Source organism: Sus scrofa, chromosome 12 (assembly GCF_000003025.6).
Source record: "Sus scrofa isolate TJ Tabasco breed Duroc chromosome 12, Sscrofa11.1, whole genome shotgun sequence".
NCBI lineage: Eukaryota > Metazoa > Chordata > Mammalia > Artiodactyla > Suidae > Sus > Sus scrofa.
In genome coordinates this window covers 58,676,307-58,784,732 of record NC_010454.4, presented here as the reverse complement: position 1 = coordinate 58,784,732, position 108,426 = coordinate 58,676,307, and the positions used below count along the sequence as shown (strand labels likewise).

At 50.7% G+C, this 108,426-nt stretch overlaps 2 protein-coding genes across 5 annotated transcripts; both read left to right on the top strand.

Moving 5' to 3' along the window:
- Positions 11,333 to 50,444, top strand: TEKT3 (tektin 3). The gene is made up of 8 exons (XM_021067893.1): positions 11,333 to 11,436; positions 22,101 to 22,706; positions 27,465 to 27,548; positions 31,965 to 32,035; positions 35,584 to 35,727; positions 38,428 to 38,650; positions 41,603 to 41,757; positions 50,114 to 50,444. Exons 2-8 carry the CDS (start codon positions 22,128 to 22,130, stop codon positions 50,328 to 50,330), a joined length of 1,473 nt encoding a protein of 490 aa, XP_020923552.1. The 5' UTR covers positions 11,333 to 11,436; positions 22,101 to 22,127; the 3' UTR covers positions 50,331 to 50,444.
- PMP22 (peripheral myelin protein 22) lies at positions 50,538 to 104,960 on the top strand. 4 transcript variants are annotated; one of them, XM_021067896.1, is made up of 5 exons: positions 50,538 to 50,556; positions 81,099 to 81,207; positions 82,537 to 82,636; positions 95,680 to 95,820; positions 103,650 to 104,960. In XM_021067896.1, exons 2-5 carry the CDS (start codon positions 81,130 to 81,132, stop codon positions 103,811 to 103,813), a joined length of 483 nt encoding a protein of 160 aa, XP_020923555.1. In that variant the 5' UTR covers positions 50,538 to 50,556; positions 81,099 to 81,129; the 3' UTR covers positions 103,814 to 104,960. The 4 variants fall into 4 exon arrangements, with proteins under 4 accessions (XP_020923555.1, XP_020923554.1, XP_020923553.1 ...); XM_021067895.1 differs by lacking the exon at positions 50,538 to 50,556 and adding an exon at positions 76,766 to 76,982; XM_021067894.1 differs by lacking the exon at positions 50,538 to 50,556 and adding an exon at positions 78,709 to 79,495.

Genomic DNA, 108,426 nt, shown 5'->3' with positions numbered 1-108,426 from the left:
CGCGGCTCAGATCCTACGTTGCTGTGGCTGTGCTGTAGGCCAGTGGCTGCAGCTCCGATTGGACCCCTAGCCTGGGAACCTGCATATGCCACGGGAGTGGCCCTAGAAAAGGCAAAAAAAAAAAAAAGACAAAAAAAAAAGTTGTGGTCAAATATACAATAACATAAATGTTCCATCTTACCATTTAAAAATGTACAGTTCTGGCAATTCCTGTCGTGGCTCAGCGCTTAACGAAGCCAACTAGGATCTATTAGGATGGGGTTCAATCCCTGGCCTCGCTCAGTGGGTTAAGGACCTGGTGTTGCCATGAGCTGTGGTGTAGGTTGCAGATGCGGCTCAACTCTGGCATTGCTGTGGCTGTGGTATAGGCCGGCGGCTGCAGCCCCAATTCAACCTCTAGCCTGGGAACCTCCATATGCCGCCTGCATGACCCTAAGACAAAATAAAATAAAACGAATAAAAATGTACAGCTCAGTGGCATTAATACAGTCATATTGTTGTGTAACCATCATCACCTCCCATCCCAGGAACTCTTTACAAAACTGAAACTCTGTTCCTATTAAACACTGACTCCCCATCCCCCCTCACCCAGGCCCTGGCAACCATCCTTCTACTTTCTGTCTCTATAAATTTGACTGCCCTCAATGCCTCCTATAAGTGGCGTCATGCAGTATTTGTCCTTTTGTGACTGGTTATTTCATTTAGCATGATGCCCTCGAGGTGGTAGCAGGTGTTAGAATTTCCCTCCTACCTGCGACTGAGAATATTCCACTGCACGCGGGTACCACTTTGGCTTATCCATTCATCTATTGATGGACACTTGGGTTGCTTCCACCTTTTGGCTGCTGTGAATAATGCTGCTACATCCTGGGTTTTTATATTCTGGAACAAACAAGTGGAAGAATGAGACAAAAGGTAAGAGATCTGGAGACTAAAAGCTCTCAACACTAAGTTTTTAAAAAGTTTAAGTAGTAGGAGAAAATTGAAATAAACTAATAACCATAGAAAAATGGAAAACGCAGTCAAAAATCTTACCCTTGAAAGGATACAAGGCCCAGATCCTTTTTTTGGACAAGTTCTGCCAAAAATATATATGACCTCTCCCAGAGCCTAGAAAGAGGCATAAAACCTCCCAATTCATTCTGTGAGCTTAATTCTGAAATCAGACAACGACAGAAGAACATAAAGAGCCTGCAGAAGATGACAGATCACATACCTGTGTGTATCTTTTGCTTCTCCCACCTCCCCAGCCAAGACTGCCCTAAAATAATATTATCGGAGGACCAAAGGCATAAGGCTTCTAAGGGCTGAGAAGGCCAGCCAGGCAGCACCAGCAACAGAAGATTTAGCAAGTCCCTGCAGGATGGAAAACAGGTGGGAGAGAGGGTCTGACTTGGTAAAGAGGAAGAAGCGACATCCTACTGTGCTGTAGGCCGGGCCTGCTGAGGGAAAACAAGCTGTTTCATTCCATAAAACCCCTGGACGGCTCTGGACCCAGGAGCATCACTTAATGCGGGAAGTCGGAGGCAAGCTGGGGCCGGAAATGGGAAACAGGGCTGCAGTCTCCGTCCAAAGCTTGCGGTCTTCGAGGTCTGCCCTGTTACCGAAGAGAAGGCTGCAGGTTTTTGTTCTGGGCAGATTAAGCAGCCGAAGCTCTGGTGTTGGACATTTCAGGGACAAGGTAGGGGGGGCGGGGGAGGGTGTGAGAGAGGGATACAAATGGCTTTGAAATGCAAATCTGCATCCGCTGCCCCCATCCCTCCCCGCCTTCCTGCTCTGCTCACGGACTGCCCCCATTAGATGATCTTGTTTCTTTTAAATTGATGCTCCAATTTTCTTATTATTTCTCTCCTGTGTTCCATCATGGGGTCATTTAATTTTTACATTGTGGACGACTTTCTCGACTACAGCCCCCAGACTTCCTGTTACATCTGTCTTACTATAATGCTTTTCATTTCCAAGAGCCTTTTAGCGTGACCTGATTTGCGTTTTATCCTGAGAATGATACTCTTGAATGACTGCAGTGCCGTCTCCCCTCAATTTGGAGACATTAAATTACACAGCATTTTAAGCTTTCTTCTCTTCCCTGCATGGTTTCTTTCCTCTTTTCCTGTTCATTACCGAACAAATGCCTGGCGATCCTTGGTGCCCCTGTGTGTTTCAGAGTGAGGTACCAAATGAAACCTTGGCAGCTCTAAATATGTGAGCTAGGTTTGTCAACTGGTGGCCTGCACATATGGCACTTCCAGATTTCACCAGGGTCAGAGCATCTGCCGTCTGGTCCAGAATCTTCCAACGGTGTGACTTTGGCAACTTGCTGAAACTCCTTGGGCTTCACTTTGGTTTCCTTGTTTGTAAAGAGACCAGATCGACCCGTATACTTGTTGAATTCTCTAGATTTCTAATTGTCTTTGCAGAACAAGATGAGAGGTCAAGGATGGACTTTTTCCAGAAAAAAAAAAAAAAGTGCAAGCGTATATCCTTTTCACTTCCTGTGGAACAAAACATTGATACCAGAATAAGACAGAAATAAAAATAAAGTCATTTGACAGCCTTTCTTGTTCCAAGCCTGCTCTTCCTTCCTCGGAGTGAGTAGCCATCAAAGTGGCATTTAGGGTGGTCTGTGTAAGTGTGTGATCGTGGAACAGAATTCCCGAGTGCAAATACACCAACTGCCGTCTTTCGCAAGGTCCTGAAGCGACTGTCTTGGGCTGGCCTGAGCCCCTTCTCGTGGACTTTCGAGGCTGAGGCCTTGCCCCCCAACATCCTGCTCATTCACTCCTGGCTAATACTTAACCCCCAAACGTGTTCTTAAATATTGGGGTTATTTTTAGTCAAACAGACAATTGATGTGAACAGCAAAGATTGGGAGTTCCCACTGTGGTGCAATGGGTGAAGTATCTGACTGCAGTGGCCTGGGTCCCCGAGGAGGCAAGGGTTCGATCCCCAGCCTGGTGCAGTGAGTTGAAGGATCCAGTGTTGCTGCAGCTGTGGTGTATAGGTTGCCGCTGTGGCTCAGATTCAGTCCCTGGCCCTGCATCTTCCATATGCTGGGGGCGTGGCCATTAAAAAATTGTTATTAAACCCTCATAGCAAAATGCTATTGGAAAAGCGCCTCTGGAAGAGATGGATGGGAAATTTTCACTAATTTTAATTAGTGCATATCATGCTAAACTGAGCCTAATAATTTCAGTACCAGTTCTGTGCCAAGGTCTCATTTTTGGAGCTGTTGGTGTTGAGAAACCGAGTTTATACAGATTAGATGGGACTGGCAGGAACATTCTTTTTGAAAAGTTTATTTTACTGATGTGTGGTTGATTTGCAATGTTGCGTTCGTTTCTGCTGTATAGCAAAGTGAGTCCGTTACACACACACCTATTCTTTTGAATTTTTTTAACCTTATTTTTGTTAAGGTGTGGTTGATTTATAATGTTGTTTAGCTATACAGTAAAGTGACCCAGATACGCACACACACACACACACACACACACACACACACACAAATTCTTTTTCTCTTACCACCTTCCGTCACGTTTTATCCCAAGAGATGGGATATAGTTCCCTGTACTGTACAGTAGGATCTCCGTGCTTATCCATCCTAAATATAAATCTTTGCATCTCCTCCGTCCCTCTCCCTCGCACCCCTTCCCCCTTGGCAACAAGTCTGCTCTCCACGTCTGTGAGTCTGTTTCTGTTCCGTAGATAGGTTCACCTGTGCCATATTTCAGAAGTGATATCGTATGGTGTTTGTCTTTCTCTTTCGGACTTGTGGAAGAGGTGTTCGTCTATCAAGACTCCTCAGTTGCAGATAGAACACCTTCTGAGTTCTCTGTCAAAGATACCAAGATCAGCTATCCCCAGAAATCACTTGAGGGACAGCTGTTTAGGTCTTCCTTCCATTCTGTGGGAAACCACTTGATTGGCAGCAGAATTCACTACCTAATTGTCAGTAATACACTTTCTGAGCCCACGACCAAGTCTTCGAAGCATCTCTTTGTTTGGCACCTGGGATGTTTTACACCCTGGGGGCAACACCTTCCTCCGAGTCGGAAGGGTGATGGTGGCAGGGACAGGAGCCAGTAGAAGTCCCTGACCCTGCTCCCCTCTGGGCAGATCAGTGCCCAGAGATGAAATGAGTGTGTCCTGAAATGGAGGATCAGAAGAGGATGCCCTGAAACCCAGGAGGGCCCGCCTGCCCCTCGGTGAGTGTCCCAGGTCCTCCAGGGGGTCAGCACAATTGTCCAGTGGTCTCCACTGGGCTGCATCTCGGATGGTGCCTAAGACCCAGGAGGGACCCTTCCTGCTGCTCCGTGCTTCCTGCCAGCAACCTGGGGAGTCAGGGCGGACTCACCTTGCCTGCCTCCTTCCTTGCCTGCATCCTTGGCTGTCCCTTCCCAGGCTCAATTAGAGGCTCCAGGGAAACTCTGCACTGCTGGATAAATTAAACTTCCAGGGCGTGTGTGGCAGGAATCAGGTTTCCACGATTATTCCTAAACCGTGTGCTTGAAATGCATATGACCTCTAGGGATGTGGAACCAGGGGAAGAAAAATTAGCCCCGGGACTCCCTATAAACCCTGATCTGAATTAGGCTGAGAGGAGAGAGAAGAACAAAAAAAAAATCTTATTCCCAGTCTAGTTATTTAAAAATAGTTGTCACCTTTCCCTTGTCATTTTCTTTAAGAACTGATGAACTCAGCCAAGTGGCTGAGTTGTAGCCACATATAATTAAGTCCTCTCCTGCCGTGGCTGGGCTGTAAGATAATACAATGCTGCCCTTCCCGCCAGGAGGAAATAGCTGCCTGGGGCTGTGAAGGTTCCCAAACCTCCCAGCCCCCTCCTCACTCCACAGGAACAGCAGGATTGTGCTGAGAGGAAGGGAAATGTCATTTCCTATACCTGTACCTGTATCTATATAGCAAGAGTGTATTGCGTCTGACTATCTATCATCTGTCTATCGATTGAGAATGTATAGGTGCCTATATTCTCAGCAGATACGTGAAAGCAGGCTCCAGGGATTTAGATGAAAGTATTTTGAGGCATGATGAAATTTGCTTTTTTTTTTTTAAATGGAAGAAAGACTTAACCTCAGGCTCTTCCTGAGGGAGTCCTCAGGGCAGTGCTGGAGGGATCCTGTGTAGCGGGGTCTGATCAATCTGAGGGCAGACGGGGCTGCCCAGGCAGGCTGAGTTCAGAGCCGGTAAGCCCCTCCTGCTCGGCTGAGCCAGAAGGGCCGTGTGCAGACCAGGACTAGGGAGACAGAGCCCATGAGATGAAACCATTCGAGTCAGTTCTCTGGGTCCCCCAAGCCCCTGGGGTGATGCTGGGCAAGATGATCAAACTCGTTGGCCTCTTCGGAGCTTCCGGGATGTCACTTTCGGGGATTCTACTGACTTCAGTGACCTGAGCCCTCTCTCCAAAGACAGTATGTGGCAGGTAAATGGGGAACGAGAGAGAAAGTTTTCTCCTGAAAGCTTACAACAAATTTAAGCTGAATATAAATAAGAAATATAACTATGAAAACCTCACAAGCAAAATATTGGCAACTTGTTTCCAAGACGGGTTAAATACACAAATATCCAAATATCCATCGCAGAGGGCAAATGTGTGCCTTCCTCCCCTGTAGAAGTCTCCGCCTTTTTTTTTTTTTTTTTTTTTTTTTTGGCTTTTTGGCTTTTTAGGGCTGCACCTGCGGCATATGGAAGTTCCCAGGCTAGGGGTCGAATTGGAGCTGTAGCCGCCGGCCTGTGCCACAGCCACAGCAACACCAGATCCTTAACCCAATGAATTAGAGACTGGGGATTGAATCTGTGGCCTCTTGGATGTCAGTCAGATTCATTCATTGCTGAACGACTACAGCAACTCCAGCCCCGCATTTTTTCATAGAGATTCAAGTAGGGGCTATCTGATCCTTGCGCAAATGCGCGTCAGGTCTTCCTTTGTAATGAACGTTGCCTGGATTTCCAGGTCCCGCCCTAGACTTCGTGAATTAGATCCTCCCGCTCCAAGACCCTGAAGTCAGCATTTTCAATGCTCTCTGGGACATCCTGCTGTGTCCCGCTTTTCACTGGGGAATGTTCTAGTGGAGCAACAAAGTCCCTGTATTTTGACTCTGGTGAGCTAATTATTGGCCTAGGAGGAGCACTTGGGATTTTTATGAGCATTCCAGAGAAGCAGGGGGTGGGCGTGGAGAGCTGCTGGGATTCTCTTTGTTTGCTGGAGTCTGTAAAGTCCCGGCCTTCCGTCTTCACTCAGGAGGGGTGTAGTTTGGTCTCTCTCTCATCCACACCCTACTGGACCGGTTACCCCCTTTCTGCACCAAGATATCTGCCCCGCGCTCCTGTCTCTTTCTGGGCCCAGGTGGGCTGGGCTAGGTCAGAAGTCCCCTTGTCATCTAAACCTGGAGCAAGCCCAGTCAACACCCTTCCGTTTCCACTGATCACTAGAAAGAACAGGCTTTCCAAAGACTCAGAAAGCACCCCCAAGACCAGGACGCCACGGTCCTGGTCTGTGTGATTTCCTGGCTCATGGTCTCCCCACTCTTTCTATATTGCTCTCCTTGTGTATAGCCTTTGGGAGGAGGGAACACCCAAGACAAAAAGGATCTAGCTGCTTCTTCCATCTCAGGTGTGCATACTCGTCTACCTCCTTCCAGCTTTTCTTTTTTTTAATTTTTAAAAACTTTTCTCCCAGTTTTATTGGTAAGAATTGACACATAGCCCTGTGTAAGTTTAAGGTGTACGGCATGGTGGCTTGACTTAGCAAACACCCATCATCTCATACAGATACCCAATAAAAGCACACGACGTATAAATAGTAGTAAAACACACAGTACTCTGGATTTCACTTCCACGGAGCCAAGTGATTTTTGCAAAACACATTTATTGATTTTTTGCTACCCTCATATCGCTGGCTAGCCTTGCAATTGATGAACAAGAAGAGTTTCAATGTGAATGTTGGTTGATATTTTCATTTATGTTAATGAGTAAGACACACGGGAAGATGCAAGTTGAAATTTCCCTTAATGATAGGAATAACTTCTTTGCTGAATCAGATGTTTGTTTTCAACACTGGAAGAAGGGAGCTTCGGTTTTTTGTTTGTCTGTTTGTTCGTCACAAGGTAATGGCTACAGACACAAGACACTTTTTAAGTTTAATCTGCATGACGGCATTTTCTCGAGGACTTTCTTGAGTCTGGACAATCAAGAAAACAATAAATTAAGTCTGGATTTTTAGCTTTTAATGATTTCCATGGTTTGAAGTCTCCCATCACAGTCAGTTCAAATTTACCAATGTGACCTTGCTGAACGAAAATGGGAAGAGATACGCTCATTGTGTAGTATTTCCACCAGAAAGGCGCAACAGATGAAAATAAACCCAGGAGGATGAAAAAAGAGTAAAATGTTGTCAAAGAATTAGAAGGCGATGCTTTGAGTATTACCACTGTTTCATCTAATTTATTTAATTACACATTGATATATTTAATTTTCCATAATGACTGCTAAACAATTGGCTTGCAGAATTCCTGCAAATTTGACAGCGGGCTCCTGGGAGCCAGTGTAAACCAGCTCCAGCAAATGGCTGCCTGTCCCCTGTCTAATCCATTGCCTTTCACGCCTAAGGCTGAAAGACATTCAGTGATTGCGTGGGTGATCCGGGCCCTGTAAATCAGAGGTTTTAATGGACTCCATGTGACATGGCCTTTCTCTTTTGACAAAAGTTTACCAACCTCCTGATGGTCGTGGAGTTCAGAAGCTAATTTTTCTGAACTAGTGAAGGCTTATCTGGATGAAATAACGTGTATCATTGATAAAAACCAGCCTACTCAGACCTGTTAGTCTCTCTCCACTTGTTAGCAGCCACTTAAAAATAATACAGTCTGCAGAATCTTAGCGAGAATGTCACAAAACAGCCTCAGCTCCTAAAAAGTCAGACTTTTAAAGCTAGCCTCGATGGAGCCCTGTTTTTTCCTGTATAGCATGAGGTATAACCCACAATCCAACATTGACCGTTGTATGATGCTTAACCATTTGAAACCATAGGTCTTGGGTCCTTGTCTCTTTTAGATGGTCAGATCCCTACAGCCCTTCGAATGAGTCATCCTTGTTGATGATTCAAGGATGATTAATCGATGATGTCGGACTGCCAATAAATACCAAGACCTTCTAAATAGACCTTTAAGATTAAATTTCAGAGGAGCCCCAGATCATATAAGACTTTGGGTCACAGAGAGCAATGAATCATCTGGCCATCTCCGCTGCTGGGGTGTTTGCTGATTGATACTCCATAGCGCACCAGATAACTCCAAGCTGGACCGCTTTTCCCTGGAGGTTTACTTCTTTCAGGGAGAGAGAGCAGCAGTCCAGTTGCCAAGCCCTATGGAAGTAGATGCCATTGCACTTGGCTGGGCTAAATGTTCTTAGCTCTTCTGGGAATACTCATAGGCAATCATGTGAAACTCTACCTGTTTTCTGGGAAGGATTTCAACAGAGCATCTGATTAATTCTCTTCCTTTCAGACCAGCGAAGCATCCGTATCTTCATTTTATGGAGAGATACAGCTGACCTGGGGTGATTCGCCCAATATCACATCACCAGTAAGTGCCAGGGAGGAAAGCTGGTTCCTCTTTCTCCAAACACTCATTCATTCATTCAACAAACACGCCCTAGGACTACACCATAGGCCAAGCTCCATGGTTGGTGCTGGGAATGAAAAGGAGACTATACAAGAAGGAATATAGCTATTTGGTGTAGGGGAAAGACCATGGGCTTTGGGGTCAAAGAGACTTGGGTTGGACCCTAACCCTATAATCTCCTGGCTCATGTGACTTGGTCAAGTGACTTAACCTGCAAGTCCCTATAAAAGGGGACTCATATCTTCAACCTTCTGGGGTTATCATGAGGGTCATAAATGATGTGGATGAAGCTGGCACAGAGAAAGTGCTTCCAAAATGGTTTTGTGACTAAGGCTGGAAAAATATCGTCCCTGCCCTCCCAGGGACAGAGTCTAATGGGGGAGGCACTGTGTGACAACATGTGACAAGGAGATAATGGCTCTGATGGAAGCATACAGAAAGAGAGCCCTGTGGGAGGCCATCATTTTCCACTCGATCAGGAGGCCACGCACAGTAATGTGACCCTGAGCAAGTCGTTTGGTCTCTTGGGCACAGCCCCTCACTTGCTAATAAACAAGGGAGCTAGGCTTGGACGTCTGAACTTGATGGAGTCTGTGTACCTTGACTCTCTGGAAATACTGCCAACAAGGCGTGTCCCGCAATTTCATACCATGAAAAAGTCATACAGTGAAAAAAGCTGATGCGGAGCCACACCCCTACGAGTAACCTAGTAACAGAAGCAAAACATAACAGTGAGAGCCAATGCTACCCCACTGTTGTAAATGATAAAATTCTCAATGAATGTATCACACGCTCGATTATGCTGCCAATAAATCCTCCATGAAGCACTTTTCTGTAAATATTAGCGTTCCCTTCTGTCCATTTCCATCCCCAACCCAGTTATAGACAGATTCATTTACTGTTGCCAAAATGACTGATTCTCAACCCAACACACAAGGAAAAGCGTGCCATTGACACTGATGGCACAAATTGGAATAAAATGTCCCAAACTTGTTTCTGAGTAATTTCCAAGAACAACGATAAAGAATACATTTCAAGGACTTTCGTTATCCTAAAACTGAGGCCACAAAGTTTTTGTCACCTCTCCCACCTTCACAATGCAAGTATTCCCATTTTCCCTGTATAAATAGCCATAAAAATGGAATCGTGGAACTGAAAGAATTTAGTAGGGACAGGCAGGTTAGTGAGAGTTGGCTCTAAATGCAATATTGTCTGTGTCTTTTTCTGGACATTCCCCCTCCCCCCAGCACACTCACACCTCCGGATGCCTTTCTCACCTCTCTTCCTCTCTTTTTCTCCTTTTTTATTTTTCCACCAGCCACCTTTTCGCACACCCTCCCCACCCCTGCCCCCCCAATGCCTAGACAGGATCCACCAAAGGGCAACTGTCATCAAATCACAACTGAGTTAGAATCTTCTACTGAAGACACAGATAAATCAGTTATGTCTGTGCGACTCTGGAGAACAAATGGCACACCCATGAACCATGTCTAGCTAATTGCTGCCATTCTCCAAGCCACATGGAAATAACTGGTTTGTTTGTGTCTTCACTAAAAGAACGGCACTGGCCATGTCTCAGGGAGAGGAACAAAGGGGTAGGTCCAGGGCGGAGATGGGAAGGGCCAGCTGCTCATCCCAGCCACCTCTGTCTCTGTGCCTTTGCTTCTGCAGCCACCTGAAATGCCTTTTCTCACTCAATTTTCAGTTTTCCTGTAGCAACGGTTCCATGATGCCCTCGCTCTGCCCTGGACGGTGCCCAGCACAGCACACGGAGCCACTGTCCTCACTCAGGGACTCACCCATCTTTCCCTTTCTAGATGCATGGCTCCGCTATGGCAGGGGCTGTGTATTATTTGTCCTCTTCTCCCCGGTGCCTGGCACATGGTAGCAGGCACTTACTGAATAACAGCTGAATGAATGAAGGAGAGAGGTCTCGCCTGTGCTTGTATCACAGCTGGGAATATGGACGCAGAGGGACAAAGGGGCTTCCATGTTCTGCCTTGAATGTTGAGTTCCCTGCTGCAAAAAAGCAGACTGTGGTCAACATTACAGGACAAAGTTTGGATGGATGAGACATTTGTCCAGTCTAAGGAGCTCACGGTCCAGAAACGTCACAGTGGAAGGTGGCGGCAACAGGCTCTCCTGCATAGAGTGCATGAAAGCAGGCTGGAACACTGAGCCCCAGGCGGTAACACACAGGTGCTAACAACTGGACGTGGCACCTGACCTGTTGGACACAGGCGGGAGTCCAGTGATGTATGGAAGACACGTGGCCCAGCACCTGTCGAAACAGTAAGGGCTACTCTTTCCAGAAGGCCCGAATCATTTCCTCAGGGTGAGGGTGGTCGAGAAGACCCCTGGATAGTCCCATCAATGGAGAAACTCAGACAGACAGAAGACAAGTGGAAATGGGGCTTGTCGGCATCCCGCACTTAGAATGGGCCACCACGCTGGGAGAGCTCGGGAATCAGGTGCCTCTACGGAGTCGAGGATCCTTCACCCCTTGGCCCCTTCCACGTGCAGGTCTCCTGGGGAGTTGTGGTTACTAGGCGCGAGAGCGTCCATGGCAACCGCCCGCAGGGTTTCCCTCTTCCCTCCCGCGCCCGCCCGCCTCTCCTTCCACCGGCCAATCGGCTCCCGGCGAGCCAGCAGGCGCGGCCGTTGAGTGGCCCGCGGGCGCTGACGTCACAAGAGGGCGAGGCGGGGCCGGTGGGTCCGAGCCTCCTCCGGCTGCAGGTGGTGTGGCTGCGACCCCTCCCGCCCACCGCCCGCTTCCCGGCCCCTCGCCCGGCGCCGCTGACAGGTGAGTGGTCCCATGGGCTCCTGCCTGCAGCTGGGACGACCCCTACAGCGTCCCTGCCCCAATTCGGACTCCAGCGTCTGGCCTCAGAATTCGGGGTGAGGTAGTGGAAACCCTGGAATTCCTACCGCCTCCATCTTCACTTCTCTGCTCCCACCCCTGCAAATAAAAACCAGACAAACCCATAGGCACTCTTTGCCCAGTCCCCCATGCCTTCCTAATGTACATTTCTGATGCTTTTCAAGAATTGAGAAGTTATTCCTAAAGGCGGAGCCAAAAAGGGGGCGTCAGAACCCCAGACCCTCTGCTAAATGTACAGTATCCTCACCTGCTCTCAGTGCTGTGCTTTTTGTCACTGTGGTGGCTTGTATGTCCCAACCCTGTTCCTTTATCCCAGCTTCCTTAGCCAGGGTGGCCCCTTCAAAATGAGGCCAAGGGGTGGGCTGGACAACTGGTCACCTGGCCGTTTTTCAAAGAGTTGCTGAAATTCAGATCATGGCAGTTGTTCTCTCACTGCCCAGGGCCTTTTCTGTTTAGCTGTGGCCATGAAGCTTCCACTTGTATTTTGATAATTTACACCAAGTCCCTGTATGTTTTCTCCCTGGATGCTTATGGTGTGTTGTAGATAAATAAACATTGTAGAAATGGGTAAAATTACTTGTTTGGGTTACAGTGAAAAAAGCAAGCAAATAGTTTGACTAATGAGCAGAATGTTTTGAGGTATGTGATAAAACCTCATACTATACTATCCTATATATTTTTATCCTATATATTTTTGTTAAAGTATAGTTGATTTAGAATGTTGTGCCAATTTCTGCTATACAGCAAAGGGCCCCAGTCATATGTATGTATACATTCCCTTTCTTAACTTTTTCTATTTATTTTTTTAAAAAGCTTTGTTGAAGTATAGTTGATTTATAATGTTGTGATACTTTCTGCTGTACAACAAAGTGATTCAGTTATACGTGTACACAATCCATTTTTCAGATTCTTTTCCTAAATAGATTATCACAGAATACAGGGTAGAGTTCTCCGTGCCGTACAGCAGGTCCCCACTGGCCAGTCATTCCACATACCTCAGGGTGCATATGCCAGTCGCAAATCCCAGTCCATCTGTCCCCTGCTTCACACCTGTCTCCTTTGATAACCATAAGTTTTTCAAAGTCTGTGAGTCTGTTTCTGTCCTGCAAATAAGTTCATTCATATTCTTTTTTTTAGATTCCACATATAAATGATATCATACGATGTTTGTCTTTCACTAACTTCACTTAGTATGATGAATTCTAAATATTTCGTAAAATAAAGTGTTCAAGCCGGCATGTACCCATACCTTCTTTTTAAAAAAACAGACAAACTCACATGTATCCCTTGGAAATTGCACAGCCCTTTCTCTTTCCCTACCTACCAGCATGTAGTGTTTACTTACACTCTGCTTATTTTTATACGTTTATTACTTAGGCATCATTCTAATGCTCTAAGTCGTTTAACTGTTGTGTGATAGTTCTTGCATGAATTTACCACAAATTAAGCATGCATACTCCTGTTGATGGACGTTTAGGCTTTTCCCTTTTAAAAATTATTGGAGGAGTTCCCATTGTAGCTCAGGGGAAATGAACCTAACTAGCTCCATGAGGACACAGGTTCAATCCCTGGCCTTACTCAGTGGGTTAAGGATCCGGCGTGAGCTGTGGTGGAGGTCACACATGCAGCTGGGATCTGGCATTGTTGTGGCTGTGGTGTAGGCCAGAGGCTGCATCTCCAATTCAACCCCTAGCTTGGGAACCTCCATATGCTGCTGGGGTGGCACTAGAAAAAGAAAAAAAAAAAAAATTGTTAGAAACATATTCTTTTTTTTTTTTTTTTTTTTTTTTTTTTTTGGTCTTTTTGCTATTTCTTGGGCCACTCCCTCGGCATATGGAGGTTCCCAGGCTAGGGGTCCAATCAGAGCTATAGCCACCGGCCTACGCCAGAGCCACAGCAACGCGGGATCCGAGCCGAGTCTGCAACCTACACCACAGCTCACAGCAACGCCAGATCCTTAACCCACTGAGCAAGGGCAGGGACCGAATCCCCCAGTCGGATTCGTTAACCACTGCGCCACGACGGGAACTCCAGAAACATATTCTTGTATATGCTACCTGTGTATGTACTTGAGTTTCTCCGGGGATAGATCAAAAAGTTGAATGTGCTTTTTCAAGTTTAGTAGCTAATGGCCCCATGGCTCTCCAATGTGTAGTAATATACAATTCTGCCATCAAGGAAGACAGTTCTTTATCAAACTTTTTTTTTTTTTTTAGGAGAAAGATTATTCAGCTGTTCCTGCACTCTTATTTAATATATGCATGGAGAGAAATTACTTGAACATTGAAATTGGACCTACTTTCTTCTAATTCTGTTCCTTACCCATGTGTTGGGGGCAGTGTTTTATTTCTGTTTCATTTGAAACTGAGGAATTAAATATATACAGTCGAAGGACCAGGGGTTGTATGTGACAGCCTTTCAAGCCTGTGCTGGCCCCTGATCTGAGGGAAGGTGTGAAACAAGTCATGGAAACTTTCTGTCCTTGTCATGCCTTCTGCAGACTGTGATCTAGAGGTTTTTATACCTTAAAATATTTATGATCTTGAAGTCTTGCCTAAATGTGCTAATAAAATATAGTTCTCCACTCGAGGCCACTTTTTGGGTTTTAAATGGAGCTTTCTGGTACTTGCAATCTGTGTGTGATTAATCATATTTTTAGCATGTTAATATTTATGGAAGACTATTATAGCATTTTCCAGGATGTAAATAACTATTGACGCCACATTCAGTGAACCCAGTCAAATACTTTGACTTTGTAGCAGGTCTCATTCCTTAAAATGCTTTTTGGTCGTGACTAAAAGTATAATGAAAAAACACAATTGCATGGTTTAGGGGGTAAATTTTTCCATAGCTATTTTCAGTCATTTCCCCAAAGAATTTGTTTAGTTTACTTGTAAATATGAGGTATTTATAGCATCGGTTAATGATCTTAGTATGTGCTGCTCATGGCCTCTTAGAATTTAGAGAATAATTTAAACATTGCAAAAGGCACAGCACCCAAGTAAACAATAGGCTTTTAAAAACTGACATTATTTCTTCCTTAAAAATTTGAATTTATCCGTGAACTCTGGGCCTAAAGTTTTCTTTGAAGAAAGATTTCAAACTATAGATCCAATTTCTCTAATTGCTGCATGGCTATTCAGGTTATCTGTGTCTTTGCTGGTCAGTTCTGATTGTATCTTTAAAGAATTTTGTCCATTTCCTCTCTGTTATTGAATTCCTTGGCTTAGGGTTGTTAGTGTTATTGCCTTATGAATTTTCTAATGTTTTGTAGGGTCTTTAGTAATAGTCACGCTTTCATTTCTGATAGCCAGTATTTGCTTCTCTCTCTCTCTCTTTTTTTTTTTTTTTTTTTTGTCTTTTTGCCATTTCTTGGGCCGCTCCCGTGGCATATGGAGGTTCCCAGGCTAGGGGTCGAATCGGAGCTGTAGCCACCGGCCTACGACAGAGCCACAGCAACGCGGGGTCCGAGCCACGTCTGCGACCTACACCACAGCTCACGGCAACGACGGATCGTTAACCCACTGAGCAAGGGCAGGGACCGAACCCGCAACCTCATGGTTCCTAGTCGGATTCGTTAACCACTGCGCCACGACGGGAACTCCTGCTTCTCTTTTTATATCTTGATCTGTCAAGCAAGAGGTGTATCAATTTTATTGTTAAGATGTCATTGCTTTTAAAATAGTTGTTCGTTTTCTGCTCCACTGAATTTTTATTATTTCCTTCCTTCTACTTTGGGCTAACCTTGGTTTTTTTTCCCCCTTAGCCATTAAGATGAAAGTGCTGCTCACTGACTTTAGCTCATTCTTATTTTCTAATAGAAGCATTTAAAACTATAAACAAACCTCACTTTAAACACTCTTTTAGGTGCATTGCATAATTTTGTGATGTGTTTCATTCTCATTCAGGTCAAAACATTCTCTAATGACCTGTGTGATGTCTTCATTGACCATTAGGATACTTAGAAGTGTGTCTTTTGGTTTCCCACTATTTGAGGATTTTGCAAATGCTTTTCTCTGATTGACTTCTAATTTAATTCTGAAATGGTAGGAGAAAATACTCTGTAGAGCTTTGGTTCTTGTGGATTACATCTATGGATAGTTATCGTGTTAGAGATTAAAAGCGAGAAATTAAAAATATGAACTTTTTTTTTTTTTGGTCTTTTTAGGACCACACCCATGGCATATGGAAGTTCCCAGGCTAGGGGTCGAATTGGAGCTGCAACTGTTGGTCTATACCACAGCCATGCAATGCCACATCTGTGACCTACACCACAGCTCATGGCAATGCCGGATCCTTAACCCTCTGAGTGAGGCCAAGCACTGAACCCGAGTCCTCATGGGTCCTAGTCGGGTACATGACCACTGAGCCATGATGGGAACTCCTAAAAATGTGAATTCTTAAAAATGACCGTAACAACTTACTATGTGGTGACATAGAAAACACTTTTCATTAGTAAACCGTTTTCTGAAACAAATGTTTTACATTTTTCGGTTAAGTTTTAAGATTTCTCTCCCTAGCTGGGTTCTCATAACTGCTTCTGCATTCAGTCGGGTGATAACACAGGTCACCTCTGAAAACTCTGCTGTGACTTTGTGAGAGAGCGAGAAAAAGGCATCTGGGTATTTACCATAAAAATAGTCTTGCCCTTGTCACCCCAGAGAAAGTGTTAGGCAAGCCCATGGTTTCCTGGATCACATTTTGAGAACTGCTGCTCTAAAGTTCACAGTATGCATTTTTGACTTATGGCAGGATGTGTTTAAATAACATTATTCCATTTTTGTCGTAAGACTTCTGCAGTAACGCTTTTCCATTTTGGCGCTTCCGTCATTTGTGCTGTTATTACCGTATAATTTACTCTTATTTTTATTATAAACATCGCCATCCGCTTTTATTATTTTTATTTTAAACAACCGTCTTTGAAAGAAATTTAAAAGTGAGAAAAGATTTTTTTCCCCTATTAGCAGGCATGCTTACCATTTCTTACACTTCATTTCTTTGTGTAGATCCAAGTTTCCATCTGGTATCATTTCCTTTCGCCGCCTGAAGAATTTGCTCCAACAACTCCTTTCGTGCACTTCTGCTGCTGCCGAATTCTCTCGCCTTTTGCTCTTACTTTTTTTTTAAACTTTTATTTCGCCTTCATCTCCAGAGGTGGAAACAGAATTCTAGGTTGCACTTTCTTCCAGCCCCTTGGCGATGCTTCACTGTCTTCGGGTTTGCATGGTTTCTGAGAAGCATTCTTTGTTAGTCCTTACCTTTGCTCCTTCCTACCTAATGTGCTTTTTTTTTTTTCCTCTGATTTTAAGTGTTTGGTCATTACTGTGGACTTTCAGCAGTTTAATTACGATATGAGATGGTAGCGGTGGAGGGGGCGGGGGTGTGTTTATCCTCTGGGAGTGGGTGGAGTTTCTTAGGGGTTTGTAGTTTTCATCAAATTTGGAGAGTATACGGCATGCAGCCATTACTTCTCTTCCTTCCCTCCTTCCTTCCTTCCTTTCTCTCTCTCTCTCTCTTTCTTTCTTTTTGTCTTTTTAGGGCCGCACCTGCGGCATATGGAGGTTCCCAGGCTAGGGGTCGAATCAGAGCTGTAGCCGCCGGCCTACACCACAGCCACAGCAACGTGGGATCCGAGCTATGTCTGCAGCCTACACCACAGCTCACTGCAACACCAGATCCTCAACCCCCTGGGCAAGGCCAGGGTTCGAACTTGTGTCCTCATGGATACAAGTTGGATTTGTTTCCACCGCACCACGACGGGAACTCCCTACAGCCGTTATTTCCTCAGATAGTTTGTCTCCGTCGCCTCTCCACCCGACTCTCCAAGTGCATGATGTTAGACCGTCTGATATCGTCCCTTAGGTTACTGAGGCTCTTTCCATTGTTTTCCAGTTAATTTAAAAAGTCTGTGCTTTGGTTAGATTTGAGCTCGCCAGTCTTTGCTTCTCCAGTGTCTAATCTGAGATTGAGCCGATCTAGTGAAATTGTGTAAGTAAGTGTATATGGTTACTATGGATTGTGTGTTTAGTCCCTAACGTTCCTTTTTTTTTTTTTAATTTTCCGTGTCTCTTCTTTTCCTTTAAATGCTTACACATCACGTCTCTGCCATCTGTATGCCCGTTTCTATTGACGGATTTGATTTCTCTCCTAATTGTGGGTCACATTTTTCTGCTTTTTGGCACATCTGGAAGTTTTCTTGTGGGGGGTGCACCTCTGGCACGTGGACGTTTGTGGGACAGGGATCCAGCCTGTGCCCCACAGCTACCCAAATTGTGCTCCAAACTGAGATGTGCCATAAGTGTAAAATAGATGCTGGATTTGGAAATTTAGTACAAAAAAGTAAAATATTTTCATAATAATTGTTATATTGTTTATACCTTGAAATGATAACATCCTGGGTATATTGTATTCAGTAGAACATATTTTATTTTGTTTTTGTTTGGGGGCCATGCCCACAGCAGGTGGACATTCCTGGGCCGGGGATAGAACCCACCCCACAGCAGCGACCCAAGCCACTGCAGTGACCACGCTGAATCCCTAAATCCTTAACCCGCTGTGCCACAGGGGAACTCCATATCTGCAGGTTTTTGATTGGATGCTGGACATTGTGATGTCATAGATTCGAGCATCTTGATGTCGTCAGGCACTTTCACTCCCTGTGGACCAGTCTGAGCTCTCTGGGGCCTGCCTTCAAGTTTGCTAGAGTCCGTGTGCCTTCTTTCCAGAGACGGGTCAGCACCCCTCTAACGTGTGCCCTCCCTGGGGTCTCAGCTGAATGCTCTGGGAGATCACTCTCCACTCTGACAGGTTTGGGGTCAAAATGCCCCTCTGTCCTCTCAGCTCTAGAAAGTGTTCTGCTAGCAACACTGCCAAAGTCGTTCTTTGCCAAGGTTTGCGGGGATTCCCTCGATGTACCCGTAGCCTGTTACTCAGCAAAGACGCAGGTGGGTCCCTGCGTGGGTAACGGAGCTTTCTCTGTATGACTCCCTTTACTCCAGAACGCTGCTCCCGCCTCAGCCTCCCGGATTCCGACCTCCTCCTCAACCCACAGATGCTGCTGGGCTCTGTCTGGTTTTCATCGCTTTCCCCCCAAGTCTAGAAATGGCCTCCAGGTGAGCAGACGGCTCACCTTGTTTCTCTTCTTTCAGGGATCAGCGTCCTCTGTTGTCTGAAAACAGTTTCATATTTTTCGTTTAGCTTTTTCAGATGTACGAGGTGAGGTCTAGTTGTTGTTGCTCCAGCCTGTGGAGGCAGAAGTCCATTTAGAGTGAAGTATTTCCTAGGCCACGACATTCTCAATTTTCTTGACCCATAATGACCAAAAAAAAAAGACATGGCCGCGCTGTTGTCTTTTATGTGGTCCTCCTGAATGGCCTACAAATGGCCACCTGGACCACGAGCCTCCGTTGCGGTTATGCGATACTGTTTGTCATGGGAAACCTTCGGCCATATGTGAGGATCTGGGAGCTTTAAACACAGACTTTATGCTGCAGCATCTACCTTCTAAATTATATCCTATCCTCAATTTAAAAACATCACTTGGAGTTCCCGTCGTGGCTCAGTGGTTAATGAGTCTGACTAGCATCCATAAGCACGCAGGTTCCATCCCCGGCCTCGCTCAGTGGGCGAAGGATCCGGCGTTGCCATATGCCTTGGGTGCGGCCCTAAAAAGCAAAATAAAATCAAGTAAAATAAAAGTGTCACGGGATGCTTATGTAACCCACGTCGATGTTGTCAGTGCCCGCGTCTCCTCTGGCTTATGAACTTCCGCATTTCACACGTCACTCCTTGGAGCGGATGATTGTGGTTCAGTGTTTGACAAACATGGGTTGAGGAGCCTCGAGATTTTGACATAACAGGTGTCAACGAAATACATGTGGGAATTCTACACCTGGAATTCTGTGGTTGAGGGACCAAGTGTGACAGTAGCTTTTAGATTCATTGTTAGGAATTAAGATGAGCCAGGCAAGAGTGGTCCAACCCCACTGGAACTTTCCTGGCCAACGAAAACTGCCTGGATTATTTCTAGATGGGATTTGGGGAAGGAGTTGAAATTACAAGTAGCCATGGGGACCCTGAGGTTTCAAGTTACTTTGGATCTGCTTTTTTCAAAAAGCAGAGTTTTTTTGTGTGTGTGCGTTGTTTTGTTTTGTTTTGTCTTTTCCAGGGCCGTGCTTGAGGCATATGGAGGTTCCCAGGCGAGGGTTTGAATCGGAGCTGTAGCCTCCGGCCCACGCCAGAGCCACAGCAACATGGGATCCGAGCTGCATCTGCACCCTACACCACAGCTCATGGCAACACCAGATCCTTCACCCACTGAGCGAGGGATGAACCTGCAACCTCATGGTTCCTAGTCAGATTCGTTGACCACTGAGCCATGACGGGAACTCCTCAAAAAGCAGTGTTTAAGTTTCAAACGGGGGTGCCGAATGGCAAGGGTTCTTGAGGCTTTTGTTGTCACTGTCCTGCTCTGTGCTTGGCTGGTATGAGGTGTTTGGGGGCTGAGGGAGGGAAGAATGAGGAAGAAGCCAGGGACCCAGGGCCATGCCGGAAACCACCAGGGGCAGTGGGCAGCGCTTTCATCACATATGGTCTGAGTGGATTTTGATTTGGGCCACAATGCTACAAATAGATTATTTCGTGGTTTGGGTGCCAGCGGCCTCAAGACGGCTATTTAAAAAATCATTGAATGTGTTTTTGTTTATTTGTGTTTTGTTTGTTTCTGAGCGGTCTACAGAATTGGATCTGATATTATTTTTCTTTTCCAGTAAATAGGTCCATAGACCGTAGACATTAACCCCCAACAGAATGACTTTTAGATCCTGAAAAGTGTGTCATAGTCTGTGGCATCCTTAGCCTTCCGGACTAACAGGGACCCAGAGTTCCAGACACCAGAATACTGGTGAAAAAGGATGAAGTGGGTCTGCATGTGTTAATGGAAGGAGAGGTCCAAACGACACACATATCTTTTAAAAAAATGTGTGTTCTGGAATGACGCATGGAATGAGTAAGATAATCCCATTTTTGTATTAAAAAGCTCTGTGCGGTACAGCAGAAATTGACACAACATGGTAAATCGACTCTACTTTAATAATAAAAAATTAAAAAATAAACTCTCTGCGTATGTCTATAGGTTTAAAAATAATATATATTTTGGGAGTTCCCGTCGTGGCGCAGTGGAAGCAAATCCTATTAGGAACCATGAGGTTGCGGGTTCAATCCCTGGCCTCGCTCAGTGGGTGAAGGATCTTGCCGCCAACTGTGGTATAGGTTGCGGTCTCAGCTCGGGTCTGGCGTGGCTGTGGCTGTGGTGTAGGCTGGCAGCTACAGCTCCTGTTGGACCTCTAGCCTGGGAAGCTCCATATGCCGCTGTTGTGGACCCAAAAAGACAAAAAAATATATATATATCTATATATAGCTATATTTTGGTATATGACAAGGAAAAATCTGGAAAGATACAACTATTAATGACATATTTATAGAGTCTATTTTTGGGGCGTTTATTTGTGGGGTGGAGAATGGTTATTTACCTTTTATGTTATAAATTCCTCTGTGCTAATTTTAAAGCTAACATTTATTGAGCATTGACTAGGTGCCCAGGTTGGGCTGAGCATTCCAAGTACTCTAGCACTGTCTTTACCCTCATGGCCCTGTGGCTGCTGTAGCTTGTCTGTATTGAAGTTTCTCAGAGGTGCCACGTTGCCAGGAAAATGGGATCCAGGTATTGTAAAGGAAATTATGTTTGCGAACCTACCTACCACACCGTTGTTAATCAGATTGTGTGTTTTAAGAAGACCTGGGGGTGGGGGGAGTGGTGGTGGGGATACTGCCAGGCAGCCCCTTGCTGCTAACACTGCTCGTAGCAATCCAAAGTAGTCATTACTCTTCTCATTCCCAATTTAGAGATGAAACACAGAGAGGTTAAGTAATTTGCACAATGCCTCACAGCTGGTGAATGGCAAGACCCCAAATCTCAATCCCCATCTGTTAAAAAAAACCATAGTTCAGGCTCTTAATCTGAGTTTGTTACAAGGCAATATCATTTCTCATAATTTTAAAAGTATTTCAAAAATTCAAGTGGCCAATCTAAAAAATGTGATTTTTTTTTTTTTTTTTTTTGTCTTTTTGTCATTTAGGGCCGTAACCTTGGCATGTGGAGGTTTCCAGGCTAGGGCTCCAATCGGAACTAAAGCCGCTGGCCTGCACCACAGCCACAGCAAGGCAGGATCTGAGCTGCATCTTCGAACTACACCACAGTGCATGGCAACACAGGATCCCTAACCCACTGAGCAAGGCCAGGGCTCAAACACGCAACCTCATGGATGCTAGTTGGGTTTGCTAACCTCTGAGCCACGACAGACACTCCAAAAATGTGATTTTTAGTACAATATAGAGACACAGAGATGAAAAAAAAAGGAACGTGTTCTCACTAGTAAAGGTGGTTTATCAAATGAAAGCAAATCTCTCACGTGTTAGACCGCACTGCTTCTACTATTGAGTCAAATGTGGCCTTTTAATTGTAAGTCTTCACCACCAAAGGTTAACTTATAGGACTGTTTTTACCCTTTTCCTCCCCTTTTAAACAGGAGAGATTTACCCAGTGTCTGAGCATCATGGAGCTTCTAGGTTCGACTCTAACGGCGACTTATGCCCACCCCAGACCGACACCAACCAGTCTTCTACCAGCCATTAGTACCATGGCCTCCAGCTATAGGGACCGCTTCCCCCACTACAACCTGACCCACAGCCTGAGCCTGCCTTGGAGACCAAGCACCTACTACAAGGCGGCCTCCAACTGGCCAGCGCTGGACCCGTACTGCACGAGAGCCCAGAGCGTGTCCCAGAGCGCCATGCTCCCCTTCGTCTCCAACAGAACCACCCTCTTCACCAGGTACACACCTGACGACTGGTACAGGTCCAACTTAACCAACTATCTCGAGTCCAACACTTCCCGACACAACTCAGAGAGGCTGAGAGTAGACACATCTCGCTTGATCCAAGACAAGTACCAGCAAACCAGGAAAACCCAGGCCGACTCCACCCAGAATCTGGGAGAACGGGTCAATGACATAGGATTTTGGAAATCTGAAATCACGCATGAGTTGGATGCAATGATTGGAGAGACAAATGAACTAACTGATGTCAAGAAGAAACTGGAGAGGGCTCTGATGGAGACGGAAGCCCCTCTTCAGGTAAGTATAAGGCCCTAGTGGAAGTACACTGCATTTTATTTTTTCTCTCTAGGGCTGCACCCTCAGCATATCAAAATTCCCAGGCTTGGGGTGAAATCAGAGCTGTAGCTGCCAGCCTACACCACAGCCACAACAATCCCACATTTGAGCCGCCTCTGCGACCTACACCACAGCTCAGGGCAACGCCGGATCCCTAACCCACTGAACGAGGCCAGGGATCAGACCCGCATCGTCATGGACACTAGTCGGGTTCTTCACCCAGTGAGCCACAGTGGGAACTCCTGGACACTGCATTTCAGGAAAACCTGGGAGTTGAATTTCTGAGGTTATGTATCTGTTGAAGTACATTTCACGCCCCATCTGTCTCAGTGGTGATAAAGCCATTGCCATGTTTACAACAATACAGAACAACCATTTAAGGAGAAAGAATTCTGAATGTAAAGCCGAGGAGGCATTCTTAGGACACGCCACGTTTTATGGTGGGAAATGCCATCTTCCCGTTTTGTAAGGCGGCTGCTTGGTCATTGCTGCCCCTGGATTCACGTAAACATTGTTTGAGAGGAAAAAAATAAGCTGTTCTTTTCGTCTGGGCCATGAAGTGCCTTCTCTGCATGTTCTGATTCCACTTGGGAGCACAGTGAGATGATCAAACAGACCTTCTTAGGAGATGGAATGAGTTTGATTAAATAGAGGAATGAGGCAGAGGTTTAAGCCCGTTGTGGTCTTGCAGGCAGCCCGTTCAGCTAGTTGCTGGCTGCTGGCCAGACTTCTGAGTGGGATCAAATTACCTCTGACCCCCTGTGTGTGGGATGGGCCCTCTAACCCTTCTTTCCACTGCCATGGAAAGAGGATGTTCTGAGTTGGACGGTGGGCGAAGGGCAGACGTTATTTTAGAAGCTGTGTGGACAGGGATGGGCAAGGCTGACACCATTTTCCTCACTGTCCAGGGGACAGTCTTGTTGAGTAGGTCTGATTTTGACATCTGTCCTAGAAGAGGTTGGAGAATCAGGGACCTTGGAGTCTGGTGGGTGGAGGGGTTTGCTGAGACCCCCCCCCACACCGTCACTTCTTATTGTGCTCCTTCCCCACTGAACACAAGGGCACATGAATACCCACAACCACAGAAATCCGGAGAAAGCTCCGTAGGCTGTTAACGACCCCCTTTTAAATGACCTCATCATGCATCCTTTTTGGGGGATCAGAAGCCCTTCCCTGCTTTCTCGGAGCTCTGGGTCATTTTGAGGCTTCCCGGTCTGTTCTACATCCCACCCCATCGCCACTTACTTTAAAGCATCCTGAGATGACAGCCACTTAACTCTTACTCCATTTCCAGAGGAGACGAAGTAACACTCCTTTCAGCGGTGACCGCTTTCTTTTTTTTCTTTTCTTTTTTGCATTTTGTCTTTTGAGGGCCACACCCACGGCATATGGAGATTCCCGGGCTAGGGGTCTAATCAGAGTGACAGCTGCCGGCCTACACCACAGCCACAGCCACGCCAGATCAGAACTGTGTCTGCAACCTACACCACAGCTCACAGCAATGCCAGATCCTTAACCCACTAGCAAGGCCCGGAATCGAACCTGCAACCTCGTGGTTCCTAGTCAGATCTGTTTCCACTGCGCCATGACGGGAACTCCAGCCGTGACCGCTTTCAATGAGATGGGCGTGATTTGCATTTTTCTTTTCTGCCTTTTGCCCAGACGTCTTGCGTGTCTAAACATATACAGTCACACAGTGTCAGAAGGGGCCACGTCCAAGTAGAGGCTTAGTCACCTGAACAACCACATCTCCAAAGAGGATGTGATACCGATGATCAACTGCATATAAGAAAACAAATATTACAACTCAGCAATAACCATGCAGACCGAATCAATGAAGTAGCCATCCCAGCTTATCAAGTCTGCAAAAATGAGAGCTGATACCGTGCAGGGTTGGTGAAAGTGTGGACGGCGGACCATTGCTGTGTGGCTAGCGGACGATGACTGACTAGAAACTTCCTGGAGAACCGTGCAGGGGGGACCATTGCTGTGTGGCTAGCGGACGATGATGGACTGAGAAAGTGTGGACGGCGGACCATTGCTGTGTGGCTAGCGGACGATGAATGACTAGAAACTTCCTGGAGAACCGTGCAGGGTTGGTGAAAATGTGGACGGCGGACCATTGCTGTGTGGCTAGCGGACGATGAATGACTAGACCTGGGAACCGTGCGGGGGTGAAGTGTGGACGGCGGACCATTGCTGTGTGGCTAGCGGACGATGAATGACTAGAAACTTCCCGGAAAGCAGTTTCGTGAAACACACGAAACTACTCAGAGTCCCCTTCAACCCACTTGTCCATCTTTTAGGAAATGTAACTTAGAGAGTCACTCAGAGACCTTATCTCCAGACCTTAGGAAATGTAACTTAGAGAGTCACTCAGTGACCTTATCTCCAGAGGACTGTGTCCACACGATTGTATTTTATGCTTTTTAAAAACTAAACATTCTAGTCACCATGTTACAAAATACTCTTGGAAGAAAGTATTTGAACATTTACATGATGTTCTTTCAGACATAATTTAGTGGTCGGCTACCTAAGCTGTTTTCCACCGGCGTCATGAACGTACTTTGCCTCAGAGACTATTTTGGGCTGCTGTTTCAAGTCAGTCCTGAAAAGCATATGATGAAAGTGGAGGGACCTGGTCACTTCCGTTTTGCTAAAAATAAACAAACAGTGGCAGGAGTGTGGCTGCATCGTCTTCTACTTCTCTCTTTTTTTTTTTTTTTCTTTTTTTAAATTACTCAAATGAATTTATCACATCTGTAGTTGTATAATGATCATCACAATCCAGTTTCACAGGATTTCCATCCCACAGCCCAAGCAGATCCCCCCACCCCCACCCCCAAACTGTCTCCTCCGGCGACCATAAGTTTTTCAATGTCTGTGAGTCAGCATCTGTTCTGCAAAGAAGTTCTGTCTGTCCTTTTTTCAGATTCCACATGTCAGTGAAAGCATTTGATGTTGGTGTCTCATTGTATGGCTGACTTCACTTAGCATGATAGTTTCTAGGTCCATCCATGTTGCTAAAAATGCTGGTATTTTGTTCTTTTTGATGGCTGAGTAATATTCCATTGTGTGTATGTACCACTTCTTCTTGATCCACTCCTCTGTCGATGGACATTTAGGTTGTTTCCATGTCTTGGCTATTGTAAATAGTGCTGCAATGACCATTGGAGTACATGTGTCTTTGCGAGTCGTGGTTTTCTCTGGATAGATGCCCAGGAGTGGGATTGCTGGGTCAAATGGTAGTTCTATGTTTAGTTTCCTGAGGCATCTCCATCCTGCTTTCCACAGTGGTTGCACCAATTTACAATCCCACCAACAGTGTACGAGGGTTCCTTTTTCTCCACACCCTCTCCAGCACTTATTGTTTGTAGACTTTTGGATGATGACCATTCTGGCTGGTGTAAGGGTGGTACCTCATGATTTTGATTTGCATTTCTCTAATAATGAGTGACGCTGAACATCTTTTCATGTGTTTCTCGGCCATCTGTATGTCTTTTTTGGAGAACTGTCTGTTTAGGTCTTCTGCCCATTTTTTGATGGGGTTGTTTGTTTTTTTGGTATGGAGCTGCAGAAATTGTTTATAAATTTTGGAGATTAATCCCTTGTCAGTCGATTCATTTGCAAAGATTTTCTCTCATTCTGTGGGTTGTCTTTTTGTGTTGTTTAGGGTTTCCTTTGCTGTGCAGAAACTTTGAAGTTTGAGTAGGTCCCATTTGTTTATTTTCCTTTTTATTGTCAATACTCTGATAGGTGGATCTGAGAAGATGTTGCTGTCGTTTATGTGAGAGAGTGTTTGGCCTATGTTTTCCTCTAGGAGTTTGATAGTGTCTGGTCTTATGTCTAGGTCTTTAATCCATTTGGAGTTGATTTTTGTGTATCGTGTTAGGGAGTATTCTAATTTCATTCTTTTCCATGTGGCTGTCCGGTTTTCCCAGCACCACTTATTGAACAAGCTGTCCTTTCTCCATTGTATAGTCTTGCTTCCTTTGTCATAGATTAGTTGGCTGTAAGTGCATGGGTTTAATTCTGGGCTTTCTATCCTGTTCCACTGATCTATATGTCTGTCTTTGTGCCAGTACCATGCAGCTTTGACGACTGTTGCTTTGTAGTATAGTCTGAAGTCCGGGAGCCTGATTCCTCCAGCTCCATTTTTCTTTTTCAGGATGTCTTTGGCTATGCTGGGTCTTTTGTACTTCCAAATCGTCTTCTACTTCTCTTTAGTGGATTAGGAATTCCAGAAATGGTTCTTCAGCGTAATCGCTTGGACGATGATGATTATTTTTTGGCTACACAGATATTTTGTATCTTTAAAGATAATCACTTGTTTTTTTCCTCACTCTTCTCAGTGGAAAAGATATGGAAATAATGTCTTGAAGGCTTTGTTTTAGGTTATTGAGCTGTTTCTCTGGAAGCAATTAATGGCACATAAGTTTCTCGGGTGCTTATCTCTGGGGATGAAGTAGACGCCGTCTGCTTCGTTTTTGTCAACTTTCCAAACTGGGAATTTTTTCCAAACTAGGAAGATCTCACTCTGTCCCTTTTCACCAGTGGCAGAGGTTCACGGAGCTGTCGCGTTGAGTTTTGTGTTTGCTTTCCAACAAAGTGGCTTGAACAGTTGGAACTGAGAGCATCTATGGACTTGTTTTAGGACCAGGTGGTCACAGGTGCTGGTCCATACGTATCTATGTTTTCCACTGTTTGTGTCATATGCAGGTAGCCCGAGAATGTCTATTCCATCGAGAGAAGAGAATGGGCATCGATCTAGTTCACGATGAAGTGGAAACAGAGCTGCTGACGGTAAATATGGGGCAGATCCTTCAATAACAAGAAACTTAGCTGCAAACATATGTTTAATGTTTAAGGTATAGAGACCAAAAAGTGATGTTTAAAAAACTCCTAAGACACTGAAGGAGTTGCGATCAGAAGTTTATAGCATTTAGAAAAGATACATTTTTGGGGTTGTAGAAGGAATATGATCTTTATGGAGAGAACTGGAAAAATGCAGTCAAGTATAAAGTATAAAGAAAGTCCAGTCAGACAGAAATGACTATCAATTTCAGAATATTTCAGTCTTTTGGAAAATCGTATTTAGGTAGACACCACTCAACTTAAAGACACACAGATGTATCCTGAAGATTAGAATTGTTCTGTATCTATGATTTTGAGTAGGTCCTTTTTGTTGAATAAATGCTCAAGGACGTTTATTCTCTTTAATTTTATTAAGTGTAGCTGATTTACAATGTTGTGTTAACTTCAGCTGCACAGCAAAGTGATTCAGCCACACATATAGACATACCTGTCCCCACAGAGGTTATCACAGAACACTGGGTGGCGTTTCCTGTGTTAGACAGCAGGCCCCTTTGAATGATGTTTATTCTGAAATACAGGTGTGGAAAGGTAGTATTTTTTTTTGAAAGACAATGTTTAAGAGCATTTTTATTTTATTTTGTGGTATTATTTTTTTTGTCTTTTGTCTTTTGAAGGCTACACCCTTGGCATATGGAGGTTCCCAGGGTAGGGGTCTAATCGGAGCTGAAGCCGCCGGCCTAAGGCCATAGCCACAGCCACACGGAATCTGAGCAGCCTACACCACAGCTCATGGCAATGCCAGATCCTTAACCCACTGAGCGAGGCCAGGGATCCAACCCACAACCTCATGGTTCCTAGTTGGATTCGTTTCCGCTGCGCCACGACGGGAGCTCCAAGGGCATTTTTAGATTCACAGCCAAAGTGATGGGTCATGTTCAACAGACTGTGAATGCAAATCTCTCAGGAAAACACCCCTGTTCCCAGGCTCAAGGATAAGTGACAACTGGAGACTATAACCAAAACCCACACTGCATGTAGAAATGGAGAGCCTGCTCCTGTGGGCTCTTGGCCAGAGTCCATCGGTACTTGGCTTTGGATTTTTCGGGCTTGCTTCTGGTGGCCTGTTCTACCTGTGAAGAGTGTGGCTAGCCTACCCACTTTCCCCAAACTGAAGAAGGCTCAGTTAACACGGGTGCGCAGAACCACCATCTGCTGGAAGCCGGGTCTGGGTTTAACGACCAGGTCCCTATCTCGTATATCCTTTTTTTCCCCGTCTTTTTGCCTTTTCTGGGGCTGCTCTCGTGGCATATGGAGGTTCCTGGGCTAGGGGTCCAATCAGAGCTGTAGCCACCAGCCTACGCCAAAGTCACAGCAACGTGGGATCCGAGCCACGTCTGTGACCTACACCACAGCTCATGGCAACGCTGGATCCTCGACCCACTGAGCAAGGCCAGGGATCAAACCTGCAACCTCATGGTTCCTAATCGGATTCCTTAACCACTGAGCCACGACGGGAACTCCCTATCTTGCATATCCTTAACTGCAGTCTACAGTGAGGGGGCTTGCTGAGGGTCAGCACACAGCCCCCTGTGCTGGTCACTCACACGTGGTCCCTGACCGTGAGCTCATGGTCAGAGCTCAGTGTTCCTGCGGGCTGGCCAGTGTTCCTCGGCTGAGAGTAGGGTGGCGCCCACATGGTGCGTGAGGATTAGGTTCTAAAGTCACATTCTCTGACTCATGACATGTGATAAGGCCTTCCCCTTATTGAGCGCTTACCATCTGCTAGTACCTAATTATCTACCCCGCGGCCTAGCTTAAAGATAGGTTTATAACTTGCCCTTGGTCCCAGGGATAGCATTTGCCAAGCCGTGATTTGAGCCAGGGCTGTCAGATGTCTAGCAGGTCCTGAACCACTATTCCAGCCAAGACCCAGGGTGCAGGGCAGCAAGGGGGTTTTGCTTGAGGTGAGCGGAAGCCAAAGGCCGAGCCGTCTCTGTTCCGCCTCCCCAACCCCACACCCCATCCCAAGCCTACAGTTCCTGGAGGAGAGCCATAAGGAGATGCTTTGCCAAGGTTTCACCTGCTCGGATTGTAGGACGAATCCAGAGTCCTTGGAACGCATAGGTGTGATTCCTTGTTGCCTTTCTCTCTAGAGGCAGCCGCAATGGATTCATTTTGGCCACGGAGGTGCTGAGAAACCCAGAGAAGTCACTGCCCTCCTTTTATTCATAGGCTCTATTGTTCTGCCCAAGTTCAGGATCCAGAAGAGATGACCCACTTGGCCGGCTCCTCGTGTGTGGCTCTTGGGCTTTCTGCCATGACCTTTGCCCCTGTCAGGCGGCAGCTATGGGTCCCATGACATCCAGGCTCTTCTCACGTTTCTGCCTCTGCCTTCACCCCCACCTCCCTGTAAACATTCCTCTCATGGGCAGTTGAGGGACTGAGGCCTGGGCCCTGCATTTGCGTCCAGACCAGCCCTGTGTACGAGTCCAGGGAACTCGGGAGCTTAACCCTGGGGGTGGTTCCAAACAGCTTTGGTTTCAGGCATCTCCGTTCCCACGAAGCCTTCTGCCTCCAACCATGACACTGGCTAAATGACATTATCTAAATTCAACTGTACCCGTTAGTGTTGAAGGAGTTTTTATTTCTAGCAAGAGTCTCATTAACCATAATTTTTTTTTCCACTAAAAGGTCCAGGAATTGCCTCTCTGTGCATTGTGTATACAGAACATCAAAGCTCACTAGGATTTGGGGTTTTAAGTCATGTTTGTGAGGCAGTCTTTTAGGTATCCTGTGTCAGCACCTCTGCAGAATAGCTGCACACACACACCACTCACTCACACACATACACACGCGTGCGCGCACACACACACCAAGCCACAGAGAAAGATGAAGACTGAATGACACTAAAATCTAATGCACACACAACTACATTGAGAACATGTGAGAAATCTTTGTAAGACCAGGGGGTCCTGATAACGTGTCATGGGAATTTAGCTTTTCATTTAGTCCATCCACTCAGAGTATCAGAGAATCAGGCAGGAGGGCTGTCACTGAAATACACCTGAAGCTTAGTATTTTTACCTTAAGCAATTAAACAATAAAAGAATCAGGAGACTATAGAGATGAGTAATAATTAACATTGGAGTGAAGAGGACTTTAAAATTAAATTAACCAAGGCAGAAGCCCAAAGGGAACCGTTGATAGGTTGACATCGTAGAAATCAGAAATGTTGATCAAATAAACCACATGCAAATATAAAGGCAAGGACCAAACCGGTGAATACATATACTACATATGGGAAAGAGTTGCATTTTAAATATAAGAACACTTATATTGCAGCTGTCAAAAGGAAAAAATAAAAAGAGCAGGCAGGCCACAAAACAGCATGATGGGATCACTTTTCACTTAAAAATAGTCACAATGGTTATGGACACTTATTTTTTTATGGGTTTTGTTTTTTGTCTTTTTAGGGCCACACCAGAGACCTATGGAAATTCCCAGGCTAGGGGTTGAATCAGAGCTCCTGCTACTGGCATACACCACAGCCACAGCAACATGGGATCCTTAACCCACTGAGCAGGGGCAGGGATCGAACCCACGCCCTCATGGATGCTAGTTGGGTTCGTTACCACTGAGCCACAATGGGAACTCTAGTACTGTTTTTTGTTTTTGTTTTTTTTGTTTGTTTGTTTGTTTTTTTAATGGGCATTTTAAAAATGTCTTCTTGGTGCTATTTTGAGTTTGTGGATTTTCTAATGTGAATATGAATTTCAGAGGGAAGTAAATATTGATTTAAAAAAATCTCTGTGGCAACACACATTATGTAACAGTGTATCCGTCCTAGCAGCATCAGTGTGCAGTGCCAGCCTCTAGGAGCTGGGCTGCAGGCCAGGGGCAGGACAGAGGGGAGGGCTAGCCTTGCGGGGTGGAGGCTGGCCTCCTTTTGGAACAAAGAGCTGGGTCTTTGGGGGGTTACATGCACTGCCAGAAAGAAGTCCCTTTTAGGCTGTCCTTTTCCCGCCCAGATTTGCTTTTTGTGGAAGAATACTTAGTACCATAGGAAGCCATGCATTCAGTTCAACCTTACCTGTCCCCAGAATTTGATGGATGGATTGACTGTTTTATTAAGGGCCAGAGATAACAACGAAAGAAACCTCCTACAATTTTACCCCTGTCCCAACTTGTTCCATAATATAATCTCCCTTTAGCCCTGTTAAGGGTCAATTCCAGTCTGATATTAAGACAGCGATATCCTGGAGCCTATAGGTAAATAAATGGGTATAAAATTGTTTTGCTTGCTTTCCTTCACAATTTTCCCCAGAAACATTTTGCTACATTGCTGATTTGGAATGTTAATGCTCAATAATCAAAACATTAATGTGTTTTTTTTCAATTGAATAGGAAGTTGATATTATTCTGTGCTGTCAAGAAAGGATGAAGCTGCATTTGGACAAGGCCATTGCCCAGCTGGCGTAAGAGCTTTACCTGTCTATACAATTAAGATCGCTCCTGAAACCCTATTTCCACATTTCCCCGTCAGACGTCTCTTAGTCTCCTACGTCAGGATTTATACATAGACACACATGCAGATGCACATCTATTTTTTTTAACTTCATTTTATTTATTTATTTATTTAGTCTTCTTCCCTTTTCTAGGGCCGCTTCCCGTGGCATATGGAGGTTCCTAGGGGTCTAATGGAGCTGTTGCTGCCAGCCTACGCCAGAGCCACAGCAACGCAGGTTCTGAGCCACGTCTGCGACCTACACCACAGCTCACGGCAACGCCAACGCCGGATGGTTAACCCACTGAGCAAGAGCAGGGATCGAACCGCAACCTCATGGTTCCTAATCGGATTCGTTAACCACTGCGCCATGACGGGAACTCCCACATCTGTTTCTTTAAGAGGTGAAGACGGAGCCCTTGGAGTACTTGCTCGACATTTTTACTTAAAGAAATACTTTTTGCAACGCTTTCAAAAGGAGTTTTGCCCCATCTTGGAGTATGGCTAAGATTTGTCTAAATGCAAAGGACTTTACCCTTTGAGATGAGACCGACTTGCATATGTTCAGCCCACCAGCTGTTAAAGGGATGGACCGCCGCACACGTTCCAATTTCCGCGCCATCCCTCCTTCCAAGTCCCGCCTTCTCTCGTTACCCGGCAACCCCGGCGCATGCTCTTTGCTGCCCTGACGGCAGCATTGCACTTGCTGCATCCATCGCGTTGCAGCTGTTCTCCCATCCTCCTCAGAAGACAGATTCTTCTTCCCTTGGCAAGAGGGGAGAGTAGGTCTTCAGTAGGCATGGTGGGGCTTGGGGGCAAAGAATCCTACTCAGAGGAAGGTATGGAGCACTGATAAGAGCTGGCAGCAGAGAAACGGCACTGGCCAGGAATGGAAAGATCAACCTTCTTTTGGTGACGGCCATGGAAAGAAGGAGTGTTGAGGGTGTCACCAAGGAGATGATGGTTCTGCTTATGCTGATGTCGTCAGGGGTAACCTGTGATGCAGCCAAATTAGTTTCCCTTTGGGGGTGGTCCTGCTCCCTCCCTCTGCTGACTTTGCCCTCAGGACTGGCTCTGTGATGGCCAAGATCTCTCCCCAGCTGTGATTGGAAGGACTCCTCAAATCAGAAATCGGCGAGGAGAGCTAAAGATTGGTTAAGGTGACCGACTGCCCATGACTTGGTTAACTGGACAGTTTCCTTAAGACAGACATGGTAGCTCCGATATTAATTCCTGGTTTCTGCTCCCTGGGCCTTGCAGGAACAGTTGGGTGTGGCTCCAGTGATTGTTCTGTTTCCTTCTGGGTCCAGTTCCTAATCCGCATGTTTTTCCCCATAATCCGAAATCTGCTGCTCACCCTCTGGGTCTTCTCTCTCCGTGTTCCAGACTGGTCCATCCTGGCCTGCGCAGAAAGTTCTGAATCTGTGCCCTTGTGTGGAATCTTTGTTGGTGATCCTTTAAAGGGCTTGGCTCTCCCTTAATACACAGTGGGCAGAATGCCCACCCCGTTTCCTGGGATGGTGGGTCTTTGGGGGCCTGGATCCCCAACGTGGTTCCTGGGCTTCAGGCAGCAAAGGTGATGGGAGGGGGGTTTTCAAGTCCATCTGCCTTGGATGGAACAATGAGATCAGCCTGCATCTCAGCTGAGAATGGACTCTCATCAGGCACCAACTCAGCGGCCTCCATCTCTCCCGTCTTGGGCTATAAAACGGTAATAGATTTAAGACCTTCCAGATGAGGTTCTGAGGTCAGTGAGAGGAGGTCAAGGGTGTCAGCCCTAGAGAGGAAGCTTGGAGGGCAGCTTGGTCCCGGACCACAAATGAGAAAAGCCTTTGAATCCCAGAGTTTCAACCCAGTAACCTGAGGCAGGAGACCAAAGACCTGGCCTTTCATCCCTTGCACCCAGATGCTGAGTCAGAATCCACACAATGCAGATGGCTTGCATGCAGCCATGCGATTTCCACTCTACAAACGAAAAAGAGGTCTGACAGGTCAAGGCCGAGCGACTTCGCCACAAGCACAGGCCAAGTTCAAGAGAAGACGTGGCTGGAATCAGCACGTTCAATCCCACGCTGGCTTCACGGAGGGCCTCCTGCAGGCTGAGAGCACTTCAGGCCCCGTGATAAAGAGTTCCCTGGCTCTCTCGGGTACTGTCTGTATGCTAGTGCCTCCCCCATTGTCATTTCTAGCCCAGACCTTTCTTCCCAATTCCAACAGCCCACTAGGTACCTTCCGCTGGATGTTACCTGTCCCCCAGCCCTCCCAACCCACAGGTTTGCCCACCTGAGTGGATGGAATTCTGCTATTCCAGTTACGGTTTCAGCCTTTTTCCCTCACTGATGGCTCGTCTTTAAAGCACATCCAGACTCTGACCAGTCCTCCTGTCCTTCGTCGTCCCCCCTCCGTGGGCCCCAGCCACTACCATCTCCCACCTGCGTGGCTGCACCTGTCTGTCAATGGGCTCTCTTTGTCCACGGCAGGTGGTTCTCAACCCAGCACCAGAATGATCCTTTAAAACTGTAACATCAGTGTCTCATTTCACTCAGGGGGGACCTGGCTCCTTGCAACGTCCAGCAAAGCCTCGCCGGTCTGGTTCTCCCTCCCCAAGCCCTGGCTCAAGCGTCCCCTCCTGGAGAAGTCCCACCCTGACCATCCTATTTAAAATCGCCGCTCACACGCCTGGCCCCGCCCTCCTGCCTTGTTTTCCATGTTGTCCCGCTAACAAATCACACGGTTTGCTTATTTCTTATGGGGACGCTTCAGCGAAGCCACGTCTGCTTCGTGCCAGAAGCACTCGAGCACGAGGGAGGCGTGCACAGCTCTTTGTTGAGCGAACTGCGCCACCAGCCCCGGTGTGGTCCGCCTGTCACTCAGTCTGCCCACCCGCCTGTCTCTTTGAGGCTGCACTGCTTGCAGGGGCGTCTGTGCAAGGAGCAGCAGTGCCTCGGAGCTCAGGAAGCCCCTTCCTTCCCAAGAGGGTGGCTGCCTGGGGGCCCCCGGTTCCCCATCTCTTTCTAGCTCTGACTGCTTCATTGGCCCTCCCTTTCTATCTCCTGGCAAACCTCTGGGGCCTGGCACAACACCACGTGGAGGTCGCTTACAGATGGGGGGCGGCTGGCTGCAAATATCTCTTGGCATCTCAGAGAGCTGCACGCCAGGAACGGGGGAGAAAGGGGTTAGGATGGAGAAGACGAAAAGGCAGCGCGAAGGCGCAGGCGCCCACAGACTGCTCCGCCCCAGGCTCCCGTCTGGGCGATTTTTGTGTTAGAAGGAGGGGCTGCAGCCCGGGGGCTCCAGAACCCCAACTTCTTGTGTCTACACCTCTTCGGCCCACGGAAGGGGCAGTGCGGGCGGGGGTCTATGTGCTCGCGTGTATGGACTTGCCCAGGGGAAGCTCCGTTGTGTGGAGGAGGGGAGACCCGGGAGCAGCCGTGGGTGAGGGTGGGGGCTGGGCAGTCACGCTCCCTCGTGGGAAATTGTTACCTAAGCCTGAAGCCCCGTCTCCCCTCTGCGTCCTAGAGCTAGCAGAGCTTCCCAGCACGAGCTGGAGAAGGACCTGAGTGACAAGCAGGCGGCTTACCGCATCGACGACAAGTGCCACCACCTGCGGAACACGTCGGACGGCATCAGCTACTTCCGCGGGGTGGAGAGAGTGGATGCCACGTAAGTCAAACGCGCGCCGCCTTGGATTTCCAGGGGTGGTCACCCTGTCACCTTGCAGAGTGCTGCGGCACACAGGTGAATTGGGAGTCGTGGGAGCACGTGGAAAGGTGAGGCGCACCTGCCTTGAACAGGTATGGCTAAGCCTGGCAGCTCTGCCGTCACTTGCATCCTGTATTCTTTTGTAAGAAGTTATTCGTTGTTTATATTGCTAACTATGAACATAGCATCTGCTTGAGGCAGAAAACCTAGAGAACACAGTTGAGCATAAAGAAAATAAAATATTACCAGCCTATCGGATGCCCTGGGCCCAGCTTGGCGGGGAGGGGTACAAGCTGAGAAACAACTGGATGTTTAATAATTCATCACCAGTGTTTGTTACTGGCCCTGTCCACGGCTGCTCTGTTAGGTCCGGGATGCAATCCTGGGTAGATGGTCTTATCCAACCATTTCCTTTAAAAAAAAAGAAAAAGAAAAAATCGCCTCGTAGTTCCCTTGGTGGATCAGCGGTTAACAGACCCGACTAGGATCCATGAAGATGACAGTTCGATCCCTGGCCTCACTCAGTGGGTTAAAAATCCCAAGTCGCCATGACCTGAGGTGCAGGTCGCAGACGCGGCTTGGATCCCATGTTGCTGTGGCTGTGGGCAGGCTGGCAGCTGTAGCTTCAGTTGGACCCCTGGTCTGGGAACTTCCATATGCTGCAGGTGTGGCCCTAAAAAGCAAAAAACAAAAAATAAAACAAAACCACACTTTGATTGAGATGAAATTCATCTATTCTAAAATGCATTTGGCCTAAGCACACATTTTGATAAGTTTTGACAAATTTCAAGGCCTATATAACCATGACTACAATCAAGATAAAGCATGTTCTCATCACCCCAAAAAATTTTCTCAAGCTCCATCCCACACTCATGCCCCCCCACAGTGACTCCCACTTGGATTCGTCCTGGGGGGGTGTCACCCCAGAGCAGCCCCCCTTAGCCCTCCTGAAATAGGAGCAGCAGCCCCACTAACCTGTAGATTCTTCAGGTGTGAACTGGATGCAGACCTGAGATCCTGAGTGGGTGCGATGCCTCTTACTTGGCTTGAGGCGAGCAGGAAGCATCTTCCTCTCCTCCTCCTGGAATCGAACCACAGACTCTGACCACTTAGCCCTCCATAAACGGCCGCCTCTATATCCAGCATGAATTCTTAGCCGCCTCTTGTAGGGAGCACACTTTAGGTTATTTTAGGTCCTTGTGCTCCAAGCTCTAGCAGACAGTAAGGGTCTCCTTTGATAGCCTGTTACATCACCAAGCCAAGAAACCACGCAGAGCTGCCCAAGGTGAGCAGCATTCTCCCACATATGGAGACACCGATTTATATTTGTAAAGATGGTGTGACACACCTGCTGTTTGTGTAATCTGTCTGATGGCTCATGTCATAGTACATCAAAAACCTGGTTTGTGAACACACTCTCCTACAACTTGTGTTCGTGTATGCTCTCTAGATTATTTTTTTTTTAAGGTACCAGAATTTACTCAACTTTTTCTTCCTTTGGGACATTCCAGGGTGATTCCAGTTTTCCGGAGCTTGGCATAAGTATAGCGAAAAACGAACCCTCTCACATATACCTCTTTGGATTATCCCCTTCGGATTCTTTTCTTTAGTGACTTGTTTGGTGGCACCTACGCTAACATTGGATTGATACAGAGATGAGCACGGCCTCTGCCCAGCGAGCACCAGTCATTCAGGAAGAGTCCATGTGTTGAGTCCCTGGAATGGAGAGTGCAGCGTGGTCACTGCGGTTAACGATGCGTATCGTCTATGTGAAAGTGGCTAAGACAGTAGATTGTGAAAGTTCTCATCCAAGAAAAAAGATTTGTAAACGTGTGACGATGGGTGTTAACGAGTCGTCCTGGGGTCCCCATTTTGCAGTGTATCCATAAGTCCAAAGATGCTCTTGTACGCCTGATGTTCATATCACGGTATACATCAGTGACAGTTCACTAGGGACAATTTCTAGAAGCGGAATTTCTGGGTTATGCACATTTGAAAGGCTTTTGGCTTGTGCTGGCCTCCAGCCCATTTCTGGTTGTCCCAATTCAGCTTCCTTCCCTGCAGGATGCGTGAGCATCTTTTTCTAAACAGGTTCACCAGAAAACTATCATTCTCTTCACACTTTGCTCTTTGGACAAAGGGTTGCTAGTATGTGGTTGTTTTCATTAGTACTCCTTTGATTAGTGGTTGAATTTTTTTTTTTTTCATAGTGCATATGGGGCCAGTGAGAGGCATTTCTAGTGAACTGACATAGTCAAAGCCTGCATCAAAGCCTTGCCTCTCCACGTTGGCAGAGGACTTAGTTTACACTGTGGATTTGCAGAGAGTAAGCAGTAAAACAGGGCGCAATTAAGGAAGGTTTAAAATAAACTTTGCTCTGGAGTTCCCTTGCGGCGCAGTGGATTAAGGATCTAGCATCGAAACTGCTATAGTGCAGGTTCAATCCCTAGCCTAAGAACTTTCTGCGGCAAAAAAACAAAACAAAACAAAACAAAAAAAAGCAAAGCTTTGCTCTGTTGTTTACATTTTATGTAATAAAACCAGGATCACGTGATTTGGGGTTCTTCTCTTTGGCAGGATGAACAGTGGCAAGGAGATTGTCTCGTTCGATTCAGCATTGTCATCACTGTCTGGATCTCTCCTTTTTTTTTTTTTTTTTAGGGTCTCCGTGCCTGAGTCCTGGGCCAAATTTACTGATGACAATATTCTTCGCTCCCAGAGTGAGCGAGCTGCTTCTGTGAAGCTAAGAGACGACATCCAGAACCTCCTGGTGGTGACAGCCAACGAGATGTGGAATCAGTTCAACAAAGTGAACCTGGCTTTCACCAACCGCATTGCCGAGACTGCAGATGCTAAAAATAAGATGCAGATTCACCTGGCAAAGGTAAGCCAAGCAGTGGCGGGCTGACCTCGGTAGGCAGAGCAGGGGGCTGGGACCACAGAGCTCCACTGTCAAGCACGACTTCCTGACCTTACAGACTAAGACCAACTAAAACCAGTACAAAGCACACCATTTATCTTAGCCAGGTAGCCAGGTGTCAAAATGAAGTTGGAATCCACTGGGTTTTGGCCTACCGAATGCACGATGGCGTGAAAGGTTCCTAGTATTTAATAGACGCAAAGATATTATGATTAAAGCTTAATGCATCATTGATGTAACTAGGAAGTGAATTTACTATTAGAACATATGGTAGGGATGTTTTCTGTTAAATTATTTCAGGCCCTTTTTCTGGAATGCAAAGCCCAAACCAGGAAACTGTTAGATGGTTTTCAAAATGTTCCTGATATGGAACTTTTAAAAGGGCTCTGAGTGTAAGTGTTTTATAATGACAATAAAATGAAGGATTTAGGCAGAATCCGTGGGTTTGGGGATAAACGAAGAGCTCTTGCTTTATTTAATATAGATCTAGGGCTCTTATTACTTCTGTGGATTATGCTGCATAGAGTGTTTTGTTCCTTTTTTTAAGAACCTTACACTGTTGGCCCTGTTGCTCTGAGGAGATAGTATCTGATTACAGGTGCCATGTTTTCCTGGGTGGCTGTAATTTATTTCCTTTTCATGGAGGCTTCTTTGGGAAACAAATATTTGTTGGGCCAGACAGCATCCAGCATTCTGTGATGGACAGAGAGAAGGAAAAACTGTAGTTTTTGTTTCCAGGAAGCTCGTATTTATGGAGAAGTTGTGCATCATGTGAAAAGGTCCTGCTCGATTAAAAATGATTGGAAATTACAAATTGTGGTTTTGCCAAATAACCGGTACAGACATTGTTTGCGGGGGAGGTGTTTGGAAGAAGAAGCGAATGTTCAGATGGAAGGCTGGGAACAAAGCCTCAGGAGGTGGCCAGTGAGAGGCTGGGTCAGGTCTATAGAGAGACCGGTCTGGCTGGCAGGACCGTGTGTGTCCTGGGAAGGAATCTGGGAAAGCTGGTGGGAACCAGACTCTAGCCATGGTCAGTGGCCAGGGACCCCCTCCCCCGGCAGAGAGAGACCACCTAAAGGCCGTTTAGAAGGCTGATCTGATGGGTCCCTCTGTCCAATGCATTTTTATTTGCTGTGGTTTTAGTTGCTCAGGCTGCCGTCACACAGCACTGCAGATGGGGCGGCTGAAACAACAGAAATTTGTCCAGTGGGCTAATTTCTTCTGAGGCCTCTCCCCTTGGCTTGTGGACGGCCGCCTTCTCCCTGTGTCCTCCGTCCGTCTCCTTCCCATGCATGTCTATCTCCTAATCTCCTGTTTTTATAAAGACACCAGGCAGATTGGGTTAGGACCAACCCTCATCCCTCATTTTAACTTACTTACTTCTTTAAAGGCCCTACCTCCAAATGCAATCACATGCTGAGGTGCTGGGGGGTCTGGACTTCAATGTATGAATTTCTTTTGGCGGGAGGATAGAATTCAGCTGACAGTAGCTAACTACATTCAAGGCACTTTGGGGTGTACACACATCAGCTGACGCCTCCCGCTTACATCCTTGTGTAAGACGGGGCATTTAGGTAGATCATAACATGTACATAGAAAACCCTAAGTTCCATCAGGAAGGTGCAGAAAGAACCCTTTGGAGTTCAGATAACAGTTCCAGTCTGTTTAGCAGAAGGAGCCGTTCTTTCCAGTGGCGAGAGATGGGGGTGGCTCCGTGGGTTAGGGAGCCCTTGAGCAGGTTCCCTGGTGATAAGTACATTGAATATGTTCAGCAGGTTGTCGAAAGCTTGGAAGAGATTTAAGGGTTCCAGCCTTCACGGTGCTGCAGCTGTGTGGTCACAGGGGGTCTCTGCGGGGAGGAAGGAAGTAGCACAAAAGTGGTGGAAGGCAGCACCTGTATCAGAGTGAGGAGGAGAAGGAGTTAGAGAGAAAATCAGGGATCAGGACAGCAGTTGGCCAGAGAAATAAGCAAGACCCAGGTTTCAAGGCAAGGGAGACCCTGGAGAGGCCTCGTTGTTAACTCTAAGTTTCATGAGAGCAACTCGGGCCAGAGAGGACAACGGGGGCTGCCATGAGGTTAGGTGGTGGGACAAGGAGAGGATGGGCAAGACTGTTGCTGAATACATTTGGCAGTGAACTAGAGGAGGGGCTGGGAAGATGCCAGCTGGAGAGGTCCTGGGTGGGACTGGGTGAGAGCGTGGTGAGAAAGGCATGAGGTTTCAGAATTTGGGTGGTAGCTGGGAGCATCTCCAGGCCACAGGAAGGGGCTGAGGAAGAGGAGAGTCATGGGCAATGTGGAGACATGGGGGTGCAGAGGTCAAGGTCACAGGAGAAGGAGAAGGAAGGGCTTTCAGAATCCTGAATTGGGGGGGGGGGGCTCACCTGTCAGAGGAGGAGGAACCTGGGAGGGAGCCAGGTGAATGCAACCGGGAGACCCTCTTTAAGGAAAACAAACATAAAATGGAGATTACCAAGTTGACACTGCTCCCACCTTGCAAGGGAGACGCCCCAAAGCTTGAACCTAAGGCAAATCCTGCACAAGCAGGGAAGTGTCTCCCTGAGGCTAGTGAGAAGAGTCGGCGGGAAGAGGCAGGGACCCACGATGTGGGAGGAGGTGGGCCCTCGCGGTGCCTGGCCTCCGTTTTCTCATAGTTAACGTGCAGACGTGGACCGGTGGTCTCGGCGGAAAGCAGAGCTGGGGTCTGCAGTGTCGGCCCGTTTCCGCGGTGAACAGGCTCACACTCTGAGTCCGGAGGAGCTGCTCCCCGGGGGTGCGGGCAGGCGTGGGGATGGGGCTGGCAGGAGGGGGCCCTCAGAGAACCGCCCCCCAGTCCGGAGGGGGCGGCCGGGCCACAGCTGCGCGGGGCTGGGGGCAGGGCGCGGCTCTAGAGCCTCGGGCGTGTGCTTCCTGTGCAGACCCTGCAGGAGATCTTCCAGACGGAGACGACCATCGACTCCATCAAGAAGGCCATCAGGGACAAGGCGGCCTTCCTGAAGGTGGCGCAGACCAGGCTGGACGAGCGCACGCGGAGACCCAACATCGAGCTGTGCCGAGACATGGCTCAGCTGCGGTGAGGGGGCGGGCCGGGGGTGGGAGGACGGGGCGGCGGCCGGGTGTGTGTGTGTGTGTGTGTGTGTATGTGTGTGTGTGTGAGTCCGTGATTGGTGGGGGGCGGCAGAGGCAGCTCGGGCTTCTCTGGAAAAACCCCAGCCGGTCTTCGGCTCTGAGCTCCTTCCGCAGGTGCGTCTGCCCCGCCGGGCTGCGGAGGGGCGTGGCGATGGCCACCCTACTGGGGCCGCCTTTAGGGTGCCCGTGTGGGGTTCAGTGGGCCCTGAGCTCGGGAGGGGAAAAAGTTCTCAAGGTGGAAGGTGGTGATGGCTGCACAACGCTGTGAGTGAATTTAATGCCCTGAGCCGTCCGCTTAGGCCGAGCCGAGATGGTCACTCTTGTGTTCCCCGTTACAGAAGGAAGAGTTCGCGTTGTGGCTCAGCGGGTTGAGACCGTGTCTGTGAGGATGCAGGTTTGATCCCCGGCCTCACTTAGTGAGTTGAGGATTCAGTGTTGTGTAGGCCGCAGATGTGGCTTGGATCCGGGCTTGCTGTGACTGTAGTGTAGGCCAGGGGCTGCAGCTCCAATTCGACCCCTAGCCTGGGAACTTCCATATGCTGCGGGTGAGGCTGTAAAAATAATTAAAAAAAAAAAAAAAGAAGAAGAAGAAGAAGAAAGGAAATGACATCAACACTACACACAGGAACAGTGTTAGGCACTGAGCCTCACTCTGGGGGTCGAGGTGGCGTCCGGTTGTTTGGTACCTCCCTGGGGTCTCCAGGGTTCCAGATCCCCTGTCTCAGGAGCAGCAGAAGGGTCAACTGCTGTGTGCTTCTCTTGGGAAAAAGGTGCTTTCAGTACCAACTCCCCTGACGCGTCTGTTTGCTTTTGGGGCTTCAGTACCTGCTTCTGCCGATAAGAGCATCCTCTGGGGCCCCGAAACCCCGATGGCTCATTTTGGCTCGTTTCAGTGTGTTTTGTTCACGGTAGGCCTTGAAAACAGCTGGTCTTCACCAGCGTCTCCACCACTTCATCCGCTGGACACTGGGTGTATTTCATTCTTATTATTTTCACTTGGCAGCGTCCTTTGAGGACCGGCTTCTATGGAATGGGTCCCCCCCCCCCCCATTCTGGCTTCCTTTCCAGTGTCTCACTACCTGCCTGCCTGCCTCGTTCTGGATTTCATCACTGCTATTCTTAGGTCCTAAACCCTTCCTGCAGAAGCAAAGCAAATATATAGCTCTCGGAGGAAGGAAGGGGGGCAGCACTTGAACCAGTGCAGCGGGGAGATGCCACAGCCTCGTTTTCTACCTGGTCCCGCACAGAGTTCCCTTATATCCTAGGGGCGAAACGGCATCGAGCACCTATCTAGGGAGCACGCGGCGAGCTGAAGCTGCGGATTCCCCGGAAGGTCGGAAAGGGTGGTCTTGGCGAGGCCAGGAAGGAGGAAACGATGACACAGGTGGTGACAGGGGTCCCGACAGCCGCTCTGGCCGTGTCGCCATCTCATTCTGTGACCTCGAGTCATCTTCATTTGACAAATAAGGAAAGGGAGGCAGACTCGGGCTGAGTGACGGGCCCAGCTGGCAGCTGCTGGGGGAACGAGAGGCATCGCTGGAACGCTGGCCTCTCTCCCTGCCCAGCCCTCTTCAGCCAAACCGGCGATTTGCGTCCGCTGCCCCATCTCCCGCTCTGTGTGTCGTTGGCGTCCCCCTGCCATGCCCCTGAGCTCACCGGGCCTGCCCAGCCCTCCTGTGGGAGGAGCCAGCACAGCAGGTGTTGGCTCCTCATCTCTCTCTCCCAGAGGGTGAACCGGGGTCCCAGTGGAGACGCTCTTGCGAAACGCCCTGCGCAGACAGCGTGCGTGTTGTCCGTGGCAGATGCTCTAGGGGACATGCAAATGGCCATTACTTCCCGCAGTAGCTGCCTTTCTCCTAGTGGAGCTGTCACCCAGGCCACAGCCATAGAGGAGGGCACGCAGACCACGTGTTTCCCAAAGGGGGTTCCGCTGAACCCCTACGTCACACAGCTCATCTCTGAGGCTAAGCCACCCTCCACCCCAGAGGCAGCCGGGCTGCAGCGTCTGTCTATCACCGGGCGCTGGTAGTGAGAGCTCACCCCTCTGGCCAGCTAGATGAGCCATGACCTGTGGTTCTCAGCAAATATGATGAGGGGAAGCTGAGCTGAAGTTTCACTCTCGAGACATTTCTGCCGAGTCATCAGAAGTAGACATGGGAGGAACTAAATGGTTTCGACTGCCATCAGCCACCAACACAGGGTTGCTTTCCGGAGGGGTTGGATGTGACCTTGCCCTCAGGGACAGTGAGGCATTTCACGGCTGCTTCCGGAAGCTGAATGATGTTTTACTCTTGTTTCCCCTTCACAGCCGAGCACAACCGGCTTTTCCTCGACTTCCTGTCGCCTCTGCAGCGTGTCTCTTTCCTCCGCTCTTTTACCGACTTCGGGACAAAACCTACTTTTGTTTCCATAAAGATTTCGTGTTAAAATGTCATTGCCAAAAATGCAGCCCCAGAGAAACGGCCTCGGAAATTTAGGATTATTATGGAGGGGAGGGGATTATTTTTGCAACCGATCATTCTGAAAGCAGGCTTTTGGCCGAAAAATAAGGGCCATAAACTTGGGAGGGAGGGCAGAGCAAAGGTGCTGTTTTTATTTCGAGGCTTTTATTTTCATTTGAAGTTTTCAAACGGGCTCTTTCAAGCGTAATTCTAAACCGTCTTGGCATCCTTGGCAGCAGGTCAGACCTGGTTCTGCTTAACCTAATCTTGATATATATATATATTTTTTTTTAAAAACGACGGATGTTTTATTTGTGTTTGAATGCAGACCGTTTTTCAGTTCTGTAATTCCCCCCAAATGAGCTGTTTCAGCAGAACGGCCCTCTGCCATCTGCCAAGAGTAAGGAAACCGAGAGGGAACCGTGGCCTTGACAGATGAGGAAAAATGTCTTTGGACCGTGAGAGCTGAGGTCGGGGCGGTATCTTTGAGCTGCCTTCCTGCAGCCATGGGGAAACGAGGCTGTCCGCTGCCTGCCTCCTGAGTAGCTTGAATTTCTTTTGAAGAAACACTGATTTTCCTTTATTCTTTCTTCAAGTTTTATTGAAGTAGAGTTGATTCACAGTGCTGTGGTCATGTTTGCTGCACAACAGAAGGCTTCAGATACACTTACACTCACGACCACCCTTTTTCATGATCATGGACCCTTGGGTAGAGTCCCTGTGCTGGACAGCCGATCCCCCTGGCTGGTCATTCCACATACAATAGCGTGCGTAAGCCAATCCCAAACAAGGATGTGAACTACCTGCAAGCTAAGTGTGTTGAATTTCTTTAAAAAACATTGCTATTTTAATGTGCATTTTTTTCAGCTGATCCCCCGGGGTAAGCTTTCTCCTGGACTAACACTTGGCTGCGAGGGGTAAAGCCTCACATATCTGCCGGCTCCGTCCCTACCTTTGGGTTGAGGGTTCCTTCTGAAGCCAGTGGAAGCAGCTCAGGGAGGGATGGGGCTGGGGAGTGGGCTGGCGTGATTGTCAACCACTGGCCCTCGTAAGCCCCATCACCAGCCGTGTCCGACAGCCCGTCGGAAGATCTGTTTCTTTGCTAGTGATCTTTTATACTCTGGGATCTTCAAACCAGAAACGCCTTAAATCCAACTTGACCTAAACAACAGCCGCAAACTATGCTTTTAGATCAGTTCTCGGATGTTGTGTTTACTGATGCCAGACTAAAGGAGACTCTGGCGCTTACGTCTAATTCCTTTCCTCCCCAGTTGGAAGTAAGAAAACAGTATGGGTTCTAAGATGATAGGAGATGCATGGTGTGGATATATTTTCAAGGCTGGTTGTTGCTTTCATGAGCCTTTTGGGGGCCCATTGTGGTGCCCCCACACCCCAGCTGGCCGCAGTGGGCTCCCTCTAGCCTCTGCTTCCTCCTCACCGCCTGGGGTCTGCTTCTGGATCTTGGGAAACCCTGCGGACTTGGACTTCCAGGCCGCGCCTACCTCCATCACGACCTCCATCACCTAGGCCACGACGTTGGCCCCCATCCACCAGCATCTTCTGTGCACCTGCCAGCTGCAGGAGGGGCTGTGGATGTTGCTTTCCTGCACTTGATGGCCAGTGGAGCAGATGCAGCAAAGGGGCCACGACAGGCACCTGGAAGGCCGCAGAAGGGCTGGTGCTGTTGGAACCCACGACCTCGGGCAGGGAGCTCACCCCAGCCTCGAGGGAGGGACTTCCCTGAGAGGCGTCTGTGCAGCGGGGTTTTGAAGACGGCAGGGATCAGTGGGGTGAAGAGGCAGAAGCACATCCTGGGCTGAGGGGCGGCAAGGCGAAGGCCCTGGGGTCAGAGACAGAGGAGGAGGACCCCTGGAGAGCGGAGAGGGGGGACGCAGAGGCGCGGGGAGACAGGCATAACGGGGCCTCATGGTGCTGGGATGTGGGGGCTCGAGGAAGGTGCAAGGTCAGGGGTGATCCGAGGGCTTCCCGTTTCAGCATCCACAAGGATGACGTTACATGGCCTGAGATGGGCCAGGCAGGTGGCCCGGGGTGACCATCCTGGGTGAGCCCCGCACTGGCACACCCACCAGGGAGGGTGTGCCCAGAAGGCGGGTTGGCAGAGCAGGCCTGGTGTGATGTTGTGGTGTCCGTCAGCCGAGTCCCATCAGAAAACCTCTCTAAGGGTCAGAGAGTTCAAGACCCTAGAAAGCGGGTTTTGCCTTTTTGGAAACCATGTATTGTTTTCTTTCTGGCTTTAATGGTTGGATATGCTCATGATAGAAAAATAGAAAATGGAATAAAAAAATAGAAATCTTGGCGTTCCCGTTGTGGCGCAGTGGAAACGAATCTGACTAGGAACCATGAGGTTGTGGGTTCGATTCCTGGCTTCGTTCAGTGGGTTGAGGATCCGGCGTTGCCATAAGCTGTGATGTAGGTCGCAGACGCCGCTCAGATCCCACATTGTGGCTGTGGTGGAGGCCGGCAGCTGCAGCTCCGATTCGACCCCTAGCCTGGGAACCGTCATATTCCGAGGGTGTGGCCTTAAAAAGCAAAAAAAAAAAAAAAAAAAAAAAAAAAGAAAAGAAAAGAAATCTTCCTCAGTTCTCCCTGCGGTGGAGGGGTAACCAGTGTTGCCACCAGGCCCGTTAGCAGAATCGGCATCTTGCTGTGGGGTTTTATTTCCTGAGGCTTTCAAGCAACACTGCATTCTGACTTTCTTTCCCCGAGGCAAGAGCAAATTCCTTTTTACAAGTATTGCCTGCATGATGCGCCTTTATCCATTGTCATCAGGCATGAGCGAGGCTTCCTCTTGTTCTCTCATGATACTCAATACAAGACAACAGAGTGAAGAAATGGTTCCTTTATCCTTTGGTGGCAGATGTTTCACTTGGTTTAAATTCACTGGTAGGAGAGAGAGACTCTGGTTTTAAAACAAATCCAAACAGTGCAAATCTCTGTACAAAATGCGAGCTCTCTTTTCTGCCCCTGCCTCGCTCTCCAGCCCCCGCCCCCAACCTTCACCAGCAACTGTTGAATTATTCGGAGAATCTCCTTAAATACATAGAGAGTTTATCCTTTCTTTACAAAAAGCAGAGGTCAGAGGGTTTTGAGTACAAAAACTGCTGCTTGGGACCATTTTAAATTCACATTCTGTGAGAGCCCACTTTGGGCCTGGCACTATATTGGCTCCTGTGATGGAGTTGCCAGATTTTGCAAATTAACAGCTAGTTAAATTTGAATTTCAGATAAACACCAATTAAATTTTTTTTAGGATATAATCATATCCCAAATATTGCAAGGCATAGTTATATGAAAAATGCTTATGCTACATAGAAATACTTACAGTGAATCTTATTCACCCTTAGAAAGAAAGGACATTTGACACATGCTAACACACGGATGGAACCTTGAGGCCGTTATGCTGAGTGAAATAAGCCAGACCCAAAGGGACAAATACCACAGTTCTCTTTGTATGAGGTCCCTGGAGTGGTCAGATTCATTGAGCCAGAAAGAAGAATGATGGTTGCCAGGGGATGGGGGTTAATGCTGAATGGGAGCAGAGGTTCCATTTTGCAAGATCGGAGTTCCTGTCGTGGCTCAGCGGTTAATGAACCTGACTAGCATCCATGAGGACGTAGGATTGATCCCTGGCCTCGCTCAGTGGGTTAAGGATCTGGCGTTGCCGTGAGCTATGGCATAGGACACAGATGTGACTTGGATCCCGTGTGGCTGTGGCTGTGGCGTAGCTGGTGGCTAAGCTCTGATTTCACCCCTAGCCCGGGAACCTCCGTATGCCGAGGGTGCAGCCCTAAAAAGCAAAATAATAATGATAATAATTCCCTAACCATTTTGCAAGATGCAGAGGATTCTGCGGGTGGATGGCAGTGATGATTGCACAAAAAATGTGCATGCACTTAATGCCACCGAACTGCGCTCTTCACGATGGTTAAGATAGTAAGTGTCTGGTGTATTTTACCACAAGGAAAAAAATACTTGTACTCAAAGAAAAGACATTTTTATCTGAAATTCCGATTTCACTGAGATCCCTGTGGGGATTACAAGCAGAAATGAGAGGATCTCCCCTGAAGGGCCCAGCGCTGAGCCCAGCTTCCTGGGTCTCTGTGCTCTGCTCTCAGGGAGCTGAGCAGGTGGGGCAGGAACAGACCCCAGGCCGATATTACGCTGCCGAGACTCCTAATTTCCTTCTTAGCTTCCTGGACAACCCTGCACGATGCGTAAGCACATGTGGGCCGTGAGTCTGTGGAGAAGGCAGTTCATCAGTTCCCCCGGCTCAGCTTCCCCGTCAGTAAAACAAGGAAGCTGGGCTGGGTGACCTCTCCAGGTGCGTTTCCAGGTGCAAAGCTCGTGAAGCTACAGAATGGCCTTGGTATGATGATTCTAACATGGTCCGAGTATTTTTCTCTGATTGTGAAATCCTCTTCTGTCTTGAGGGCCATCTATGTCCCGGGGCATTCCTTGTCACTGTTCCCTTTGTATTACTGTACATTTTGGGTAATTTCAGGCATCCCCAGTCTGCTGATAAATGAATCCCAAAATAAAGAAAATTTTAGCTTTGAATCACTGGTCAAAATTTGGTGAATTTGGAGTTGGCGTTTTTAACTGACTATATATATATCTAGAATTATATATATGTACATATATAAAGTAAGGTAGTCAATAAATAAGTTATTATTGTCATTATTATTGTCTTTTTATAAACTGTTTCCTATTCTTTCCCTTGATTAACCACGTGGTCATACTTGTTGGATGTTTTTGGCCAAATCAGAGGGTAAAGGAGTCCTTGCTTATTTCCTCTTTGGGAAGAGAGTTTCAAAATATAAACACAAGAGAAGGGATTACAAAAAAGAGACAGATTTAGTTTACTAAAAATTGAAATCTTATGAATAAAAAATATCATAAACAAAATTAAAAGTTAAAAAGTGAATTAGGAAAAACATATGCCACGAGCTTAACCAAAATATTTAACATGGCTAATACTTAAAGAGCTCTTTGCCAAAATTTGAAATACTTAGTAACAGCCCAGGAGAAAAATAAGCAAAAGATGGCAAGAATCAATTCATGGAAGAAATGCAAAATGCCCAATAGACATTTAGGAGAGGTTCACTAATAGTCAAGTGAAAATGAAAGCAATATTGATTAAAATAATCTGAGAAGGAAATGCTAGATTTTTCTCACAAAAATGATGCCTTAAACCCAGTCTCTGTTCATGGGACACGTGTCACATTTTTCATCACCAACGCAATCAGAACTGCGGCTTGTGTCGTGGTTTATGTAGCTGATTTCATGCAATATTTTCATGTTCTATTAGGTTTTTGACATTTCAAGTTTTACTCTGGAACTTGGGCGCATTGCTGGGGGGAGGGGCATTCTGATTGCAGTCGTGTCCGATTAACTAACCGTTCCATCCCCAAGACTGGTGACAGGGTGAGCTGAATTCTAGCCACTGAATAAGGCTGGGTGTCCCCCTCTCCCAAACAATTTTCGGTGGTAGAGTGGATGTGTGAAAATCAAGCTGCTTCAATTTTCTCCAACTTTCCTATATATTAACTGTTTAAAAGTTTCCCCTCTTTCTAAAATACAGTGTTTGGTGTAGGTGTGTGTATGTGCAATGTGTCTAGGAAAACTCAGTGTGGGTGCCTTTTAGATCCTGGACGCAGGAACAGGAGCCCCCGTGGCGGGAGAGAACCACGCACGGGCGCCGCTTCCTTTGCGACTCTGCAGCGTGAAGTAGTTCTCAGGGTGGTGTGACCAGTGGGAATCCAGGACCAGCCTCGGCCGGGGGGAGCCGATAACCAGGGTGCCCTCTGCTAACCTGCCCCCTGCCTCTTCCCCACGCAGCCTGGTTAACGAGGTATATGAGGTGGACGACACCATCCAGACCCTGCAGCAGCGCCTGAGGGACGCGGAGGACACCCTGCAGTCGCTGGTCCACACCAAGGCCACCCTGGAGCACGACCTGGCGGTCAAAGCCAACTCGCTCTACATCGACCAGGAGAAGTGCATGACCATGCGCAAGAGCTTCCCCAGCACCATGCGGCTGGTGGGCTTCTGCTAGGGCGCCGGCGGAGCGCAGGTGATGCTGCGGGGCAGGGCGGAACCAGGGCGCATGCGCACGCCTCCCGGAAGGCTGAGGGATGGATTCACGCAGGTATTAAAGGATCGTCTTCGCAGACTTGCGCTGGGGTCCTGTCTTGGAAAACCTTTGTTGACTCCCAAACCTCCATTCTCGACGATTTACTAGGCTTCTGGGCTAAAGCGATACAATCGCTATAACAGACAAGGTAAACAAGCTTACCTGTATTCTTGTTATTCTCTGTGTAACATGAGTGGGCTGGAAAGCAGAGAGGTCTGCTCTCTGAGGTGGGGGCGGTGGGTGAATTTTGAGCTCTGCCTCCAAGGAAAACGAGGACAGAGGGGCAAGGCTTTTCTGGGAAGGTGGCAGTCGGAGAAGTCTGAGCAAAAACGAACGTGGAAAAGTAGCGCATTTGGACAATAGTAGGTAGACTGGTTTGGCTGTGATTCATAGCGCAGGGTGTGTATGAAGAAATAGGATGAACGCCTGGAAATGGGGGGTGGGCTTCAGCCCCAGGTTCAGGAGTTGGGGGAGTGAGGGACTGCGCTGCGCAGGGACACGGTGTTGTGAAGGCAGTGGCCGAGCGAGGAAAGTTTGAGTTGGAGACGTGGCTGCACAGACGGAGCAAAGAAATGCAAAGTGTTACAACTGAGCAACATGCCAGCTTCACCTGTGAGTGATGGGGGTCCAGACTGACAAAAAGGCCTGGACACTGGTGGCCCAGAAAAATAGGACATCCCCTACATTCTGTTTAGTCTCAGGGGTGAGTGGTATTTTTAAAATGACTTTTTTGTTATTAAAATGAAAAACGTTTGCATAGTATGTGTTTTGGAAAACAGAGAAAACACACCCGCACAGTAATATTGAAAATCACTCATCATCACAACACCCAGAATTAATCACTGAAGTTTGACAGCTTTTTATGGTATATGCTTTCAATCCTTTTTCCATGACTATGTATGTATATATAAAGTATATTTACACATGTGGGTAGCATACAATGTTTTTATTTACGAATATGTGTAATATGTAATGGATTTATTTATTTATTTATTTTTGGCTTTTAAAAAAAGGCCACACCTGTGGCATCTGGAGGTTCCCAGGCTGGGGGTCGAATTGGAGCTACAGCTGCGGGCCTACGCCACAGCCACGCAACTCGGGATCCACGCTGTGTCTGCAACCTACACCACAGCTCATGGCAACACCAGATCCTTAACCCACTGAGCAAGCCCAGGCAGGGATGGAACCTGTAACCTCCTGGTTCCTAATCAGATTCGTTTCCACTGCACCACGGCAGGAACCCCTATAATGCTATTTAAACACATAATTAGTGATGTATTTGGGACCACACTGCTGATTTGTAATCTCCTTTTTCCTATTCGCATGTTATAAGTGGGTCTCCATCTCATTAGCTATTAGCACACAGCATAATTTATTATTATTTATTTATTTATTTATCTTTTTTTTGTTTTTTTTAAGGGCTGCACCTGGGGCATATGGAAGTTCCTAGGCTAGGGGTCAAATTTGAGCTGCAGCTGCCGGCCTACGCCACAGCAACACGGGATCCGAGTTGTGGCCAAGCTATGACCTAGGTCACAGGTGCGGCTTGGATCTGGTGTTGCCATGACTGTGGTATAGGCCTCAGCTGTAGCTCCGATTCCACCCCTAGTCTAGAACTTCCATGTGCTGCAAGTGTGGCTGTAAAAAGACAAATAAATAAATAAGCATCAAGGTTATATTGTGCAGCACAGGGAAATATAGCCATTATGTTGTGATAACATTACACAGAGTCTAACCTATGAAAATTTAATCACTATGTTATGAACTTGAAAGGAACATAGGTAGAAAATCAGCTAATACTTTGAGACGAAAGAGAAACTACAGACAAGCAAGCGAGGGAAATAAAAATCTTCCATACTCCTTGGAGTTCCCGTCGTGGCTCAGGGGTTGGCGAGTCCGACTGGGAACCATGAGGTTGTGGGCTCGATCCCTGGCCTTGCTCAGTAGGTTAAGGATCCGGCGTTGCCGTGAGCTGTGGTGTGGGTCCCAGGCACGGCTCGGATCCCACGTTGCTGTGGCTCTGGCGTAGGCCAGCGGCTGCGGCTGCAATTCAACCCCTAGCCTGGGAACCTCCATATGCTGCAGGAGCAGCCCAAGAAATGGCAAAAAACAAAAAAAAAAAAAAAAAAAAATCTCTATACTGTTAAACTAACCAGATGCTTTGATGTACATCTATTTTATTTCTGTGTTATGTGCATATTTTCCTTTGAAAAATGGCATCTTGAATAAAGTAGCTCTTATAAAGATACTTATTATGTGGGAGACACGGTTCTCAGTGTCATGCTCCCCTCACTCATTTATGCTTTTTCCAGTTGATAATGTGTACGCTTTCTATGTCATTAAGTCTCTTTTCACCATTGCACTGTAATGACTTTTTAATAGTCCCTTTGCTCGAGGTTCTAGAACATTCTATGACCAGTTCCCCATTATTGGATATTTTTATTGTGCCTGGCTCCTCTGTATCACAGTGTAGCCGTGATTTGACAACTGTTAGCCGAAGGTTTGCAGACATCTTTAATATCTTCCTTAAGGCAAGTTCCTAGATACGGAATCCTTACATGAGATGTTAAGCTCATGTTGAAAGAAGGCTTTTCCTGGTCTATTGTCAAATGGCCCTTGTGAAAGTGTACGGTATTTGCACGCCCAGCAGCCTAGGAGAGGGCCTTTCTGCATCTTGATGACCCTGTGTTCTCTTTCTTTACCCAACAGTGGTCCTGTTGCGTTCACATGTCACCTGCAGAAAGTCTCGATGTGGAGCACTGTCCACTGGGTCCTTGAATTTCTCTGTCACTCGCTTATCCTTGTTCGTGGCCTGTTTCCCCTCCAGTATTTATCTTTTATTCGTTTTTGAGAGTTTGCTGCATACCAATTACATGATGCTTCATTCTCTGAACTGAATGTATCTTCTTTATATGCCACTTGCCTTTACATTTTGCTCATGGTGTTTTTGGTGGGTTTTTTTTTTTTTTTTTTTTTTTTTTTTTTTTTGCTTATGGTTTTTAATGTACCAAGGGTGACATGTGTAAGTGTTTCCTTTATGATTTATTTCTTTAGAATTACACCAGGAGATTATTTGCTTCTAATTTCTTCTAATTCCTTTCCTGGCTTCTTAAGTGCAACTTGGTATGATGTAGAGAGCAGGCTAGCTTTGAATGCTTTGAACTAGAAACTCTGAAATGGGAAGCTAGGTTTATCGGAGGGAAGTGTCTCTTTTCTCTGCTCCTTCCCACTACTTGCACCTTGCCCGCCTTCCTCCCTGTCTTGTTAGCACCTTTTCCTGCTTGACTCTGTCCTAACCACTGTTAACCCCAAATCCATTTGTCTCTCTCTCTCTTGTTTCTTAGAGCTTTTTTTTTTTTTTTTTTTTTTTCTGCAGACCTTGGCTCGTCAACTTCACAGAACATCTCAAAATGCTGGTAGAGTTGACATCAACATGATAAGCTTGTACTTGGGTTATTTCTGTGGTCTCAGTATATCATTTTAGAAATCAAATTGTAGGTTTCATCATTCTCCCTTGGCTTCTAATGGAAACAAAGATATATAGGTGCCGCTAAAACACTTAGCAATTAGAGCAATCAGTGGTGGTTGTCATCATTTTTAGACAATAGTGAAAGAATAAACACCAGTTCCACGAATGTCGTATTTGTTATATGTTTCAGGGAAGCTCTTGCTGACTTTTTCCGTGAACTACAGTTCTGTCGTACTTTTTTTGAGGAATGTGAGTGTGGAGTCCTTTTGCTTAAACATATATTCCCAGCACTGCAAGAATGTGAGAGGAAGAAAACAGTTCAGACAGAGGAAAAGGCTAGTTTTCTTGTTATTTTGGTAAACTGTGGGCAAGGCCAAATTCCACAAATAAACATTTGGCTTCTGGTCTAAAATGCTGCAGCTACTTCACGAGGGCAAATATTGAAGCGCTGGGATCCAGGAACAGCCAAGACTCAGAGTGTGATCTTGGGTAAGAATCACAAGTTTGCAAATGCCAACACGTGATCTGGCTTTACATATCCTGGCTCAAACTATCTTTAATATTACGTGGCTTTCAGAAGGGCTGCTGAAATGTCAAGGGCTTCCACCCACCCATGCATCATTCAGATTTAGAAATGTGTGTAACGGCCCTAAATAGCCAAGTCACCTATAATTTTAGTAATTTCCATTTATGTCCCTGGAGAGTGTTGTCATAAACACCTCGCCGGGCATTCTGAGTCCTGAGTTCAGGCTGTAAATAGCCGAGGTGGGGTCTGGCTCCAGGTTCTAATTTTTGTTTTGCGCTGAAACGGGGATGGATTCCTTCCTTTTGGAGGCAGGGCTGCACCCGGGTGGGAGGAGGTGGGGTTGCTGCTCACTGTTGAGTCCCCAGTTTTCCTGGTCAGTCCATCCTCCGGCCCTGGCCCTTCACCTGTTCCCCGAGATGGCCAAGCTCCGCCTTTTGTGCAGAGGGCCTCAAAGGTACTCGCTGAGCTTTAAATACTCGTGTGTTCATGAGGAAAAGCGATAACTCTCGTCTCTCACCAAGATGGAAAGTCTGTTTTCCCTCAAGGACCAGCTCCAGACTTTACTAGTGCTTATTTGGGGTGTCAAGGAGGATCCTGAGGATTCTGTGTGAGTTCAGACAGGTGAGAGTCTAGAGGCCAAAGGCTCGTCCGGTCTTCAGGGGTCCAGGATGGAGAAGAGGCAGCACGAATCCTGTGAGCCTGGCTCTACACAGTGCTGAATTCTTCCTCAGCCCAGATCTTTCTCTTCCAACATCAGAAGGGTTTGGTTTTGTGGTCTGTCGCTCACTGTCTCGGGACCCTACTGTTCCCTCATCTTGCTGGGAGCTTACAGGCCATCCGTTCTGCTGCCAGTGTTTTCCCTTTAGCAGAGACCTTCTAAGAGCTCGCCAAGTCCTCAGAGCAGCTCGGAGGGCATCGCGGTAGAATGAGGTCGGAGCTCTGTTTAGAAGAAGTTAGACATTATCAAAGGCTGTGGGGTTTTTGGTGTTTTTTTTTTTTTAAGAAAATTATTTTAAAGCCAATGTATTGTTTTCCCCAGTAGATATTCATGAGGGTATGATATTTGAACAACCAGTCTCATTAACACAATGACTTAATTTTACCAAAGTATTGCAAAGTCCTAGATCTAAACTTCTTTGAGTCTGTCTTTAAGTAGAATTTAAGGATAATATCTGAGTGTATATTCTGTTTTGTCAGATGGAAGAAACAAAAAACAAAAAAAGCTCCAGCAGTTGCCAGAGGTACTCGATCCTAGAAGTCACCCTCTTCTAGCATCTGGCCGGCGGTAACCACTGCTGGAGACGGACTGTAGGATTGTCCTTCATGTGCCTGGGTCTCTGACAGGCTATTTCTTCTAAAGGGCCTTCAGTCCCAAATGGGAAGTGATTGTGTTTTGTGACACTTACGGGCATTTTGGTGTGAGGTAACTAAAATAGGTTCTTTTCCGTATGTGTGCATTTTGGGTTGTCGTCTGAGTGGAGTTATAGCTACAGAAATAGCTAACTTCCTCTAGAGAGAAAAGAGAATTTAGAACTAGGTGCCTCCCTTTCTTACCTTCGTTTGGGTTCTGCTCGTCTTATCTTGTGGATTTTAAGACCCTTAGCTCAGGATACATTTCTTTGCCTGCCTGGGGCTTGGGATGTATCAATAAAATGAGCATAAGCTTATGGAGTAGCAGCGTTAGAGAATGAGAGCTATCTAGGGAGAATTTCAAGAGTCTTTGGGGTCCTGGTTGGTTGATACTCAGAATGAGTAATTACCTTCTTGAGGAGAGACATTTTGAGATGTGTTTATTATTGAACCTTCAATAAGAGGAGGAAACTGTTCCTCTCTCAGGGAGGGAAAAGCTCACATGCTCAGGGGTGAGGCAGAAAGACCCATGGGTGGTGAAATAAGGACCATCTCTGTTGGTCGGTTTGCTGATAGAAGGTCAAATCCAGTGGCAAGAAAGCAGATACACTGAGGCCCCGTAGGAATGGCAGGATGGTTCAATAGCAAGTGAGCCAAACCTCAGCTTCATTCTGTGTCCCTGTTGCCGGCTGGTTGGATCCCTGGTGGAGGGCAGAGCGAGATGTGTGGAGTGAAACCGTGCGAGGAACTGGGGTTCGGACTGGGAACTGTGACACCTCCTCCGCCAGTGTCACCCCCTCCTGTCTCCACTGGTCAATCCTTTGAAGATATTGTATGTGGAAAATTGCAATTCATTCTTGTTTTTATGTAATGATTTTTATTTTTTTCCATTATAGATGGTTTACAGTGTTCTGTCAATTTTCTGTTGTACAGCCTGGTGACCAGTTACACATACATATGTACATTCTTTTTCTCACGTGATCATGCTCCATCTTGAGTGACTAGACATAGTTCCCAGGGCCACACAGCAGGGTCTCATTGCTGTGCAGTTCATTCTCGATCATTCACTCAGTCAGCTGATGCTCACTGAGTCCCTTCCATGTGGTCGTGCTGTATCGGACTCTGGAGATAATGGGAGGGACAAGAGTGACCCGGTCTCTGCCCTCCTGGAGCTTGCAGTCCAGTGGATTAGACGGGTAACTAGATCATCATATAAAGCACTAAGATCATTACGAGAATTTGTGGGAGGGGTTGGACCTTGAAAAGCTTTCTTTCCCTTTGAAAATTTTATTGGAGTGTAGTTGACTTACAAAAAGTTGTGTTAGGAAGGCTTTCCTGGAGTTGCGACTTGTAAGGGACTGTCTGAAAGGTAAGAACTCGCGACCTGTAAGGGACTGTCTGAAAGGTAAGAACTCAGGGTGCAACGTGACGGGGGTGGGGGAGCCCGCAAGCGTAGGTAGAGGGTGTCACATTTTCAGAGATCCTGAACATTTGAGGCGCTCCACGCAAGCGTCAGATATGGGCAGGACTGGCCTCCTGGGCATGAGAGCTGTACAGTCACTTGGGGCCCTGGGCTCGGGATGGCTCATGCTTGGTTCAATGCTCTCTTGCCACCATCTTGAAATTCTTTATAAGGAGCCCTGCATTTGCATTTTGCAACGGACTCCTCAAAGCGTGTAGATAGGCTTGGCTGTGGGAGTTGGCCCGTGATCCTGCTGGTGATAGGTAGCCCTGGAGGGCTCTCCTCTCGTTTCCTAAAAGAGCTCTGGTTGTGGTGTGACGCGTGGAGGGAGGAACACCGGTCATTGTCTTTTAAGAGCTTATAGTACAGACGGCGAAACAAAACCTGGCCAAGGGGAGTGACACATCGAGGGAATAGTAACACATCGAGAATAGTGACACATCGAGGGAATGTATGAAGAGGAAATTGAGCGGAGGCTTGTCTAGGAGAGGCTGCTGGTTGGGAAAAGTTACCGTCTCTTACCTGGTTCCTCCCCATTGCCCCCCGCCCCAGTCTTCTTTTCTCTGAGCGAAATAACCATCTTTTTTCCTCTTCAGCTCAAGCTGAATTTCTTAAATCAATGAAGCTTAAAGAGCTGAAAACCACCAGGTCCCATTTGAAGCCTCACGGTACTTGGAGGCATTGCTTCGTAGCTTTGGCTTAATGCTGGAGACGTTCACGTGAGGCGGGGCTGCTGGCCGCTCTTCCTTCCTGTGACTCAGGGAGCTCCGACAAGATGATCAGGACGAGGTTTTTCAGTTGTTTGTCTGCGTCTCCGCTAATCTAATTCCTCCGACGCCCTGGAGTCCTTCCCGCAGACACTTGCTGTCTCTTCCACTTAATGGGCTGTTTCTGTTGTCAGTGAAGCTCCTTTTCTAGGCATTTCCCATAAAGACTATTTTATGGCGTTATTGCCAGGCACAGCATCTTCTCGTGGTGTTTTAGCTGTCGGTGCTTAAGTCCAGTAGAACTTTCGGGAATGAGGGAAATGTCCAGCACCTTCTCTGTCCAGAACGGTAGCAAACAGCCACAGGTGGCTGTTGAACACAAAGGGTTCCATGTGAAAATTCAGGGCACTAAAGCTCAGGGAAGCTTTTAGTGGTTTGGGGTCCCAGAGCCAGAGTAGGGCAAATCCAGACAGAAGCTCAGATCCTCTGAATCTTCATGCTCTTTGTTCTGTGGTATGGCTGGGTGGTCCCTTACAGCGTTTGTGTGTAAAGTTTTATAGAGCATCTCCCTGGTGTACTGAGTATTGTGGGGATGCTAAGAAATAAAATAGCTCCATTGGGTCAAAAAGGGGTGAGCAAAGAGAAGAATCACTTTGCTGACCTCTAAGAGCAGCGAAAAAGGGAGGGTCCCAACGTTCACCTCTAGGGGTTCAGAGGTGTTGCCCCTGCTGTTGTACAAGATGGGCTGGGTTTTGCCTCTGTGCTCAAGGCAAGGCTCCTGATCCCTGACAGCCAGGCTACATGTGGTGAATCCCACTGGCTATGCCACTCCAAGGTTACAGGTTCAAAACACTGTCTACCCAGTAATATGTCATCTCACTCTTCCTCTGGTAATTGACAAAAAATATCAAATATTAGGAAAGAGTCAAATTCTTTGCTACTAATTCATTTGCACCAAGTGTCCATCTCTTGAAGAACCCTCATAAATTGTCAAATATATAGTTGATAGTTTCCACACATGCACAAAGCGCTTACATCACTGAAATGACCCTAAGTGATATTATCAGAGCCATGAAGTAATGCTTTTAAAATACCATGAGCTCATTCCAAAATTCAGATACACATTTGAGTGCCTTTTACCCAATACAGTCTGTGTGGAAAAGAAAACCTTATATTTCCTGCTGATCCCTTCACACCATGTGCTGAAAAGACATGTGCCAAATGGACACCACTAGATTTTAAATTCTAGTGTGCGTGCCTTTCCTGCATTATTGCATCATGATTGGCACAGATAGCATTGATCCTGAGAAGACAGATATTTATTTTCATGGCACCTGCTCCCCCAGTGCCTACCTGGCTACTGTTCCATGTACCCTATTCCAACACACATTTTCCTGTCCTCACCATGACTCACACGATAATTGTTCACTAAGATAAATGCCTCTTCTTCTGCACTATAAGTTTCCAGCAGAAAAAGGTCGCCAGCCTCTTCTTCCTTGAATCTAGGTCACTCACGTTCTGAGTGCGTTCAAAAGCTGGTGCCTCTGTGGTTGCATCCAACCGCAAACCGAAAACACACAAAAGCCTTCCCCCCAACCCCTCATGATGTTGTTCTTCCCATGTTATGTGCTCTTAATACTCTGCGCCATCCAACTGGGATCCACTGATGAATGAGGCCTATTACGATCTATCAGTCAGGTTGGGTTAAGTTATGCTGTAGTAACAAAAGGCTCTCAGGTCTCACCCAGTGAAGTTCATGTCCAACAGAGGGCAGTTGAGGGCTCTGCTGCATGTCATCCTAACTCTGGGATCCCAGCCAGTGGAACAGCACTTCTGGAGCATTGGCAGGTTGTCATGGCAGTGGGGGAGCGAGAGCTCTGAAGTTGTTTTTCCACCCTCATTTCTCAGCCTGAAGCAGGTCACATGGCCATGACTTCACTTTGCCTGACTTCAAAGGCAGCAGAGAGATGCAGTGCTGTCAGGCACACAGAAGGGCAAGCCCTGGAAATAGGTAGTGAACGGCTCTGATGGCTTCCACATGCTTATCCCACTTCCTCTCGGAGCAGAAATGTGTCAAAAACGATGCAATTGGGTTCACAAACTTTGGGAAAAGAGTTTGGCTCAAACCTGTTTATGTTTTGGAGATGGCTTTGAAGTTTTAGACTCCTTAGATAGAAATATTCCATTGAAGACTGGAACGCAGTATTTTGTGGTTCTAGGGGGAAAAAAAAGCTCAGCGGGTTTATTAGAAAAGGTCACTGTTGGAAAATGACTCAGAATCTTCATACTTTCTGGACAGGGCAAATCCATGAGGAGTAGAAAGAAATTCCTCGGTCCAGTGACACTCAATTTAAAAAATTCACTCTTCAGACTTTTTATTCAGCCCTCCAGTTGGAGTTGTTTGCGGGAAATCTAATTGCCTATCACTGTGCTGGCACCTAGAGATGTATCCTCTATATTTGATCCCTGACACACAGGCTACGTGTGGTGCATCTCCCACGTCGATGAGATTCCTCTTTCCTATTTATATCATATTTGTGATGTTGTCTTGAGCTGTAGTATTTACATGACTACTTTCCTTACACTCTTATGCTTAACAAACCGCTTTTGAGCCATGGATTCCTTTCTGCGAACAGGGAGTTTAAAGCAGCAGGAGAGGGACCACCACCCCAAACAACATATTTGATCGAAGAATAATTTTGAAGAGAAAATAAAATCAAGTACTTAAATAGACAGGGTGGACGTCCTTGAGCAGGATGAACATATGTTCATTAAAAAATAAATAAAAGTTGACCTGTGAAAACAACACGGGCAAACCTCTGTGTCCCGAGGGACAGATGATGTAAAAAACCTCCTGAATTTTCAGGACAAGGGGAAAAATCTGAAAAGATCAGCATTTGTGATCTGAAGAGAATGGGCTCACACCCTGGTCTATCAGACCAGGTCCTTGTCAACAACCAGCAAGGGGTTCAGAGGTTTATTTTTGGCCTTTTACTGAAAGAGACGCCTCACTTATTTAACTGGTCCCCTCTTTAACCTTCTGACTCATTACTATGGCATGTAGAGACATTTGAAGAGCCGATCTCTCCTCCTGCTGTTGAGTTGTATACACAGATCTCTCTAAGCGACAGAGAAACATTTTCATTTTTAAGCGTCCTTTTTTTAAAAAAAGTTTTACGGGCGTGTCGTTGACTTGCAGTGTTGCGTTGGTTTCAGGTGCACAGCAAAGTGATTCGCGTCTGCATGGACACGTATCCGCGCTGTTCCAGCTCCTTTTCCCTCGTAGGTTACGACAGAAGAGTGAGTAGAGATCCCCGAGCTAGACCGCTGGTCCTTGTTGGGCATCTGCGGTAAATACAGGAGTGTGTGTATCTGCTCATCCAAGACTCTGGATGTGTCCCTCTTCCTCGCATCAGAGGGAGGAAGTTGGTTTTCAAAATCTGTGCGTCTCTTGCTGTCTTGTATATAAGTTTGTGTCATTTCTAATTAGATTCCACATATAAGAGATGTCACCGGATATCTTGTCTTTCTCCTATGACTCCACTTCGTACAATCATCTCCGGTTCCGTCCGTGGTGCCGCACGTGGCGTGATTTTATTCTTTCCACGGCTGAGGAGGTATATAGGTACCATACTTCTTTATCCGTTCGTCTGCTGACGGATACTCGGGTTGCTTCCATGTCTTGGCGATTGTAAATAGCTCATGCTTCCCTTTTAATGGGATGTTAGGTGCGCCGATTAAGAACACAATATCCTGATGCAAAATTGAAAGTGGGTTCTCAAGCTCAGGACAAAATGGGGGTCTCTTCTCTCCTGGCTCTTCCCCTAGGATTGACATCTGGGAACCACATTCTCAGCGGTAGGGCCTCAAGAGAATTCCTGACTCAGCCACTGACTCTTGCTCAGGACTGAGGGTAACTAGCCAGCTCTGTGCAGCTGCTGAAAATACCAGAAAGAGCGAGCGGCCCAAGAGCAGTGGCTTGAATCCGGGGAGCCCACTGCTGTGAATGAACTTCATGGCTCCAGGAGTCAGTGATCCTCATTCCTCCCTGGGGAAGGACCCTGGACGGGGGTAGAGAGGGACTCCGTGGCGGAGAGAGAAAGTCCCTTGTCTGTGAACCAAACTGTGGACCATAGAGAAGGATGGTCTTCCTGTCGGGCTCTCGTGGTCATTGGCTCCTATGGTTTGAATGTGTGTGTCCCCCCCAAATTCATGTGTTGACCTCTGCCCCCCAAGTGATGGTGTTAGGAGGCGGGGCTTTTGGGAGGCAGAGCCCTCACCAGGAGGAGTCATGTCTTTTATAAAAGTGACCCTTCTGCCTTGAGGACACGGCAGAAAGACGCGAGGAACCAGTGTCTGTCGTGCATAAGCTCCCAGTCTGCGGGGCTTTGTTACAGCCGCCGGAACGGACTGAGACTGACTCAGAAGACGGTGGCGGCAGTGAAGGACCTGAACGTGGCGGCAGCATCACTGGAGGGGTTGGGGGGATGACATTAACCAATCTGATCACACTTGTGCAGCATCCTCACAGGCCGGGCGAGGCACTGGGCATATCCCAGTGACGTGAAGAGGGGACGGGGCTGCCCTCGTGCTCCAGGGGTCGTGGGAGATGGCCCCCGGAAGACGGGGAGAAGGGCCATCCAGGAAAGACAAAGGAAGGGGTGTTGGGAGGCAGAGATGGAGGTCGGGGGCTCTTTTTTGGTCTTTTTTGGATCTGGGGAAGCTTAATACAGGGCGTGAAATCTAGAGGTGGAGACAGATACGTAGGACAAATTGTGACAAAAAGTATAAAGGGAACAGGAGGGACAGGGGCGTGGACAGGGAGTGTGCTTTCAGGGTGGCTGGAACGGAGGGTTCAGAGAGGGTGGGGGGACGTGCCTGGGAGGGAATCTAGTCACTGACAGCCCTGAGGAGGCATCGGGGTGGAGACGTGCTGTGGGGAGAGGCACCGGGCTGTGGTCGGAGGTTTACGGAAGGAGGGAGGGTTGCGGGCAGTCGAGTTAGGGGCGGGTGAGATAAGGGTTGGCAGCCAGTGAGTCTGGCTAAGACATGGACCGCGAAGAAATATGTCTCCTTCGCAACAGAGGAGGAAAAGGAGTTCCCGTCGTGACTCAGCGGTTAACAAACCCAACTAGCATCCAGGAGGATGTGGGTGCCTTCCCTGGCCTCGCTCTGTGGGTGAGGGATCCGGCGAGGCCGTGAGCTGTGGTGTAGGTCGCAGATGTGGCTCGGATCCCGTGTTGCTGTGGCTCTGGCGTAGGCCGGCGGCTACAGCTCCAATTCAACCCCTAGCCTGGGAACCTCTATGTGCTGCAGGTGTGGCCCTGAAAAGACAAAAAGACAAAAAAAAAAAAAAAGGAAAAGAAACTTGGGGGGTTGGGTGAGGAAGGAAGGAAAGAAGGAAGAAAGGAAGAAAGAAGCCCAGACACTCCAAGTCTGCTCTCCTGGGGAAGGGATTTCAGCTCTTCTCGCGTTTGCTTCCCTTGGCAGAATCCCTCCTTCGTCTCCAAGCGCCCCTCCCACTGGGTTTGGGTTCTGTCAGGAGGAACCAGACTCACAGACAGAGGTTGCTTAGGTCCCCTGTTCACGAAGGGACTGTCCAGGGATGGACGCCTTTGGGTCCTCCCACCATCTCCTGCATCCAGAGGGTGCTCCCCCCGCAGCACCTCGCTCTCACCGGCCCTGTGGTCACAGGTGCTGAGAGCAGGGTCAGGGCTCAGACCGGAAGTAGCCCATGGCTGGAGTTTGTGGCCAAGACAAGAGCCCCAGAATCCAGCATCCCCACCTCCAGGCTCATCTACAAGCCAGGGAGGACATCCTGGGTGCCTGCCTGGCTGTGGTGGCCCCACCCATATGCAGGGAGGCCGTGCACTGAAGGGGCTGCTCTAAGCATCTGATGAAAGCTGTGTTCCCCCACCCCTGGGAGGGCCACGGACCAGGCAGCTGCACCCCTGCTGTATGTGTGTGTGTGTGGGGGGGGCAACGCTTCCCTCTCACTCGAGACACACTGCAGGAACATTCTCTGGCAAAGACGAAGCCCTCCAGAGCCCTCGGGAAGCAGCTCTGAACAGCCAGGTCTGTGTAAACACAGCTCGGCCCCTCAGATGTTTGGAACATGACCGAAGGGTCATACCGTGCCGCCTTTCTTTCATCAGAGGCCTCCTCGTAGTTCACACAAAACCCGGAGCCTGTTCCAGGCGGCTGCTCGTGTCAGCGGGTCCCCTGTGAGAGCAACCTGCCGCCGTGGAGGAGATGAAAGTGGCCTGGGGGAACCGAAGTCTGAGCCTGAGCTGGTGGCTCCCGCAAGCAAGCCCGGTTCTGGTTTCCTTACTAATGGACCCGGGAGGTTCCTTAGACTCAAAATCTCACGTTCTTCATGTTCAAATGGGAATACTAGGCGTTCCTGTTGTAGCTCAGCAGGTTAAGAACCTGACATAGTGTTGGTGAGGATGCAGGTTCGATCCCTGGCCTCGCTCAGTGGGTTAAGGATCTGGCGTTGCCATGAGCTGTGGGTGTAGGTCGCAGATGCGGCTCGGATCCGGCGTTGCTGCAGCTGCGGTGTAGGCCGGCAGCTCCAGCTCCCATTCTACTCCTAGGCCAGGAACTTCCATATGCCGCAGTTGCGGCTGTAAAACAAACAAAAAATGGGGAAAATAACAATAGTGTGCCTTCATTTGCATGGCTCGAAGTCTTTAATCAGATTATAAGGCAAGCAGGCTTCCTGCTTGACGGTAGGGAATGTCTCCAGATTCTTGCGTGCACGTCAGGAAGCATCAGAGAAGGTGGTTGTGACCTTCAGAGACGGTTTATCACTGCAGGAGGCATTCCGGAGACATCCTGTGACTCTGCGGCTTCAGATTTTATGTACCTTAAACCTGTCTTAAAGTCCACATGACGGAATAGAGCTAGATGAAGCCTTAGGATGGAAACTTAAAAACGTATCAGCTGTGGGGAGTTCCCGTCCTGGCCCAGTGGTTAGCGAATCCGACTAGGAACCATGAGGTGGTGGGTTCGATCCCTGGCCTTGCTCAGTGGGTTAAGGATCCGCGTTGCCGTGAGCTGTGGTGTAGGTCACAGACGTGGCTCGGATCCTGCATTGCTGTGGCCCTGGCGTAGGCCGGCGGCTACAGCTCCGATTTGGACTCCTAGCCTGGGAACCTCCATATGCCGCGAGAGTGGCCCAAGAAATGGCAAAGAGACCAAAAAAAAAAAAACCCCAAAAAACCCCCAAACAAATAAACATATGAGCTACAACTCAGAGCAACGTTTAACAGCTGAATCGTGGTGCGTATAAATTTGGAGTCTCTGTGTGCAGACAGTCCAGAAATACACGGAGGTTTCGAGATTTGTGTGTTTCTCTGACTCCACTTTTGCCTGTGTGTTCAACAAATATTAATAAAGTAGTGAATTTATGCCAGGGACTATAGTCAATCAGGAATCAGAAAACAGAAAGCCAGGCTTATAGCCTAGAAGGAGGAGGACGCCAATAAGGAAAGAAAAAATAGATGCCGTGAAGTGTAATTAGATTCCCAACAACTAGATTTGGTGTCCATGGCGTCAGCAGTGTGAGCACTTACCCAGGCCTCACAGTGGTTTTCTTTAAAGACTATTTTTAAAATAAGAGTATGGTTGATTGACAGCGTGGTACCCATTTCTGCTGTAGAGCAGAGTGCCTTGGTTATACATGTATATATACCGTCTTTATAGTCTTTTGACAAGTCAGCTGCCGGCCTCATCTTCCCCGCTTCCAGAGAGCAACGCAAGGTATGTCAGCCTATGTTCTGACCCGTGGAGGAAGATCTTAAGGCCACAAGATCCTCCATCAGGAAGATTCTTTGCGGGACATCCCTTAAGGCACCCGGTGGAAGTTTCTGGAAGGGACACTCTTTATGGTCCTGGTGTCTGCAAGTTGTCAAGAAAGGGGTGGCTCAAGGCGGGGGCACATCCACATCCTTCTGCTGCCTGGGGTGCGTTTCCTGCCGCCCCAGCTCTGAGCCCCTCCCAGCAGGGATTGGACCAGCGCCCAGGGCAGGGCAGGGCTCCGGGGGCAGCTCGGACCAGCCTTGCCATCAAGGCTGTGTGTGGCTCACACTCAGTGCCAGAACCGTGCTTCAGCGTGTGTCTACTCTTTCTAGCCCAGGCGGTGCTCCAGGTTTGCAGCTGCTATTCTCACTCCTCGGCGCCCTTCCCAAGCAAGGGCTTCGTAAACGTTTTTCCTGTTGTTTGCTTTTCCATGGGCCTTGCGCTGGGAATGGAGGATGTGCCATTTGGTCTGGTGTTCAAAGAAAAATGTTCAGAGTCAAGCTTGTGGTTCCAGGCCAGGGGCTGTAGGAACTGTGGGGCCAGGCAGCTTTGGGATGATGCTGCTGGAAGCGTGGGGCGCCCGTGGGAGGGACCCGTGCCAGGTTCCATGCTGTGACAGGGCTGCTTCGAGCAAGGAGAAACCAAGAGTGGGAACTTAGAAGGTTTCAGGGCAGTTTTATGTGGCATGACATCCAGGGCACGACCAGGGGCACGTCCACGTGGCTTGGTGATAGGATCACAGAAGTGGCTGGGTCGGATTTAACTTGAACAGATAAAGAGGCCCATGTGGGGGTGTCCCCGCAGGTAGTCTGGGGGCCCTGCTCTTGGCTGCATCTCGGAACACCCCACAGACACGCAGGCTGTGACCTGGAGGCTTCTCCATGGACCCCCGAGGGTCTCAGAAATCGACGGCCAGTCTCCGTGGAGTCAGGCGGTTCCCACAGAACCTCGGGAATCTTCTCATCTCTCTGGCCATTCTCCTCCCTCAGAAACAATGATTAAAGCCCGCTTTCCAGGCCCGGGAGGCCCAGGAGCATGAGCAAGTCTGTCCACCACCACGGGGGACGTTGAAGCTGCTCTGTTTGGTGCCAGAGCACAACTCTACGGGTCTTAATGTAGCAGGCAGCCTCTGCTGTGTAAGAAATCTCCCCCAGACTTAGTGACTTAAATGGCAAAGTGTTGGTTTTCATGAATCCGAGGGCTGACTGGGCTTTGTTTGGCATTCCTTCTGGTCTGGGCCAGAATCAGCTGTTCTGGCCTGGCGTGGCTCATGCATCTGGGTATCTGCTGGGCTGGCTGGCACAGTTGGGGTCACCGTCTAGGTGGTCTCGTGATACCCAGCAGGCCTCCCTGGATTTGTTCAGATGATGAGGGTTGGTCCCAGGTAGGAGAGTCACCCCAGTGGGCCTGTGCTCCTCAAACCTCTGCTGATGTGATGCTGCTAACAGCCCAGCAGCTCTCGTGGCTATTTCTGCATTTAAGGAAGACAGACGAGACCAAATGACAGTGTCTGCTCCTGGCCCAGAGGAGCTGCTCACTAAATAGCTGTTGAATGGATGTTGGCTCAGGAGGCCTTCAGTTTTCCTTCTCTTCACATAGTTGAGGCTAACATGTTCGAAATACACTCCTCCCAGATTCTGGTTCTGATTGTGCATGGCCTTGGGTGCCCAAAACGCTTACTCATCTGTTTACTCTGTCATCATGGAAGAAGCCAGCAGAGTCCAGCGGCCTCAGTCAGAGCCTCATAGAAGCTTTGTTTCCCTCATAGAAGCAACCGCTGGTGTAGACCAGACACTCAGTCTTCACTCACTGTTGGGTTGTTTAGACAACACCAGCTGGTTTCAGTTCCACCCAGGTAGTCACACATGACATTGTGCGTAAGGAGTAAGGGAGTAAAGATCCGCCACTGACATTGTTGGGTGAAGAATGGCTCTATCAGGCATACATCTGGAGAAGATTCTAATTTGAAAAGATATATGCACCCCAGTGTTCACAGCAACACCACTCACAACAGCCAGGACATGGCGGCAACCTGAATGTCCATGGACAGATGAATGGATAAAGACATGGTGCATACACACAATGGAATATTACTCGGCCATAAAAAAGAGTGAAATAATGCCATTTGCAGCAACATAGATGCAACTAGAGATGATCATACTAAGTGAAGTAAGTCAGAGAAAGACAAATATCATATGATATCCCTTATATGTGAAATATAAAAAGAGGATATAAATGAATTTATTTATAAAATAGAAATAGATCTACACTCTAGGAAACAAGCTTATAGTTACCAAAGAGGAAATGGGGGGGTGATAAATTAGGAATTTGGAATTATACACATGCCTATATATAAAATAGATAGTCAACAAGGACCTACTATAGAGTATGGAGAATTATACTCAATATTTTATAATTTTATAAGGGAAAAGAATCTGACAAAGAATATGTGTAACTGAAAAAATAATATACATGTATATCTGAATCACTTTGTTGTACACCTAAAACTAACACATTATAAACTATACTTCAATTTTTTTCTTTTCTTTCCTTTTTCTGCCATTTCTTGGGCTGCTCCCGTGGCACATGGAGGTTCCCAGGCCAGGGGTTGAATCAGAGCTGCAGCCGCTGGCTTATGCCAGAGCCACAGCAACTCGGGATCAAGCCATCTGCAACCTACACCACAGCTCATGGCAACGCCAGGTCCTTAACCCACTGAGCAAGGCCAGGGATCAAACCTGCAACCTCATGGTTCCTAGTTGGATTTGTGAACCACTGAGCCACAACGGGAACTCCCTTTTTTTTTTTTTTTTTTTTGGTCTTTTGTCTCTTTAGGGCTGCACCTGCAGCATATGGAGTTTCCCAGGCTACAGCTGCCGACCTACACCACAGCCACAGCAACACGGAAGCCAAGCCGCATCTGTGACCTACACCACAGCTCATGGCAATGCTGGATCCTTAACCTAATGAGTGAGGCCTGGGATTGAACCTTAATCCTCATGAATCCAAGTCAAATTCATTTCTGCTGAGCCATGACAGGAACTTCAATTTTTTATTAAAAAAAAAAAAAAAGAATGGAAAAACTTGAGCTTGCAGAAAAAGTTTTATTACCTTTTCTAATAAACCTCATGTTTCCAGAAACAAAGAAAAGAAAAACGGCTCCATCACGGCACCGGGGTGGGTGGGCATCCAGTGGTGTGCTGCCTGGGTGGGGGGCTCTGGCGCCACCCGGCTTACGTACAGGTTTCTGGACAGGATCTTATTTTCCAAGCTCCGTGGCTGAGTGGTCCAGGCATTCAGCCCCGTAACAGGTCTCAGCTCCCAGCTGGAGAGAGTGAGGCTTCTCTCCTAGAAGCTCTTCCAGTTGGGGCCCATCACAGGCAACCCATGCCGACCACTGTCACCCTGGATTCTGGAGGGAACTCTTGGGCCGGGCAATCTGAGGGACCTGGGAGCGTCTGTGTGATGTCCAGCTGGATGCTTGTTTCCATGGCGGAATTCCTGCCCTTCTTCACAGCATCCTCAGCGCATTGCTGGGTCTCCGAGCACCAGCCCCACTATCCCTCCGAATCTTCCCTCTCTTTATGTGTGGGGGTTCACCAGAGGATTCTGGGGCTGATCTAGGAAGAAAGGTATGACCACAAGTGGCTGCCACACACAGCAGGCTTCAGGAGATGGCTCTTGGGCATGCTTGCCTGAGAGACAAGGCCCTCCCAGCATGAAACTGTACAGGGTTCTGGTGGGCACTGGGGCACCACCCAGAAAGGAAGGAAGGAAAGGAAATTCCCTGGGAGGGGCTCCTTGAGGGGCTCATGTGCCCTGCTACATGGTGGGGTCCCCAGGTCTGCGGATTGAAGGCCCATCGCTGCTCGGGGGCATGTAACCAGGCGCTGGCTCATCTGTGGCCTGGGGTAGCGGGCGAGGTCATGGGTCCTGCAAGGCAGACAGGTTCTAAATGACTAAAATGCTGCTTGTTTGCCTATTTTAAAAGTAATTGGGGAGTTGCTGTCGGGGCTCAGTGGTTAGCAAATCCGACTAGGAACCATGAGGTTGCGGGTTCGATCCCTGGCCTTGCTCAGTGGGTTAACGATCCGGCGTTGCCCTGAGCTGTGGTGTAGGTCGCAGACGCGGCTCAGATCCCACGTTGCTGTGGCTGTGGTGTAGGCAGGCAGCTACAGCTCTGATTAGACCCCTAGCTGGGAGCCTCCATATGCTGCAGGAGCAACCCTAAAAATGGCAAAAAAAAAAAAAAAAAAAAAAAAAAAAAAGGAGCAATTGGATGTGTGACAATTTGAGTTAGATGCCACCGAGCCTTGAGGTGCGAGTCTCAGTCTATAGTGAAGACACATCCTAGGGACCACTGGGCAGGGGCTGCCTTTGGCTCCTTCCTGTAGCACCGTAACTGGGTTCTGGGGTGTTCTTCCAGAGCTCATGATGAGGTTACCTCCCAAGGTAAGATGCTGTGTTCCCCTCCAAAGGAGGATAAACAGGTGACGGGGGAGCCTGAGGCCACTGGGAAGAAGGTGGCCTCATGACCTTGGGCCATATCCGCCTGTTTCCTCACTCAGGACCACAGTGCCCATGGACGCTGCCTCTTCCCTGCGGGCCTGGGCCACATGCCTCCTGCCTCCACGTCCGCCTCGCCATTCCTGAAACACCTTGCCGTCACGTTAAGGAAGTGCCCTGTCTTCCATCGGTCCCTGTGGATGGAGGCCAGACGGGGCTTGGAGGGTCAGCTAGCCCAGTGTCCCCAAGAGTGAGATCCAGGGCATCTGAGTCTCGGAGAGAATCTGGGAACAGGCGTTCCACGGCTGACACATTTAAAACATGCCTCCCCATCTGGCCCCTCCAAGGGCTTCCCAGGACACAGCTGGAGTTCAGTGATCAGTTGTTTGTTTAGTTGTATGTTCAGTGATCCAGGGTTCTAGAGGAGTGAGCGTGTCATGCAGACAATCCACTGGGCACATGTATTTTTTTTTTTCTTGAAAGATTACTTCCAAAATATTCATTTTTTAAAATTATTTTTTAAATGTATAGTTGACTTGGAGTTCCTGTTGTGGCGCAGTGGTTAACGAATCTGACTAGGAACCATGAGGTTGCAGGTTCGATCCCTGGCCTTGCTCAGTGGGTTAGGGATCCGGCGTTGCTGTGAGCTGTGGTGTAGGTCGCAGACGCAGCTCAGATCCCGCGTTGCTGTGGCTCTGGTGTAGGCTGGCGGCTACAGCTCCGATTAGACCCCTAGCCTGGGAACCTCCATATGCCATGAGAGCGGCCCTAGAAAAGGCAAAAAGACAAAAAAAAAAAAAAAAATGTATAGTCGATTTACAGTGTTGTGCCAATTTCTGCTATACAGCAGCGTGACCCAGTCATACACGTATAGACATTCTTTTTCTCTAATCATCTTCCATTATGAACCACCCCCAAAGACTGAGTATGGTTCCCCGTGCTGTACAGCGGGACCCCATTGCTGCGCATTCTAAATGGAATCGTTTGCATCTACGAACCCCCACCTCTCTGGGGCGTGCTCTAGAAAGCATCTCGCTGGGGAGGAAAAATCTAAAGGATGCTGAGGTCTTTCAAGGACTGAGGCGAGTACAGGTAGTGAAATTCGGTTATTAATGGTATTTTGATTTAATTATGGTTGTACAGCATGAAGGATGGATGAGGCATGAGAGGGGGAGAGAAAGGAGGGAGGCAGAGACAGAGGGAGAAGGAGGAGAGGATTGGGGGGCAGATAAAGGGAGAGAGAGATGACTCTGAGAAATCAGACACGGGGGTCAATTTGATCCTCTTGGTCAAATGGACCACAGTGTTCATCTGAACCCATCTGGCCTTGCTTTTGCTAAGGGTTATAGGGATTCCCGGATTTCCAGTCGTGTTCTCAGTTAGCGAGTCCGCCACTTCCCTCTTGGCCTTTCCGAGACTCTCGATGTACAAAGTTAGGTCCCAAACTCACGGTCCGCGTACCCACCCGCATTTGGCCATCGGCGCCGTCAAGACGCACAGGGATTTCTTTGTCAGGCAGCATCGCAGCTCTGGCCTCTCATCTCTGGGCCTGGGGGTGCCAGTCCATCCGGAGATGGCCCAGAAGATGAAGGGAGGCCTGGCCCGAGGCCCTGCGGACCCCTCCCAGGGTGGGCCCAGCGCCCGGTTCCTGCACTTACGCCAGTGGTCACAGGCCCATCGTGCCGGAGGCCTGGAGCGGAGACGTCTGGTTATTAATCACCGCTTGCCTTGTGATGCCTTCGCTTGCGCACACGTTTGTTCTTCCCATATCGTGTTAGAAGTTGGAGACACGGTGTTGGGAGACTTCTATTGCGTGTGTTTCTCCAAGCTTGGCAAGGCACCTCCCTTTCTTTCCTTCCTTCCTTCCTTCCTTCCTTTCTCCTTGCCGGATCCTTAACCCACGGAGCAGGGCCAGGGACTGAACGGGCATCTTCATGGATACTAGTTGGGTTCTTAACCTGCTGAGCCACAGCGGCAACTCCTTGGCCTTCTTTCCTCTGTCACAGCGGTTCCTGGGACGAGGTGAGGTTTGTCCATTCGATGGAGTTTAGTAGCTTGTGGTCCAAGTTTACACTTAGACTCCACCATCGGCCAGCTGTGCACCCCCTCGGGCGCTGTGTTAACATCTGGCGGCCGTGGGGGCCACAGCGGTCCACCCCTCCGGGGACTGCTCTGGGTATTAAATGCAAGGTTTTTGCTCCGCGCCGGGCAAGCACCGATCCGTGTTGGGGGTGGCACTTTGCCACTTTTCCCCACTAACTACACGGGGTTGCCGTTCCCTCAGTTGATGAAATCATCTTCCTGGAGGTTATGTTAGGTCCCCACGGAGTGTTGTGTCTGCGGGCCGCGCCGGCCTTTAATCACGCCTGTCTCGCTCAAGACTCGGGGTACTCCTGTTTCCCCTCAGTATAAAAGTACTGCCACGGAGAGCTGCATGGTTTGCAGAGCCACAATTCTAGAATGTGGATCAGAATCCTCAGGTCATTGCCCCACGCGGTCCAGACCCTGAGGTGCCCTGGAGAGCGTTTTCCTGCTCTTTAACAGTGAAGAGTAAAAATACTCGAAGTTGTGCCCAGCTCTGCCTTGAGCCTCTCCAAAGGTTTTGACCTCGATCTGTGAACTTCCTTGGCTTTGGCCGCAGTTTCACACTTGATCAGGAGCTCGGGGACTGGTGAGGAAGAAAACTTCTGCCTTCAAGGTCACTGGCAGTGCAGCCTTGTTCCTCCAGCTCAGAGGCGCTCACGGAACAGAAGGAGGCATCGCGGGGCCAACAATGACCCAGTTTTCCCAGGCCCCCTGCAGGGATGGTTTATTTTTACTTTTTGGCTGGTGATGTGGTGTGACCTCATGTGCCTGGTGTGACCTCATGTGCCTGACACAACCCTCCTCTTGCCTTGCGCTGGGCTTTCCCGTCCACCTTCCCTCAAAAACAACCAACCTCTGCCATCAATCCCAGGCTGCCTTCTTGGCATTGTGGTGCCTGGTCTGTGGCACCTGGAAAGTCCACGAGGAGTGTCACCTTTCCCACCTGAGTGAGCCTCTCCCCCTCACCCCAGCTGCAGCAGAAACGTGTTCCTTAGGAGGGAGAGTTTTCGGAAAGTTCCCGAATGTTCCATCCCAAGCACAAGCCTGTTTCTGAGCCTCTTGCTTGAGTGGCTTCCACATCCTTGCCTGGGCAGCTCATGAGAGGTCAGTGAAAAGACTGCCCTCCAGCTCCACTTGCATCTGTGGAACCCGGCTTCCTAAGCAACAGTGCATTTGGGGACAGAGTGTTCTTTGCACTTCGCCTTGTGCCCATGGCTCCATGCCCCCCTCCTGTGCTTTCTCGCTCCCACAGGTGAAGGGACCAAAGATGCAGTTTATCCTGGGAAATTGTAAGTGGAGGTAACCTCGGGAGTGGTCCTGTGCTGCCCTGAGTTTGTGTTTCCTGCTTCCTTGTTGCTCATTGAGAGCATCTTTTAGGGTACCGGCGGTGGCTTAATTGCAGACATGTCCAGTTAGAGCGGAATCTGCTCCCTGAGGTCAGACAGGCTCTTCTGTCCTTGCCTTCCCCCCACCCCGCCCTCCTCTTCCCTCTCTTTCTCCTCCCTTCTCTCTCCCCATCGGTCCCTCCCTTCCTTCCTTCCTGCCTTCTTTCCTCCCCGTTGCTTGCTCTCCTAATACTGTGCTGCTCAGAAGAGTCTAGATGGGTCTGGATGGGGCAGTAACTGGCCCCTGGAGGACCCTTTCAGACCAGCTGCGTCCGGGCCTTGCCAGGAACGCCCACGCAGGCTGCTGGCTGAAGCTGGAAAGGACTTCCTGGTGGAGTAAACACTCAAGATCGTGACTGAGTGCCTGGTGAGGCAGATGCTCCAACGACAGCTTCATCCCCCGGACAGATGCCCAATGAGACGCACCTCTGTTTTCCCTTTGGGGAGTCCGCATCATGGAAAAATCTCAGGTTTGGAAGTTGGAGGAACTGGTTTCCAGTCCCAGCCATGCCAGGTACCCGCTGGTCAGTGGAGGAAACGCATCAGCCTCCACCCCTGTTTCCAGCTGAAAACGGTCCTAAGTCCCTTCGAATGAGATGCTCTTGGAAGCAGCATTTTAGCCGCTCTAAGTGCAGAAAAACAGGGCTGCCCTGCGCTTCCAGAATCTGGTCAGTTTCTGCATCCTGTAGGGGATAGTGAAGGTCTTATAAAACTGTCACCTGTGTGCAGGGCCCATCGGCCACTGGCTCTGAGGCACTTGAAAGGGGGGCACGCAGGCCTGCGGCAACTGGGGGAGATTCAGGGTCATTCTCTTGCTGTTTTTTTTTTGTTTTTGTTTTTTAATGGGAAAAGAAACTTGGATTTGTAAACAGACACAATGTGTCAGTATCTTTGATGAAAAAAGGAAATCCGATTACACAGTGTCTGTGGAAGCACCACGGAGAAGATACAGATGGGCTATGAACTTGGAACACAAAGATGAGGCTCCGGACAGCCCCGGGTACCAGCCTGGGCTCTGCAGCCGGGGGCCTGCTTTGAATCCGACCTCTGCTGTTTCTTGAGAGGATGTCTTGGGAAAATCCCTCACTGTCCTTCTGTGTCTTGGTTCCTCCTTGTGTGAAAGGGGCTGATGGGTGCCTGTTTCCTAAGGTGGTAGAAAGATTCATTGATCTGATCCGTGCAAAATATTCAGAAGGGTGCTAGCCGCATAGTAAGCACCGCATAACTGTGAGCTATCTGTTATTGTTGTTGCTCTGTTCATCAGTGACTGAGGGATAACTCACGGCCGTGAGTTGAGGCTGCATATGGTGCAGCAGAAAAGCCCGGGTGTTGGAATCAGCTCGTCTGATGTGATTTAACTTTATCTCTTTGGGAAGTTTGCCCAAGTCTCATTTTCCCTGTCTAGAAAATGGGCAGAAGTAATGTAAGAATGACGGTAGTAATACTATGATGATGATGCGAATCGGTGCCCATGTTACTCGTTATCGTGGCAAGTGGCCCAGTGGGATCTTCTCACTCTCCATGGCCCTCGGGGTACACTAAGGGGTACTCAGCACAGATGCCTGCAGTGGGGTCCCATCTGGCTGAGGAGGGGGGTCTCTAGAAGCGGGGGCTGGGATGGGGTGAGTGTTGGGACCCACGGCCAGGCCAGCCGGGCACAGCAGGGACCAGCAGCAGGGCCTTCACCCCTCAAGAAGCTTGTCAAACAGGTCACGGCCAAAGTCCGAAGGTGCTCAGGGCTTGGGTGGAAGGAAACCCAGGGCCAGGAGAGGAGGTCTTGGGCCCAGAACTCACGGAAGGATGGAGGGCCAGTCGGGCTGGCCCCATCCAGCTGGACCCTGAATTCTCAGGCCTTGGAGCAGGAATGGGTTGCCCAAGAGAAGGCAGCTGGAACCCTCTGATGCCACATGACAATCTGGCTGGATGCTGGAGCATCCTGGAGGGTATTAGAAAGAACCCCCACCCAAGCCCCCTCCCACACTGCTGTGTCCACGGCTCTGGGCCTTGGCACGGACATTCCTGGCTCTCGGGTGATTCTAAGGAGCAGCCAAGGCTGAGATGTGAGAAATGGGAACAAGTTAAACTGTTTCACTGCGATGGGAAGATGCTGGCTGGGGGCAGAACGGGGAGAAGGCCGCTGGGCCCCCTACTCCTGACTGCGGAGCCCAACAAAACGTCTGTGGCCGAGAGGGACCTCCCCACAGCGCAGGGCGCTCCAGATGGGGGTCCCCTGACATGAGAGTGGGGAAACTGCCAAAATCCCAGGAAACTCTTTCGATGAAACCACGCCCCTCGCCTTGGAGCTTCCACCCAGGAGCCCTTGCAGGAGGTGAGGGCTTTTTCTGAGAGCTTGAAGGTACCAGCTGCAAAGGGCCTGAGAGACACTTTGCTTTCATTCACCCATCCCTCCGCAGCTTTTCAACTTTGTCCAGCCAGTCCTGCCTGACAGGTTAGAATGTTCTCAATAGAGGTTTGTTTGCTCCAAGTATCTCATGAAAGTCAACACTGAATAATGACTTGATTAAAGGCCCAGGGAAGACAGAGCTGGAAGGACCCAGTCCCCGGAGCTCCCTTCCAATACCAGCCCTGTGACTGGGTGGAGAGGGGACCAGAGAGGCAGATAGCAGGGGCCCCAGGCTGTCGGGGGCCGGGACAGTGGACCGATTTGGTTCCTGGCAGTGATGCTGTGAGAGGGACCGGGGCCATGTCTGCGCTCCTTAGAATGATGTTGTTGATTAAAAGTGAAACGACCTGCACACACATGTTATATACACAGTGTATTTCATCTTTGCAGACTTCACTGGGAGGGGAGGGGGTGCTGAGCATGGGGTGAGGGGAGCTCTTTGCCCTCCCACAGGCTGGCCCTCGAGGTGAGAAGGGCTTTGGCATCACAGGTTTCGGGCACACCCAAAACTCCTCTCCCTGCCGAGCGGCTTCCCGGCCCTCTGTGCCCTGAAGGGTCTCTTGGGATGACTGTCTGGCAGGTGCACAAAGCCGGTTACTGTCTCTTTAAATAGTAGAGGCTGAGCTGCTCTCAGGCCACCATGACATATCCCAGCATTGGCCCAGCCCCTGAATAAACTGGATGGACGCCTGGTCTGGCTTCAGTCACAGGGAGCACCACCAGGGAACATCTTGGGGATCCTGGCTGGAAATAGGGGGCTAGATCCTCCAGCTGCCGGTGCCTCTGCTGTCCTACCCCAGGGGGCCTCGCCCGCACACTCCTCGCGTGTGATTGCAAAGAGAGCCGCGTGGAGGAAGGGGTTACACCGTTTGGCCTGGTGAGTTGTCCTGGCAGACCATGCCTCTGGATGGTGTGTGCTTGTGTGTTACAGAGAGCCGCCCCACCCCACCCGCTGCAAACCACAAATGGACAGGATTGCAGGGGAGAGGGCGCGCGCGGGTGTTGGAATTGACCAGAGTCAGAGAATTTCTACAATCCTCGGTTAAGAACTGGATAGATACTGGCTGGGGAGGCAAGAAAGACCCTCTGGGAGCGTCTAGAAACCCCAGTCCCTCCAGAGTTGAAGGGAGGAAAGGGACCAGGCGTGCCCTCCTTGATGGGAAACCGCTCCCTGCACACAGCTGGCAGGTGACCCTGGATTGGTAAGCAGGTTAGGGAGAAGCTTCCACCTGTAGTGGAGCCCTGGGTGTGGCCGAGCTGGTGACACTGCCCGGGGTGGCATCCAGTCTTCCACCACTGGGGGCTGGGCAGCTGGACAGGGGGGTTCAGATGTCCCCAAACTCCCAGTGTGGTGTGATCTGACTAAAATACTGGGTTCAAAGGAGAAGAAGAACTGAGCTACGCCTTACAGCCTGTGCACGTTTCTAGATGTCTGCACTTCATTTAGGAAAAAAAAGAAAATCCCCAGTTAAATATGCTAATATTTATAAAGTGCTTAGAATAGTCCTGGGCACAGGGTGATCCAGTCAGGGTCGGTTAAATAAATACAAAAGTCTGAATGGCCTAAAGGGAGACAAATAATTCCCAGGACAAACCTGGCCTAGAACAGGCCCCTGGAGGACAGCGATCACGCCCATTTCTTCAGCGAGCGCTGCTACCTACATTTGTGCTTTCAATCTATGGGAGTGATGAGCAGTTTGAGGTGGGGGGGCAGGCTTGCCTTGAAGGGATGTTGGGAGGATTAAATGTGAGATAACAATGATAAAAATAAGGGGGACCTGTTACTGAGTACTGATCCTTTATTTTGTTCCAGACAGCATGGTAATTCCCTTACACACTCTCTCTTTCAATCAACACAATAACCCTTTAAAATGGGCATTCGTCGTCCTGTTTGCAGATGAGAAAACCCAAGCTTCCTGAACTTGAGCTAAATGCCCCCATCCACAACTCTGGGTAATCAGGTTTGTCTGAACCCAGAGCCAAAGTGCCTAACCCCTGATCACACCACCTCTCCTGGCCCACACCCAGGCCTTGCCAACGGGCCTGTCATATCACAGGCACTGAACAGAAATTTTACAAAGATTCTTATTTTTCATCCAAGCATTTCTCAAAGGCCATTGTTTGCAGAATTTTTCCAATGATTTTTACTTAACAATAAGCCTGTACAATTAGCTGCAGTAAGCAGCTGCTTCCAAATAATAAAAGAAGTAGTATGGGATTATTTGAACCGCTTCAAGGGGCCGTGTTTTGCGACCCAGTACGCTAGCAGGTGGCCGTGTCCTGTGTATGACCTGCTGCTTTAGTAGGCAGACGGTTAATACCCGCCTTGGGGCTGGCTCCCCGTGGCTGCACGGAGGCTGGCCCCCAGAAAGACTCCATGGGGCGCCCTCAGCCTGCGCCCGCCCGCCCGGAAGGGCTATCCTCTCTCCCCGTGATGCTGGGCGTGCAGGCGGCTATGAATCAGCTGATTTCCCTGGCTGCTCTTCCCCCACCTCAAATGGTCAACTCCCCACCCTGTGGCGGGGGGGACGCCAGCCGAGGCTGGGCGCCAAGCCAGGCCAACTCGCCTGGAGCGTCCCGGTTGTGGTCTGAATTTGCCCAGGCTCAGAGGACCCCACCCCAGGGCGCGTGTCCCGCAGTGGGCAGGCCTCTGCCGCTCCCCTCACTCCCACCCAGGCAGCCCCGCTAGGTGGGTCTGGGAATCCGAGGCGCCTGGCGCACGGCCCCGGCGCAGACAGCGGGGGCAGACCAGGTGCGCCAGGACCCGAGAGGAGGGACACTTGCCAGCGCCGAAGTGCCACCTGTCCCCTATCCGTGGGAGGGAAATCCAGGCTGGGTCTCCGCGTGGGCGCGGTCCGAATGCGTGCGCCCCCACGCCCTGCGCTGGGCCCCCGCGGGGGCGATCTCTGGCGGGCTTTTCCCACGTGGGCGGAGCGGGGAGAGGCCAGTATTGGGTCAACTCTTGGTCTCTGCGACTGAGCCGGGGGAAGAGGAGGTGAGGAAGCTCTCCGCCTCCTGGTTTGGAGTAAAAGTCGCCGCGGCTCTGTAGTCATCGACTTTCTCCGGGGACACAGCGAAGGCCGCGGAACTGTGTACTGTCCTCCCTCCCCTCCCCGCGGCCCCCGCCACCCAGCCCGCGCTCTCCCCTCCCGGAGTCCCGCCCCCTGCACACGCTGACCCAGGGACACACCCTACTGCAGCGACGCAGACAGGGCGTTGTTCCCGTTAAAGGGGAACGCCGGGAGCCTCCCTCCGGCCCCTTGCTTCGCGCGCGCAGCCCAGCAGCGCAGCTGTCTTTGCGGACGCCAGCAGCCCCGCGGGCCCGCCGAGTTTGTGCCTAAGGCCACCCTGAGGACCTCTGAGGACCGGGGACAGCTATCCCTTTGGGCTGTAAGTGCTTTGGCAGGGAAAGTGGAGGAGATGGAGGAGAAACGTGGGCATCCTCCGTGGACCGTCCCAGAACGCGCGGAGCAGTCGGGCTGGCGCGGTCCGCGAATTTTCTGTCCCGGGCGCAGGCAGACCGCTGCCCGTGTCGCGTCGTTCCTGCGGGGCTTGTAGGAATGCGGTGTGCCGTGCCTGATGGTCTGTAAACCGCCAGGGGCGCGGGTGGTGGCGTCCGGATGTGGGGCTGGGGCGGAGCACTACTCGCCTCGCTGGAGAGGCGCCTACTCGGGGACTCATTGGCAAAGCAGTCCCTGGGGTGGACATCTCGGGGGTACTGGGCCCCGGCGGCCCCCCAATTTCTAGTCGTATATCCAGTCCCCTTTCTCTTGTTCTCCCTCGGCATTGGGAGTCGCTGTGTTTAATTTAAACCTCCTGGAGGCAGCGGAAAACCGTGCTTATCTCCTTCTGCACATTCCAGTGTTTCTTTGAATCTGTTGCTCTAGCAGAGGAACGGAGGGGCTGCGGTCGGGTGCCTTAAAAACTCAGTTATTGAAACGTTGTCTCAGGCCCAAGACTCTGTCCTGATTAGTCCCCTAAACGCAGCTGTTCATCACAAACGTTCAAATCCCACGGCTCATCCGGGTCTCCAGTCCCCGAGGTCTGTAAAGTGTGGGGCTAGGACCACGCAGTTGCAGATAGAAGATGACCTGCCGGCTCCGACCGGCTGCGCTTCTCCTGAGACTCAGCCCATTACCTCCGCCTGTCTTTCCCACTAGACACTTGCTCCCTTCCATCCAGGCTCCTGGGCCCCTGTCGCGGGAGCGCAGCGGCCCGGCCCGCAGGGCTGCCTGGGAAGCGCGCGCGGTGGGCAGGAAGCGTGGATCCGGCAGCTCTTCCCTCTCCGCTCTCGCCAGCTCTGCGCCGTCTCTCCCGGGCCGCCAGTGGCGATGCCGAGCTGTGCTGGGCTCAAGACGGCTCCCTGCGCTGGCAGAACTGGGTGGAAACTTGGAGCTAACGGAATGCGGAGTTCTGGAAGCTGGGAACCCGGCTCCCAGCCGAGCGAGCGCTCTCCCTCCCAGTACAGCCGCCGGTGTCCCCGCGCCCCTCGCAGAGACGGGGGCGCCTACCCGTCACCCCCACTTCCACTCCACGGGGGAACGCGCGCTCTTCCTCAAGTCGGGATGCCCCGGGAGCGCCCGGGTGGGTGGAGGCTTGCGGCGGCCTCAGCTCGTCACTCTGGAAAAACCTACCCCCCTGGGTGACTTCGACGAGCGTAGCGCGTACCACTTGTTTTGATCCAAAAGCAAAAGATGTTCCGTCGCAGGCAGGCCCAGCGGGCTGCAGGTTGGGGATGCTGCGGTCCGCTGCTGCCCTCTCTCGGCGGCTGCCGGGCGGGGCGGGCGGGCGGGCGCGGCGCCAGCCTGGGGCATTCCGAGCGCAGGAGCCTCCCTCCGCGCCCCTCCCTCCCTCCCTCCCTCTCTTCCTCCCTCTCTCCCGCTCTCCGAGCCCCTCCCTCCCTCCCTCCCTCTTTCCCTCCCTCCCCCGCGCTCGCTCGCTCAGGCCAGTTCGCTCGGCCCCCTGTCCAGTTCGGCTCTCTCTCTCCTGCCAGGCAGAAACTCCGCTGAGCAGAACTTGCCAGGATGCTTCTCCTGTTGCTCGGGATCATCGTCCTCCACGTCGCGGTGCTGGTGCTGCTGTTCGTCTCCACGATCGTCAGCGTGAGTGTCCGGCGCGAGGCGCGCGGGCGGGCGGCCGGGGGGGGCCCGGGGCTCACCCGGAGCTCGGCCTCCGGACGGCGATTCCAGCTGCGCTCCCTCGGATCCGTTGTCGTTTGCAGACGGCGAGTCTCAGACATCCCAGGGCGTTTTGCAGTTGCTGGCAATCAGCCCCTTTTCAGTTGTTTTGAGAAAACCAGAGCAGATTCCGGCAAGGAAGAAGCCAGCGCTGGCTGGGTTAGCGGCGCAGGCCTCTCTTTTAGCGGAAGAATTTCGGTGCCATCCAGCCCCGCCCCCTTCATGTGATAAGTTTTTTTTTTTGTTTTTTTTTTTAAAGCATTTTTCTTGATGCAGGTTCGTTCAGGAAGGAAGTGGAGTATTTAGGAAAATGGCATAGATCAGATGGGAGGCTTAGTTCATAAACCAGCCTTTAGGACTTGAAATTGGGAAGTTACACCTGGCTTTTCCTTAGGAGTTGGGAGCGCCAGGTCTGCTTTGTGATGGGGATAGGGCACCTTCTTAGAAAAGCCTCCTCTATTTGGAATAAGCCATCTAGACAACTGTGTAACCAAACCATCAAACATCAAGCTCATTAAGTTTTTTCTTTTTTTTTTTTTTAAAACAAAACAAAACAAAAGCTGCTCTAGCGGTTCCCAGGCTAGGGGTCGAATCGGAGCTGTAGCCACCGGCCTACGCCAGAGCCACAGCAATGCCAGATCCAAGCCGAGTCTGTGACCTACACCACAGCTCATGGCAATGCCTGATCATTAACCCACTGAAGCTCATTAGGTTTTAAACTCATTTTCCTAAAGATGAGCACAGACTCAGGCAGTTTTGTGACTGTGGCCCTAATAGATGGCACGATCTCAGCGTGGTATTTTTGCCCATTTCCAAGGCTGAGAAATGATTGCACTGGGGACTTGCGACTGGGTTTGTCTGGTTCCAGCATGGTGGCTTGTGCAGTGACACCGGGGAAGTCAGGGAAGGAGAGTCCGCTTGGATGCAGGTGTCCTGGGTTGAGGCCCAGGCTTCTTCTATAGAACACATGTCTGCACATCACTACGTGTGTGTGTGTGTGTGTGTGTGTGTGTGTGTGTCACTTTTCTGTTTCCAAAGTGCGTTTTCCTTGCAAGACCTTGGCCCTCCCTTCACTTGGTGTCTGGGCTGGACCTCTCGCCTTTCTCCAACATGACCGAGACCTCTGGCCAGGCAGCCCTGGGCAGGGCAGAGGCGGGCCCCGCAGACGGGTTGGTGCTCTTGGCCTCCCCGTGGCCTCCTCCCTTCCCCTTTCCTGCACCCCTCCCCTGACTTAGCACATCTGCTTCTTTCTAGCAATGGATGGTGGGCAATGGACATGCTACTGACCTCTGGCAAAACTGCACCACCTCCCCGTCGGGCAACGTGCAGCACTGCTTCATGTCGTCAGCAAACGGTGAGACTGGGTTTTTGTTCCACAGAGCTGTCCTTATCTGTCAGTGACATGTTTCTCTGTCTGGACCTGGCATCATGTGTTCTTGGAGGACACAGCTGGGGAGTTGTTGCAGGGGTGGGGCGGGCTGCCACAGGGGCAGGGAAGCCAAGGTAGAAAGAGAGGGGCTGTGGCTCCCTGGCTGTGCTGAGATCCTGGGGCTCGCTGAGCATTCCCTCTACCTAGAGAGAAGCCCTGGAGCGCCCCCCCCCCCCCAGTTATCACTTGTGAGCAGAGAAATGTAGACACTGATGAACAGTAATGATGCAAAACCTGAAGCAAAGCCCACTGGGAGTTTTGATCCAACTGGCATCTTTGGTCTGTTGGCAGAAATATTCAGGAATGTCCTGCATCTTTCTGGCACAGTGATGAGGGGCCATCCCAAGGATAGATGGGCCAGCTTTTGGTTCCCAGTTATGGGATTTCTTGTGCCTCAATGATGTCGTTTAGCATCAGAACTTTCCAGTGCTTCCTCTTTGCAAGGTGGGGCATTGAAGCTGTTTCCAAAACCCCAAGCTGAGCCCGGAAGTATTTCTACCCTGTCCTCGGCATCGTTACTTGTGAGATATGCGCTCTTGGATTCAAAGAGGGGTTAATTGGCAGCGGAAGCACACACTTAGGTATTTCCAGCATCCAGAGAAAAGGAGAGCTCGGAAGAGATCTGGTGTCTTTGGACGTGCAGAGGGATAGGTACATAGGATGTATTCTCTTGGTAGCTGGACAGTGTCTGGTGGCAGCATGGACATTGGAAGGATGAGGGCCAGGCTTCACGAGGTCTCGTGTTGCAAAGGACGTGTCACAGGCTGGAGAGGGAAGTTGCTGCAGATCTGACAGAGCTTTCTTGACATCCTGGCTTTGAAGACCAGCACAGTACAGGTTCCAGGGTGGCTGCAGCTACTCCTGCATCAAGTATTTCTGTTGAAGATGCTCCCGGGGAGAGAAGTCAGTTTAGGGGCACCTCCACAAAGCGGGTAGGGTAGTGGCCCTAGTTCTGGGCTGGCACAACTCAGTTTCTTTGCCAGCCTTTCCTCCTAGGGGCTCTGTGCCTGACAGGCTGTCACTGAAGGGTCACCAACCAAACGGCTCGAACCTCAATATAAAGAGAAACTGAGAATTGTTGTCGTTTCTGTGGGGAGGAGGCCCAGGGCTGGAAGACCCCGCATTGCGTTTCCACTATCCCCGGGGAAGAGGGGAAAAAGAAAGACCCCAGTCTTTATGGAAGGGAGCAGTCCTTCATGTTTTTTCTGGATCTGCGAAGGATGTTAAATTAAAACCACCCTGGAGGGTAGCACAGTGAGTTGGCAGCCAGGTGGATGAAACACTCAGGCACGTCGTCGGTGCATCTGCCCAAAGCACTGCTTGTCCCCAAAGCTGCGGCATCCGCGGGTTCCCCAGGCTGGGTCTGGCTGAGGTTCCCTGAAGACTCAGGATGGGAGGCTCCCTGCTCACTACTGACACCTGGTGGCCACAAGTGGTGACGCCACTGGAAAGTGCTGTTCTTCCTGAGACCTCTGGCCCCGCAGTTGCCTCGCCCAAGTGGCGTTTGGCCATGCGGAGTTGGCAGGGAGTTCTGGACTCTTAGGCACGGAAGGGGCAGTTCTGGCAGGCGTGTCCCTCCCCCGGCTGGGTTTCAGCAGAGATGAGTCGGCAGAGCAGCTGTGATCTAAATCGTGTTCAAATCGCCTGCAGGCAGGACGGCTGGCTGGCCTGCTACTGCCTCCCGCGGTGGGGAAGGCAGTCATTTCCGCCCTGGCAGCAGCTCTCCAGGAGCCCCAGGGTTCTTCAATCAGGAAGCATCCTATCTCTCAGCTGGCTCTGGGTGGGCGAACCTCATCCTCTTGGGTTCATTGACCACGGCTTCAGGTTGTTCCTCGTGGGTCTTTATCCACATCCGCGAGATTGCTTTCCGGGGGCCCCAGACCCCGCTTCTCCTCCACATCTGCCTTCTCAGCTCCCCCAGCGAGGGCGTTTGGAGGAGATCTGGACACTGGGGCTGATCCTATGTCAGAAGTTTCCATTTAGGCTTCTCCAGTGGTCTAACCCTGCTGTCGCCTTCGGATGTGTCAGCTTGTCCAGTCCTAATTCTGATGCGGGTGAACCCCTGCCGCCTCCTTAGCCTTGTCAACTGGGTTTAACCCTTTCTGTGCCAGACAAGAGGTGAAAAAAAACCACATGAACTCTGCTAGTGGGAAAGCATTCACGCGCGTCGGTATTTGCTCTCAAAATGCTTCAAACGCACTTTTTATTGAAGTGATTGAAAATAATTCGTTATCAATACAGATTTGTGAAGACTACATTGCGGGCATATGAAAATACGCACGCAATGTGAAGACACATTGGCTTACAGGATTTACTGTTTTTTTTTTTTTTTTTTTTCTGAAGGAGCTTGCTTTGCATGTGCAGGACAGAGATAGCATTCTGCCTTTTTTCGTTTTTGTTTTTAACGTATGTATATGAATAGTGCCTCTTGCCACGTTAACTGAATGGCAGTCAAATGTCTGTGTAATGGAGTTTGAAGAAGACCTATGAGAGTTTTCCCTCAAGCCCCCTCTTGATATTCGAGTAGTTTCAGATTTCTCACCCCCTGCCCTCAACTCTGTCTGCTTTTCCCGTTTTCTAATGGTGTTTGCATCCTTTCTGGCCCCATCCTGGTCCCCGCTGCAGGTGGAGGTGAAAGAGGCTTAGTGGAGGGATATGTTTATCATGACCTCATCTCGAACGCCTCGCAGCCAGTGACTGTTGGGTCCCGAGCTCTGTGATGAATCGCTGTGAAGGCAGCACAGGCCAGGTGCCCGAGTGGAAGTGGAAGTGCGGTTTCGTGGGAGGTGGGATTTGAGCTGTCCTCCAAAGGATGGGCAGGGTTTAAATAAACACGGGTGAGAGGAGGAGGCTGTTCTCTATGGAGGCAACGGCGAGACTGAAGCAAGGGGAAGGCAAGACAAGGACATGTTACAACGGTGGGCTCGTGTCCCAGTCGGCATTAAGGTTGACGGCATGAGACAGAACCTCTTCCGATGGTGGTGACTTAAAGAAGATTGTTTGTTTCCCTTTCTTTCCAAAGCCATGTGGGAGGAGGCAGCCCAAGCTAGGCATAGCAGTTCCATGAACTGTCAGAGTCCCAGGCACCTCTTAGCTCGTTCCTTTGTCATCCCTTGGAGTTGGCCCTTGTCCTCATGGATCAAAAGGCTGCTGGGGCACCAGCCATTTCATCCATGCTTCAAGCCATAGGGTAGAGAAGGGAGGAGGAGAAGGATGTGTCCCCCTCCCTCTTCATGAAACATCTCCAGCCAGACCACACACTTCTGTTTCTCTCTTTTACTGCGAGTTAGTCACAGAGTCACAGTGGCCAGGGAGGCTGAGAATGGCGTCATTCGGCTTCATGGGAAGCATGGCTTCTTGAGTCATACCCTTTTACAGCAGCTCTTCAGGGTCCTGGGCAGTGTGTGTGTGTGTGTAAATGTTATTTCGTGTTAGGAAGTTAGTGTGAGAAACAAATAGGTCCGGTCGGCCTGGATTCAGAACGTGGAGGCTCCAGATGTGGCCGGTGGGGCTGGAGAGGCAGCATCCGCTCAGGCCAGCATCCCTCCAGAGACAGGTGAGTCTTGGCTCTCAAGCTGCTAAGATCTCTGGCTGGGATCAGGGCATCCCCGGTCCTGAAGGTGCCTGTCTGCCCCAGGGCTTCACACTACGGGTGTGTTTAAAATCTCCTGACCCAGAAGGTTCAGCAAAACGTTTGCCTTGCCTTGATAAAGCTTTTTGTTTTGAATGCTCCCAATGATCCAGATATTAGCTGGGAGGGTGCAGCGCTGGCCTCTCTGTCAGCTTCAGAGCATCGAACTGCGGGTGGCCCAGGCACAGTGTATCTTCCCAAGTCCTCTGTCTCAGAAGAGAGGGGCACACTTGTTCATGCTGAGGTGTGAGGCACATAAAAGGCACACATTCCCGAAGCACTTTCACTTTGTAAAGAGGAGACCTTTCAACATGAAAGCCTGGAGGAAGGAATCAGGCTTTCCTCCTGTCTGCCCCAAAGCATCCTGGGTGACAGGGCAGCCAGACATGAGCCCTCCCATTGCTCAGGGGCACCGGCCAGCCCTCTTCTGCAGTGTGCACGCTGGAGCCGATCAGGTGACACCCAGGGCTTACTCACAGCCGCCGGGAGCTCAGGGCAGCACCTGACCAGTGCTCTGGGTTGAAAATTAGAAAAAAAGTAAGTTTCGTGTCTCCGGAGCCCCTGGCTTAAGCCCCCCATGTCTGTCGTGCCTGTGATGTCTGTTACTCCAGACTTGTCTCAGTTATCTGTTTGGTGGCACTGTCCCTTCGGCAAGGACACAGACCACATCCTGGTCGGTGGCTCAGCTTTTGGTCAGAGTTTAGAAAACATGGGAGGCCCTCTGGTGGGTTCATGTGCTGCAGTTGAAAATCTTTGAGGGTTTCCGGGCTGGCCGGCAGGCTCTGTCCCAGTCTGGCCTTGACTCGGCAGGCCCTGGGGGGTGCGAGGTCGCCGCGGGGGTGGAGGTGGGGGGGACGAGGTATCCCAATGCTGAGGTTTCAGCTCTTGGTCTCTCATCAGATGCCAGCATCTGATGCTGTCGGAACCCCCACGGCCCTTAAGGCTCAATCTCTGCCTTTTCAGAAATTTAAACTGCATCCCCAGGGTTTTACCAGAGTTGAGAAAGCAGCTCTTATAGTTGAGGAGCAGGTTTGGCCTTGGATGTTGGGTTTCGGTGCCTGGGAAAAGGGTGTCTGGCACGAAGCCTTCTGAGCGTGTGGTCAGCACACTCACGGACCCTGACGCTGGCAGGGACCCCAGAGGCCGTCAGGTCCATCTCCCTCCCCCGCCCACCAGCTTCAGACCACCCCGACCCCTGCAGGGTGCTCATGCTTCCAGTGTTGGGGAGCTCACTACCTTTCAAGACAGCCTCTGTCGTTTTCAAAGAGCAGACAGCATGGGCCCTTCATCCGTTCTTCAAACGTGTGGAGCCCATCCTAGCACTGGGCAGAGTTCCAGAAGCTGAGCAGGGAAGACCCCGCCTCTGCCCTGGTGGGACAGTAACTTGGGGGTGTGTGTGTGACATGAACGAGTCCCCGTGGGCAGTGGACGGTCAGTGCTCTGCAGAGAGCAAGTCGCCAGTGGTCACGGAAGGCCTCTTGGTGCCAGAGTCGTGTGGACGGAGGCTTAGAAGGCGGGAGGGACCTGTTGTATGAAGAACCACAGGAAGAAAGTTCCAGGAGGTGATGGGAGGGGCCCGGGTCCTGAGGCGGGAGGATGTGGGTGTGTCCCCAGCACCGGGTCGCAGGGCTGAGCGAAGGTGACCGACCGGCCGATGGCCGGGCCATGATGCAGAGGACAGTTTGGCAGCACTGGAGCAGGAGAGCAGCCTGATTGGATGTGTTTTGAAAGCCCCTTCTGGCTGTTCCCTGAGAAAGTGGATCAGCAGCAAAGCACTTGGACTTAGGGAATCTGGCCCAGGGCCAAGATCTGGGCCAGAAACTCACATCTGGGATCATTACCGTCCCGGGGGAAATTTGAAGTCACGGTGCAGGGGCATAGCTGAGAGGAGAGGCACAGGGAGCAGAGGGCCCAGAGTGGGGCGGGGGCCCCCTGTGGCTGGCGGGGCAGGAGGGGGCAGTTGGAGAGCTTGGGGAGGAGGGGCCGGTGATGTGGGGATGCCAGGAGAGGCCGTCATTAGGAACTCAAACTTAGCTTGGAGTTCCCCGGTGGCTCAGTGGGTTAAGGACCTAGCGTTGTCACTGCTGCAGTGGGGGTTCTGTCCCTGGCCTGAAAAAAAAAACAAAACATTTCTTAGCTAAGGCCACGTCTGTGCCCTGAATCTCCTGTCGTTTCTGGTTGTCCTTGTTCATGCCTGGAGGGCCGGACCTGGGTTTCGCAGGGCGCCAGCTTGTCCTCAAGGGGTTTAGGCCCCACTGTGTCCCTGCATGGACTCTTCAGACCCTGGAGGCTGCAGTTTTATCTTCCAGGGACTTCCCTCTGGTGATGCCTCCTTCCTGCGGGCTCCTGCCCCCTGTCCCCGGCGCTGGCCTGCAGTTTGCCTGGCAGGTGGACGGGCAGAGACGGGGGGACTCCATCGCTTTGCTCTACCTTTCTCGCTCCCCCTCCCTGGCTGCGGGTTCCAAACCTAAGGCGGCAACGTCGACTCATCCCTTAGATCTCAGACATCCGGTGGGATGTGGCAGCGCCCCAGTGTGTTGTGGGGAAGCCCAGTGGACAGGCCTTTCCGTGCTGGGTCTGCCGCTAATGAAGTGGGGATGGCTGTGGGGAGCAGCTGCCCTGGTGGGCTGATGGGGGGGCGCGGAGGCTGGGCCCGGAGTTGGCCCCCACCCAAGCCCCTGCGTCCTGGCGCCACTTCCTCTTCTGGATGTAACTGTGATGCGGGGTGGGGGGGGCCCCCACATGGACGCAGCCTTTGAGCCGAGCCTGGCAAGTGGGCGGGAGATCAGTAGGCGTGGAAGGCCAGGCGAGTGGGTGGTTTCCTGTGGCTGCTGGGGCTGTGCGTTCCCACGAGGCTTGGCCCTTCGTTTTATATTTTAGGAATTACAGAGGAGAGAGGCCTCCGATGGTTTTTATCATCTGGAGCAGCCTTTTAAACCCCCGGGTTGCCCCTCCTCCTGGTCCCTGCCCATGAGCACAGCTTGTGATCAGCAGTTCAAATGCCTTTCTCATTCCCAGCGCCTTCGCCTGCGGCCAAACCCAGCAGGTCCAAGTTTGGTACCAACTTGTTTGGTACCAGCACCAACAACAGAGGTTCTCTGATCGATCAACTTGAAAAACACTACAGGAATTCCCATTGTGGCGCAGCGGAAATGAATCTGACTAGCATCTGTAAGGTTGAGGGTTTGATCCCTGGCCTCACTCGGTGGGTTAAGCATCTGGCGTTGCCGTGAGCTGTGGTGTAGGTCACAGACGCAGCTCAGATCCTGCATGGCTGTGGCTGTGGTCTAGGCTGGTGGCTACAGCTGCGATTCGACCCCTAGCCTGGGAACCTCCATGTGCCGCAGGTGCGGCCCTGAAAAGACAAAAAGACAAAAAGCAAAAGCAAAAGAAAAGCATACAATGTGGAAGTTAGGCAGGCTGTGTTGAAATTTTTTTAATTAATTAATTTTTTAGTGGCGAGAGGTCTACTGGCCTGGAGCACTTCTTTGGCCATCGCGTGTCCAAGGCGGGCAGGTCCGTACCCTTGACCATGGAGCCACTCTGCTTCTCTGTTTAATCCCCTGCTGGGCTCTGTCCTCCAACAGTCCCTTGCGAAACACAGCCTCCCCTGATGCTCCTGTGACTAGAGTTTTCCACCACGGGAAAGAGGGAGGAAGCCCGACACAGCTGAGTATCTCCGGTAAACTTAGCCTCTGTAACGGCACTAGAGTCCCAGTTTGAGTCTGAAGACCAGTTAGGATGAGCTGCCTGGTGTCAAACCCAGCTCTAAATTAGCCTCTGGGAAACGGTTCCTGCGCCCACCAGGAAGCCTCTTGGTGAGAGGCCAGGTCACTGTGTGACAGTGGCAGGTGCAGCCTGAGGGCCTTGATGCTCGTGTTCGCTCTTTGGCCCAGTGCATGCACCCCCACCCCCACAACCCCATGACTGTGAGTTGAGAGCGCCTCCTGTGTGGCCCCTCCCCTCCTGGCCAGGGTCTGTGGGCCGAAAGCCCCCCGTGGCTTTCCCCACTCATATGCCTCTTGTGTGGGTCACAAGCTGAGTTAGCCTGAGCTGCATGCAGGCCGATTTCAGAGCTTCCCGCTGGGCTGGATGGGGAGGTTGGAGCCTGGGCGAGGACCCCCGCTGGCTCTGTACAAGCTCCCACCAGGGGGGTGAAGCCTGGGGGCAAAGGCCATTCGTTAGGATGGAGGCTGCTGGGCAAGGCAGCCACCTTGCATGACAGCATCTAGAGAGGGAGGGAGCCTGGTGGTTTGGGGGATGGCGGTGGGGGGAGGCTTGAGAGGCGGGTCCAGGCCTCGGGGATCCTGTGCTTTTGGAAAGAGCCCAGCTTCTGGTGAATGGGCAGCACCAACTCCCTCTGGAGGGGGGGGGGTCCACCCCTGAATGGCCACTCTCCTCTAGCTTGGCCTCCCCAGCGGATGCTCTGATGCAGCTGCCACTGGCTTTCCTTTCATTTCCAGAAAACCCATTCTATTGAATGAGTCCAAGAGCTGCTATGAAGCATGAGAGTGCAGTCCGAGGTGGGGAAGGGGTGCCCAGGGCGGTGGCCCCAGGCTGGACAGGAAGGATGCAGAGGGCGCAGAGGGGCTGGTGCATGGAGGGTGTTTCGCTCCATCCCAGCCGTTAACTCCGCAGAGCCTGGGCCCTGGGCTAAGAATACAGCTGAGGGGGCAGAGGCACTTCCTTCATTGCTTGGCTGCCAGGGCAGGAATCTGACCTTTGGGCAGCCGGAGCTTTTCCCTCTGCTGGGGGGTTGCGGGGGAGGGGTGGTCTGCTGGCAGCCTGGGCCCGGCCCACGGGAGAAAGCTGTCAGCTGCCCCATGGCCTGACACCCTCATCAGAAGAGCAGGTCTGCAGAGGGTTGCAGGGCTTTGGGTTCCTGCGCTCAGCATGAAGGCTGGAGATGAAAATGCTGCCGCTGGGGATTCCGCAAATAGTTCCCTGGCATCCGCTTGGGGCCAGGCCCTGAGCCGGCCTGGGGCCTGACAGTGGGGGCCGATCCTGGGCTCTGCTAATGACCCTGAACTTGCGATTCTGGGAAAAATGAGTATCACTGCCCTGGGGCTTGGGCAGAAGTTCCGATTTGCCTCTCAGCGTATTGGCCTCACATTGAGGTTGGCTGGTACGAATCAGGACTGCAATGGACAGTGTTTTCCCTGCACCAGGTTGCCCCTCAAATAATTGTCTTCTGTCCACCGGGTTTACTTGGCTGCGGCAGAGGCTGGCAGAGCATAGTCTGCCGGGTCCAGTCTGGCCCAGCGCCTGATTCTGTCAAGATTTGCCCAGGTGAACGGGCCACGCCCCTTCGCTGACATCCTGACCAAGGTGGAGTTTGTGCGAAGATGGCAAACTTGACCTTGCGAAGCTGCAACTATTTCCGGTCTGACTCTTCCCAGGTACGGTGCCAGCCTCTGGGCTAAAGATTAGCTGTGAACTGATATCAAAGTTGTCTCGGACTGTTTTTCAGAGTTCTGGTTGGCGCCCTAGAATGTGGCTTCTGTGGACGCTGGGGTCCCGCTGGGGTCTTTACTTGGTGCAGCCCAGATGGAGGTGGCTCAGGAACTGTCCCCTGGGACCGTGGGTAAACTGCGACTTTCCCTGCCCCTCAGCGCAGCCTTTTAATGGGGTTATTTGTGTTGTCCTGCAACATACCTTTTATAGCCATTCTTTTTTTTTTTTTTTCCATTTTAAAAAACTTTATTGAAGTCGAGTTGATTTATAAGGTTGGGATCTTTTCTGCTCTACAGCAAAGGGATTCAATTATTCACCTACCCACATCCATTCTTTCTGAGATTCTTTTCCCATAGACGTTGTATATAAACTCCTTTTTTTTTTTTTTTTTTTAATCCTTACAACAATCCTATAAGAGGGTTAGTCCCTCTTGTTAGAAGGGAAGGATTTGAGGCCAAAAATATGCCAGTAGCCAGTGGAGCAGGTGGTGCCCAGGCCTGTTCTCAGGGAGTGTGGGGCCTGAGCACGGTCTGGGCCACCGCCTGTACTGTTAAAACCATCCTTTGCTGAAGAAATGTTTACTTCTCAACCCTGACGCCCATCAAGAGATTATCGGGAATACTGTTTAAGATTTTCCAAATTTATCTTGGCTGGTGCGTTTTCAATTTCCAATGTCTGTTTGCCTTTAGTTGCGTTTACATTATGGCGGCTTCTTTTGAGATTTATTGAGATTTTTCTTGTTGCCTGCTGCATGGTTGTAAGACTGTCCCGTGCGTTTTTGAAAATGATTACAGTCTTTGTTAGAGGGACTAAATTGTCCATACGTCTGTTGAACCGAACTGGTTCATCTGTAGCTTTACCGTATTGGGCACTTCTCGGCCCATGGAGCTCCTGGGCCAGGGCTCAGATCCGGGCTGCAGTTGTATGGTACGCCACAGGTGTGGCAGTGCCAGATCCTTTAACCCACTGTGCAGGGCTGAGGATCGAACCTGCGTCCTGGCACTGCAGAGACGCTGCTGATCCAGTTGTGCCACATCAGGAGTTTCTGTATTTTGATTTATCTATCCTGAGAGAGGTAGGCTGAAGTCTCCCACGAGGATGGTAGCTTTCTCAGTTTCTTCTCGTACTTCAGTTATTTTTGTTTGTTTGTTTTATACAATTTTTCCAGGCCAGGCTATCATATGCCCAAGGGTTTATGACTTGTATTTCTTCATGGTACGCTGGATCTTTCCTCACAATGAAATAGCCTTCCTTGGCCATTTTCATCTTCTTCAATTTGGACTCTTATTTTGTCTGATGCTGCTGTTACAATACCTGCTTTCTTTCTGGCAACATCTGCCAGATGCCTCTTTTTAAGGTCTTTGGATTTTCAGCTGTGGTTGGTTTTCGGGTCTCTGGGTCGGCCTGTGGGTGAGGATTGCGTAATTCAGGATGGATTTCCACGTCTTGCAATGAGGGACTCAAACCCATTCACACAGACCGTGCTCGAGGATATAATTGGACTTCCTCTCATCATGGGTGTGTGTTATTTCTTGTGCTTAGGATTGAAAACGTTCCTTTTCAACTTTGTATCCCCAGAGCCCACCACAGCTCTTGGCTCAAAACAGAAGGGGTTCAACCAAAGCTTCCTCAGTCCCCTCCCTCAGATCTGATCCAAAGACCCGCTTAGGGCCAGATCACTCAGGGGTGATGACGTTGGCCTTAAACCTCAAACTCTTGGTGAAGGAAGTTTTGGAAGGATTTAGTTACCTTATTGCATCTAAGGGGCTTCTCCTATTCATGTAGATTTAACACGTACAACTTTGAGGTCCGCTAGAAGTTCCTGTCGCTAGTGACGCTGGAGTTAAGACTAAGAAAACATTCTCAGGACCAGAGAAGGGCAGCCAGGAGGTCACCTGCATCCAGCCGCGCTCCTTCTCAGAACATTCCCCGGCAAAGTAGAATCACTGTTCCAGTTCGAGATTTGGGGTTCAGATTGTCCTGTGGTTCTAGCTTCGTTTCCCAGAGTGCTAGATAATTGGTTTATTAAAAATAATATTGTGGCAGCCTTAGCTTTGTTGCAGACCATTCGTCTAGAACAGCCACGTCCTGGAGCAGTGGTGTGATGAGAGCCATAGAGAAATGGGGCCAGGATGGCTCACAGGCCATTAGATGTCATTTCTTACCTTATTGGACAAACTGCAATAAGGTCAGCACAGTGCGAAGAACAGCAGAATGGAGTGGGGGGCCTCCCAGCGTTGGCTGTGCCAAGGGGGATCATCCAGACGTCTCTGGAAATCGCCTCCAGAACAGAGGGGCTGGACTAGTTCATCTCCCACGCGTCTTTCAACTCTAAGATGCTTCCAATCTGTGTCTGGAAACATCTCCTGTGAAAGTCTAGTCACGGTTCCTCTAACCAGCACCCTTAAAATTCTGCCGCGAACTCCCTGGAACGCAAACCATTTCACCCCCGTGAGTTACCGTCGATCAGCCGTCAAGCGTGGTAAGCTCTGGTGTGCGTTGGTCGAAGCCATCAGCCAGTCACGGAGCAGAGGGGACCAAACCCTTGATCTTCTCTCATTGATTTTCTTTATACAGAGCAGCACCCGCCCCTGCCATTCTTGGGGGCTGGGAAGGGAAGGACGCAGGTGACAGGTTGGCGAGGCCCCTGGAGGCGTCCCCTCTCTGCTGCCTCTTGGCCTTTTCCTCCTGAAATGACAGGAATTGGCAGGAGAGGGTGAACGACTGGGCTCCCTTGCTTGCTCTACTTTCAGTCGGAAGCTTGGAGATTTGATCGCAGGCCAGGGGCTTAGCGAAGATGAGGACGTGTCCTCTCTGGTCCTATCTGTCCATCAGACTGAGCACGGACTGCTCTGACCTCGGGCGAGATCGGCCGGGCCAGCGGTTCAGGGCTAAATAAAGCATGCTCTCCCCATCTGCACTTTCTTCCCGTTGTCTGCGAAATTCGTTTTGGCTCCGACATCCTGTTCTTCTTCCCACCACCCTCACGATCCCCGCCCCCCCTTGGGGATGTGATATTTTCAACAGTGGGAAACGCTTCTCAGAATACAGGGCCCAAGAAGCCCTTCAAACCCCCTGAGGGCAGGAAGAGAGGGGGCAGAGGGCAGGGCTCAGACCCCCCTCCCCGCAGCGCAGGCACATCTGTGTAAGTAACACATTTGGCTGGAAGAATGCTAGAGGATTCAGTATACTTAAACCTTAATTCCTAGTGGTGGGACTAGGTCTTTTCATACAGCCTTGTCTTAACATGTCTACAGTTAAACACGTATTCTTATCTTTTTTGCTTCTGAAAGAAACCACAAGGAGTTCCCTGGTGGCTCGGCAGGTTAAGGAGCAGCATTGTCACTGCTGTGGCTTGGGTTGCTGCTTGGTTCTATCTCTGGCCTGCTGTGGGGACGGGCAGAATACACACCACACACACACACGAAACCATGAAATAAAGACTGACTTTTAAGAGTGCAGAAGTGGGGCGCTCCTGTTGTGCCTCAGCAGGTTAAATACCCGACATAGCATCTGTGAAGATGTGGATTCGATCTCTGGCCTCGCTCGGTGGGGTAAGGACCTGGCATTGCCGGTGAGCTGTGGTGTAGGTTGCAGATGCGGCTCAGATCCGATGTTGCTATGGCTGTGGTGTAGACCTCGGCTGCAGCTGTGATTCAACCCCTGGCCCAGGAACTTCCATATGCTGCAAGTGCAGCCCCTAAAAAAAAAAAAAAGCGCTGAAGGGAATAGTCTGAGTTCTGTTTGCAGAAGGGCTGCTGCCGGTGGGGGGGGCAGGGCTTCCGGCAGTCGCACCCAGGCCCCGCCCCCATGGCGGAGCCCCGCCCCCAGCCCCCTGCGCCCGCGGGGCTGGCTTTTCCTGACCCTCTCGTCTCCCCCTCAGAATGGCTGCAGTCCGTCCAGGCCACCATGATTCTGTCGGTCATCTTCAGCGTTCTGTCTCTGTTCCTGTTCTTCTGCCAGCTCTTCACCCTCACCAAGGGGGGCCGGTTTTACATCACCGGGGTCTTCCAGATCCTGGCTGGTAAGTTGGGGACGGCCAAGTCCACGGGGGGGTGGGGGTGTGGGGTGTGGGGCTGGGCTCCCCAGCCCCAACGATGCTCCGTTGGAAGGATGTGGCTCCAGAATGCGGGTGAGGCCACCCCCTGGGTGGATTGTGTACAGCGCAGGTGTGCAGCTGTCTGTGTGTGAGTGAGTGTGTGTGCATGTGAGAGGTGTGTGTGCATGTGTGTGTGTGAATCTGGCAACCCTCTGCTTCTCCACGGAAGGGGGTGTGTAGGAAGTAGGACTTGGAGGCTCTGGAAGGAGGATCCCTGCCCAGGGTCGGAGCCACAGCACGGGCACTCAGTCACAGGAAATGCTGAGGACCCGGTGGAGCCCAGGCCAGTCTTGAGGGCAGGTTCCATTGCTCGCCTCATGCTGCAGGAACGTCCCGGCTTGCACGTGGAAAGGGCCGTGCTGTAGGGCCGCAGTCGCCCCCAGGTCCTCGTCGCCTCTGAGCGGTGATGGAGCCCCTGACAAATTCTCCCTGTCCTTTCCTCCGGCTCCTGGGGGCCGCTGGGCCCCAGGGTACTGGCGCCCCCACTTTCCGTCCTCCCGGTGTAACCCACCATCACTTCCAGACATGGGGCCACGACGCCAGGGTCTCCTTCACCTCCTCCGGAGCCGCCTTTGAGCTGCCGCTTGGTGCGGATTACCCATGCACACCACGTGCGGAGTCCTGGGTGTGACATCTGCCAGCTCTGGTCCCTGGGTTCTGTCTCACTTGGTCGCCTCTTATCCTGTGTCCACTGACGGCCAGGTGCCTGAGTCGGTGGGCGCTGGAGAGACACAGGCAGAGGGGCTGGATCCCGGGGTCCAAGCCAGTCCCTCAAACCCCACATGAGCCACAGGACGTCTGGGGGCCGTGACATGTTCTCCATCCGGCCCCTGGGTGGCTGATGGGGCCGAGGTGGCGTCTCTTGTTTAGTTGTCAGAACGTCCGTGCTGCCGAATCACCAGCCTGTGCTTAGGAGCACTTGGTGGATGGTTGAAAAACTACCCACATGTCCTGGATGGATGGACGGATGGACGGACAGGCAGGCAGATGTAATGGCTCATACAGGCTCTATGGCAGGACACAGCCTGAAGCTGAATGTTGATGACCCTTCTCTGGAAGCCAGAGACTTCCTCTTTCCTGGAAAAAGGGAGTAAGCCAGAGAGCCCTTTCTCATCAGATACCCGCTGCAACATTTCAGTTTGGAATTTCAGCATCAAATGGCGCTTGGCTACTTGTGCAGGTCTCCTTATCCCAGCTGCGCGTCTTGAGTGCTGCCAGCGTTCTTAAGGTGCTCGTTCTGCAGTGAGGTGTCATTTCTGGGCACCCCGGAGCAGTGATCATTACTCACCCCACTTCCAGAAGTAACCCAGGCAACTAGAAGGCGTGCTGGGCTTTCTCTTCCGTCCCCCTGTTCATTTCCATCAATGTTGATCATCTCCATTGCAGCAACGACTCCATCCTCAGAAAAAGGGAGAGAGACTTTAGGAACGGGATCTGTACACACTTGCTATTTTACTGCTAAAGAGCTGAGACTTGGAGCGGAAAAGGGAACACCCAGCTCGTGGTGGCCCTGGTCCCGCCCGTCCCGCAGGGACCGAGTGTGTCTGGAGTCAGGATCCACCAGAGCTTTTAAGAAACACAGCATCCCAAGCAGAAATGCTGCTTATTACCCGATCTTTCATTGCACCTGATTTACGATGGAAGATCCGTTTAAACCTGCACCATTGATGACTCTCGGGGTCCCCGACATCTGTGATGAGTGAGAGTGGACCTCATCAGAACAAGTCAGACTGGAAGCGTCGGGCTGGAGAGCTCAGCGTGGGAGGGACTTCTCAGAACAGGGGGCACCTCATCTTCCTCCTCCCACTGAGATAGTTTAGCTGAAAATCCTCTAAAAGTGTCATTGTTGGTTGAAAACCAAAGTCCAGGGTTAAGTACTTCTGTTCAGCCCAAACACTCTTAGGTATCAAGGTTCTTCTCTTCTTCCAAAGTTCATTGGCCAGTTCCCATTTGTTGGACGGTTTGGGTTTTCCTGCCAAGTCGGCACCAGCCTTTCAGAACTCTGCCCTGCAAACCTCCGAATTTAGAAGCACTCGCTCTGTTCCTGTGCCATCCTCGTCAAATCTGGCTTCTTATCTCTCATGGGGCCTCATTTTTGGTTGCCAGCTTGTCAGTTTAGCGGTCCCTGGGTGAACAGGAAGTTCTCTGCCGTTGGCAGTGCTGGTCCAGAATAGTGGTGGCTCTTGGTACATCCCTTGAATGTTCTGTGCTTCTTCTCTCCGGTCAGAATGATCTGAGAGCTGGTCTTCCAGCAACCTCAGCTCTCTAGGATGTGGGGTTTGAATGTGCAGCGAAGTTGAGAACCGAGAGAGTCAGGGAGCTCCCTCAGAGATTTCCTAACTCTTAGCGTCCGACCATCCCAAGCCTCCTTGGTCACGTGTGTTTCCCACACTCATGGCCTCTTAAGGATCCAGTAACTAGAGGCACGGTTAGGGGAGGGTTTTTGGGGAGGAGACCTGGGGCAGCCGGAGAAGGTGCCGCTGCACAGCCAGGAGAAAATCGGGAAAGCAGAACCATCACATGGAACACGCAAGTGTAGAGAGGAAGACGGAGAGGAGGGAAGGAGGACGAGAGGGAAGGAAGGAGAGAAGGAAGGAGGGGCCCACGGTCTCGGGACGTGCGGTCTGCACACTCGTTGGCCCCTTGGCTGGGATCCACGCAGGACAGAGGCCTCTCCAAACACTGAAGCCTTTTGTGCGGCAGCAGCCAGGGTCTGTGGGTGTCCTCAGGGCTGTGGGGGCTGGATTGTTTCTGCGAGGCTTCCCTTTGGAGGGCCCAGCTGTGGACATTTGAGGCATATGTGAGCGGGCAGGGCAGCAGGTGTGTGGGCCCCCCGGGCGGACTGCATCCCCGGGAGCCGTCTCCGCCCGGCCCCAGATTGCAGCCCTGCGGGTGCCTGGCTGGCGCATCACCCGCCGCTGCTTCATCATATGCCCAGTCTCGACTTTAAGAACCACCTTCCCTTGATTACATACTTCTTAGGTTGGTTGCTTCCTGAAAGTTTGTTGTTTTTTTTTTTTTAAAGGATGCGTTTTTTAAAATGCCAGCTTCATCCCTGGAGGCTCTCATTTCCGTGTTCTGGGCTGGGGCTGCCCCCAGAGGACTCAGATGTTCAACCAGGATTGGGAACCCCTGGTGGAGCCATTGAGCTGCCCCTGATCCCACTGTGGGGTCTTCCAGGGTGTTTTCCCACGGACAGCACAACGCATCATCTTCCAAGCCCTCTTCCCAGACAAGGGCCGTCCCGAGCCTCTGTCTGGACTTGGGAGCCATTCTTCGTGTCGAGACCTGTCGCCACCTGTTCCCAGACGGTGCCGACCCTGGCCTTGGCTCTGTGGGGGCGAGTTGTACTGGGTGGGAAGGCATGGGGAAATTCAGGGAGACCCTGGCCGCACCCAGCAGTGAGCTCCCCGCCGCCACCAGGGATGCCCTGACTGTCCCCTGCCCCCCGGGTCCGGCGACTGGCCAGCGTGTTCCCTCAGCAGAATCACACCCAGGCCGCCTGTGTCTCGACCCTTTATTGTGATAAAGAGGAACGGCAGAGCTGGTAGGAGGAGGTCCCTGAGGCTCTTGGACTGTTCTCGTGGCTTCTCTTCCCTTGGTTTCACATAGATGGTTGTGGACATAGGGTGTTTACAGTCAAGTAATGTGGGGGGCGGAATAGAAGCCCAGGGCGTCCTGAGTGGATCCAAGAGAGGCTGAGTCGGGGACCACATCCAGGACTGCTGGTTCTGGACAAATCATTCCAGATGTCGTCCCGGGGGGCGCCCGGAGCAGCCTCTGGAAATGCAGTGGGGCTCTGAGCTGCCGAACGTGCGGACGCTTCCTGGCCCACTTGGCACCTGGCTGCCTCCTGCCCTGGCACCAAAGGAGCTGCTTGTAGGGAGGGCCCCGCTGGGTGTGTATTTCTGAGCTGTGGGCTGACTCCCTCCCCACCTCTCAGGACCCTTGCTCAGCTCCCTCTTTGAACCAGTTTCCTCAGCTTCAAGACCTGGTTACCTAAGTGAGCCCACCAATGGCCCTGCCAGAGCCCCCCAGCTGCACCCCCTGTCCAGCTCCCATGGGCCCTCCACTGTGGGGCGTCCACCGAGACATGGTGCCCATCTCTCTTTCTCTGCCCATGACTCCATCCCTGGGCAAAAGCCAACTTCTTGTCTGGTCCTGAATCCGGTGTGGTCTTTGTGACCATAGCTCTGGTCCTGTTTCTCCTCTGCAGAAGGTGTGTTTCCCGTCACAGCTCTGTCCAGGGCCACCAAGGCCCTCTCTCCCGGCCTCGGGGAGCGCCCCAGCCCCTCCATCACGGGGGCTCTGGTCAGGACCTGCCTGGGCGTCCAGCACACTCTCTGTCTTTCTTGCTGCTCTACCTGGCCTTCCCTTCACCTGCGCCCCCCATCCTTGGACGCAGGTTGCACCCATGTCCCCGTCGGCCTCCCCAGGCCTCTGGTGTGTGGCTCTCTCTCCCCCCTTGGAGTCACATCCTGCCATGTTGGAAGTCTCCACTGACCCGAGGTGACCTGAGTGTCACCTCCGTTTCTGGTTGACCTCACCCTACAGGTGGGGGCCGTGTCTGGTGGACCTCGGTTCCTGCCCACGCCGGGCTCTCATTCTGGGTGGACTGAGCCAAACAATAGGGGGCGGGGGGACGCCTAGAGAACGCCCCATTCCTTCCTCGGCCTTGGCCTCCTGGCTGTTCCTCCCAAACGTCCTGGGCCTGATCGCGCCCCTGCGGTTGTCGCCACCGTTCAAGAGGCTTGAGGTCCCGTCTTCGGGGACCATTTCCAGGGATCCTGGCAGACCCCGCCATCCCCAGGCAGCGGAGGAACTCGTGGGACACGGGTGGCCCACCTGTCCTGATAGGGTCCGTGCCCTTCCACATACCTGACCTTCACCTTGCACTCAGGGTCCCTGCTGCTGTCACTTGTGTGAGGTCAGTGGCCTCGTCTTCTCCGTGGGGACCTTCGGAAATGCACCTCCACCTACTGGGGGCTGAGAATTCGCGTCACAGTCCCCTCATTGGGAGAAATGTTGACTTTTCGGGACTGTTCTCTGAGGCTTCCTGCTCTGTTCGGGGCACATCTGTTGCTTTAGGTACAGAGAGCCTGGCAGTGACCTCATCCCTAAAACACACGTCCGTCTGCAGACAGTAGTAACTACAAAGCAGTGTCCTCTCATAGGCTTTGCAGGTGTATGAGCTTACGGCTTTATCGAAGCAAAGCATGAATTCTGTTGCTTGTAAGATCCCCAGGCACATCATTAAGCCGTCGAGTCTGTCACTGCCCTGTGCATCCTGCCTTTGTCCCACCCTCCAGGTCACAGATGTGACCCGAAGTGTTTTCTCTTGATGTTTTTTCTTTGCCCATGAGCCCTGGTGCGGCTGGCCCTCCCAGCGCTCACGGGGTCTCTCCTGCCAATGCTGGTTACACACACACCCCACTGGGACGCTGTGCCAGCAGGATGGGCGCCATCCTGCCCAAGGTGCTGTCCGCGCCTCCCGCCTCCCTCGGCGAGGCGCCCCCAGGAGCGCTGTGCCCTCCGTAGGCGGGTCAGAGTCAGTCCGCGAGACAGACAAGAATTAGCACTTCGGAGAGAGGAGCCGCGGACCTCGCGGTGTGTTTTCTGCGGCTGGACACCGCCGTCTCCCTCCCGCAATGGTCCACCGGCTGTGACGTCCCCGCGGGCGGACGCAGCCACCTTCCCGTCTCCCGGGCTGTCTGTAGGTAGCAGGTGCTGGAGCCGATCCCACGGGTCCCAGGACCCTTGCGTGGTCCTCTCAGCGGGGCTGAAGGAGTGGGCGTTTTCTCCCTCTGACTTGCACAAGGACAGTCTTATCGGGGCGGTGAACGTGACATCGTCCCACTTCTGCACTTTGTCCCAACAAAACTGCAGTGTCCAGGAAAATAGCCGGAATAGCAGTGAGGTTAGATGTAGGTGGTCCGGCCCCTGGGGGCTTTGGAACCGCAGGGATCCCACATGCTTGCTGGACTCATAACAGAGTCCCTCAGAGCCCGTCAAAGGGCCTGTTTTCTGGAGGGAACAGAGCAGGCTTTGTGCGCCCCAGGCTGGCGTCCTGACGTCAGCAGACCACCCCCCACCGTCCGAGGGGTGCTGACGGTCACTGTGGGCCTGGCCTGTCGCGCGTGAACTGGCCTGTCCGAGGTGGAGGCTTTGCTCATCCCTCCCACACCCGGGGCTGCTTGTAGACAGGGCGGGGGTGAGGGGTGGAGGGCAGGGGTAGGGAGGGGTGGGCTGGACCTTCCTGTAGATGCAGCACCGCTTCCCTCTCACCTTTGTTTGGGTTCAGACCCAACTTTGGGGGACTGGGAGCGGTCGAAAGGGACCAGGTGCCCTGCAGCTGGCTTGTGACAGCCCCGCCCTTGGCAGCCCCACCCCCACGAGTGTCCTGTGCTTCCTCCTTGTTTCCTGCCCCCTCCTGACTCCCCACCTGGGCCTTGGCCCGCCCGGTGGTGCCTGCAGGCGGGGCTCGCTCTGTGCTAGCTGTCTGGCCAAGGGTCCACGCGGCTGCCCTGGGCTCGGTGTCAGTGCCACTCAGGAGACGGTGTGTCCGTTCACTTTCCTGGTTTCCAGTAACTCCACGGTCTGTGGGGTGGTCCGCGGTTGCCAGGGGCCCCCCCATGCAGATCAGCTTCCTCCACCACCTGCATTCTCACCGGCCGCTCGGGTCGATGGGGAGTGGGGGATGGTTGAAGGGAGTGAGGCAGAAAAGGGATGAGGGACCTTGGGGACGACGGCCTGGGTCACGGAGATGGGCTGCGGAGAGCAGATCGTCCGTTTGCGTTCCTGGACCCTCCATCTCAGCTCTGGATCTGGCCTCCTCCTCTGCAGCCTGCATCCTTCTCTCTAAGAAAGAGAAAGAGACAGGTGCCCGGTGTGTGTGTGACTGTATGTCTGCATGTGTGTGTGTCTGTGTGTTTCTGTGTGTCTGTGATGTGTGTGTGTGGTGTGTGTGTGTGTGGTGTGTGTGTGTGGTGTGTGTGTTGTAGTGTCTCTGTGCCCATGTGCCTGTGTGTGGTGTGTCTATGTGTCTGTGTGTGTGTCGTGTGTATGTGTGTGGTGTGTGTGTGTCGTGTGTGTCCATGTGCCTGTGTGGCGGTGTCTGTGTGTGGTGTGTGTGTGGTGTGTGTCTATGTGTCTCTGTGTGTATTTGTGTGTGTGTGTGTGTGTGTGTGTGTGGTGTGTGTGTCTATGTGTCCGTGTGCCTGTGTGTGGTATGTGTGTGTGTGTTGTGTGTGTCCATGTGCTTGTGTGGGGGTGTGTCTGTGTGTCTGTGTGTGGTGTGTTGAGGTGTGTCCGTGTGCCTGTGTGGGGTGTGTCTGTGTGTCCGTGTGCCTGTGTGTGGTGTGTGTGAGTGTGTGTGTGTGTGGTGTGGTGTGTGCGTGCCTGTGTGGGGGTGTGTCTGTGTGTGGTATGTGTGTGGTGTGTTGAGGTGTGTTCGTGTGCCTGTGGGGGGTGTGTCTGTGTCCGTGTGCCTGTGTGTGTGTGAGTGTGAGTGTGGTGTGGTGTGGTGGTGGTGTGTGTGGCCCTGTGTGTGTCTGTGTCCGTGTGTGTGTGATGTGAGTGTGGTGTGTGTGTGGTGGTGTGGTGTTGTGTGTGTGTGTGTGCGTGTGCCTGTGTGTGCGCCCGCGGGGCGGCTGGGAGGAGAGCGGGCAGGTGTGGGTCCCGTCGCGTCTGGGGGGCGGCGGTGCAGGCGCCCCGCCCGTGGCCCCCGCTGACGGCAGCCGCCCGGGGCTCCGCAGGTCTGTGCGTGATGAGCGCAGCGTCCATCTACACGGTCAGGCACCTGGACTGGCATTACGGCTCGGAGAACTCCTACGGCTTCGCCTACATCCTGGCCTGGGTGGCCTTCCCGCTGGCGCTCCTCAGCGGCGTCGTCTACGTGATCTTGCGGAAGCGGGAGTGAGGCGCCGGGAGGGGACGTCCGGGGCTCTGAGCGCGCGCGGGGAGGGAGGAAGCAAACCGGGAGCCGGGAGCAACCAAAGAGCCGCCCAAACACCCAACGCCAACCAAACCAAACAGAAAGCAGCGGGGGGGTCGTGAGTGTTGACTGAAGATGTATATAATATTGACGGTTTATAAAACCTATTTATAACACTTTTTACATATATGTACATAGTATTGTTCGCTTTACGTGTTGACCATCAGCCTTAGGTTGAACCTTAAAGAAATAGCTAAGGAACTTGACATCCTAACTCTATAATCGAGCTCAGATTTTTGTTGTGTCGTGGTTTTCGTTCTTTGGTTGGTTTTGCCCAGAAATACAAGAAGTCCATCTCACCCCTTCCCGTTCATCTAAGAGATACCTCCCTCCCACGCCACCTCATTTAGGACCCCCAAGTGTGGGGAGAAACCCCGCATGGCCCAAAGCCCTTTCCCTGTGGGTGACCCGCGTGTGACACACGGACACGCACTGCCCACGCCTCTGGGCACAGCCTTACCTGCACTCGGACAAAACCCCCGAACTGGAGCCCTCGGAGAATCACGGCTCGTGGCTTTGGAACGCTCGCCCTTGAGGGCGGGGTCCCCCAGTCACGCCTCTAGATGAGAATTCGGTGACAACAACCTACGAAGTGGTGCTATTATTGACCATTCCTTATGATCACTAATCATCTAAACTTCTCACTGGAAAGTCAATTAACAATTTGACGACAGAAAGTCAAACGGAGACCTGAATAATTCTGTGTAATATAAATGGTTTATAACTGCTTTCGTGCCTAGCTAGGCTGCTATGATTACCATAGTAAATAAACAATAAGCCCCAGCCTCTATCATCCCAACATGATCCGCATGGTTGGAGCATCAGGACAAGCCTCTAGACCCCCTGGGACGGTGGGTTCCAGGCGCAGCAGGGTCTAGGCTGTCCTCCGTCTCCAAGGACTGTCTGGCAATGACTCGTACTGGCCACCAACTGTACATGTATATATGGTGCCCTTCTGATGCTAAGACTCCAGACCCTTCTCTTGCTTTTTTCCTTTTTGCTTCGCTTTTTTTCTGATTTTATACCAACTGTGTGGACTAAGGTGCATTAAAATAAACATCAGAGTAACTCATTGGTCTCTCGTGGGTTTTTGTGGGGCTGATTTTGTCAGTGTGGTGGTCGTGGTAACATCTGCGCCTTGGCAAACATCGATGGGGACCCACGTCAGGCACGTTCCAGGTGAGGTCAATCCATTTCGAACACAACTGGGAATGAGAGCACCAGCAGGATACAAAAAATCAGAAGAGGAGTTCCCATCGTGGCTCAGTGGTTAACAAATCCGACTAGGAACTATGAGGTTGTGGGTTCGATCCCTGGCCTTGCTCAGTGGGTTGAGGATCCGGCGTTGCCCTGAGCTGTGGTGTAGGTTGCAGACGCGGCTCAGATCCCGGGTTGCTGTGCCTCTGGTGTAGACCAGTGGCTACAGCTCTGATTCGACCCCTAGCCTGGGAACCTCCATATGCTGCGGGAGAGGACCAACAAAAGCCAAAAAAAAAAAAAAAAGAAAAAAAAAAAAGGTCAGAAGGAACGTATTGAGGCCAGACTTAAAGGTACCAAGGAAGGAATCAAAGGGGAAAATGAAGAAAAAACAATCGTTCCAACCGTACACACCTATCTTCATCCATACATATGTGCAAGGCTCTATCCAATCGGAAGCAGGCTGGCACGCCCTGATGGATTTGGAGAGAAGGGTTTACAGAGCGAGGCATGGGAGGCATGGCGTAGGAGGGTCTCTGCGTTCTGAAAGCTTTTGAGAGAGAGAGAGCGAGAGAGCCCACGCGGAAGTGCCCTTCTTGGTCTTTCATGAAAGCGGGGGAAGGAGGCCCCACCCTCACAGGGGCCCCAGACAATGCAGCCCCAGGGACTGCTGAGCCAGAGAGAGGAGGAAAGCCTGAGAGTGGCTGTTCCAGCCGATGTCCACACGAGGGCGCCAGAGCCCCTTCCGGCTCCAGCTGCAGCTCCGAGGCTCCAACAGGTGAGAGCGGCAACCCTGCAAATGCGCAGGCTCCGCGCTGGGGCTGATGGAGTGTTGAGCGGAACAAGCACCCAGAGGATGTGCGGGTGTTTCCTGGGCACTAGGGACTCTCTCCTCCAAGACACCTCCTGTCAGGCGGAGGGCAGAGGTGTCCCTTCCGGATTTGGAGGTGGATGGGCAGCCTGGTTGGGTGGCAGTGGGTTTCGAAGGCTTGAAGCATGTCCTGGGTTTCGGCGTGCCGTGGATTCCTCTAGAGGCAGGCGCCCGGACACACACAGCCTCAGGATTGGACCGTGAGCTGGCCCTGGTCAAGCCCCTCCCCGTCAGGCGTTCAGGTAGGTGAGCAGGAGGGTGGTGCTGAGGAATCCATGGGGGGCCTCTGTGGCAAGAGCGTGGGCAGCTGGGCTAAGCCCCATGCTTTTTTCCCGCTTGGGAGGCTGAGGGAAATGCCCTTCTCACCTTTGGAGAGGAGCCTCCCTTGTCAGGAGGGCGGCACGATATGGAGGCAGGACCGAACCCAGGTCTGCTGAGTTAAGGACAATTGATTGGTCTCCTCCAGCAAGCTCCCAGGGAGTTCCTACATGGCTGCCAGGCTTAAGAGTCTCTCCTGGTCACTGCTGGAGCTGGGGCAAGAGCTGCACTGGTCGATCCACCTCTGGCCAGACCACATCTGCGTGTGTCAGGGGGCACCCAAATCAGTGGATCCGTAAGAAGAGCGATTGAAACAAATGATCTGAATGGTTAAAGAAAAGAGTCAAGGTCAATCTCTCTTTCTCTCTCTCTCTCTCAGTCTCCTATATATATACGGACACACACACACATATATATAGTACTGAAGAATAGCTAGGGGAATGGAGAGATCTGTCAATCCTAAGTCTCTCCTGACCCAATATCTCGGGTGTCAGTGTGTTTGACGAGCCCGCCTGGGGATGCCCACCTAGGAGTGGAAGCTTTTGCCAAGCAGAGTGGATCTGCATGCCACACAGGTGTGCAGGAAAACACCCGGTAAGTGAATCAATTTAAAAAGAAGCATGTCTTTACACTCATACATACACCCAACCAGGGAATTAGGTCTGGTCCAATGTCGATAGGCTTGGAAACCTTGATCTGAACCACGGAGACCTTACGTCTGTCTCTTTAGAATGGGGCAGCATTCCCAAGACACAGACTCGTAAAACCATGGATGGGAAGATTAGTAATGCCTGTGTAGTAAAGGTAGGGGAAAGAAGTGTGGGGGAAAGAGAGACAGAAAAAAAGAAACACGCAGGAGTTCAAAGTGGGAAAAAAGGAATGAAACAGGAAATGGGAAATATCAAACCACTTCCTGACAAACCTATGTTCACAAATACCGGAGTACAAGGATATATATATATATATATATTTATACTTTTTTTTTTTTTTAAAGGAAGTAGTCGTGGGGAATGGGTCTGGAGCTGAGGGTTTGAACGGTGTGGCTCAGGGTAGGTGGCCTCAGGGCTCTGGGCCCTTGAGAGGGCGAGGGAGGGAAAGAACCCCTGGGAAGGGCCAGCTTGCTAGGTCCCACAGCTTGCTTCTCCCGAAGCAACATATGCCCAGGGCCAATGCAGCCCAGGTGCTGCTGGGCAGCCGAGCGGGAACCCGGCGGTGCTGTCGGCAGATGTCCACAAGACGGCGCCAGAGCCCTTCTGGCCGCAGGTGCAGCTCGGAGGCGGCAGGCACCGCCAGGAGTGGGGTGGATGCTGCGTGGGCCGAAGCCGAGCCAGCCGCCAGAGGTTTGTGGTGGTTTTCGGGGCACCTGGCACTCTCCGCCCCAAGGTGCCTGACGTCGGCAGAGGACAGCGAGGTGTCTCTTCCACACTCGTTGGGGAGAGGCAGCCTGGTTGGGTGGCAGGGTGCTCAGCCTTGTTGAGGGAGTCGCTGGGTTTCTCCACGCCTTGGGTCCTCCAGAGGCTGGAGCCGAGGTCCCCGGAGTCTTCTGGGTGGAATCGTGAGCCGGCCATTGTCAAACCCCTGCCTGTGCAGGTTGGAGGGATGTGGCGAGAGGGAGGCTGGTGCTGATGCATGAATGTGGGACAGGGGTGGCATTCGGGCTGGAAGCGGTGCCATCCCTGGGCTTTTTTCCCTTGTTTTTTGCCCCTTTTGCCTTCGTTTTTCTTTTGGTGATATTTGCTGGTGATATTTGCTCCTTGCCCTGAGCGATGAGCCTGTCTTTTCTGTCCAGCGCCGGGGTGTGGAAGCTTGACCGCACCCGGGTCAGCTGAGTTAGGCAGGGCTGACTGGGATCTTGAGGACCTCTCTGAGGGAGTTCCCTCGCGGCTGCCTGGCTCCAGAGTCTCTCACGTTCCCCGCTGAGGCTGTGGTCAGAACCGCGTGCGGCGATCCCACCCTGGTCCGTCAACCTCCCACTGTCGCAGGTGACGCTGCAACATACTGACACGGCCACAAGGTATTGAAAAGAATGAGCTCCCTTGCGAAAGAGCTCTCTGTGGACAGTCACACCCTCCTATCGAGGAGCTCAGGCAATTGACAGAGGAGGCCACGAGCAAGTCTCTCCTGACACAATACCTCGGGCGGCAGAGGGTCT

Excerpts from the sequence above, each read along its gene's own strand:
- TEKT3 (XM_021067893.1), top strand. The coding sequence starts at position 22,128 with ATGGAGCTTCTAGGTTCGACTCTAACGGCGACTTATGCCCACCCCAGA. Across the intron at positions 22,707-27,464 it reads AGACGGAAGCCCCTCTTCAG|GTAGCCCGAGAATGTCTATT; the intron begins GTAAGTATAAGG and ends TGTCATATGCAG. Across the intron at positions 41,758-50,113 it reads CGAGACATGGCTCAGCTGCG|CCTGGTTAACGAGGTATATG; the intron begins GTGAGGGGGCGG and ends TTCCCCACGCAG.
- PMP22 (XM_021067896.1), top strand. The coding sequence starts at position 81,130 with ATGCTTCTCCTGTTGCTCGGGATCATCGTCCTCCACGTCGCGGTGCTG. Across the intron at positions 81,208-82,536 it reads TCGTCTCCACGATCGTCAGC|CAATGGATGGTGGGCAATGG; the intron begins GTGAGTGTCCGG and ends GCTTCTTTCTAG. Across the intron at positions 95,821-103,649 it reads GGTCTTCCAGATCCTGGCTG|GTCTGTGCGTGATGAGCGCA; the intron begins GTAAGTTGGGGA and ends GGGGCTCCGCAG.